The sequence below is a fragment of the Lissotriton vulgaris genome, chromosome 10 (genome assembly GCF_964263255.1).
Source record: "Lissotriton vulgaris chromosome 10, aLisVul1.2, whole genome shotgun sequence".
Lineage (NCBI taxonomy): Eukaryota > Metazoa > Chordata > Amphibia > Caudata > Salamandridae > Lissotriton > Lissotriton vulgaris.
The window spans coordinates 385,501,966-385,646,144 of record NC_141698.1 but is presented as its reverse complement, the minus strand read 5'-3'; positions in this window follow the sequence as shown (position 1 = coordinate 385,646,144).

Below are 144,179 nucleotides of genomic sequence, written 5' to 3'. Positions count from 1 at the left end.
ACTGACATAGCAGGGAGAACTGGTGCGGCTTCGGATTCAACGGTGAGAATCATAAGGTTAATTGTATAATTACCTAATCCATATACTTCATTTTCTAGATCAGTTCCTACTCTAGTGGGGAGTCCCTTCTTGTCAGGGTAACAGGCATTAAGCAGAACTAAGTTCAAGTTTCCCCAAACCCAGCTCCCTTTAAAAACAGCGACATCAGGATCTAAGGAATTGATTATTCTAAACCATGCACCACAGGAGCCATTATGAGTGAACGGGTACGGAAAGAGGGGCAGAACTCCCTTGTATTTCTGGTCGGGAGGGAGTCGGACACATATCCAACAGTTTGTAGCATTGTTAGTCTGATGGGAATGGTGTAACATACTAATGAATGTGTTGTTGCGCAGCGCGAGTCTGTAAGAAAGTTCGTGGGGGGGTAATTCGCTAAAAGAATGTTCAGCAGAAACATTGAAAGCAGATTGTTCACGTTTGAAGATAGGGTAGTATATGGGAAGCAATATGCTAGCAACAATAATCAGGAGACTTAAAAAGAACATAATCAATAAAGTCACTATACAGTGACTACGGAGTGATTTGCAATATGCACGTTTCTTGAATTGTCTCTCTCTCTCTCTATCTCGATCTAGGGGATACATGTCAGAAACTATTTAACCGATTCACCTAGGGGAGGACTTAAACAATTAAACTGTCTGACTTGCTAGATCGAAGTTTCAGTCTGTACTCCTCTTGGGGAGTTTTCTCTCGTTCGGGAACCTTAAAGTCACTAGGTTCGATACAGTCTTTGGAGGGGGTGGACGAGTCTGGGTCTGGTTTCAGTTCGTTGCACTTTTTAATATGACTCGTATGGATCCACCCCTTTCTGCCTTCCACCTTGATCGCGGTCTTCGTAGTAAGAAGGACGGTCTTCGGCTCTTTCCAGCGGGGCTCCAGCGGACTTTTCCTGTCGAAGTTCCTAATTAGGACAATGTCCCCTGGTCGGACATCGTGTGGCTTTACATCAGTGTTGTCAGGGAAGGCTGCAGCAACCTGTGAACGACATGATTGGAGTGCAGACATCAAGGAGGCAAGGTAATCTGTCAGCATATTACAATCGACATCAGTAATTTTCTTAGGCATGGGCGTCCCCCACATATTCGGTGGTCTACCAAAGACCACTTCGTACGGGGATAGTCCTGATCTCGAATGGGCAACCATTCTCATGTAGAATAAGGCAACTGGCAGGGCGACTATCCAGTCGACCCCTTTCTCTTTACAAACTTTGGCAAGGCGGGTCTTTAGTGTCTGATTATGCCTTTCTACAAGGCCTGCGGCTTCGGGATGTCGGACACAATGGAATCTCCACTGATATCCTAGCAGAAGGGAAACATGCCTCATAAGTTCGGATGAGAACGGCTGTCCGTTATCTGAGTACACGACACGAGGCAAGCCGTACCGTGGGAAGAATTCTCGAACCAGCTGCTTGGCAGTGGTCGGGGCAGTGTAATCTGGGACTGGATATGCTTCGGTCCAGCGGGAAAGTGCACAAACAACTACGAGGACATATTTGAATCCTCGACAACGGTCCATCTGGATATAATCCATCTGGAGGACTTCAAAAGGGTGATCGGGAGGATGGAATCCACCTTGCTCTACAGGAACGCTTTTACCGGGATTGAACTGACAACAGATCATGCAAGTACGCACTTTCTGTTTTGCTGCTGCTCGTAAGTGTTTGTTGTACCAGAGATTCTGTAAACTGTCTAACATAGCTTTCTCTCCTAGATGTGCCGGACTATGTGCTGTATTTATCATGATTTGAACCATTGAGTCGGGGAGAAACCATGTAGATTTTCCCTTCGTGACCCATCCTTGATCTGTCTGGATCCCTCCTAGTTCAGTCCATTTCTTTATTTCATCTGAAGTAGCATGTGTCTGGATATCGATTACATCTAGGGTGGGATCCCGGACTGACATACACTGTGTTGGTACTATTGTCTTTGTCACATCGGTAGTCTGGGTGTGAGTCAATGCTGTATGTTTTGCTGTCTGGTCTGCCAGGTCATTACCCTGGGAAACAGAATCCGTAACTTTAGTATGTGCTTTACACTTCATGACGGATATGCCTGAAGGCAGATGTATTGCTTCTAACAGTGCTTGAATGAGGGGACCGTGTTGTATCTTGGCACCATGAGAGGTCAAGAAACCTCGTTCTTGCCATAACATTCCAAAGTCGTGTACGACTCCGAACGCATAACGGGAATCAGTGTATATGTTAACATTTCTGTTCTTGGCTAGTATACAAGCTCGGGTCAGAGCGATGAGCTCCGCCGCTTGAGCAGACAGTGTGTCGATACGATGTGTTTCTTTAACTTCAGTTTCAGTGGTCACTGCATACGCGGCCACTAATTCTCCTGTACTTGTTCTCATGCATGAACCGTCCACGTAAAGTGTCAGGTCTGGATTTGTCAGTGGGACATCTGTTAAGTCTCATCGAGGCTTTGTTACTGCATTAATGATCTCTATACAATCATGCGGGGCTGGATCTGTCATAATTGTAGGTAACAATGTTGCGGGATTCAGAATGCTGCAGCGTCTGATTTCTATGTGTGGCTGGAATAGTGTCAATTCATAACCTGTCAGTCGTGCTATAGTCAAGTGCTGAGTCTGAGTTCTGTTTAAAAGAACCTCTACAGAATGTGGGACTTGTACTGTTAATTGATGTCCTAAAACAATTGAGTCGCTCTGTCTGATTGCTAGTGCTGTTGCTGCTACTGACTTCAAGCACACAGGGAGTGCCTGGGCTACTGAATCCAATGTACTTGAAAAATAAGCGCAAGGCTTATGTGAACCTGCTTGGTCTTGAGTGAGGACAGACAATGCTGTACCATCACGTTCTGTAACAAAAAGTGTGAACGGTTTGCTGTAACATGGTGTCGCTAGAACTGGTGCTTGACATAAAGCTTTCTTTAATTCCTCAAAAGCCTGTGTATGTTCCTGAGTCCAAGGGAGGGCAGTCGAAGTCGCTGCCTCCTGTGTTGTTAACTGAATCAGTGGTTTAGCTAGAAATGCATACTGGGGAATCCATTGTCTGCAGTACGAGGTGAGGCCTATAAAGGCCCGCACTTCCTTTTGTGTCTGGGGTTGTGGCATATTTACAATTAACTGAATGCGATCGGGAGTGAGCTGTCTCCCCACTTTGGACAGCAAGTGACCCAAGTACACAACTTGCTGAACACAGAATTGTAGCTTCGAAGGAGACACCTTGTGTCCCTTGTCGGCCAGAAAATATAAAACTGTCAGTGATGCTTGTTCACATTCGGGCTCACTTCGTGCGGTGATCAGCAGATCATCGACGTATTGCAGTAAGGCAGTGTTAACTGGCATTATGATACAATCAAGTTGTCTTTTCAGTGCTTGGCTATAGATGCTGGGGCTTTCTGTGAATCCTTGAGGTGCGCGTGAAAATTTGAAACTTCGTCCATTTAAACTGAATCCGAAGAGATATTGGGATTCCTGAAGGAGAGATCCTTCCAAGTGTTTGAGGTTGACACTGCTTCCATCAGTAAACCTCTCGACTGTGGGGTACCGCAAGGTTCCTCCTTAAATCCCAAATTTTTCAATATATTCATGAGCCCCCTCGCTGAGATCGTCCGTCCCTTTGGGATACAAATAGTCACCTACGCGGATGATACTCAGCTAGTGGTGGCTCCCAGCCACTCTCACACCATCCCCAATAGTTTCATTTCATGATTTATGTAATGTTCAGGACAACCATGTGCTGTCCATGCATGTGCTGTGAATCAGTGTTCCAAGTAAGCTTTTGCCCTATGTAAAGGCTGCCAGTGGTACATTTATTAGGGGATTCCTTTAAAATTACCCTATGAGAGGACTTGGGATCAGGGTCTCCTTATCTTTCAGATGATCATTACATGTTTTTACTATTGTGTTGTCCGTTTTGCTTCCACTATCCATGGCTAGTCCTCCATTTAATGAGGACAGTCAGTCATAATAATCTAAGGGGTCGAAAACATCATAGTAATTATTCACAGGGATGGCATATCTATGCTGTCTCTGGCCCCTCGCCCCCAGGACCTCCCCTAGTGAAGACTGTGTTAGGCCGTGTGGTTTGAAAAAGTAACCAAGAGGTAGGATGCTAATCCCCGTTTTCTCTATGAACCAGTTACCCGCCATTTCTAGTATTGCTTAAACCAGATCTGGTGACCCAAATGATAACACTACACAGTTGCCTTCTAGCGATTTTTTTGATCTGCCTATCCAACTGACCCGCCTTACCATTTCAAACTCGGTGAAAAAGGGAATTTGATAGACGTGTCCTTACGCTTATCTCGTATAGTGATTTATTTTTCAGATTGGTCCAACGTTCCATTGCTCCATATAGCAATGTAGGCACATTAGCCAGCACTATAATGTAAGGTGTTGCTTCTGGGGGTAGATGTAATGTATTAACTACTTAAATGCTGGACCTTTCCCCCCCCAGTGCTGAGTCCTTTTTAGGCTATTTGGGGTAGTTCACGATTAGGCCTCTGTAACTTTTTGACCACATAAGGTATCCATGCCAAATTTGCGTCCTTTTCTTTCAACGGCATGGTGATTCTAAAGGTGCCCAGGGTTTGTGGATTCCCTGGAGGGGACCCAGAAATTAGCCAAAATACATGTACATCTTGTTTTTTTGGGGGCAAATTGGAAAAAAGGGTTACAAGTGAAAGTGTCTGTTTGTCCCCTGCAAATAGTATCAAAAAAGGGTTGTGTTGCTGAAGTCACTATCTTCCCAGCTTTCAGGGACAAGCAGATTCTTGTTGGAAAACCCCCATGTTTTACACAATTGTGGCATTTTTATGGGATGTAGCCAATTTTTGCTATTTTTTGGGCTTTCAAACTCTTTCCAGTTAATGGTAGAAATGGGTATGAAAGCAATAATGGATCATGGAAAGCTATACATTTTAGAAATGTAGACAACATTCTGAATTCATCAAGGGGTCATTTGTGTAGATCCTTTAAGGTTTCTTCATAGAAACTAACCATTGAATACAGGAAAACTTTTAACTTCTTCTTATGATGACAGCTGTTTGAAATCAATATACCTTTACGTCCGCTGGACTTTTCTGGTTGTGGGGATATATAGGACTTGTAGGTTCACCAAGAACCCAACAAACCCAGCGCCAACAACTGAGAAGCGTCTTGCAATGTTTTTTTATTATTTACCGGGTATATAGCAATTCATTTGGGTAAATATATACATGGAAAAATCAGAATGAAAAACACCTATGTATTTCTGAAATTGGATTAAAATGTAGAGTTTAGAAACAGTAGATATTTGCACATTTTCAAAATTGTGACTAGCATGAGAATTATTGGTCATTTTTCAAAAATGATTTCCACCCTACCACCCAGCGTTCCCCCAAGTCTCCCGATAAAAATGGTACCTCACTCGCGTGGGTGGGTCAAGTACCCACAACAGTGAAAGGCCCAAAACCTATTGAGGCAATATCAAAATTACCCTTCACAAAACAACCTGGTTTGCAAGGGGGGTCCCATGAGTCGCTGGCCGCGGGCTCGGTGGCCATCTAGGGAAACCTATCAAACTACACATTTCTCAAAACTTGACCCACCCATGCGAGTGAGGTATCATTTTTATCGGGCGACTTGGGGGAACGCTGGGTGGTAGGGAATTTGTGGATCCACTTAGATTCAAGAACTTTCCCACTCAGAAATTTGGGAAAATACGTGATTTTTTTCAGCTAATTTTGAGGTTTGCAGGGTATTCTCGGTAGGGAAATGTTGGGGACCCACGCAAGCCATACCTTGCTGGACTCCCCCAGGTGCCTAGTTTTCAGAAATGTGTGAGTTTGGTAAGCTTCCCTGGATGGCCGCCGAGCCTGGGGCCTAATCTCATGGGACCTTTGCAAAACCAGGTTGTTTTGTGATAGGTAATTTTGATGTCACCTCAATAGTTTTTGGGCCCTTGCCTGTCGCAGGTACTTGACCTACCCAGACAATTGAGGTACCATTTTTCTCTGAAGACTTTGGGGAATGCAACGTGGGTCGAATTTTGTGGATCCAGACATATTCCAGGACTTTCCACCACAAAAATGTGAGGAAAATGTATTTTGTTTTTACACACTTTGAGGTTTGCAAGCGATTCTGGGTAACAGAACCTGGTGAAAGCCAGACAAGTTATCCAATCCTTGATTTCCCTGGGTGTCTAGTTTACAAAAATGTATAGGCTTTCTGGATTTCCCTAGGTGCCGACAGAGCTAGGGTTCAAAATCTACAGCTAGGCACTTTGCAAAAAAAGGGTCAGTTTTCACAGAGAAAAGGTGGAGTGTCCATGTTGTGTTTTGGGCCGTTTCCTGTCACGGGTACTAGGACTACCCACACAAGTGAGGTACCATTTTTCTTGGAAGACTTTGGGGAATCCGGGATGGGTGGAATTTTGTTGATCCATGCAGATTCCATAACTTTCTTCATAAAAATGTGAGGAAAATATATGTTTTGACACAGTTTGAGATTTGCATGGGATTATGGGTACCAGAACATGGGGAAAGTCAGACAAGTCACCGCATCCTCGATTCTGCTAGGTGTCTAGTTTACAAAAATGTATAGGTTTGCTGGATTTCCCTAGGTCCCAGGAGAGGTAGGGTTCAAAATCTACAGCTAGGCACTTTGCAAAAAAGGGTCAGTTTTCATTGAGAAAGTGTGGTGTGTCCACGTTGCGTTTTGGGCGGTTTCCTGACGCAGGCACAAGGCCTCCCCACACAAGTGAGCTACCATTTTTTTGGGAAGACTTTGGGGATCGCGTGGTAGGTGGAATTTTGTGGATCCCTGCAGATCTAAGAACTTTTCATCACATAAATGTGAGGAAAGTATATTTTTTAACGAAGTTTGAAGTTTGCAAGGAATTCTGGATAACAGAACCTCCTGCGCATCCGACGCGTAGAAGAGGTTAATACATCCCCAAAGACCACAGTCTCACTGACACACATGGCAGACCTTTCATGGTGCATGTTGCCAGCCTGTGAGTAGCTCACAATTTTTAGCAGTGATTTGAAGTACCTCACATCACTAAAATGTAAGTCACTCTGCCCTACATACTGTCTTTTTTTTATTGAGAATTTATAAGACATAATGTAAAGACAGTATACACAATTATCCAAAGATTATAAATACATTATAAATACATCATAAATACATTTATCCAGCAATATATGAAAAAGAGTCATGCAAAGCTAAAACAGGGCAAATGGTTAAAATCTGAGTACATTAATTGATTAGTTAATTAACGGGGACCTTAAAAAACAACAAAAAAAGAATAAACCAGTTAGACCGCGGAGATGGAAAAGAGGGGAACGTCCACCTCCTACAATCTAGCAGCCCTCCAGGCAGCCACAGGGGCCCAGATTTTAAATCCCATCTCCCTTGATTTTTTTACCCTTAAGTTCATACAGGGCCGCCTCCACATTATGCATTCCTAAGAGTCTAGATAGCCATATTTGGAAAGCTGGAGCCTCGATATCTTTCCAAGCAGCTGAGATTAAAATACAAAGTACTGCTGTAGAAACGATACCAGAGCTTCGGTCTCAGTATTAAGACCCAGTTTGCTTTCACAACCTACGATCATCAAAGTAGGGGAAAGAATTATTTTTACATCTAGCAGCCCCTCCCAGAATGTCTCGATCTCCTTTTTGACCGCATCTAATTTCTCACAATGATGGAACATGTGTAGGAGATCAGCTGGACCCTTTGAGCATCTGGGACAGCAGTTATCTAACCTTATACCCCAATCGAATAACTTGGAGGGGGTATAATAAAGATTAAACAGCATTTTAAAGTGTTGAGCTTTTAGGTTTGAGGAGCGTAAGAGTTTTTTATCCAACAATAGGGCTCTATCAAGATCTATATCTGGGTCCTCCAGTTTAGTGGCCCAAGCTGCCTCTGTTTAACCCATATCATCATGCATTTCATCCATAAGTATCCTATAGATGCCTTTAATTCTTCGACCCCCCCCTTTTAGGTAGTCCAAATTACTGCTTCTTTTACCTAAGATAATACGTGGTCTTTTCTCTTTTATTGTAATAACAAGTCAAGTCAAGGCAGCAATTTGTATAGCGCGCTACTCACCCAGAGGGTCTGAAGGCACTTAAGGGAGAGGGGTTCGCTACTGATCGAACAGCCAGGTCTTGAGTTGCTTTCTGAAGGAGAGGTGGTTCAGTGTAAGACGGAGGTGGGTGGGGAGGGAGTTCCAGGTCTTGGCCGCCAGGTAGGAGAAGGATCTTCCTCCCATGGTGGCTCTTCGGATGCGTGGAATCATGGCGAGGGCTTGGTTGGATGATCGTAGTTGAGCATAATTATAATCCTGGCTACCGAGGAGGGAGTACCTCTGTATCAGGGCTTCTAAAGGTCTAAACTCATCTCTCGTCATATGTCCCACTGTAAGAATACCCTGTTGTTCCCAGTGTTTCCAGCCACCGTCATTGCACAGGTTTGGAAAGAGACCAGAGCTCCAGAGGGGAGTGTGAGAATTGAATATAGGGATACCCAAGACTTTTCGTACTGCCGCCCAGACCCCCCAAATACTTTACAATACTTTATACCTAGTCCTTTTGTAATACCGTCTCTCAGTTCTCCTTAGTAATACCCCGGTTGCCTCACTGCCTAATATCAATTCATAGATAGAAGGGATACATTTTTGCCTATTAGCAGTGTTTGATTTACCTCCTACGGGGTTGAAGAGGATAGCCATCTGCGTCAAAAGACAAGACCAATTATAATATCTGAGATTCAGGAGCCCCAGACCGCCTCTTTCTTGTGGCAGGGACATGAATTTTTGGGATCTTCTAATCTTCCCATATTGCCACAGGAAGTTCATAAATATGGCTTCTAATCCTTTGATGATTTTTTCCTCTATCAAAAAGGGGATAGCCCGGAATTTAAACAAAATTTTAGGAAACATAGTCATTTTAATGACGTTCGCACTTTCAAATTTTGACAGGTGCAGTGTATCCATTCTTTCTAATTCCACCTCAATTGATTTCATTAGAGGGATAAAGTTATCTCTGATAATAAACTCGGGCTGGGCATTGATCGTTATCCCCAAATATACCACTGAATCAACAAATCTACAATCAGATTTAACTACATTCTTAGAGCACAGCACCTGGGTATTCTCCTTATTTAAGCGATTGCCTGACTGTCTACCAAATTGCTTTGTGATACTAACCACCTCTCGCAATGCTGCATCGGGTTCTGTGGAGACAATGGCCAGATCATCGGCATATGCCAAGATCTTAGTTTGGAATCCTTTGGTGACTACCGGTATAATTAAAGGGTTATTCATTATCTGATGTATTAAGGGGTCTATGTATAACGCGAATAAAATGGGTGAGCACGGGCACCCCTGTCTAGTCCCTCTTGTGATATAGATCTTCTCAGAGCTTTCCCCCATCATCTGAATCTAGGCAACTGGATTTGAATACATAGACTGAATAGCCTTTCGAAATCTTGGTCCAAACCCCCTTTCTTTGAGCACCCGCCACAGGAAATTCCATCTTACGCGGTTGAATGCTTTTTCCGCATCGTGGAGGATCATTGCGACCCCCCCACCCCAGCAGCATGGATATCAAACAATGTGATAGCCCGTATAATGTGGTCTGTAGTGTCTCTACCCAGGATGAATCCATGCTGCCAGGGGGAAACCAGAGTCCCAATGATCCTCCCCAAGCGGGTTGCTAGAATCTTAGCATATAATTTATTATCCAAATTTATCAAGGATATAGGCCTCTATGAGCCTGGGTTTTCCTTCGGCTTGCCCTTTTTGTGGAATACCACTATATTGGTGCTCATCCAGGATTCCGGAATTTCACCCATGTTTATAACCCCGTTAAATAAATCCAGGAGGAGTGGATTTATTTCCTCTGAAAGCTTTTTCTATAACTCCAGAGGGCCCGCCGCCTTCCCTGAACTAGAACTTGTAATGACTCCGACAGTTCCTCAGAGGTGATATCCTTTTCGAGAGTTTGTCTATCTCCCTCAACCAGTTTAGTTCCCAATTCTCCCTGCTCTATCATATAGCTATCCACAATAGATTAGTCCTGGTACAATAATATCTTTTAAAGACATCCAGTATTTCCCTCGGCTCTTCATAGCTCCCGCCCTGCTCTTCGATACGTGAAATTGTATTTTTGGAGGCAGTCTGTCTAATTCGAAGTGCAAGTCCACTCCCTGCTTGTTCCCCCATTTCGCAGAGCCTGGATCTCTGTGCCTGATATTCTGCAGCTGCTTTTTTAGCCAGCTGATTCTGTATTTCTGCTTTGATCGCGCTTACTCTTTCTAGACTTTCTGTACCCGTCTTCCCCTGAGAGATGGCCTTGCTATGTTGTTCCTCGGCTTCAGTCAAGTTATTCATTAATTGTTCTCTTTCTAGGCTAATCTTTTTCCAAATTCGAGCGGTATAACTGATGGTTTTTCCCCTTAAAGCAGCTTTATAGCTGTCCCAGACAGAGTTTCGTAACTCACTATATCTATTTGCGTCAAAAAACTCCTGTGACCAGCTCTTAATAAACCCAACATAAATACTGTCTGTTAAGAGTTTCCTGTCAAAGGTCCAGGGCCTGTATTTTTTAACGAGCCAGTGGGCATCCATAGTAAGTATTAGAGGGTTGTGGTCTGATATTATCATAGGTAATTTACAAATTTTAACCATACTCAGCTCTGTAGCAGATATCATGAAATAATCGAGTTTGGAATATTTCTGGAATGGGTGGGAAAAATATGTAAACCCAGAGTTCGCTGATTCGTTATTCTGCCCTACATACTGTCACTGTGCTGGATTTGTGATAGTATGAAGTGATAAGGGATGAGGGTAGTCAACACGTTGCTTCAATAGTTTGCAATTTGATATGTGTTTTGGGCAGAATGTGAAGATGCACATGTGGTGTGTTAACTTATGAGTCATGCTTGGGATAGTGTAGAGAAATTGTGTGACCACTTTAGACAAACAAAAAAGTCACAAACCCATTTTTTTCCTTCTCTTATATCTCTACAGGTCAACGCCCATCAGAAGTGGGACAGCTGGAAGGCCATCACCAGGTAGGTGCGGACCCTGGGGGTCTACAAGCAGAGCAGCATTCACTTCAGGAAGAGTTTGGAAGGACCTATGTTGTTGGACCTAACGGTCAGCTGAAGTCCAGCCCGGCTAGTCCTCCCAAAGTGGGAAGCATATGTGCTTCAAACTGACTACCCTAATGGCCCACATTCTTGCAGTGGCCTATCCAGTGCTTGATGGGCAGTTGAGAGCCCAACAACAGCAGCAAGGGGATAAGTTGTAGTGTGAGCTGAACATGTTTACTAACTACTTTTGGTTACAGCAACAATTGTTGACATCTAAATGAAGGTTGACATGTCCAATGCAGAAGAGTTCTTGAAGGTGTGATTTTGGCACAAGGTGTATGAAGGAGTGTTTAGTATATGAATATTTGGAAATTGATACCACCTGCTTTGTGTTCACTATCAATGGACAGGTTTCAACAGACACATGCCTGCCTTAACAATAGTTACTCATGAGTGTTTGTTTGGATGTGAGAGGGACAGTTGCACTTAACAGGCCACTAGTTCTTCATTTGTCAGGTGTGGTGTTCCTTACCTATTATGAATGATCTAGGCTTAGCCCTAATAGAGGTGATATAGCATACAATGCAATATGATACAGGGAATGTTCCAAATGTCACCTTGGTAAGTTGGCTTTATACCCACAAAAGAGTAAGCAAGTGAGCATGATTTTCTAATGCCATCAGATTAAATGGCTGGATTTTAGGTTCTATACATATCCAAAATATGCTGAGATACATGACTTCATGTTAAGTCCTATTACAAGTGACTGGTTTGCACGATGTCTTACACCTTCACTAGTGTAGATGTAACCAGGCTGGTTTCTCATTATAGCCTGTGAGAGGCAAATATATTTAAGAACACAGACAGCAATGTGTCCACATTGGTGACATTATCAGGTAAACAAAACTATTGATCATTGTCCTTTCTTGTGTCCAGAAGGTACGGGCCTGATTTAGGTCTTGGTGGATGGTTTAGTCCATCACAATGGTGACGAATATCAATTCAGCTGGAATGTAAATCCCCATTATAGCCTTTTGGGATATATATTTGGGTGTCGGGATATCTGTCAGCGTTGTAAAAAAGTAACCCATCCATCAAGATCTGAATCAGGCCCTAAGTTCTGTATTCTTTGTAACAATGGCCAAACATTAGGAGGTGTTAAATGGTTCCTGTAGCAATGTAATGCATAGGTGAGAAACAAGATCATCCATGATACAGGAGCTATCAGGTCTAAAAACCAACCTAGGATCAAATAGTTTCAGGATTTGTTGCCTATATGCATGCGATTATGATACTGTCTGAACAAAGTTGGAGAGCCTGAAGCAGGTGTAATGTGAAATTGTGTTAAATATATTGTGATCTATGCTCATGATCAGTTCCATTTGCACAGATACAAATATCTACTGTATATGTTTTCACAGCTTCTTTGGTAGAAGGAGAGGGACAGCAAGTCATCAAGGCAGGGAAGCAGCTACTTACTGTCACTCTGGTGCTGGCAGCACAATCGACAGCGAGGGACCCATTCTCACAGAGGGTGAGGGGAGTGCTGTGGAGGTCACCAGCTCAAGTACATCTTCTTTGAAGGCCTCCACCAATGAACATCCTTAGTGGTACTGGAACCACAAGTTACCTACATCCTTGTCTGCCACTCCAAATCCCATCCCACCCTTCATGCTGCAATGCCCATCTGGCCACCCCCACACTTCTAAAAAGAGTGAGATCTCCTTTGCCCCAGGAACCTTCCCCCCTGCCCCTGTTGCCCTGGCTGTGCTCAGTGAGGAGGCTGATGGCCTCCTCCACGCAATCGCTGTAGGGCAGACTGCCCTGCTGAATGCCATCAAAGGGCTTAGCTCCCAGATGCAGTATATGTCAGCTTTCCTTGTTAGCATTCATAGTGTTCTGTCAGTCCTACAGCAGCCATTTCATGCTTTCGCTTCCTACCTGACCACAGTCTTGCAACCTACCCAACCACCTGCCCTATCTCCCATTCCTGTCCTATCTTCATTCCCCATGCCCAGCCGTGTCCAAGGAACATGCAAACATTTGCATGCATGCACTTCAAAAGATACAAGCAGCACACACAAAGAGGCAAACTGAAAAGCATGCATCGACCACAACCACCACTAGACACACTCTCCATCCCCTCCACTGATACACCCACTGACAACACACACACACCACCACTGACACGCTAGCACTCCCTCCACTGACACACTCACTGACAGTGTACACATAACCACTCACACTTGCCGCACTCTCCAATGACACACCCACGTTAGGGTACATAAACCATCACAGACACACTCACCACCATAGCTGGCAAGGTTTCAGATCGCTATGTGTGACATTTTCATAATTTCATTGTAATTATGAGTGACATTGAACGACTATGAGTGACACTTTCTCAGGAGCAAAATCAAGCACTAAAACCTATACATATCAGAAATTACACCCATTTGGGCAACAAAATACTCTAAGAAGGTCTTTAAACTGCTGCAAAGCACTAGAAATGGAAGAGACCTAATGTAGTGTTGCCACCATCTTAAGCTGGACTTTAGCTTCCATCCCAAGAGTCATCGTATTACATGATAAAAGTAATAAGTATACCATATTTTGAGAAATGAGGTTTGCTTAGTAAAGTAAGCACACTTTAATTGATGTGTGTTAGAAAACCTCTGGGAATGTGCGGCTTTTTTCACATGTACCCCAGCCTGAGCCAAAGTTTCACTAGTTAAAATTATATAGTTATATTGTCAACGTGCACTCAGATGAAGGAATACTACTTTCAAGTTTACAGAATTAGCAGCCCTTTGTCACTCAAAGTTTTACAGGAGGGGGACTTTGTAGAGCATCTCCCTCGGATAGGGTCTGATCAATATCCACATCTGACTGTGGGGCATATTATCAAGGGGGTTTATCTCCGCTTTTTTGGCTTTAAAAGCCAAGAAAGCGGAGATAAAATGATCTCCCTATTACCTAGCTGTTGCTAACACCAGTTAGCGTCAGCTAGTAGGAGATAGCGACCATCTCGGGCCCCTCTTTGCATGTCAGTGATATTTATCACTAATGACATGCAAAGTGGGCGTGCCAAGATGTTAGCGGCTGGAAACAGTTGCTAACATCGCTATCTCCTATTACTAACTTTTGGAGATATTCGCGCTAAGCGCGAATATCTCCAAAAGCTAACACCTTCCCCATAGCAGTTCTTAGCCATGTTATCCAATGGTAGGTGGATAACATGGCTAGGAGCATTAGCTCGGTAATGCATGAATATCGCTGACTTTTCAGCGATATTCATGCATTTCGGCCGATTTTTATCGCTTAGGAGATAAACCTTGATAATAGCAAGGTTCCTAAGCGATAAAAATCGCCACAGCGAGGCGGTAAAAATATTGTCGCTAAACCAACATAGCGATAATTATCGCTAGTTGTTGGTATTATGCCCCTAAGTTTTCAGTGGATTGGGGAGGCAATGTTTTAGCCATACACAAAAGATCTTTCATGGGGCAGAGTCGGCTAAAGAGCCCCAACTGTCTGTCTCAGATTGCTGGCAGCAGACTGATTGTGCAGCGAGCCCCAGTGGACATCTGTTTTTTATTTATTATACACAGATGGGTGGCTGGTAAACAACTAATACTTGTAACTTACTGTTCTCAATGATATTCAGCCAGGCAGCGCTGCCTGCCTTCTCCACAGCACTTCCTTCCAGCACCAACACGTTGTCCCGTACTTGCCGGGAAACTTGTGCTGCTTCCTTTCTTCAAGGTGTTTTTTGACCGCTGATCACTGTGCAACTTTTCCGCAGGCTGACTCCACTGTAAACAGTCTTTGTGACAATACTAAAATAATGTTGTTGCCACCTATTTGAGATACCTGCATTTGTAACAGATGGAGCGTGCAAGCGCAGCAATGAGCCATCAGGTCGGGGCATCACTCAGAGCTACCTGTCATTCATGAACAACCATCGCAAACTTGATACCAATCGCAGAGTCTGCCAGAGCAGCACGCGGTCCCATTTGCACTGCTTGCTCATCAGGAGTCACAAGTGTTTGGCCTGGACGACGATTTCAGTCCTGCTTGTCTCTTCCTCTGCACTGACAGTGGTGTCAAGGAGGCGCTACAAATGCGTGACAATTCATTTTAGTGCGGTGATGAGGACTACCGCACTTAAATGCGCTAGAATCGCACCTGATGCATGATACTTGTCAGGTCTGCACCACCCCCTGAACTGACACACCCACTGACATAACACACACCACCATAGACATACCCACCACAGACCCATTCCTCACACCCACCACCAGCACACTGAAAAACACCACAACTGACGCCACATACAAATGCACCCACCCCTCATATGCACCACACCAACCCGCCACCCCCACACCACACACATTCACAGACACATTAGGAAGCACACCTCAGGGAAGCAAATGCTAACACTCACCCACACAACGATTACCTAGCAAACAACAGATGACAAAACACTCAGCACATTCACCAGACTCACAGCCACCTGCACCCTCAACACACACAGAAGGCATATTGAATTCCCCTCCCTCCCAAGCCTCAACTCCTCCCGAACATCCCAGCCATTTTCCTCGAGAGGATGTCCTGTTTTCCCTCGTCTTAATGTTCTCCATGTCCTAAACCCTCACCCCAAATTTTAAAAAACGCCACCGCCTCCCCAGACCAGCCCTAAAGAGAGAAACCTTCCATTCACCAAACCCACCCCTTACCCTCAAATACCCAAAAATTCAGAAAAAAAGCCAAAAGCTCCCCTGCCAAAATTCAGCCCCAGCCCACCTTCCCTTCACAAGCCCAAGAGTTCAAACAAAATAAAGGCCAAAAGCTCCCCTCCTAAAACCCACTTCTCCCCACCTCCAAAGTCCAGGAGCTCAGACAAAATAAAGACCAAAAGCTCCTTTGCCAAAACCCACCCCCTCATAGTCATAAGCCCAATATTTCCGATAAAAAAGCCAAAAAGTTCAGCCACCAAGATCCAACCCCCATCCCCTCCCATGAGCAAAATCCCCCCTACTGACCCCACACAACCCCCTTCCTTGTAAGATCTTGAGGTGCCTGCTCTGCCACACAGATGCCCCTTTAGGATTTTTTTTACATTTCTTAAATATCAACATTTCCGACATATGCATTGAACATTGGTATGCTATTGCTTGTAGATACTGTTTTCTGACACAAGATTATTGTAATTCAGTTATGTGGCAGTCAAAAAGGTAACAAGTTAAGGTGTTACTTCCCGTTGAGTCCTTCCCTGATGGTGCTTATTTTCTTTGTCCACAATCAGCAGGATCGGGGACACAAACTGGTATATCAGGTTCACTGCTGTGAAGGAGAGTAAACATGAGTAAAGGTGAATTTGTGCCTTATATCTATCCCGCACTGCCGACCCAAGTGTGGCGGCTTTACTGCCACAGTCACATAGGTGAGAAGGCACATCATGATTGGCCAGGTGGTGAATGTAGCGGTCCACCCTCCGATATCCTCTTTGACTTATCGCATCATCAATGAAGGCAAACATCCCTGGATGAGTCAGAAGGATCCAAAGCAGCCTTTAGCAAAAGTTACCTTTTTTTTGCAAAATGAGTAGCTGAGGATTGTGTGTCCTAGCTTAGCTGGCACCTAGGTAAACCTAGCAAACTCGCACATTCTTAAAAAGTAGACAACAGGGGTAATTCCAGGGTGGGGTGACTTGCGTGGCTCTCACAACTTTTGTTTGCCCAGGAATACATTTTCCTCATATTTCCATGATAAAAAGTTCTGGATTCTGCAGGGAGCCACATACTTCCTTCCACTTAGCATTCCCCCATGTCTCCCAATAAAATTAAACCAGAATCCATTGCAAAACTCATACTTTGACTTAGAAAAACATTTTCCTCACATTTCTGTGATTGAAATGTCTCGAGTTTGCCAGGAGCCACAAACTTCTTCCCATCCAGCATTCCCCAAATCTCCCAGAAGACCAAGAAGTCAGAAAAAGAAATGGCCCAAAACGCGGCATGGCTGCATCACATTTTTCTACTGAAATTACACTTTTTTTGTATGGGGTAGATGTGAGTTTTGGGCCCTAGCTTATCTTCCATATAGGAAACATATCCCTCTTGCAAATTATTCAAACCTAAACACCTGGGGGAATGCAGGGTGGGAAACCTTCATGGTTCTCTCCCAAATTTAAATCCAGAATTCCTTACAAATTTGCCAAAAAACATATTTTCCTCATATTTCTATAATAGAAGGGCCTGCAATCTGTGAAGAGCCACAGATGTTCTTCTAACTTGCATTCTCCCAGGTCTCCCAATAATAATGGTACCTCACTTGTATGGGTAAGCCTAGTGGCCAAACAGGCAATGGCCCAAAACGCAAAATGGATACATCACATTTTTTTGTAAAATAGGAAGCTGTGGGTGGATTTTGGGCCCTAGCTCATCTGAAACCAAGAGAAACCTAGCAAACTTGCACATCCTTGAAAACTAGACACCTGGGGTAATCCAGGGTGGGGTGACTTGCATGGCTCTCACAAGGTTTGTTTTTTATAAACAGAATTCCTTCCATTCCTCAAACTTTGACTGAAAAACACACATTTTGCTCAAAGTTCTGTGATGGAATGTTGTGTAATCCGCAGGGATCCACAAACTTCCTTCCACCCCGGAATCGCCCCTACCTCGCGATAAAAATGGTACCTGACTTGTGTTGATAGGCCTCGTTTCCATAATACTCAATATGGATACATCACATTTTTCCATTGAAAAATGATTCTTTTTTGGCAACGTGGGTATCTGTGGATTTTGGGCCCTAGCACAGGGAAACATGTGCTACGGCAGCTAAGGAAACCTAGCAGACATGTGCATTTTAAAAAACTACACCCCTGTTGGAATGCAGGGTGTGGTGACTCGTGTGGTTCTCACAAGTTTCTATTTGAACCAGGATCCCATGCAAATATCGAACTTTGTCAAACACATTTTCCTCATCTCTCTATAATGGAAATTGCTGCAATTTGCATGGAGTTAGAAACGTACTTCAACCCAGCATTCCTCCAGGTATCCCGATAAAAATGGTACCTCACTTGTGTGGGTAGGCCTTGTGCCACAACAGGAAATGCCTCAAAATGCATCATGGATACATTACATTTTTCCACTTAAAAATGACCCTTTTTTCCACAGTGGCTAGCTGTGGATTTTGAGTATTAACTCAGCTGGTCTCTAGGGACGCCTAGCAAACTTGCACATTTTTTAACCGCATCGCTGTGGCGGTTATTTATTCCCCTACGCGGCTTTTTTGTAAAAGCCGCGTTAGATGACGAGCTCAGCTCGTCATCCGCACACGCCCCCCGTGGCTGATGACGAGCTGAGCTCGTCATCAGCATCGAAGGGGTTAAACTAGCCCCTTGGAGTAATCAAGGGTGGTGGTGATTTGCGCAGCCATCATCTGTTTTTTTAAACCACAATAATTTGAAATCCTAAAACTTTGAATAAAAAGCAAATTCCCCTGACATTTCTGTGATGGCATGTTCTAGAACCTGTGGGAGCCAAAAACGTCCTTCCACCCAGCATTCCCCCAGTTCATCCAATAAAATGGGACCTCATTTGTATGGTTAGACCTAGTACCTGCAACAGTAAATGTCCCACAACACAACATGAATACATCACATTTTTCCAATGGACACTGACCCTTTTATTGCAAAGTGGGTATCTGTGTATTTCGGATCCAAGCTCAACCTGTACCTTTGAAAACTTGGCATACATGCACATTTTTTAAAACTAACCATCTGGTGTTATCCAGGGTGGGGTGACTTGCAATGGCTTGCACCAGGTTGTTTTTCCCAGAATCTTGCAAACCTAAAACTTTGTCTACAAATATTTATTTTCCTCAACTCTAATGGAATGTTCTGGATTCTGTGGGGACCCAAACACTTCTTTCTACCCAGCATTCTTTTATGTGTCTCAATAAAAATATGACCTCACTGGTGCGGGTAGGCCTGCTGTCCGCAATAGGAAATTACACAAAACACAATATGGACGCATCACATTTTTCCACTCAAAAGGGACTCTTTTGTGGCAAAGTGGAGATCTGTGGATTTTGGGCCCTAACTTATCCGGGAGCTAGTGAAACCTAACAAACTTGTACATTTTTTTAAACTGCACACCTGTGGGAATGCAGGGTGTGGTGACATGCATGGCTCTCACAAGTTTTTATTTGAACCAGAATCCCTTGCAAATCTAAACCTTTACACAAAAAACACATTTTTCTCATATTTCTGTGATGGAAAGTTCTGATATTTCCTTAGAGCCACAACTTCCTTCCACTCAACAATCCTCCATGCCTCCCAATAAAAATAGTACCTCACTTGTGTAGGTAGGCCTAGTGTCTGCCATAGGAAATTACGCAAAACACAATATGGATACATCACATTTTTCCACTCAGAACTTATTCTTTTTTTGGCAAAGTGGGTATCTGTGGATTTTGGGCCCCAGCTCAGCCTGCAGCTAGGGAAACCAAGCAAACGTGTACATGTATAAAAACTACACAACCGAGGGAATGCAGGGTGTGGTGACTTGCTTGGCTCTCACAAATTTATATTTCAATCATAATCATCTGGAGAAATCAAGGGTGGGATGACCTGCATGTATCTCACTAGGTTTATTCTACACAGAATCCCTTGCAATTCTCAAACTTTGCCAAAAAAACACATTATCCTCACATTTCTATGATGGAAAAATCAGGAATCTATCATGGCCCACAAACTTTCTTCCATCCAGCACTCCCCCAATTCTCACAGTAGATCTTGTGCCGCAACAGGAAATGGCTAAAAGCACAACATGAATATATAACATTTTTCCACTGGAACTGACACTTTTTATGCACAGTGGATAGATGCGTGTTTTGCGCTCTAGCTCAGCCGACAGCTACATAAACCTATCTCAACTGAGCATTTAAAAAAAAATAGTCAACAGGAGGAATCCAGAGGGAGGTGACTGTCATGGCTCCCATCAGGTTTTTCTATCCAGAATCCATTGCAAACCTCAAACGTTGCCTAAAACACATTTTTATCACATTTCTGTGATGAATAGTTCTGAAATCTATGAGGAGCAACACACTTTCTTCCAACCACCATTCCCCCAGGTGTCCCAATAAAAATGATACTTTACTTGTGTGAGTAGGCCTAGTGCCCACAACAGGAATTGGCCCAAAACGCAGCACACATGCATCACAGTTTTCTACTCAAAACTATACTTTTTTGCAAAATGGGTAGCTGTGGATTTTGGGCCTTTGCTCACCTGGCACCTAGGGAAACCTAGCAAACTTTGTCCTACTTGGAAATTAGATGCATGTGCTAATATAGGGTGGGGTGACTTGGGTGCCTTTAAAACTTTATTTTTTACCCAGAATGCCCTGCAGTCCTAAACTTTAACTAAATAGCACACTTTCCTCACATTTCTGTGATGGAAAGTCCTGGAAACTGAATATAGCCACAAAGTTCCTTCCACCCAGTATTCCCCCCGTGTCTCCTGATAAAAATGTTACCTGACTTGTGTGGGTAGGCCTAGTGTCCGCAACAGGAAATAACCCAAAATGCAACATAGCTACACCACATTCATCAACTCCAAACTGGCCCTTTTTTGTAAAGTGTGTAGATGAGACTTTTGGGCCCTATATCAGCTGGCATCTAGGGAAGTGTGGTATCCTTCTCTGTGTTATGTATGTGTGACTTACTGATTGTAGAATGTTATTCCTAGAATGTCATGATGTAGTTATGTTATGATTCTAATTGAGGCCTGGACTGTGTCAGTTGCTGCCTGCCTGTGTCTCCTGTGGATGAGATCCTTTCTTCTTGAAATATGAATAAAGAAACCTTTTATTCATCCTACATTTGAGATGTACTTCTTCACATTGGCGACGAGGACGGGATGAAGACTTCTCTTACAACTTCAATATTCATTTTGAAGAGGAAGTAATACTTTTCTCAAAAAGGATCTCAACACCAAACCTCAACTTAAGGTACTTTGCATTTCTTTTACACTCTTACTTGGCTTTGGAATCCAAGGAAAAGAAGATTCTACATTATTTCATATTTTCTTTTCCTTTCCCTGCCCTTTATATTCTCTTTTGAGGCTTGAAAATACTGTCAGCTCATTTTCCATTTTAAAAAGCGGCACATTTCCTTGGCTTTTAAAGTACATCGATTGGCCTTCAAAGTAAATATACTTCTTCAATCCCTGAGCTCTTATACATTAATAACCCGCCTCACGGAACAGTTTGGTTTATTTATTTGCACGGACTACGGAGCATTTTCTTTGAATGTCTGCCTGCCGAGTTTCTATTTCGTTTCCAAGGTACAAAACAGCTGAGGTATTTGCTTAATTATCTCTACTGTTTCCTTTGGATAACTATCGGCTTTTTGTGACTCTGAGTCTACTGTTTCTGCAACGAGGTAAAATTTGAAAGTAAATAATTACCTTCATCTACGCGTACCTCGTTCTTCTCTCAGTCACGCTCCAAGCCCATCCACTTCACAATGCCCGCATGCTCCTAACGCTGCCTTTCAAATTGCTCTACGCTGCGCTCCAGTTACGTCATAGGGGGCTACTTCCCTGACAACGCGTCACACCGGAGCTTCTTCCTTGACAACGCTGCGCTTTCCTTAACAACGCTACACCGGAGCATCAGATTGGAGCAACGCTTTCTCCTCATTATTTCTTTCTCTTCACGTACTGGACTATGAGAAATGAGGAATGAGACAAGGTAACTGCAATTTATTTTATGAGGAGCGCTTTCTTTTATGAGGATAAAACATCAGTTTCATTGTGCTTCGTGGGATTTATATACTGTCTAACTGTACTTCTTCGGATTTAAAGACTTTGCAGTTTCTACCTACGCTGACACACTCAGCTTCATCAGTGTGTGCAGTCATTTGCTTCGTAGGATTTAACCACATCGCTGCTGTGCATTTTCCCCTCCTGTGCTGAGTTATGGAGAACTCCACTATTCATGACGAGCTCAGCTCGTCATCAGCACAGCTCAACCGTGCATCATGACGAGCTGAGCTCGTCATGAGCATGGAAAGGGTTAAAGGATTTAAAGTTTTTTTTTTCTTTTTTTTCTTCTACGCTGACACACTCAGCTTAATTAGTGTGTGTTTAACTATAATTTATTTATAGGTTTTGCTGATAACATTGTTTCAGTTGATAATTAATTTATTGATATATTGATGTCTTTTAATTAATACTTACTTACAGATTCATTGACATGCTTTACTGATACTGCCTCTAACTTCAATTTATTGATTTATTTCTGTTTACCTTATTTTGTGCTTACACTTTATGATATTTTAAAAGTGAGTTATGCAGAACGTTACAGCTGCGCCTTTTTTCCTTTCGAAACCAGGGGATCCTCCCATTCGCTGGTCCAAATGGAAAAAAGTGTTTCTAAATTATGCAAGGGTGTGTGGTACTTCTCTTTCTGCGGAAAGGAAGTCTGCACTTTTAATGCACTGCTTAGGCTCTGAAGGGCAGGAAGTCTTCGAACATTTGCCTGAATTAACTACTGAAGAGTCAAACAATTTAAATGAATTTGAGATCAACATTAAAAAACTGGATAAACATTACTTGCCAAAAGTGAGTACTATTTTAGAAAGGTACCACTTTGGCAGGCGTATGCAGAAAGATGAGGAGTCTATAGCGACCTATGTCACAGCTTTGCGCAAATTGGCTGCCACTTGTAAATTTGAAGGTACTTTAGAGGAAAGAATACGTGATCAATTCATGTTAGGATGTTGTTTAGAAAAAGTCAAAGGCGAACTGTGGCAAAAAGATGATCCTAATTTAGATGAGGTCATCGCTGTAGCCAAAAGACTAGAACATTCTGATGCTTGTGTAAAGGTTTTTAAGAAAGAATAGGAAACATCTGAGGAAAAAGTCCTAGTCGTTAATAAGAAGTCCCTGGAAAAAACAGACCTGAGAGCAACAACTAAAACCGCTAAGAAAATGTCCAACTCTGCTTCTTCTTCTTATAATTTTTCAAGAACTTCCACTAATTCTAAATTAAAATGGTTTCGTTGTAATGCCTCTGATCATCTGGCTAATGATAGGTCATGCCCTGCTTTATCTTCTAAATGTAACAACTGTGGTAAGGTAGGACATTACTCGATGGCTTGCAGGTCTCAAATTAATAGAAAAAAAAAACAAGTGAAAGAAGTAATAATTGATGAAGACTCTGATTCTGATTCAGATGAGTTACATTGTGGTGAGATTTCCTTATTTGATGAAGAATTTATTTCTGATTCTGCTGAGCCACATTGTCGTGAAATTTCCTTATTCGATGGGAAAAAGTGTAAAGGTGCTGTTGATGTCGTACGCATTGATAATTGTGAAGTCAAAATGTTATTTGACTCCGGGGCAAAAATCACTTTAATACCCGAAGTTTTCTTTGAAAAGAAACTTTTTGGAAAGGTAAACGTTTTTAAGCCTGATATAAGACCACTGGCCTATGGGAGAAAACCTATTAAACTTGTAGGTTATTTCAATGGTCAAATTGACTACAAGGGACGACTTACTGCAGGAAAAATGTACATCTCCTGCAGGGGGGACAGCATTCTAAGTTGGTTTCATCAGGCAGACTTACATCTCGCTTTACTTCCTGGTGAGAACCCCTGCATTGTTGTAAGAGATATACTATCTCACTCTGGTGATGATAATCCTGTCTTAAATGATGTGTCCCCATGTACATCTGGCTGTAATGTGGTAAGTGTACAAAAGGCCTCTAATCTGAGTAAAAATGAGGGGTCTTATCCTGATTGGCGAGGACTATTTGAAAATGTCTTTAGTGACAAACTAGGTTGTCTTTCTGGCTATGTTCATAATATTATCTTGAAGACAGATGCAGTTCCTGTGGCATGTAAAGTGCGTAGCGTTCCTTTAGCTATGCAGGAACCTATGCGGTTGGAATTAGAGAAACTCTTGAGTGATGGAATCATTGTGAAATCTGAGGCAAGTGAATGGGTTTCGCCTGTTGTTTTAGCTCGTAAACCCTCAGGCGAGATTCATTTTTGTGTTGACCTTAGGGGTCTTAATAGAGAGGTTGTGGCAGATAGATACCCTCTTCCTAGTATTAATACCATGTTAACTCAACTTGGGGATGCTTGCATGTTCTCCACTCTGGACCTGAGGGCTGCATACCATCAAGTGAGGATTGATGAGACGTCCATGGGTTTCACAACCTTCATCACACCCTTTGGCACATATAAGTTTACTCGCTTACCTTTTGGTTTAATCTCTGCAGCCTCTGTTTTTCAGCGAGTGATGGAGGATGTATTGAAGGTTATTACTGGCGTTAAAATTTATCAAGATGACGTACTTGTTTTTGGTTCATCACAAAGTGAACATGATCTTAGAGTTAGATCTGTTGGAGCATTTTGAGGACAGAAGACTGACTTTAAGGGAAAAAAAGTGCAGATTTAATTTGACTGAGATTGACTATTTAGGTCACTGTTTGACTCCTGATGGTGTAAAACCAAAGGATAAGTTGGTGTAAACTATACACAGCTTGCCTACGCCAAAGTCTAGAGAAGAGTTGGTTACCTTTTTAGGTATGGCGGAATATTATAACAAGTTTGTGCCTCATTTTGCGAATAAAACTTCTAACATGAGAGCTTTGTTAAAAAAGGGAATAAAGTTTTCTTGGTCTCAGGTATGTCAAAAGGAGTATGAACTTGTTAAACAAGATTTAAGTCTAGCCCCTTCTTTACAGAGTTTTGATGTAAATTATGATTCAATTTTGATCACAGATGCTAGTTCCCGAGGTTTAGGAGCTGTGCTCAAGCAAATGAGGGATGGGAAAGAGATTATCATCTTGTTTCTGTCCAGATCCTTAGTTGGCCCAGAGTTGTCATATTCTGTGATTGAAAAGGAGGCTCTTTGTATTTATTGGGCAATTAGGAAATTGAAGAAGTTTCTGTGGGGTAATTCGTTTGTGGTTCACACTGATCATAAACCGTTGAAGGAGGTCTTTTATAAAAAAGGATTGGATGCCATTTCTTCACGTATTTGTAAATGGGTTATCGCTCTCCAAGAGTTTGAACTTGATGTGAGACATTTATCAGGGGTGAATAATAAGGTTGCGGATTGTCTCTCTAGATTAGTTGTGGAACAGAATGACCAGAACTCTTTATCATCTGAAGATTCTTGGGAGATAGATGAGTTCAAGGTGTGTGAGATTGTTGAAGGAATTGTTCAAGAGAGTGATTGGAGAGATGCTATGGGTACAGACTCTGAGTTACAGGAAGTTTGTGATTTGTTAAGTAAAGGCTGGCCATGTCTTAAGAATCTGAGTGTTAGTGCCAAGAGGTACTGGAATGTCAAGGATGAATTATCCTTAAAGGATGGATTGTTGTGGAGAGGCACTAGGCTTATCCCACCTTCTCTGATTAGAGAAAAGATTCTTCTCCTAGCTCACCAAGGACACCAAGGCATATCCAAAACAAAGGAGAGGATACAGTTACATTTCTGGTGGCCAGGTATCGATCATCTTGTAGACCGAATGATTCGTGATTGTGTTGAATGTAACTCTTCTGACAAAGTGTGTAAGACAAGGACGCAACCAATGGTTATTAGGGAAATGCCGGTACGTTGTTGGCAGGATGTAGCCTTATACATCCTAGGTCCCATTTCTTCTGGGAACACTCAACGGTATGTGTTAGTCATGATGGATATGTTCCCACGATGGCCAGAGATAAAAATCACCCAAAACATTGAGACCAAGGATGTAGTCAAATTTTTACGAGATGTTTTTGGTAGGGAAGGGTTCCCTGAAACTATCCTTACAGATAATGGGGTACAGCTAGTATCAAAAGAAACGGAAGATTTCTTGGCGAGTAAAGGTGTTAAATACAAGCGTTGTTCACTTTACCATCCGGAATGTAACGGAATGGTGGAGAGGTTCAACCGCGTACTTAAGGAATCTATTCAGATTTCTAAAGATCAGGGCTCGGATTGGAAAAATAACCTGATGGAAAGAGTAATGGTTTATAGAGTTACACCACATTCCACCACAGGTGAGATCCTTTTTGTGCTTTTCCGAGGTCGCACTCCAAACACTTCAATATTTCAGACTTGGATGAGAAATTTAGGGGTGGAAACAGGGAATCATAACAAGGGCCTAAGTTCATTGAAGCAGGAGGTGAAGTCTGAACTGAGGAAGAAGAATTTTGATAGCAGACATGCAGTTGCTCATACCAAAGTGTGTGTTGGGGATCGGGTGAGAATTTGTGTTCCACTTAGATCTTCAGGGCCAAAGTTTTCTTCTCCCTTTTATGTCACAAAACTCTTTCGTAATGCTGTTAAGCTAAATGATGGAAGGATTTGGAATTTGAATCGAATTGCTTCATTTTCAGGTTCTGCTGGAAAGTCTTTAACAAATAGCAATTTGATTAATAAGGAGGTTCATGTTAAGTCTGATGTTCCTGTCAGGAAAAGCACACATTTAACCCGTGCTCCTGCAGCTCTAAATGATTATATTTTAAAATAGCAATTTTTATGTTTCAGGGGAAGGTGTGTGGTATCATTCTCTGTGTTATGTATGTGTGACTTACTGATTGTAGAATGTTATTCCTAGAATGTCATGATGTAGTTATGTTATGATTCTAATTGAGGCCAGGACTGTGTCAGTTGCTGCCTGCCTGTGTCTGCTGTGGATGAGATCCTTTCTTCTTGAAATATGAATAAAGAAACCTTTTATGATGTACTTCTTCACAGGAAGTCTAGCAAACTTGCACATTTTTTAAAAAAAAGACACGTGTGATAATCCAGGGTGGCATGACTTGCATGGCCATCACCCATTGTGCAACCCACATACCTTGACACAAGAAGCACATTTTTCTCTTATTTCCTTTTTGGAAAGTTCTGGAATCTGCAGGGAGCCACAAACTTTCTTCTAACCAGAATTCTCCAAGTATCATGATTAAAATGTACCTTTTGTGTGGGTAGGCCTACTGCCTGCAACAGGAAGCAGCTCAAAATGCAATATGGACACATCACTGACCCTTTTTTTGAAAAGTGGCTAGCTGTGGATTTTGGGCACTAGCTCAGCCAGCACCTAGGGAAACCTAGCAAACATGCACAGTTTTGAAAGCTAGGCATCTTGGGGAATCTAGGGTGGGGGATGTGTGGCTCTCACCAGGTTTTTTTAGCCAGATTCCCTTGTAAAAATCAAAGTTTGGCTAGGAAAACACATTTGCCCTATATTTCTGATATTGAAATTTCCAGAATCTAGGGGGAGCCACAAACCTCTTCCCACACAGCATTAAGTCTCCAGATAAAAATGGTGCTATGAAAAGCCAGGATGCAGGAAAAGAGATTCAAACCAGGCTTTATTTGAATGCAACGACTGACACAAAATCCATCTTCTCTCCAGCTGCTCACAGTCAGAATGTCCAAGACTCCCCATGAGGTAATCAGATTCTAGTTCCATTACAATGGCATATTAGAGAACTAAAGGTTCTAAATCAAACATGCAAGTGAATTACAACACATCTCCTTTACAAAAATAAAAGTGTTCATAAGATGTTAGCATTTTTTATAGGAGATACAAATATAAGGAAGAAGGATAAAAGAGCAAAGGAAGAAAACAACAAAGTGGCAACTATATATGTATATAAAAATAAATAGAAGAGAACTGTAAGTCACAAAAATCTAATTCAAAACATAATCTTTGAATTTCACAGGTACCTGTTTGAGCCTAGTTGAATTATTGTTGTTTGCACGAATATCCAAGGAAACACGACAATGATCGTTGGCTGTACGATAATCTGCTTCAACAAATTGAACCAACCTAGACATACTCCAAATACAACCATTGTCTAAAGTCACAATTTTTTTTTAAATTGCAGTGATGACAAATAGGCCAAGAAAATAAAACAACGCTTTATGACCATGCTTGATTTTTTTCACCCAGACGCGATCACCAAGATTCCATGTTCCTTTCCTCACTGACTTTTTGTCATCATACTGCAATTTGTATCTCTGCTGATACTCAGCAAGTTTACTTCTCACTCTTTCAGTCACAGCATTGCTTTCCCATTCAGGAAGCCATACTGGATTTAATTTAGAACCTGCTAACCTCCCCCTCAAAGCCTCAAAAGGCGATTTCAGAGAAACAGCATTAGGAACTGTTCTGTATGCCCACCAAGTTTCCATTTACACACTACTGAAAGAGACTCCAGAATCGAGTGCTTACTGACCACTATATTCGACTCCGGAAATAACCTTGGTTGATTAAAAAACATTGCGCAGTGGAAACACGAGTAATTTATGTATATATAAGCAATGGTCCCCACTCGCTCTCAGACAGCGTAGTGTGAAGGATGTAGGACCCCATCTTGCCGCTCGAAGTTTTCATCAGCAGGTACGTGTATTTATTGAGGTACTCAGCTTAGCAATGGGAGCATGTATGCCAGCTCTATTGACCCCACGCTTTCTTTTAACACCTCTTAGGCTGCGGGCGGTCTGGCTATTATGAGAACAGAAGGATATTTTCTGTCTCTGGAACGAATGGCGTGATTACAACGTCAGCGAGCACGAAGTGCAGTGTATATTTACACGCACATCAAGAAAGTTTGGAGGTGATTAATACATTGTGAACGCTCCTTCTTCTCCAAATAACGGGATGCATAACTAGACTAGATGTTCCAGATTAATTGGTGGGGAGATACGAGTTTTCTCTATGCGCATTAAAGTGTTATTCCTCTCAATATGTAAGCCTATTAGCCGAGGTGGGCAGTGGATAGTCTCATTGTAGTGACTGCACACCTTAAATATGTAAGTACAAGAGCTGATGCAGGCATGATGCAATCATATATAATTAGCTGGATATCTATAAACTAACAGCGTGGCGGCTGTTGAACCTACATTAAACAGAATATCAAGCATTATGAATATAAGTCTTTTTTGCAAGCCATATAACTAGTGTGGGCAGTTTTAATAAATCGGCTGCTGACTTTAAATTACAAACTTAGGAGCTGATGCAGATATGATGTAGCCCTATATAATTTATTGCATTCTTATAATTTAATAGTGAGGTGGTTGTTTAGCCCTCATTGTACCGAATATGAGGCATGAGTATTATCACTAATTATGGCTCACCTTTGTAGGTACTTTCTGAGGGTAGCTGATTCTAGCGGCACCGTTGATATTATTCACTCGTTGATCTATAAAGTAAATACAACGTGTACCTTTTGTGTGAATCTAGTAATGGCAAAAATCCTTTCCCTTAATTACTAGTTTCTTGTGATATTGGCTGATTTTACAACGGCCATTCTTGGCTATACATGGTAAATCAGAGTCTGATTCGCTTTAAAATCTTTCTGCGCCCAAAATAGGTCGTGGGCAAGTATGTGACAATTTCTTGCACATTATATATGCTGCTATTTTTAACAAACATTCAAATTTAATAATAAAAAACCGCAGTAGAGTGTTATGAATGTGGTGTGGGTGTAGGAGCAGAACTGTGTAACATGAAGACTGTTATTTCTTTCTATACAGTCATGCGATGTATATCTTATATTGTGTATTTTTATTTCAGATACTTTGTAAAAGTGGGATACTATTATTTTAATCCTGAGGAAGGTTTTTGGCTTTGAACAATTATATGCCATAACCGAAACGCGTCGATGCAATGTTGGGTGGAGATACACTAAGCTATTGAAGAAGGAAACTCCTCTAATTGTGAAATTAAATATACAACTTGGAGTTGTACTCAACAATCAAATTGAACTAGTGATTTCTCTCGCCCCTTTTTAATTGGAAGTATTTTCCTTGTGTGTTGTCCCATTTTCTCTGTAATTAATTTATGGTGTATTACAATGTATTGTTTTTAATACTGTTTTTAATTTACCAAAATAAAATGTACATTTTTTGTATGACTGTTTCATGTTTATCATTAGCTTCTCCTAGTCTGTGAAAGAGAATTAACTTTATATATGTATGCTTAGTCTAAAACTGTGGTTAACCTATTAGTTCACCCAAAGGGGAAACTTTACTGACAGTTTGTCTTCTGGTACCCTACCCCTTTGGATTGTCTGGGTCCCTTTCTTTTGTTAGAGATATTGTGCACGGCCCTGGTGGCTGGAGAGTTTCTCTCAACTTTGTGGTGAGATATTGAGTTAAAAGGATCAGTTTAAAACCTTTGGGTTCAGTGATGACCAACTTAATAGAATCATCAGCACCAAAAATGGTAATAAGATCACAGTACTCACTGGTAAAGGTGAAAATTGGGGAAAGCTCCTCAATCTTAAAAAGCAACTTATACGCACTGAAGCCCATGCAGATTTCCTTTGTGAATATATTAAATCAGGTATCATTCCAATAGGCTTACAGGTACGGAATGAGCCAGGCCTTTTTTATGAAAAAAAAAATTCTTAGATACTTGGACTATGATATCCAAGCGATGCAGCCGTGATTGGATGTTTTTAATTATTGAGACAGCCCAAGGCTTGATTATATTAGAGAAAGAGGCCATTGACAAATTGGAAATGGAATTAAAAAATTGTCCTGCCTTAGAAGAAGCAAAAAGGAAATTAGAAGACATCAATAGAGATGTAGAAGGATATAGTGAATACCTAACCAATAAGAAAACTAACAAACTGAAAAAAGATTTAGAAAAATTCTCTGTCGAAAAGGTTTACCTATTTCTTCAAGAAGATTATTATCAGCAGAAAAATTAACCTTAATGGGAGAGACCACATATTAAACAAACGTACAACAGAGGAGGCAGAAAACATGTCACCTTCTCTGAATCATCAGGATTGAGTAGTGAGGATGAAGGTCCGCAAAGAGAGGAACAGACAGGAAGAAATTTTCCCAAAGACCAAGGGCCTTTTTTAGGATCCCGCCCGAAGAGGGGGCAGCGCTACAATGGGAACTCAGGGAGGGGACAATACAACCGGGGCCCTCCTCAACAACAGGAGTATATGAGTACAAGGAGCAAACGCTATTGGAGACCGGCCGAATACCTGTAATTAATCTATCCGATAGAACACTCAGTGAGACAGAAATGAGTGTTTTAAGTAGGGGCCTCAGTTTTTTTCCTTGTACTCATATAGACCAGTTCCAGCTAGAAAAAGATATGCGTTCCTTCTTCAGGAAGGTTAGGTTAAGAAGATTTTTTGAAGATAGGGAACCTAGAGAACGAATACACATTTCAGGTCTCAAACCAAATCCTCGTTTACCCCTACGCTGTCTATGGTTGGTAAAAATATAGAAGCCTTTGAGACTGCTGTGGAGAGTGACATTCATAATATAGTGTGTAAAGCTAAAAAACCCAATGTTCATAACATTAGTATACAAGAGAGATCTGCTCTCAATTCTCTAAGAGATCATAAATCCCTCACCATTAAACCGGCGGACAAGGGAGGAGGTATTGTCCTTTTTAATACAAATGATTATAATGGGAGGATGTACAAACTTCTTGAAGTTAAGGAATATTATACATGCATCCAAAGTAGCAGTATTTCTAAAATATCTAAAGACTGCTTAGAACTTCTTAATGAAGCGAAAGAAAATAATTGGACCTGCGATGAGGAATTTAAGTTCCTTAATAACACTGAACCTAGGATTCCAGCTATATACGGCCTTCCTAAGGTCCATAAGGATCAACTTGACCCTCCTATGAGACCAATAGTGAGTAGTATTGATTCTCTCCTTGAACCAATCAGCAAGTATGTCGATCATTTTCTGAGACCGATGGTGTGTGGCCTTAAGTCCTATGTCAGGGACTCTGCCCACATGATATCACTGATTGAGGGTAGGGAGTTCTGTGGAGAGACTCAGTGTTTGGTTACACTAGACATTGAGTCTCTCTATACCAATATTCCCCAATTAGACACTGTGAGGGTGATTGATGATCTACTAGAATCCCAAGATTTAGGTGGAGCCAATAAGGAGTTCATTGTGAGATGTTTAGGACTCATCCTTATGAATAATATTTTTTTGTTTAAAGAAAATCTCTTTTAACAATTGAAGGGTACCAGTATGGGTGTGTTCTGCGACCAGTCGAATCCTCAGGGTTGGTTCGATGCTTAAATAGTATCCATCTCTAAACCGCCCCAAATCTGCTATAAATATATTACGCAGACTAAAGGATGGTTAAGCGAGGGAAAAAGATGGATGTAGCCAGGAAGGAAAGGATGGGAACAGCGGGGAGGGAGATCTTGAAGACACAAGGAGAGAGAAAAGAACAATCAATTACTAACCACTCTCAGTGTTCTTTCTGATAACAATGTCTACACAATTTTGGAACTAGCACTAACCTGTAAAGAAAAATAAATGAGCATTCACATAGGAGTTGTGTATCAGAAGTCTTCCAACTTCGGGAGGCTGTAACAACAATGAGGTGTATCAGGGTGTGCTATATATATATATCTTCTATAATGTTCACCTTGAAACATAGAAACATCAACTACCTGTCTAATATAGACGCCTCTCTTAATTCATACACAACCCCTGTAAAGAAAAGAGAACAGCATGTATTTCAGGAACATCACAACAGGTACCAGGCCTTTTGCATATTTCTCAGCAGGTAATACGATTCCTCCATGTAAATCACCCAATGTAAATTTGAGAGTTACTTCACTCTCCACCAACGGAACATGAAGAATACAGGTCACCCACAGCTTCTTCGAGTTGAAAGTCACCCAAAGAGTCAGAAGTATCAGTACAGTCCGGGACGGGATAATGCACTCCTTGTCCCACAGATACCAACTTGTAAAGCTTGTGACAATATTCCAGGACCAAGGGCAAGCTACCCCTTGACAGCACAGCTCGCATCAACTTGAACAGTACCCGAAATTCAAAGTTAGTCAAAGCACGCTCTCGTGCAGAACAAAAAGGAAGCGCCGTCTGTTGACAACACAAAACGCGCTGAAACGAGGATTCAAACAGTACTTCGATGGTGGTGCCACAGGCACCCTTACCAGTTGCCAACAACTCCGATTCTCCAAACACCAAGCTCCTGAGCACAAAATAATCGGCAGCGTCTTGCCCGAACACCCTGCAGATATGGTTTGTGATCACCTGACCCGGAAGTGTTCCGATCACGTCGCGCATGGCGCTAGCGCTGCTGGGAAATGTAGTCTTGTGGCGGCTGTGCCCTCTAGCGCTCAGTGCCCCCTAACAGGACATCCCCCTCCCGGAGGGCACAGACAGGCACAAGGTTTGGTAGGATGACGACGGTGGAATGCAGCCACCAATCTAGGCGCATGTACTCCTGATGCAGGTTCCCACGAGTTCTCTTCTGCACCATAACCCTTCCAAGCAATCAAATACCACAATTTCGCCCGACTGACTTTAGAGTCAAGTACTCTAGCAACCTCATACTCCTCCCCCTGATCCACCCCCACTGCAAGAGGCTGTACCCGAGTATGTCGAGCTGCTGATTTCAGTAACGATACATGAAACACTGGGTACATTTTCATGTGGGATGGTGAAGCAATTTTGACAGCAACTGGATTCACATGTCTAATCACAGGGAAAGGTCCGATATAGCGCGGGTTGAATATGCTATACCGTCTGAATCGAAAGTTTCTTGTGGATAACCACACCAGATCACCCTTCTGAAACACAGGTCCTTGTTTACGGTGTTTGTCTGCTTGATTTTTATACATTAGCTTCGCTTTCACCAAGTGTTTCCTAGTATTTACAATAACATTCTGAATGGTAGATATCCTATCTCTGACTTCTGGCACATGATCCCCCCTGATAGGAGAACTGAAAGGGATGAATCTAGGGTGAAAACCGTATGTGCTAAAGAATGGTGTGTGTTTCGTGGAGCTATGTAGTGCATTGTTGTATGCTATTTCTGCCAACCAAAGCCATTCCACCCACATGTCCGTATTGCAATCCACATAACACCGCAGGTATTGTTTCAAGGTCCGATTCAGCCTCTCCGTTTGTCCGTCGGTTTGTGGATGGAAACTTGTTGACAGGGCTGAAGAGATATGCAAAGCTGAGCACCACGCCTTCCAGAATTTAGCGGTGAATTGAGAACCCCGGTCTGAGACTATAACTTTCGGCAGACCATGTAGTCTCACAACGTTTTCCATGATTATCTTGGCTAATTGACCCGCAGTGGGAAGGGTCTTGCACGCCACGAAATGTCCCATTTTGGTGAGATAATCAATGATCACAAGAATGACTGTATGTCCTTTGTCAGCAGGTAGTCCCACAATGAAATCCATTGATATGCTTTCCCAAGGCACCTCTGGTGTGGGTAGTGGCTGAAGAAGCCCTTGTGTTTTCCCTGTCAATGGTTTGTTTTGAGAGCATGTTGAGCATGCTTTGATCCATTCCGAAACATCCTTTCTCACCGAAGGCCACCAAAATTGTCTCAATATCTTTTCGCAGGTCTTCTCTCCTCCTTGATGGCCAGCACTAGGGTCTTCATGACACCACTGAAACACCATGCGACGTAACTGGATCGTAGGTATGAGCAGCTGTTTCCCTTTCATGTACACCCCTTGTTTTTTAATCCATTCGGGATGATGTTTCAACCAGTCTTTCCACTGAAAAGTATTCAAGCCTTTACGTGTGTCCTTCAAAAACTGATCTGTGTGGATCACTCCGATCACCTTATGCTCCGCAAAAATGGCTCTTTCTGCGGGCACCACGGAACTGACAGTAGAATCTTGTCGCGATAAGGCGTCCGCTTTCTTGTTCTGGCTCCCTGGTCGAAAGGTAACAATGAAATGGTATTCTTCAAAGAAGGTCATCCACCGTAACAGACGAGGTGTTAAGAGCCGTACTGTTTTCAGATACTGTAAATTGCGATGGTCTGTGTACACCGTAATGGCATGTTTCGCTCCCATCAACCAGTGTCTCCACTCTCCAAAGGCATTTTTGATAGCAAGAAGTTCCTTTTCTGTGATGGTATAATTTTGCTCTGCTGCATTGAACTTCTTGGACATGAATGCTACTGGATGTAGTTGCCCGGTTTCTGGGTGTCTTTGTGAAAGGACTGCACCCATTGCCACATCTGAAGCGTCTGCTTCCACGACAAACGGAAGGCTCGGATTAGCGTGGACCAGAACCGGAGCGGAGGTGAAGGCCTTTTTTAGTCCCTCGAATGCCTCTTGTGTCGTTGGAGTCCATGCAAACGGGATACTTTTCTTGGTCAAATGTGTAAGTGGAGCGGCTTTATCAGAAAAGTTAGAGATGAAACGTCTGTAGAAGTTTGCGAATCCCATAAACCGTTGGATGTCTTTGACGTTCTTGGGACTCGGCCAGTCTGCAATTGCTTTGACTTTCCTTTCTGCCATTTCTTGACCATTGGGTGTGAGTATTACTCCCAGAAATTCCACAGTGGACACGTGGAACTCACATTTACTAAGTTTGCAATACAAGTGGTGTTTCCGTAAAGCTTGAAGAATGAGACTCACGTGTTGAACATGTTGTTCTTCATGTGTGGAATAAACCAGAATATCGTCAATGTAGACAATTACAAACTTGTCCAAAAACTCTCTCAAAACATCATTTAAAAAAAACTGAAAAGCGGCTGGCGCATTGCACAGCCCGAAGGGCATTACAAGGTATTCAAATAATCCATACCTTGTCTTAAACGCGGTCTTCCATTCGTCGCCCTGACGCATACGAACTAAATGATACGCTCCTCGCAAATCCAGCTTAGTGTAGATTACTGCTCCTTTGACTTGTTCCAGCAGAACAGTTATTAAGGGTAAAGGATATTGATTCCGAATAGTGATAGAGTTTAGCGCTCTAAAGTCTATACAGGTTCTTAGTTCCCCATTAGCTTTGGGAATAAAAAATAGCGGCGAGGCTGCTGGAGATGCTGACGGCCGAATGAACCCCAATTTTAAGTATTTATCCAAGTATTCCCGTAAGTGGATGTTTTCTGGCTCAGTGAGCGCGTATATCCGACCACATGGTACAACTGATCCAGGTTGAAGATCTATCCTACAATCGTAGGGTCTGTGTGGTGGAAGCGTCTCTGCTTTCTGATCACAAAAAACATCTTGATATTGTTCATAACATGAAGGTAGTTCCGTATCTTTCTCTGCAGCCGTGGCAATGTGGAGCGTATTCCTGGTGCCTGACTCAGATGATGACCAACAGTGTAGTGCACAATACTCCGAAGACAGAACCATTGTCTTCTTTTCCCAATCAATGTCGGGGTTGTGCAAAGTCAACCAGGGTAAACCCAAGATTACACCATACGACGGAGCAGAAATTATGTTGAAAGATAAATGCTCCTGATGGCCGGGTAAACACTCGACTACACATGATTGTGTGCCTTGCCGAATGGGTCCTGCTTCCAATTGTTTACCGTCTACTGCAAGCACTATTTCAGGCTCCGTCTTCTCCTCCAATGGTATGTTCAGTCGTTCTGCCTCTCCGATGTCCATAAAATACCCTGTTGCTCCGGAATCTACCATGGCTCTTATGGTATGAGATCTGTTGTCCACATGTATGAGAAGCTCAATAAAGAAGTGTTCTTTAGACCCACAGTTGTTCTTCTGTAATGAAGGGATACCTAACTTGCTTGACGACTCCCCTTCTTGACGTCGCCAGCTCTTTAGTTTCCCGACTCCGCCTTCTGATTCTGTACCGGAGCGGCTGTAGTATTAAATTTGGAACGTCCAAATTTGGGTTTCACAGGGCATTCACGAAGGTAATGTCCCTTCTTCCCACAATATAGACATAATCCGTTCCTTCTTCTATGTTCCCTTTCTTCTCCGGTTAATGCAGCTCTCACTGTTCCTATTTCCATAGGTTCTGAAGATGCTGTTCCTGCTTCCGACATCCTTGGCTTGACATAATGTAGGGGATATCTATCCTTTCTGACATGTTCACCTTTGCGTTCTCTCATTCTTTGATCCAATCTCATAGTAAGTTCGATTAACGCTGTACATGTCTGAGGTTGCGGATCTACTTGGGCTATCAAGTCTTTCAATTCCTCTCTGAGTCCTTGATAAAAGACTGCAGATTGTTTCTCTTCTGGCCATCGAGTTTCTGTAACCAACCTTCTGAATGTGTTCACATATGACAATAAATCTTTGGTTCCTTGTTTAATGACTATAAGCTCCCTATCCGCCGCATAAGTATCAGCTCGCCTGTCGAATGTCTTTTCAAACTCGGCCTTGAAAGCGTTCCAGTCATGTAGTAGGTTATCTTCATTTCTCACTAATGGGACTGCCCATTGTGCGGCGTCACCTGCCAAATATGATATGAGGAAGGACACTCTGGCTTGGTTGGTGGCAAATACTTTAGGTTTGCAATTGAAATGTAATAGCACTTGTGACATAAATACTTGTACCTTCTGTGTGTCGCCTGTAAATTTCTCAGGGGGCGCTAAAGGTATCGGGGTGGGGATTTCCACTACCATGGCATTAGAGGACGTTTGAGACGAGCTCCCTGCATCAAAAGGATTGCGTTGCATCCTATCTACTTTGGCTTGTAATGCAGACGTTTCATTGCGTGATGCTGCTAGTTCTACCTGTACCAAAGCTAGCGCAGCCAACACATCATCCATAGTGGCCATGGTATCTAAGATCGACCCAACCAGGAGGATAGGATATTCGTGGGCCGATTATTCTGTTCTGCGACCAGTCGAATCCTCAGGGTTGGTTCGATGCTTAAATAGTATCCATCTTTAAACCGCCCCAAATCTGCTATATATATATTACGCAGACTAAAGGATGGTTAAGCGAGGGAAAAAGATGGATGTAGCCAGGAAGGAAAGGATGGGAACAGCGGGGAGGGAGATCTTGAAGACACAAGGAGAGAGAAAAGAACAATCAATTACTAACCACTCTCAGTGTTCTTTCTGATAACAATGTCTACACAATTTTGGAACTAGCACTAACCTGTAAAGAAAAATAAATGAGCATTCACATAGGAGTTGTGTATCAGAAGTCTTCCAACTTCGGGAGGCTGTAACAACAATGAGGTGTATCAGGGTGTGCTATATATATATATCTTCTATAATGTTCACCTTGAAACATAGAAACATCAACTACCTGTCTAATATAGACGCCTCTCTTAATTCATACACAACCCCTGTAAAGAAAAGAGAACAGCATGTATTTCAGGAACATCACAACAGGTACCAGGCCTTTTGCATATTTCTCAGCAGGTAATACGATTCCTCCATGTAAATCACCCAATGTAAATTTGAGAGTTACTTCACTCTCCACCAACGGAACATGAAGAATACAGGTCACCCACAGCTTCTTCGAGTTGAAAGTCACCCAAAGAGTCAGAAGTATCAGTACAGTCCGGGACGGGATAATGCACTCCTTGTCCCACAGATACCAACTTGTAAAGCTTGTGACAATATTCCAGGACCAAGGGCAAGCTACCCCTTGACAGCACAGCTCGCATCAACTTGAACAGTACCCGAAATTCAAAGTTAGTCAAAGCACGCTCTCGTGCAGAACAAAAAGGAAGCGCCGTCTGTTGACAACACAAAACGCGCTGAAACGAGGATTCAAACAGTACTTCGATGGTGGTGCCACAGGCACCCTTACCAGTCGCCAACAACTCCGATTCTCCAAACACCAAGCTCCTGAGCACAAAATAATCGGCAGCGTCTTGCCCGAACACCCTGCAGATATGGTTTGTGATCACGTGACCCGGAAGTGTTCCGATCACGTCGCGCATGGCGCTAGCGCTGCTGGGAAATGTAGTCTTGTGGCGGCTGTGCCCTCTAGCGCTCAGTGCCCCCTAACAGGACATCCCCCTCCCGGAGGGCACAGACAGGCACAAGGTTTGGTAGGATGACGACGGTGGAATGCTGCCACCAATCTAGGCGCCTGTACTCCTGATGCAGGTTCCCACGAGTTCTCTTCTGCACCATAACCCTTCCAAGCAATCAAATACCACAATTTCGCCCGACTGACTTTAGAGTCAAGTACTCTAGCAACCTCATACTCCTCCCCCTGATCCACCCCCACTGCAAGAGGCTGTACCCGAGTATGTCGAGCTGCTGATTTCAGTAACGATACATGAAACACTGGGTACATTTTCATGTGGGATGGTAAAGCAATTTTGACAGCAACTGGATTCACATGTCTAATCACAGGGAAAAGTCCGATATAGCGCGGGTTGAATATGCTATACCGTCTGAATCGAAAGTTTCTTGTGGATAACCACACCAGATCACCCTTCTGAAACACAGGTCCTTGTTTACGGTGTTTGTCTGCTTGATTTTTATACATTAGCTTCGCTTTCACCAAGTGTTTCCTAGTATTTACAATAACATTCTGAATGGTAGATATCCTATCTCTGACTTCTGGCACATGATCCCCCCTAATAGGAGAACTGAAAGGGATGAATCTAGGGTGAAAACCGTATGTGCTAAAGAATGGTGTGTGTTTCGTGGAGCTATGTAGTGCATTGTTGTATGCTATTTCTGCCAACCAAAGCCATTCCACCCACATGTCCGTATTGCAATCCACATAACACCGCAGGTATTGTTTCAAGGTCCGATTCAGCCTCTCCGTTTGTCCGTCGGTTTGTGGATGGAAACTTGTTGACAGGGCTGAAGAGATATGCAAAGCTGAGCACCACGCCTTCCAGAATTTAGCGGTGAATTGAGAACCCCGGTCTGAGAATATAACTTTCGGCAGACCATGTAGTCTCACAACGTTTTCCATGATTATCTTGGCTAATTGACCCGCAGTGGGAAGGGTCTTGCACGCCACGAAATGTCCCATTTTGGTGAGATAATCAATGATCACAAGAATGACTGTATGTCCTTTGTCAGCAGGTAGTCCCACAATGAAATCCATTGATATGCTTTCCCAAGGCACCTCTGGTGTGGGTAGTGGCTGAAGCAGCCCTTGTGTTTTCCCTGTCAATGGTTTGTTTTGAGCGCATGTTGAGCATGCTTTGATCCATTCCGAAACATCCTTTCTCACCGAAGGCCACCAAAATTGTCTCAATATCTTTTCGCAGGTCTTCTCTCCTCCTTGATGGCCAGCACTAGGGTCTTCATGACACCACTGAAACACCATGCGACGTAACTGGATCGTAGGTATGAGCAGCTGTTTCCCTTTCATGTACACCCCTTGTTTTTTAATCCATTCGGGATGATGTTTCAACCAGTCTTTCCACTGAAAAGTATTCAAGCCTTTACGTGTGTCCTTCAAAAACTGATCTGTGTGGATCACTCCGATCACCTTATGCTCCGCAAAAATGGCTCTTTCTGCGGGCACCACGGAACTGACAGTAGAATCTTGTCGCGATAAGGCGTCCGCTTTCTTGTTCTGGCTCCCTGGTCGAAAGGTAACAATGAAATGGTATTCTTCAAAGAAGGTCATCCACCGTAACAGACGAGGTGTTAAGAGCCGTACTGTTTTCAGATACTGTAAATTGCGATGGTCTGTGTACACCGTAATGGCATGTTTCGCTCCCATCAACCAGTGTCTCCACTCTCCAAAGGCATTTTTGATAGCAAGAAGTTCCTTTTCTGTGATGGTATAATTTTGCTCTGCTGCATTGAACTTCTTGGACATGAATGCTACTGGATGTAGTTGCCCGGTTTCTGGGTGTCTTTGTGAAAGGACTGCACCCATTGCCACATCTGAAGCGTCTGCTTCCACGACAAACGGAAGGCTCGGATTAGCGTGGACCAGAACCGGAGCGGAGGTGAAGGCCTTTTTTAGTCCCTCGAATGCCTCTTGTGTCGTTGGAGTCCATGCAAACGGGATACTTTTCTTGGTCAAATGTGTAAGTGGAGCGGCTTTATCAGAAAAGTTAGAGATGAAACGTCTGTAGAAGTTTGCGAATCCCATAAACCGTTGGATGTCTTTGACGTTCTTGGGACTCGGCCAGTCTGCAATTGCTTTGACTTTCCTTTCTGCCATTTCTTGACCATTGGGTGTGAGTATTACTCCCAGAAATTCCACAGTGGACACGTGGAACTCACATTTACTAAGTTTGCAATACAAGTGGTGTTTCCGTAAAGCTTGAAGAATGAGACTCACGTGTTGAACATGTTGTTCTTCATGTGTGGAATAAACCAGAATATCGTCAATGTAGACAATTACAAACTTGTCCAAAAACTCTCTCAAAACATCATTTAAAAAAAACTGAAAAGCGGCTGGCGCATTGCACAGCCCGAAGGGCATTACAAGGTATTCAAATAATCCATACCTTGTCTTAAACGCGGTCTTCCATTCGTCGCCCTGACGCATACGAACTAAATGATACGCTCCTCGCAAATCCAGCTTAGTGTAGATTACTGCTCCTTTGACTTGTTCCAGCAGAACAGTTATTAAGGGTAAAGGATATTGATTCCGAATAGTGATAGAGTTTAGCGCTCTAAAGTCTATACAGGTTCTTAGTTCCCCATTAGCTTTGGGAATAAAAAATAGCGGCGAGGCTGCTGGAGATGCTGACGGCCGAATGAACCCCAATTTTAAGTATTTATCCAAGTATTCCCGTAAGTGGATGTTTTCTGGCTCAGTGAGCGCGTATATCCGACCACATGGTACAACTGATCCAGGTTGAAGATCTATCCTACAATCGTAGGGTCTGTGTGGTGGAAGCGTCTCTGCTTTCTGATCACAAAAAACATCTTGATATTGTTCATAACATGAAGGTAGTTCCGTATCTTTCTCTGCAGCCGTGGCAATGTGGAGCGTATTCCTGGTGCCTGACTCAGATGATGACCAACAGTGTAGTGCACAATACTCCGAAGACAGAACCATTGTCTTCTTTTCCCAATCAATGTCGGGGTTGTGCAAAGTCAACCAGGGTAAACCCAAGATTACACCATACGACGGAGCAGAAATTATGTTGAAAGATAAATGCTCCTGATGGCCGGGTAAACACTCGACTACACATGATTGTGTGCCTTGCCGAATGGGTCCTGCTTCCAATTGTTTACCGTCTACTGCAAGCACTATTTCAGGCTCCGTCTTCTCCTCCAATGGTATGTTCAGTCGTTCTGCCTCTCCGATGTCCATAAAACACCCTGTTGCTCCGGAATCTACCATGGCTCTTATGGTATGAGATCTGTTGTCCACATGTATGAGAAGCTCAATAAAGAAGTGTTCTTTAGACCCACAGTTGTTCTTCTGTAATGAAGGGATACCTAACTTGCTTGACGACTCCCCTTCTTGACGTCGCCAGCTCTTTAGTTTCCCGACTCCGCCTTCTGATTCTGTACCGGAGCGGCTGTAGTATTAAATTTGGAACGTCCAAATTTGGGTTTCACAGGGCATTCACGAAGGTAATGTCCCTTCTTCCCACAATATAGACATAATCCGTTCCTTCTTCTATGTTCCCTTTCTTCTCCGGTTAATGCAGCTCTCACTGTTCCTATTTCCATAGGTTCTGAAGATGCTGTTCCTGCTTCCGACATCCTTGGCTTGACATAATGTAGGGGATATCTATCCTTTCTGACATGTTCACCTTTGCGTTCTCTCATTCTTTGATCCAATCTCATAGTAAGTTCGATTAACGCTGTACATGTCTGAGGTTGCGGATCTACTTGGGCTATCAAGTCTTTCAATTCCTCTCTGAGTCCTTGATAAAAGACTGCTGATTGTTTCTCTTCTGGCCATCGAGTTTCTGTAACCAACCTTCTGAATGTGTTCACATATGACAATAAATCTTTGGTTCCTTGTTTAATGACTATAAGCTCCCTATCCGCCGCATAAGTATCAGCTCGCCTGTCGAATGTCTTTTCAAACTCGGCCTTGAAAGCGTTCCAGTCATGTAGTAGGTTATCTTCATTTCTCACTAATGGGACTGCCCATTGTGCGGCGTCACCTGCCAAATATGATATGAGGAAGGACACTCTGGCTTGGTTGGTGGCAAATACTTTAGGTTTGCAATTGAAATGTAATAGCACTTGTGACATAAATACTTGTACCTTCTGTGTGTCGCCTGTAAATTTCTCAGGGGGCGCTAAAGGTATCGGGGTGGGGATTTCCACTACCATGGCATTAGAGGACGTTTGAGACGAGCTCCCTGCATCAAAAGGATTGCGTTGCATCCTATCTACTTTGGCTTGTAATGCAGACGTTTCATTGCGTGATGCTGCTAGTTCTACCTGTACCAAAGCTAGCGCAGCCAACACATCATCCATAGTGGCCATGGTATCTAAGATCGACCCAACCAGGAGGATAGGATATTCGTGGGCCGATTATTCTGTTCTGCGACCAGTCGAATCCTCAGGGTTGGTTCGATGCTTAAATAGTATCCATCTCTAAACCGCCCCAAATCTGCTATATATATATTACGCAGACTAAAGGATGGTTAAGCGAGGGAAAAAGATGGATGTAGCCAGGAAGGAAAGGATGGGAACAGCGGGGAGGGAGATCTTGAAGACACAAGGAGAGAGAAAAGAACAATCAATTACTAACCACTCTCAGTGTTCTTTCTGATAACAATGTCTACACAATTTTGGAACTAGCACTAACCTGTAAAGAAAAATAAATGAGCATTCACATAGGAGTTGTGTATCAGAAGTCTTCCAACTTCGGGAGGCTGTAACAACAATGAGGTGTATCAGGGTGTGCTATATATATATATCTTCTATAATGTTCACCTTGAAACATAGAAACATCAACTACCTGTCTAATATAGACGCCTCTCTTAATTCATACACAACCCCTGTAAAGAAAAGAGAACAGCATGTATTTCAGTAACATCACAACAGGTACCAGGCCTTTTGCATATTTCTCAGCAGGTAATACGATTCCTCCATGTAAATCACCCAATGTAAATTTGAGAGTTACTTCACTCTCCACCAACGGAACATGAAGAATACAGATCACACAGCTTCTTCGAGTTGAAAGTCACCCAAAGAGTCAGAAGTATCAGTACAGTCCGGGAAGGGATAATGCACTCCTTGTCCCACAGATACCAACTTGTAAAGCTTGTGACAATATTCCAGGACCAAGGGCAAGCTACCCCTTGACAGCACAGCTCGCATCAACTTGAACAGTACCCGAAATTCAAAGTTAGTCAAAGCACGCTCTCGTGCAGAACAAAAAGGAAGCGCCGTCTGTAGACAACACAAAACGCGCTGAAACGAGGATTCAAACAGTACTTCGATGGTGGTGCCACAGGCACCCTTACCAGTCGCCAACAACTCCGATTCTCCAAACACCAAGCTCCTGAGCACAAAATAATCGGCAGCGTCTTGCCCGAACACCCTGCAGATATGGTTTGTGATCACGTGACCCGGAAGTGTTCCGATCACGTCGCGCATGGCGCTAGCGCTGCTGGGAAATGTAGTCTTGTGGCGGCTGTGCCCTCTAGCGCTCAGTGCCCCCTAACAGGGGGCTACATGTGCCCCCAGTCTGGCATGCTTAAATGTAGGAGCATTTGAGGCTAAGCATATCTACAATGAGCTAGCGCCTTTTTTCGAGAATGTAGCGGGCTGGTAACGCTACATTGATGATATTCTCTTTGTCTGGGAAAGCTCTACTGACTTGCTGGAAGAATTTCTCAGCTGGCTGAACCTTGGTGACCCTAATTTACGATTTACATCGTCTTATAGTACATCTAGGGTGTATTTTTTGGATATCACCATAAAAGATGTGGGGGGTATTTTGGAGGATGAGTTGTTTACCAAACCGTCAGCAAAAAATACCCTCTTGCATTTTTCGAGCTTTCACCCAAAGACTCAAAGAGAAAGAATTCCTTTTAGCCAGTTCCTACGACTTAGACGGAATTGCTCTGATTTGGAGGATTTTTATAGACATTCTGAAATCCTGAAAAAGAAATACAGAGACAGGGGATATCCGAAAAAACTCCTTGCACATTCCATGAAAAGGGCCAGATTTTATGATCGTGAAGAACTTGTAAAAAACAAAAAAGAAAAGGAGAAAGATCATTAGCTGCTCCTAGTCTGTGAAAGAGAATTAACTTTATATATGTATGCTTAGTCTAAAACTGTGGTTAACCAATTAGTTCACCCAAAGGGGAAACTTTACTGACAGTTGGTCCCATGAGTATGCCAAGGTACCATCGGTCCTGTCTTCCTAAGTAACATAGGGTGCCTCATGAAATGCGAACAGAAGTGGGAGAAGGAATGGTAACATCTTGGAGGGAAAGCTCCTATTTCTCTCCATATGCCTCATCCAAGGGCTGGAAACGGATGGCATGGATTGATTGGAGGAATCCCATCAAGAGCTTTTTCTATGGCATGTATGAGGACAAAAATGAAAAGAAAAAAAAGAATCTCCATGAGGTAATCAGATTCTAGTTCCATTACTGTTGCATATTAGCGAACTGAATGTTCTAAACCAAACATGCAAGTAAATTACAACAGGTGCCTCAATTGTGTTGGTAGGCCTGGTGCTCCAGACAGGAAAGAGTCCAAACACAACATAGACACATCACAATTTCACACTGAAAACTGGCCTTTTTTGGGGAATGTTGGTAGTTGTGGATTGTGGACTGTATTTCGGCCGACACTTAGGGAAACCTAGCAAAACTGAAAATATTTGGAAACTGGACATCCAGGGGAGTCCAGCTGTGCATGACTTTTGTTGCTCTCACCTGCTAATTTTACAGAGAACCCTTTGCAACTGTCAAACTTTGGGAAGAAACACACTTTTTCCTCAGATTTCTATGACTGAAAGTTATGGTATCTGCGGGGATAGACACATTTCTTACCACCCTGAGTTTCCACACTCCTCCTGCTAACAAGGGTACACTACCTGTGTGTGTGGGGAAAGACTGCAAAAAACACAGTTGATGGACAGAATGTAGAACAATGTCATACATTCACCCCAGTACAAGGATCTGGGCCAAAATCCATTGTTTTTTTGCACTCCACACCACCCTGGGTTAGACACTGGCTATATGCAAATCAGCTCTGACCCTTTGCCTCATGGGAACAGTCCAGTCCGAACTACCAAGCCATGTCTTTCCCAGACCGGAATCAAGCATCCAAGGACCGGTTTCTGGCTATCAGCCTTCATCAGCCTGGATAGCTTGACTCCAGTGGTGTGGAGAGCCTGGGACTCATGTCTGAGTATACCCAGCACACTTGGGGTGAAAATTGCAAAAAACACAGTTGATGGACAGAATGTGGAACAATGTCATACATTCACCCCAGTACAAGGATCTGGGCCTAAATCCATTGTTTTTTTGCACTCCACACCACCCTGGGTTAGACACTGGCTATATGCAAATCAGCTCTGACCCTGTGCCTCATGGGAACAGTCCAGTCCGAACTACCAAGCCATGTCTTTCCCAGACCGGAATCAAGCATCCAAGGACCGGTTTCTGGCTATCAGCCTGGATAGCTTGACTCCAGTGGTGTGGAGAGACTGGGTCTCACGTCTGATTATACCCAGTACACTCGGGGTGAAAATTGCAAAAAACACAGTTGATGGACAGAATGTAGAACAATGTCATACATTCACCCCAGTACAAGGATCTGGGCCTAAATCCACAGTTTTTTTGCACTCCACACCACCCTGGGTTAGACACTGGCTATATGCAAATCAGCTCTGACCCTGTGCCTCATGGGAACAGTCCAGTCCGAACTATCAAGCCATGTCTTTCCCAGACCGGAATCAAGCATCCAAGGACCGGTTTCTGGCTATCAGCCTTCATCAGCCTGGGTAGCTTGACTCCAGTGGTGTGGAGAGCCTGGGACTCACGTCTGAGTATACCCAGCACACTCGGGGTGAAAATTGCAAAAAACACAGTTGATGGACAGAATGTAGAACAATGTCATACATTCACCCCAGTACAAGGATCTGGGCCTAAATCCATTGTTTTTTTGCACTCCACACCACCCTGGGTTAGACACTGGCTATATGCAAATCAGCTCTGACCCTGTGCCTCATGGGAACAGTCCAGTCCGAGCTACCAAGCCATGTCTTTCCCAGACCGGAATCAAGCATCCAAGGACCGGTTTCTGGCTATCAGCCTTCATCAGCCTGGATAGCTTGACTCCAGTGGTGTGGAGAGCCTGGGACTCACGTCTGAGTATACCCAGCACACTCGGGGTGAAAATTGCAAAAAACACAGTTGATGGACAGAATGTAGAACAATGTCATACATTCACCCCAGTACAAGGATCTGGGCCTAAGTCCATTGTTTTTTTGCACTCCACACCACCCTGGGTTAGACACTGGCTATATGCAAATCAGCTCTGACTCTGTGCCTCATGGGAACAGTCCAGTCCACCCTACCAAGCCATGTCTTTCCCAGACCGGAATCAAGCATCCAAGGACCGGTTTCTGGCTATCAGCCTTCATCAGCCTGGATAGCTTGACTCCAGTGGTGTGGAGAGCCTGGGACTCACGTCTGAGTATACCCAGCACACTCGGGGTGAAAATTGCAAAAAACACAAAGGGGGGAAAGACACCATGACACAATAGACCTTAAAGTGCAACTTTGAGAGATAAGGAATAGGATAACTGAAAATGAGTCACTTAAGCAACTGGTGATGCCTGAGCCAAAATGAAGGACCTTTAAGGGAGTTAAGCCTCTGCAATAGAGATTCGCTTTGATTTAGGTGGTGCCAGCTTGCAAAAGTCCATCTGGGCACCTCTTGTTTATCTATCTGGGGTCTTTCCTCTGGTCCTTAAATCCCTCAAAAGAAGTACACTATTGAGATATTGTACCAGGTCATTTTTGATTGGCAATATTTCATACCCTTTGTCATTTTGGTGGTGATGCATTCTGTTGCTTTTTGTGCTGCATAACTGCATAGCTGCAAAGTTATTGGGTTGTATGTCATTCTTGGCATTTTAAAAATGAGGAGCATATCATTTACACCACGGATTGGATTTCCAAGTAAATATGAAGCATCACAAAGCATTTCATTGGCCGTGGTGAAGACCATTTATTTACTGTAGTGCACTTTTGGCATTATATCAAGCATCACAAAGCAGTTTTGCCCTGGTGATGACCATTTCTTTAATATGGTGTATACCTGGCACGTATATTTATTTGTGGGAGTATCTTCATTATTCACCACAAAATCTCCTGCACCACATTTCTTCTTATAAGGAATAGAATCTAGGCGGAGAATTCGAGTTTAGAGTCATCCACATGAAAAAGCAAGAGTTCATCCTCCAACATTAGTGGACATGGGTCCACAGCATTTTGAAATCAGCTCATCGCTTATGATCAACATGAGCTGTCAGCAGTAGGATCCTTACCATTCTCCCTATTGAATTTGCTTGACTACCTTTTCGAGCAACAGGCTAAGATAGCGTATCATCTTTCAAGCTTTCAACTATCAGATTTCTTTGCATAGACGATTCCCTGATGAAGGCAGTAGTGGCAAAATACACGTAGTTCCCATCTACAGCTTGCCATCATCAAGTTATCGTCATCTGCGTGTCCTTTTAAATCTATTGAGGACTACTATATATGATCAAGAAAAGGATACATTTGATAATATCAAGATAATTTCTCTTTTGTCAATATTTAATTGTATGTATTGTTGTTGTCACTTAAAATGGTAATAAAAAAATTCTTCACTGTCTTGAACAAAAATAATGTAAATGAATGAACAAACAAAGCTTTTTATAGAAAAAATAGAAAAAAATAAATTGAGAATATATTTTTCTAAAGTTATGTGGTCCTCCCTATTTTTACTTATATTATATTATGTGGTTATTGCTTATTTGCACCCATATCATGTTTAGTTAAAAAATAAGCTTGCTATTGGTCTTTTCACTTAAAAAAAGTTTCTGTCATTCTTGTGCTGCTCTTTTCTTCAGCTTGTTGTGTCACGCCCTGTTATGTTTTTATTGTGTTGTTATGTTGCTTTGTGTGCATTTTTTTATCTTCTTCTATTGTTTACTGCCAACAAAAAGTTGTACAAGTCAAGTCAAGAAATACTTTATTAAGCCACTAAATGCCAGAAAAGTGAACATTTCATAAAGAATACAGTCAAAATACAGTGAATGAATGACCCAACATATACAATTAAAAAACCAAAACACACAAGTCAATAGGATAAAAACTGACAGTACACACAAATACAATTAAAAACTCGTCACTAGACTAAGCATTGAAATAAATGCAAGATGCGGCAAATGAAGTGCTAGGTAATAAAACGTTGACTCAGTAGATAGACTAGACATAACGGACACAGGTAGACACATGCTGTTCCCAGAGGTTGTACATCTCCAGCCAAAAGGAGTGTTGGACTTGGCCCTTTTGGCAGGTTCACCCCGAAACTTTTTGCATGTGCCTAGCCCGTTTCTGCAACTTGGTGTTTGTCATTTTAGGCCGCTGCTCACTTTTTCACTGTGGTTCAGTGTAAAGTGCGTGCGCTCTCTGTGTATGTGTGGTTAAAGTGGCCTGCCCTCCCATAGGCATACATGGGGAATATGTTTGTCCATGGTAGTTCCTGATGTGTGGGGAGTGCGGGTCGAGTTTGCTATGTGCAAACTTGTAAACAAAACAGGTGATGGACCGAATGTGGATCAATGTCACACATTCATCCCAGTCCAAAGATCTGGGCCCAAATCCATCATTTTTTTGCACTCCACACCACCCTGGGTTAGACAATGGCGATATGCAAATCAGCTCTGACCCTGTGCCCCATGGGAACAGTCCAGTCCGAACTACAAAAGCCATGTCCTTCCCAGAACGGAATCAAGCATCCGAGGACCGGACCGGTTTCGAGGTAACACCTCTCATCAGCCCGGCTAGCTTGACTCCAGTGGTGTGGAGTGCCTGGGACCCACGTCTGGGCATCCCCAGCGCACTTAGGGCGGCAATTGCAAACAAAACAGGTGATGGACCGAATGTGGATCAATGTCACACATTCATCCCAGTCCAAAGATCTGGGCCCAAATCCATCGTTTTTTTGCACTCCACACCACCCTGGGTTAGACAATGGCGATATGCAAATCAGCTCTGACCCTGTGCCCCATGGGAACAGTCCAGTCCGAACTACAAAAGCCATGTCCTTCCCAGAACGGAATCAAGCATCCGAGGACCGGACCGGTTTCGAGGTAACACCTCTCATCAGCCCGGCTAGCTTGACTCCAGTGGTGTGGAGTGCCTGGGACCCACGTCTGGGCATCCCCAGCGCACTTAGGGCGGCAATTGCAAACAAAACAGGTGATGGACCGAATGTGGATCAATGTCACACATTCATCCCAGTCCAAAGATCTGGGCCCAAATCCATCGTTTTTTTGCACTCCACACCACCCTGGGTTAGACAATGGCGATATGCAAATCAGCTCTGACCCTGTGCCCCATGGGAACAGTCCAGTCCGAACTACAAAAGCCATGTCCTTCCCAGAACGGAATCAAGCATCCGAGGACCGGACCGGTTTCGAGGTAACACCTCTCATCAGCCCGGCTAGCTTGACTCCAGTGGTGTGGAGTGCCTGGGACCCACGTCTGGGCATCCCCAGCGCACTTAGGGCGGCAATTGCAAACAAAACAGGTGATGGACCGAATGTGGATCAATGTCACACATTCATCCCAGTCCAAAGATCTGGGCCCAAATCCATCGTTTTTTTGCACTCCACAGCACCCTGGGTTAGACAATGGCGATATGCAAATCAGCTCTGACCCTGTGCCCCATGGGAACAGTCCAGTCCGAACTACAAAAGCCATGTCCTTCCCAGAACGGAATCAAGCATCCGAGGACCGGACCGGTTTCGAGGTAACACCTCTCATCAGCCCGGCTAGCTTGACTCCAGTGGTGTGGAGTGCCTGGGACCCACGTCTGGGCATCCCCAGCGCACTTAGGGCGGCAATTGCAAACAAAACAGGTGATGGACCGAATGTGGATCAATGTCACACATTCATCCCAGTCCAAAGATCTGGGCCCAAATCCATCGTTTTTTTGCACTCCACACCACCCTGGGTTAGACAATGGCGATATGCAAATCAGCTCTGACCCTGTGCCCCATGGGAACAGTCCAGTCCGAACTACAAAAGCCATGTCCTTCCCAGAACGGAATCAAGCATCCGAGGACCGGACCGGTTTCGAGGTAACACCTCTCATCAGCCCGGCTAGCTTGACTCCAGTGGTGTGGAGTGCCTGGGACCCACGTCTGGGCATCCCCAGCGCACTTAGGGCGGCAATTGCAAACAAAACAGGTGATGGACCGAATGTGGATCAATGTCACACATTCATCCCAGTCCAAAGATCTGGGCCCAAATCCATCGTTTTTTTGCACTCCACACCACCCTGGGTTAGACAATGGCGATATGCAAATCAGCTCTGACCCTGTGCCCCATGGGAACAGTCCAGTCCGAACTACAAAAGCCATGTCCTTCCCAGAACAGAATCAAGCATCCGAGGACCGGACCGGTTTCGAGGTAACACCTCTCACCAGCCCGGCTAGCTTGACTCCAGTGGTGTGGAGTGCCTGGGACCCACGTCTGGGCATCCCCAGCGCACTTAGGGCGGCAATTGCAAACAAAACAGGTGATGGACCGAATGTGGATCAATGTCACACATTCATCCCAGTCCAAAGATCTGGGCCCAAATCCATCGTTTTTTTGCACTCCACACCACCCTGGGTTAGACAATGGCGATATGCAAATCAGCTCTGACCCTGTGCCCCATGGGAACAGTCCAGTCCGAACTACAAAAGCCATGTCCTTCCCAGAACGGAATCAAGCATCCGAGGACCGGACCGGTTTCGAGGTAACACCTCTCATCAGCCCGGCTAGCTTGACTCCAGTGGTGTGGAGTGCCTGGGACCCACGTCTGGGCATCCCCAGCGCACTTAGGGCGGCAATTGAAAACAAAACAGGTGATGGACCGAATGTGGATCAATGTCACACATTCATCCCAGTCCAAAGATCTGGGCCCAAATCCATCGTTTTTTTGCACTCCACACCACCCTGGGTTAGACAATGGCGATATGAAATGAAATGAAATTTGGGACTTATATAGCGCATGGCTGCCCGTGAGCGTCCCAGCGCTGATATTGCAGAACTACTGAGGGGGAAAGACGGGGAAAGAGAAGAAGATTATTGCGGGAAGAGGTGGGTTTTTAGGAGCTTGCGAAATTTCAGCAGATTGGCCTCAGAGCGGAGGTGAAATGGCAGAGCATTCCAGGAGGTGGCCGCAGTGACCGAAAAACGGCGTCCTCCAGTCCGGGCTTTTTTGATTTTATGGACCGTGGCCAGATGGCCTTGAGCTGAGCGAAGGGGCCTATTAGGTCTGTATGGAAAGATCATGTTTTTTAGCATTGGAGGCCCTTGATTTTGCAAAGCTTTATGGGCCGTGCAGAGGGCCTTAAACTTGACCCTTTCGCGGATCGGCAGCCAATGTAGTGCCTTGAGGGCGGGTTTAGCTGAGACCCTGCGAGAGGTCCCAGTGAGAATCCTGGCTGCGGCATTCTGTGTTCTTTGCAGAATGTTGATCGTGGATTCCGGGGCAGCAAGAAAGAGAGCATTGCAATAATCTAGTCTTGATAAGACTAGACCTTGAACAAGCAATTTCTGAGAGGGTCCTGGAAGTAAAGGGAGGATCTTTCTGATGGAACGCAGTAACCCCACACAGGTACCGGCTGTTTTTTTCGCTTGCGTTTTGAGGGAAAGGTCCTGTTCAAGCCAGAAACCTAGACTTTTTAATTCAGTCTTGGGTTGAGGGAGAGGACCTAAGCATGCTGGCCACATGGCAGATGGAAGAGAAGATATTTTATTTCCCAACAGCATGAGCTCAGTTTTCGAACCATTGAGCTTAAGCCTTGAGGCGGACATCCATGCATGAATACCCTCTAAACAGTCGTGGAGATTTTTTACCTTGTCCTCTTCCAGGGAGAATGATACGATCATTTGGGTGTCGTCAGCGTATGTGACGGCTTTTATCCCAAAAGGGGAGACCACGTCATCCAGGGGGGCCATGTATATATTGAAGAGTGTAGGGCTCAATGAAGAGCCCTGGGGGACCCCACACTGGAGAGGGAGAGTATCGGATCGCACAATTCCTTCACAGACCTGAAATGTTCTGTCTTTTAAGAACGACGAGAACCAGCAAAGGGCTGTGCCCCTTACACCCACACCGGAGAGGCGTTTAATGAGGGTTTTGTGGTCCACCGTATCGAATGCAGCGCTTAGATCCAGGAGGATCAGTAGCACTGATCCTCCCGAATCCAAGATGCATCTTGCCTCTTCAACAACCTTCAAAAGGGCTGTTTCCGTCCCTTGGCCTGGGCGGAAGCCTGTCTGAGTGGGTCGAAGGAGGTTGTTGGTCTCAAGGAAGGCAGACAATTGCTTGTTAACTACCTTCTCAGCTATCTTACTTAAACCAGGAAGGAGTGAAATTGGGCGGAGGTTAGTCAAATCTGTGGGGTCCATTCTGTCAAGTTCTCACTGCGTTGTCTCTTACCTTAATTCGTTGAGTGGATGAAGGCAACGCAGAGGATTTCCGCAGAGACGCAAGTGACCAACTTCCCAATTCCCTAACTATAAACTCGCTGATTAATAAATACAGCTAAGCATAAAATTAGAAATATGGGAGGAGGGCCGGTACTGGACGTTGAAGTGTTGATTTACTTGCTGTCGACCTGCGAACAACAAATTAGGAAGGGTTGTTTAATCGGTCCCTGAACCTATCTCTTCTCTAATCTACTCTCTGATCAAACTTGGGGTCTTGGACCTTAGTTGCTCCTACCTGCGATCAGAAGTAGTTGGTCTTGGTCCAGTATTTCTTTGTCTTGTGGCGGAGGGGTGTTGGGTCGTCGTCCGCTAACTGTCCGGACGCTAATCCAATGTGCTCTGTGTTTCAGATGATGAGTCTCTACAATTGAAGAAGATAATCTTAGAATTGTTCCTATTAAACATGAATTAAGTACCTCCTAAGACTACTGACTTACTTGCAATTGCTTTCTTTTAGGTATTCAAATAGGAAGTTCAGGGAATTCTTTCTGCGCAGTAATAACCTGTTAAAGCAACTCCAAAGAAAAGACAAGAAAACACTTCCCAATCTAAAACATATTTTCCACCAGTTTTAAGACCTTCAAATAACAAAGGGGTTATTAAATCAACAACATTGCACATCACAACTGCAAAAATCTATTCTTGTTCAGCATCACAAGAATCATTTACTTTCAATCAAAGTCTTTCCTTTTCTTGCGCCGCTTGAAACCACTTCTTTCAAAGTCTCTTTCTTTCTTGCGAAGGGCGCCTATAATTTTAAAGTGTCACTTAACTTTTAACCTTTCTTGTCCTTGCAGGTCTTCTCAATGTCTCAGGAAATCTTCAGGAAGTCTCCAGATGCAGGCCGGCGTTCATCAGAAGAAATATTCCCAGACGATGTCAAACGCGACCTCTCTCGAAGGAATTCTCGAGGCAAAGCGAAGTCTGGAGTTTGGGTGCGGTTTAAATAGTTAACCGCACCCAAGAAATTACGTGCGCACGTAACGTTACGGTAGAGAAAACTCTCGAAGCATCTAACACCTTCAGCGCGTCCTGCGCGCAGCTTCAGAGAGCGCTCTCGGAAGCGGCGGAAAACTCAAAGCGGTTTTCACATTCAGCGCGTCCAGCGCGCAGCTTCTGAGAGCGCTCCATGAGGCATTTCTTTGGAACAAAACGTACCTTAAGCTACCATGGAACTCGGAACTCTGTAATTAGCAGACCACCTAACAGGAAAATACAAGTGTCATGAAATGAGATGAGATAAACAAAGAAACCATGTAAAAAGTGAAAAGTACACGTAATGCAAAGCACACACACTTACATACTGGCAGTGCAGGTGCACGGGAAAGGGTGGGTTTTCTTACAGAATCAGGATCTGGGCATTGCCTAGAAAAGGGGATTCATGACAGTACTCCCTCCTCAAGATCCCCCCCAAAACTGGTACTATAGGTTTGGGTTTGTTCGGATGTCTCACATGAAAAGATTTTACCAATCGAGGAGAATTCTTTAAATGTTCTAAAGGTTCCCACGACCTTTCATCAGGACCATAACCCTTCCAGTCGACTAGATAGAAAAACTTTCCCCTGACTCTTTTGGAGTCCAAGATTGCTTTCACCTCAAATTCTGGGTTACCATCTATAATCACTGATGCAGGTGGTTTGCTAAAACGTGTTTGTGGGTTAAAGGGTTTCACTAAAGACACGTGAAATACTGGATGAATTTGATATTTTCTGGGTAGGATCAACTTTACACAGACTGGATTCACTACCTTTTCGATTGAGAAGGGACCAATGAACCTCGGGTTAAATTTGTGCTGACCCTTAAGTTTTAAGTTCTTAGTACTTAACCAGACTTTATCTCCAGGAACATATTCTGGTTGCTTTGTCCTATGTTTATCTGCAGATTTCTTTTGAATTTCTTTGGCTTGAGCTAGATGGAAAGCTGCCTGATCTTGAATAGAGGATAATTTGGAAACATATTCTGAAATAGTAGGCACTGAACATTCTTTATTAGAAGTACACGGAAAACTTTTAGGATGGAAACCAAAATTACAAAAGAATGGGGACATTCCGAGGGAAGTATGATCTACATTGTTGTAAGCAAACTCTAATTGACTTAACAAATCTGACCATTCCCCTTCTTCTGAGGTTAACATACAACGAATAAACTGTTCTATGGTCTGATTAGTTCGTTCCGTTAGACCATCAGTTTGAGGGTGATAGCTTGAGGATAGTTTAACTTCCATATTCAATAAAGAGCTCAGACTTTTCCAAACATGGGAAATAAATTGAGATCCCCTATCAGAAATCACCACAGAAGGGATTCCATGTAATCGAACGACATTTACCATCAACTGATGTGCTAATTCCAAAGCAGTAGGTAATTTCTTTAGAGGGATAAAATGAGCCATACGAGAGAATTGGTCTACAATCGTTAAGATAGTAGTATAGCCTTTATTGGTCTTTGGAAGCTCAACTATAAAATCTAAAGAAATAGTGTGCCATGGATGAGGTGGAATTGGAAGAGGGGTTAGCAAACCACTAGGAGCTTGATGTGACGGTTTATTTTGACTGCAAACACCACAAGTTTCCACAAAGGTCTGAACTTCTTTAAACATAGACGGCCACCAAAAGGTTCTCTTTATGAGCTCATAAGTTTTTATCTTGCTAGGATGAGCAGAAAGAGAAGTGTCATGATGACAATGAAGGATGTCTTTTCTTATCGACTCAGTAGGTACAAAGATTAAATCATGCATGTACATTAACTCATCTCTTACTTGTAGGAAAGGTATCTCTTTCTTCCAATGATCAAAACCTTTCTTGTCTAACTCCTTTTTGATTTCAGCTATGACATCACTAGAGGTTAAACAAGCTTGAAACCGTGACACAGGCAAGATTGGTTGACTTTCTTCTGAAGAAGAGTCTGGTGAATTGTATCCCATTCTAGATAAAGCATCAGCCTTTAAGTTTTCCTTTCCGGGTCGGTATGTGATCACAAAATTGTAGTCATTAAAAAACATTGACCACCTGAGTTGTCTAGCAGTTAAAGCCTTTACAGATTTTAACACTTGGAGATTTCGATGATCAGTGTATATCGTTATAGGATGACGAGCTCCTAACAGGTAGTGGCGCCATTCCTCGAAAACTGCTTTTATTGCCAAAAGTTCTTTGTCAGCTATAGCATAATTCAATTCAGCCGGAGACAATTTTCTGGAATAAAAAGCTATAGGATGCATTTGTCCTGTGTTTTTATCCCGTTGAGATAAAATTCCTCCTAAAGCATATTGTGAAGCATCCGCTTCTACAATAAAGGGTTGACTGGGATCAGGATGACACAGAATAGGAGCTGAAATGAATTTTTTCTTTAATTCCTGGAAGGCCTTTTCCGCCTGATCAGACCAAATAAATTTTACTCCTTTTCGAAGAAGTTTAGTAATTGGAGTAATTATTTGGGAAAAGTCTTGAATAAAACGACGGTAAAAATTAGCAAACCCTAGGAAACTCTGTACTTGTTTTACCGTAGTGGGACTGGACCAGGAGTCTACAGCTTCTACCTTTTTTGGGTCCATTTCAATTCCCTTAGGGCTTATGACATAGCCCAGGAACTCTACTTTTGTGACATGAAATTGACTCTTTTCCAATTTAACAAACAGAGAATTTGCAAGTAGTTTTTGAAGAATGGCACGCACTTGATGAACATGTTCTTCTTCAGAATTAGAAAATATCAGAATGTCATCGATATAAACCACACAACAAACATCTATGTACTCATGTAACACCTCGTTGATGAAAAATTGAAACGCTGCTGGAGCGTTGCACAGTCCGAAAGGCATGACCTGATACTCGAAAAGGCCAAATTTTGTGCGGAAGGCCGTCTTCCATTCATCGCCTTCCCGAACTCTTACGAGATGATAAGCTCCGCGTAAGTCTAACTTGGTGTAGATGGTTGCCCTCTAAACCTGATCTAACAGAGTAGGAATCAAAGGCAATGGGTATCGGTTTTTGATTGTCACATTATTCAAGGCTCTATAGTCGATGCACGTGCGCAACTCACCTCCTTTTTTTGGAATAAAAAAAAGAGAAGATGACACAGGTGATCTAGAATGCCTAATGAAACCATTTGCAAGATATTCATCTAAATATTCTCTGAGATGCACGTTTTCCTTTTCTGTTAAGGCATAAATCCTACTGCAGGGTAGAGTTGCTCCGGGAACCAAATCAATCCTACAGTCAAAGTCTCTGTGTGGTGGAAGGGTATTGGCCTTTTTCTTATCGAATACATCAATTAGATCGGAGTAAACTGAAGGGACCCCCTCGAGAGCCAAAACACTAGAAGAGTCCGAACTAAAGTCAAATCCTTGAATTGTATCATTAGACTTATTCAATTGAAAGCAGTTATTGATACAATGAGTAGATCTAAAAGTCACTGTCTTTGAAGCCCAATCAATTAAAGGATTGTGTTGTACTAACCATGGTATACCTAATATTAGTTTGAACTGAGGGGCATCAATAATATCAAAATGAATTCTTTCTCTGTGAATTGGTGAACAGTCCATTTCCAGTACTTCTGACTGTCTATTTATTGGACCGGAAGTCAGTTCCTTACCGTCTACTGCTCTTACAATCTCAGGATGATCTTTCTGAACGGACTTAAAACCTAATTGAGAGAAGTATTGAGTGTCAACAAAATTACCGGTAGCGCCAGAATCTAAAACTGCTTCTACTCTTTTAGTCGGAGAGGAAGGATTCAAACTCTTTAATTCCACTAAAATACAGAAATGTTTACATCCCAAAGGGGGAACAGTAGAGGCCAAACTGGGAATTGCACTCGATGAACTGACCTCGACCTTCACCGAGTCTTCTAGTTTTCCGAAAGCTCTTGAATCAAGGCCACATCAGAAGTTTTAGTCCTTCCTTTATTGGGTCTTGTTGGACAATCTTTAACGAAATGTCCCGTCTTTCCACAGTAAAGACATTGATTTAACTTACGTCTCTTATCCTTTTCCTCCTTTGTAAGGGGACCTCTTATAGAACCAATCTGCATAGGTTCCACAGCATCTAGTTTGGGGACAGATTCGCGAGGAGAGATACTTTTCTCTTTTACAAAAGGATACTTGTGGTCACTCCTCCCCCTTTCTCCCTTTCTTTCTCCTAGACGGTGATTCAGTTTTACCACTAAATCAATGAAATCTTTTATGTCTTCTGGTGGTTCTAAAATTTGCGTAACCATGTCCTTTAAGTCATCTTTCAAGCCTCTGTAAAATATAGAAACTCTTTTATCATAGGGCCACTTGGCTTCTAAAACCAGGCGATTGAACTGAGAGATATAATGAAGTAAATCAGAAGACCCTTGCTTTAAATTGAGTAACTCATTATCTGAGGATTGGACAAAGACATGTTTAGAAAAGATTTTCTTTAAAGCTCGCTCAAAATTGCTTAAATTATATAAAATGGGGTCATCGCTTTCTACCAAAGGTACTGACCAAAGAGCTGCATCTACTCCAAAATAAGATAACATAAATGCCACCTTAGAAGAATCATCGGGAAAAGCAGATTTTTTGGCTAGGAAGTGTAAATGACATTGCTGTAAGAAAATGGAGAATTTATTAACATCCCCATAAAATCTCTCAGGTTGTGCTAAAGGCGTAGACACTGGGGTTACCACTTGAATCTGCGACTGAGCTCCTGACTCTGAGGTTGTGTCTATAAAGGTGGCAGGTTTTAAAATCGGTCTCTGCTGTATTGCGGTTTGTAAGGCTGCCATATCACTACGAAGAGATGCATTCTCATCTCTTAAATCCTTAAGGACAGCGACAATATCTTGTAAGGAAACTTGGTCCATTGCGTCTGGGCGAAAAGCTACTCGTGGGCTTTGCCTTCTGTCAAGTTCTCACTGCGTTGTCTCTTACCTTAATTCGTTGAGTGGATGAAGGCAACGCAGAGGATTTCCGCAGAGACGCAAGTGACCAACTTCCCAATTCCCTAACTATAAACTCGCTGATTAATAAATACAGCTAAGCATAAAATTAGAAATATGGGAGGAGGGCCGGTACTGGACGTTGAAGTGTTGATTTACTTGCTGTCGACCTGCGAACAACAAATTAGGAAGGGTTGTTTAATCGGTCCCTGAACCTATCTCTTCTCTAATCTACTCTCTGATCAAACTTGGGGTCTTGGACCTTAGTTGCTCCTACCTGCGATCTGAAGTAGTTGGTCTTGGTCCAGTATTTCTTTGTCTTGTGGCGGAGGGGTGTTGGGTCGTCGTCCGCTAACTGTCCGGACGCTAATCCAATGTGCTCTGTGTTTCAGATGATGAGTCTCTACAATTGAAGAAGATAATCTTAGAATTGTTCCTATTAAACATGAATTAAGTACCTCCTAAGACTACTGACTTACTTACAATTGCTTTCTTTTAGGTATTCAAATAGGAAGTTCAGGGAATTCTTTCTGCGCCGTAATAACCTGTTAAAGCAACTCCAAAGAAAAGACAAGAAAACACTTCCCAATCTAAAACATATTTTCCACCAGTTTTAAGACCTTCAAATAACAAAGGGGTTATTAAATCAACAACATTGCACATCACAACTGCAAAAATCTATTCTTGTTCAGCATCACAAGAATCATTTACTTTCAATCAAAGTCTTTCCTTTTCTTGCGCCGCTTGAAACCACTTCTTTCAAAGTCTCTTTCTTTCTTGCGAAGGGCGCCTATAATTTTAAAGTGTCACTTAACTTTTAACCTTTCTTGTCCTTGCAGGTCTTCTCAATGTCTCAGGAAATCTTCAGGAAGTCTCCAGATGCAGGCCGGCGTTCATCAGAAGAAATATTCCCAGACGATGTCAAACGCGACCTCTCTCGAAGGAATTCTCGAGGCAAAGCGAAGTCTGGAGTTTGGGTGCGGTTTAAATAGTTAACCGCACCCAAGAAATTACGTGCGCACGTAACGTTACGTTAGAGAAAACTCTCGAAGCATCTAACACCTTCAGCGCGTCCTGCGCGCAGCTTCAGAGAGCGCTCTCGGAAGCGGCGGAAAACTCAAAGCGGTTTTCACATTCAGCGCGTCCAGCGCGCAGCTTCTGAGAGCGCTCCATGAGGCATTTCTTTGGAACAAAACGTACCTTAAGCTACCATGGAACTCGGAACTCTGTAATTAGCAGACCACCTAACAGGAAAATACAAGTGTCATGAAATGAGATGAGATAAACAAAGAAACCATGTAAAAAGTGAAAAGTACACGTAATGCAAAGCACACACACTTACATACTGGCAGTGCAGGTGCACGGGAAAGGGTGGGTTTTCTTACAGAATCAGGATCTGGGCATTGCCTAGAAAAGGGGATTCATGACACATACCCGGTTTTTTATGCAGGGCTTTAACTATGGCATGTTTCCAATTAGGGGGAACCACTCCCTGATTAAACGAAGCATTAATAAGATTGGTGGCCAGGTACGAAATGGTGGGTCCAACTTGTTTGAGAATGTGGATAGGTGCAGGATCATTAGGGGAACCGCTTTTCAAGTCTGAAAGGGTTTTTACAAAATCGTCCTCAGAAAGTAAACTGAAATTGTCTAAAGTAGGGCCGCTGACAGTGACTGATGGGGCATTCAGGGGATTGTCATCGTGTAAAGGAGGAAGTGACTGTAGGATCTTGATGATTTTATTTTGAAAGAAACAGGCTACTTGGTTGCATCTGTCAGTTGTGGGTTGTTGGTTTGGGAGGGTGTTGGGTATAGTGAGGAGCTCTTTAACTATTTTGTAAGTCTCACGAGAAGAGTTAGAGGCAGCTTTAATTTTTTTATCAAAGAAGGAGGCTTGGGCTGCTTTCCGCGCCACTTTATAGGTCCTCATCACTGCTTTATATTCATCCTTGGTAATAGGATCCCATGTTTTCCTCCATTTACGCTCATGGATTTTACAGGTTTTCTTAAGGTTCCTGAGTTCCTGTGAGAACCATGGTGTTTTAAAAGTGGTACTTCTTTTCTTTAGATCTATCTTCGGGGCAACTATATCCAAGGTGGAAGTAATCCAGTTGGTGAAGTTATCGTTGGCTAACACAGGATCAGGATCTGCGTAGGGGGTAGATCGTGTCAACTCCTGTGTCCATTCTTCAAGAGGTATTTTAGACCAAGGTCTGTCGCGTTCTCTCGGCGTTTGCAAGTGGCAAATGGGTTTACTGGTTTGCCACATAAAAGGGATGAGAAAGTGATCAGACCAGGGCAGAGGGAGTGCAGGGCGAGTTTCAATTTTTGTTAGATTGGCAAATATAGGATCAAGGAGGTGACCCTTGGTGTGGGTTGCCTCGGAGTTGAGCAGATGGAGGTCAAGTACTTTCAGTTCTGAGATAAGGTCCCTCGCAGTATTATTAGTACTGTCCTCGCAATGTAGGTTTAAATCGCCGAGCAGGATAAAATTAGGGGTCACGGTGCAAGAGGAAGTGGTGGTGTCCAGTAATGATCTGACGAAGTTACCTGTGGCCCCCGGCGGGCGGTAAATCAAAAGACCAGACATGGATTTATTGGGAGTTAGTTGGAGTGAGAAGTAAGCACTTTCACAGTCCTCAATCCCTCCTTCTTGTAACCTACAGGTAATGGAATTCTTGTAAATAATCGCTAATCCGCCTCCTATGCCTTTTATTCTGTTTTGATGGTGTATGAGGTAATCCTTGGGAAGCATGCTCACAATATCAGCATCTGAATGGGGCGTCAGCCAGGTTTCCGTGAGGAAAAGAGTATCTAGTTGTAGGTCCTGAATAAGTGTTTTTATCTCTAACGCATGTTTGACAGCTGATCTACAGTTCAATAGGGCCAGACTGAAGCTATTGGTTGTCTGGTTGGAGGAGATCACAGGAGCATCGTTATGGAAGGTAATTAAAGGGATCGGGGTAGGGGGAGAATTTACCTCACAGAATTGAAGGAGGTAGTCCCTTGAATGTCTAATACGATGCTTGTGCAAAACGGGTATAGTGGGTGGCCCTGTGCCCGGCCTGGCCCGGACGGGCCCAGACGGGCGTGCCTTTGGCGCGCCTTCGGCGCGCCGCCGGCGCGCCCACTGCGCCCGCCCGCTGCGCGGACGTGCAAGTCTGTTGTTTTTATACATGGTAGGGGGGGAGGGAGGAGGGTGGGAGGGGCGGTCAACTGGACCGTCGACCTTCCCTACCCAAGATGGCGGGTCCGTTTGGTGAGGCGATTAACAGCGCCTGTCCCGAAGATGCTGCCTGGCGAAGCTATCTCGCTGCAAGTAAGGCAAGTCCGAGTTTAAAAACAACAGTTTTAAAATATTTACAGTTTTTAAAATTGTCTCGGCACCAACTAGCGTGTGCTCGAGCGCAACTACCCAGTAGAGCCTGTGCTTCTAATAGTGTTCCGATCCGATCAGATAATATTCAAATTAGGTCAAAGAGTGCGCAAGAGAGCGCTAAGGGCCCCGGCTTCCGCCTCAGGGTAAAGATGTTTTTAGGTTCAGCAAATATCCCAGAGATGTAGGGGACCGCCCTTAAATATCCAGGGAGGGCGGGAGGGGCGGTCAACTGGACCGTCGACCTTCCCTACCCAAGATGGCGGGTCCGTTCGGTGAGGCGATTAACAGCGCCTGTCCCGAAGATGCTGCCTGGCGAAGCTATCTCGCTGCAAGTAAGGCAAGTCCGAGTTTAAAAACAACAGTTTTAAAATATTTACAGTTTTTAAAATTGTCTCGGCACCAACTAGCGTGTGCTCGAGCGCAACTACCCAGTAGAGCCTGTGCTTCTAATAGTGTTCCGATCCGATCAGATAATATTCAAATTAGGTCAAAGAGTGCGCAAGAGAGCGCTAAGGGCCCCGGCTTCCGCCTCAGGGTAAAGATGTTTTTAGGTTCAGCAAATAAGCTCTGACCCTGTGCCCCATGGGAACAGTCCAGTCCGAACTACAAAAGCCATGTCCTTCCCAGAACAGAATCAAGCATCCGAGGACCGGACCGGTTTCGAGGTAACACCTCTCATCAGCCCGGCTAGCTTGACTCCAGTGGTGTGGAGTGCCTGGGACCCACGTCTGGGCATCCCCAGCGCACTTAGGGCGGCAATTGCAAACAAAACAGGTGATGGACCGAATGTGGATCAATGTCACACATTCATCCCAGTCCAAAGATCTGGGCCCAAATCCATCGTTTTTTTGCACTCCACACCACCCTGGGTTAGACAATGGCGATATGCAAATCAGCTCTGACCCTGTGCCCCATGGGAACAGTCCAGTCCGAACTACAAAAGCCATGTCCTTCCCAGAACGGAATCAAGCATCCGAGGACCGGACCGGTTTCGAGGTAACACCTCTCATCAGCCCGGCTAGCTTGACTCCAGTGGTGTGGAGTGCCTGGGACCCACGTCTGGGCATCCCCAGCGCACTTAGGGCGGCAATTGCAAACAAAACAGGTGATGGACCGAATGTGGATCAATGTCACACATTCATCCCAGTCCAAAGATCTGGGCCCAAATCCATCGTTTTTTTGCACTCCACACCACCCTGGGTTAGACAATGGCGATATGCAAATCAGCTCTGACCCTGTGCCCCATGGGAACAGTCCAGTCCGAACTACAAAAGCCATGTCCTTCCCAGAACAGAATCAAGCATCCGAGGACCGGACCGGTTTCGAGGTAACACCTCTCATCAGCCCGGCTAGCTTGACTCCAGTGGTGTGGAGTGCCTGGGACCCACGTCTGGGCATCCCCAGCGCACTTAGGGCGGCAATTGCAAACAAAACAGGTGATGGACCGAATGTGGATCAATGTCACACATTCATCCCAGTCCAAAGATCTGGGCCCAAATCCATCGTTTTTTTGCACTCCACACCACCCTGGGTTAGACAATGGCGATATGCAAATCAGCTCTGACCCTGTGCCCCATGGGAACAGTCCAGTCCGAACTACAAAAGCCATGTCCTTCCCAGAACGGAATCAAGCATCCGAGGACCGGACCGGTTTCGAGGTAACACCTCTCATCAGCCCGGCTAGCTTGACTCCAGTGGTGTGGAGTGCCTGGGACCCACGTCTGGGCATCCCCAGCGCACTTAGGGCGGCAATTGCAAACAAAACAGGTGATGGACCGAATGTGGATCAATGTCACACATTCATCCCAGTCCAAAGATCTGGGCCCAAATCCATCGTTTTTTTGCACTCCACACCACCCTGGGTTAGACAATGGCGATATGCAAATCAGCTCTGACCCTGTGCCCCATGGGAACAGTCCAGTCCGAACTACAAAAGCCATGTCCTTCCCAGAACAGAATCAAGCATCCGAGGACCGGACCGGTTTCGAGGTAACACCTCTCATCAGCCCGGCTAGCTTGACTCCAGTGGTGTGGAGTGCCTGGGACCCACGTCTGGGCATCCCCAGCGCACTTAGGGCGGCAATTGCAAACAAAACAGGTGATGGACCGAATGTGGATCAATGTCACACATTCATCCCAGTCCAAAGATCTGGGCCCAAATCCATCGTTTTTTTGCACTCCACACCACCCTGGGTTAGACAATGGCGATATGCAAATCAGCTCTGACCCTGTGCCCCATGGGAACAGTCCAGTCCGAACTACAAAAGCCATGTCCTTCCCAGAACGGAATCAAGCATCCGAGGACCGGACCGGTTTCGAGGTAACACCTCTCGTCAGCCCGGCTAGCTTGACTCCAGTGGTGTGGAGTGCCTGGGACCCACGTCTGGGCATCCCCAGCGCACTTAGGGCGGCAATTGCAAACAAAACAGGTGATGGACCGAATGTGGATCAATGTCACACATTCATCCCAGTCCAAAGATCTGGGCCCAAATCCATCGTTTTTTTGCACTCCACACCACCCTGGGTTAGACAATGGCGATATGCAAATCAGCTCTGACCCTGTGCCCCATGGGAACAGTCCAGTCCGAACTACAAAAGCCATGTCCTTCCCAGAACGGAATCAAGCATCCGAGGACCAGACCGGTTTCGAGGTAACACCTCTCATCAGCCCGGCTAGCTTGACTCCAGTGGTGTGGAGTGCAAAAAAACGATGGATTTGGGCCCAGATCTTCGGACTGGGGTGAGTGTGTGACATTGATCCACATTCGGTCCATCACCTGTTTTGTTTGCATATTCCGCCCTAAGTGCGCTGGGGATGCCCAGACGTGGGTCCCAGGCACTCCACACCACTGGAGTCAAGCTAGCCGGGCTGATGAGAGGTGTTACCTCGAAACCGGTCCGGTCCTCGGATGCTTGATTCCGTTCTGGGAAGGACATGGCTTTTGTAGTTCGGACTGGACTGTTCCCATGGGGCACAGGGTCAGAGCTGATTTGCATATCGCCATTGTCTAACCCAGGGTGGTGTGGAGTGCAAAAAAACGATGGATTTGGGCCCAGATCTTCGGACTGGGGTGAGTGTGTGACATTGATCCACATTCGGTCCATCACCTGTTTTGTTTGCATATTCCGCCCTAAGTGCGCTGGGGATGCCCAGACGTGGGTCCCAGGCACTCCACACCACTGGAGTCAAGCTAGCCGGGCTGATGAGAGGTGTTACCTCGAAACCGGTCCGGTCCTCGGATGCTTGATTCCGTTCTGGGAAGGACATGGCTTTTGTAGTTCGGACTGGACTGTTCCCATGGGGCACAGGGTCAGAGCTGATTTGCATATCGCCATTGTCTAACCCAGGGTGGTGTGGAGTGCAAAAAAACGATGGATTTGGGCCCAGATCTTCGGACTGTGGTGAGTGTGTGACATTGATCCACATTCGGTCCATCACCTGTTTTGTTTGCATATTCCGCCCTAAGTGCGCTGGGGATGCCCAGACGTGGGTCCCAGGCACTCCACACCACTGGAGTCAAGCTAGCCGGGCTGATGAGAGGTGTTACCTCGAAACCGGTCCGGTCCTCGGATGCTTGATTCCGTTCTGGGAAGGACATGGCTTTTGTAGTTCGGACTGGACTGTTCCCATGGGGCACAGGGTCAGAGCTGATTTGCATATCGCCATTGTCTAACCCAGGGTGGTGTGGAGTGCAAAAAAACGATGGATTTGGGCCCAGATCTTCGGACTGGGGTGAGTGTGTGACATTGATCCACATTCGGTCCATCACCTGTTTTGTTTGCATATTCCGCCCTAAGTGCGCTGGGGATGCCCAGACGTGGGTCCCAGGCACTCCACACCACTGGAGTCAAGCTAGCCGGGCTGATGAGAGGTGTTACCTCGAAACCGGTCCGGTCCTCGGATGCTTGATTCCGTTCTGGGAAGGACATGGCTTTTGTAGTTCGGACTGGACTGTTCCCATGGGGCACAGGGTCAGAGCTGATTTGCATATCGCCATTGTCTAACCCAGGGTGGTGTGGAGTGCACAAAAACGATGGATTTGGGCCCAGATCTTCGGACTGGGGTGAGTGTGTGACATTGATCCACATTCGGTCCATCACCTGTTTTGTTTGCATATTCCGCCCTAAGTGCGCTGGGGATGCCCAGACGTGGGTCCCAGGCACTCCACACCACTGGAGTCAAGCTAGCCGGGCTGATGAGAGGTGTTACCTCGAAACCGGTCCGGTCCTCGGATGCTTGATTCCGTTCTGGGAAGGACATGGCTTTTGTAGTTCGGACTGGACTGTTCCCATGGGGCACAGGGTCAGAGCTGATTTGCATATCGCCATTGTCTAACCCAGGGTGGTGTGGAGTGCAAAAAAACGATGGATTTGGGCCCAGATCTTCGGACTGGGGTGAGTGTGTGACATTGATCCACATTCGGTCCATCACCTGTTTTGTTTGCATATTCCGCCCTAAGTGCGCTGGGGATGCCCAGACGTGGGTCCCAGGCACTCCACACCACTGGAGTCAAGCTAGCCGGGCTGATGAGAGGTGTTACCTCGAAACCGGTCCGGTCCTCGGATGCTTGATTCCGTTCTGGGAAGGACATGGCTTTTGTAGTTCGGACTGGACTGTTCCCATGGGGCACAGGGTCAGAGCTGATTTGCATATCGCCATTGTCTAACCCAGGGTGGTGTGGAGTGCAAAAAAACGATGGATTTGGGCCCAGATCTTCGGACTGGGGTGAGTGTGTGACATTGATCCACATTCGGTCCATCACCTGTTTTGTTTGCATATTCCGCCCTAAGTGCGCTGGGATGCCCAGACGTGGGTCCCAGGCACTCCACACCACTGGAGTCAAGCTAGCCGGGCTGATGAGAGGTGTTACCTCGAAACCGGTCCGGTCCTCGGATGCTTGATTCCGTTCTGGGAAGGACATGGCTTTTGTAGTTCGGACTGGACTGTTCCCATGGGGCACAGGGTCAGAGCTGATTTGCATATCGCCATTGTCTAACCCAGGGTGGTGTGGAGTGCAAAAAAACGATGGATTTGGGCCCAGATCTTCGGACTGGGGTGAGTGTGTGACATTGATCCACATTCGGTCCATCACCTGTTTTGTTTGCATATTCCGCCCTAAGTGCGCTGGGGATGCCCAGACGTGGGTCCCAGGCACTCCACACCACTGGAGTCAAGCTAGCCGGGCTGATGAGAGGTGTTACCTCGAAACCGGTCCGGTCCTCGGATGCTTGATTCCGTTCTGGGAAGGACATGGCTTTTGTAGTTCGGACTGGACTGTTCCCATGGGGCACAGGGTCAGAGCTGATTTGCATATCGCCATTGTCTAACCCAGGGTGGTGTGGAGTGCAAAAAAACGATGGATTTGGGCCCAGATCTTCGGACTGGGGTGAGTGTGTGACATTGATCCACATTCGGTCCATCACCTGTTTTGTTTGCATGTGCAAACTTGTGACATTAAATGCTGTGCGATGATGTGTGCGGATTTATTGTGTCTAGTGTAGAAGTGCCACTTTTAAAAGTTGCCATTTCTGTGTGCAGTGAATGTGAATTGGATTGTCGGGCTTGTGATTAACAGGAGCTAGCTGATGTGCTTGGCTCCAGGAGTCAGGATGGGTCTGCCCGGTGGTGAATAGGGATATCTGTATGTTGATGGCAGGGAGGAGTGCACCTGGGACCTGAATAGGGCTGGGCCTTCCCTTCACAATGCCGGCTCCACCCCTGAGGTGTGTCTGATATCCTTGACCCACCCTGTGAATAGGCAGAGGGGCTGAGCAAAACAAAGTGTTCCAGAACCATTTGCATTTGGTTCGCCCCTTCCCTGCACCTTTGGAAACAAAGGATTTGGTGTATAAAAAGGGGCTGTGACCCCATGAAAAAGGTTCTTGTTCCTACTTGAATCTACCAGGGGAGTGCTGCTGCTGGGGCCCAGGGGAAGGCTTGCCTCCCTGGGTCCTGCCCAGTCTCTGGATGCCTAATGGACTTTCCCTGGAAACCTTTGCCTGTGTTTCCCTGCTTTTTGCTGGGACACTTTGCCCTAAGGGGCCATTTCTGGGGCTTTTGGGGGTTTTGTGCCCCTACTAACAAGAAACTGTAGGGGAGGGTCTGAGGAAATATTTTTACCGACCTGACATCTCACTTCCCTCTGAATATAACACTAAATTACAAAACAGAGATGGCACGGTCCACTTTGTGTGTTGCTGTGCTAGTCGCTAAGAACCAACAAGAACAATACAAACATATGAGTTACATCTGGCTGAGAAGTTCAAATCAGCCCACCCATGTGGCGGAATCTCATCATGCGGAAATAGATTGAACAATCCAAAAAACCGCCCAAACCATCAGTTGATAGTGCGGATATGGATGTTGAGAAGAGACTCTAGCCAGAGTTACTCAAGAGAGGGTGGTGCTAATGAAGTGCAGTGCTAAAGTGAATGTGATATTTAAAATTGGCTACTTGGACAGGAAAATATTTTATTGGGAATCATCCAAGTGTCAAAATTAAAACCACGCCAGGTAGTCTGAATCTATAGCTACACTATGGCGCTGTGCAGAATGGTCAACATGTTTCAGCCTCAATGATAATTCTATCCGGCTTTCTTCAGGACCCTAGTGATGAAACGCTACTGCAACAATCAGTAAAGAGATAGTAGTGTGTAAAGAAAACATATAAGTGATAAATAAATTAAATTGTGATACTTATATCTACCAGGAACTTGGAGCCCCAATGAACTCTGGAAGAAGAGAAAATTGTCTTTTCCTTTTTGAAAAGAAAACATAACAAAACATACACATTTATATGTACACATCCATGTGGAAACTAAGAAACAGTACAGTCAACACACCTGCATGAGTATAATATACCCAGCTTTATAAAAGGCATAATAGCCCAAAGTATGGGGAGGGGATGCCTCTCAATAGTACTCACCCATCTTATTGTGGGAGACAACCTCACCTCGCCCGGCAACCGCTCGGGAATGTGAGGCCCCACTCTAGTGTATAAAAATAATAATAAAGAGCATAGTTAGAAACAATTTTCTCATATGCCCCAATTTAACCAATTTATACCTTAACCTTGACAGTCTGTGATGGACACTGTATTGCTAACCTATGGCATAATCCACCAAGGGTCAGACACGAGGTCTTAAGCAAACTCAACTGGTTGAAAAAGTATTTTATCAAACAAAGGCATCATGATATTTATAACGGGCAGCTGTTCTTTAACTGCTCCTCTACTCCCCACATGCTTGGAAATGCCCCAAATTTAAGTAGCAACATCACAACATGAAGGGGAACGTGGCCAAATGGTTGGAAATCGGCACTTTTTAAAATTAAACCCAGCATCTAAGATCCATAAAGAATGGCAAATAGTAGAGAAGGTAGAGCCTTACCTGTCCGTCGGTATCTCTCTCTGGCATCCGAGAGGAAGTGGAGGTACCGACTGGACAGGCCTTCCGGTATAAATAGAGGGGCTTATTGCTTAATTGCACGCTCGGTGACACGAATTAGGCTCGCCAAATGAGTTGAACACGCTCATTGCGCTTGTGTGTAGCACAGTAACGCGTAGACTGACTCCGCGAGCATGCCCACAGAACGCCACTCTAAGTGCGCATGCTCATGGATTGAAACACTAATCCCTCGAGCAAGCGCAGATAATCGCCGCTCGAGATGTGGGCGTGTGGTTAGGTATTTTAGGAAGTAAACATGTCAGCTTTGAAACCGGCATATTCCAAAAACGCTAATCACCAGAGCATGCGCGAATGATCGCCGCTCGTGATACAAACCAGTAGTTTATTATTTCAGGAGGTAAACTTGGAAAAGGCATGTAGAGAGAGGTACCAACGGACAGGTAAGGCTCTCCCTTCTCTACTATTTGCCATTCTTTATGGATCTTGGATGCTGGGTTTAATTTTTTTAAAAGTGCCGATTTCCAACCATTTGGCCACGTTCCCCTTCATGTTGTGATGTTGCTACTTAAATTTGGGGCATTTCCAAGCATGTGGGGAGTAGAGGAGCCGTTAAAGAACAGCTGCCCATTATAAATATCATGATGCCTTTGTTTGATAAAATACTTTTTCAACCAGTTGAGTTTGCTTAAGACCTCATGTCTGACCCTTGGTGGATTACGCCATAGGTTAGCAATACAGTGTCCATCACAGACTGTCAGGGTTAAGGTATAAATTGGTTAAACTGGGGCGTATGAGAAAATCGTTTCTAACTATGCTCTTTATTATTATTTTTATACACTAGAGCAGGGCCTCACATTCCCGAGCGGTTGCCGGGTGAGGTGAGGTTGTCTCCCACAAAAAGCTGGGTGAGTACTATTGAGAGGCATCCCCTCCCCATACTTTGGGCTATTATGCCTTTTATAAAGCTGGGTATATTATACTCATGCAGGTGTGTTGACTGTACTGTTTCTTAGTGTCCACATGGATGTGTGCATATAAATGTGTGTGTTTTGTTATGTTTTCTTTTCAAACAGGAAAAGACAATATTCTCTTCTTCCAGAGTTCATTGGGGCTCCAAGTTCCTGGTAGATATAAGTATCACAAATTAATATATTTATCACTTATATGTTTTCTTTACACACTACTATCTCTTTACTGATTGTTGCAGTAGCGTTTCATCACTAGGGTCCTGAAGAAAGCCGGATAGAATTATCATTGAGGCTGAAACATGTTGACCATTCTGCACAGTGACATAGTGTAGCTATAGATTCAGACTACCTGGTGTGGTTTTAATTTTAATTTTGAAACTTGGATGATTCCCAATAAAATATTTTCCTGTCCAAGTAGCCAATTTTGAATATCACATTAACTTTAGCACTGCCCTTTATTAGCACCACCCTCTCTTGAGTAACTCTGGCTAGAGTCTCTTATCAACATCAATATCCGCACTATCAACTGATGGTTTGGGCGGTTTTCTGGATTGTTCAATCTATTCCCACATGATGAGATTCCGCCACATGGGTGGGCTGATGGGAACTTCTCAGCCAGATGTAACTCATATGTTTGTATTGTTCTTGTTGGTTCTTAGCGACTAGCACAGCAACACACGAAGTGGACCGTGGCATCTCTGTTTTGTAATTTAGTTTTTGTGCCCCTCCAGCTCCTCGTGAGAGCTTTATTTTGACTTCCTGGCAGAGTTTTTTTCATTTTCCCAGGCTTGCTGTAGCTTAAGCGCCTTGGGGGCGCCGTATGTTAAGTGCCCTAGGAGGAATATGGGGCTTGGCAGCGCGGTGCTGACTGCCAAGAAGAGGGAATCCCCGGTGAGGGATTCCCCTGAAATTGCTGTTGTGTGCCGCAGGTGCCCACCCTGCATTATGCCTGTATCCTTATTTTAATTACTGCGGGTGCCCACCCCGCTCATGAGAGACTGCCATGGGAGCCCACTCCGCGGCTACATTCATTTTTAAGCTCGAGGGGGCCTACCCCTCTGGCTGCCCTGCTGCCGCGAGCCACAGCCCGACTGGTTGTGGGAGGGCCCAGCAGACGGAAGCAGGAAGGAGGCATGGCCAGAAATGCCTGCGGGGCTCCCGTGAGCTGGGGGAGCCCCGCAAGCCCGGTGAAGGTGGCAGAGGGGGCCTGAGGCACATTGCCGGTGCCTGCCCCCCCTGAGTTGGCAGAGAAGTAGAGAGGCCGGCTGAGTGATGGCCTCAGGCTGCCCAGGGCTCCTTTAAGCGGTAGAGAGCCCCAGGGCCACCAACAGGAAGAGAAGCGATGTGCCAGGTCGGCGGGGCTCCAGAGGTGAAGGGAGAGCCCCGCAGGTGCTGCGCTGGAAAAAATGAAAGACCTGCCCCCATCGCGAGTGAAGAGGAGCACCCCTGAACAGCCCGGTGAGTGTTGAAGGGCTGGGGGGAAGCCCTGGGTGTGTGTTGGTGCCGGTGCGCTACACAGTGGCAGGGGTGCATTGAGGGCAGCCCCGAATGGCAGTGGGCCGCCCCAACATTTGCCAATGATTTTCTGAGCCCAAGGGCTCCCACAATGGCCCCATTTATCTGAAAGGCCCCAGTGGGGGTCCCGAGGGCCATAGGGGCCCGTGTTCTTGCCCCTGAGGGCCCCAGTTATTTTGAGAGCCAGATGACTCTCTCAGGGGGCATGTGTAGTAGAAGAACCCCGTGTGGCTCCAACCCAGGGCACATTTATTTTCAGAGCCTAGAGGGCTCCAATGGATGCATTGTTTTGTTTCTAGAGCCTAAAGGGCTCCAACGTGTGGCAAGTGGTTCTGAGGGCCAGCGAGAGCCCATGTGGCATTCTAGACTTTCACAGCTGCCCAGCAAGTAGTGGGCAGCTTCACCATTTCGGTTTTTTCTTTCAGGGGTCATGCCTTTGCAAATCTAGGAGTGAGAGGCACTCCTTTCGCCCCTACCTTGGCCTTCACAGCTGCGCATCACTTAGTGCCAGCTGCAGCGTTTAGGCCCCAGTTCATTGTCCTCAGCTGCCCAACAAGTAGTGGGCAGCAGCAACATTTAGGTTTCCGCGCCCTGACATGCTGGACACAGGGCATTTGAGCCCCTTAGGAGATGGCCAGTTGGCCAGGCGGCTGGTAGATGTATAGGGCGCAAGGCCCTAATGTGATTATGTGCTAAAGTGATGTGGTGCTAGGAAATGTATTGTGTATAGTATGTTTTGCGCACCCTGTATCTGATACCTCTAAAACTGTGGTTTATGATTATGAGGTTATTTTACATTTCTTGTGGTTATGCTAGTGAGATGATGTTTCACTCTGTGGTTTACACCCCTAATGTGAGTTATACTTATGAGGTCCGGTCTAATGTGTTTAGACTAAGTGAGAGATTGCATAATGTGTTTATGCTGGTGATGTTGGCACAGGATATAATTCGCGCCTGATGTGACTGTGCATAATGTAAAGTTATGTTACAGGTTGAGGTGAATTACAGTGATTACCAGTGGCTACTGGTTGTAGGTTTATGATCTATTTTTACTTGTACCAATTTCTGCTAAGTGTTGATCCTGACAGTGGCCCACGTGGCCCTGTCCTGTGTAAATAATCCCTTGTGAATTTTGTCTGTGCCAGTTTGCACAATGTATATAGTGTGATTACTATCTGATGTGTTTTGAGAATACAAAGGCTATTTTTATATAACCTTGTGTGGAGTTCCTTTTGCAGTGTGCCTGGGATGTTGTTGCTGTGTGCGTGCTCAAATGCTTTACACATTGCCTCCGGTATAAGCCTGACTGTTCATGCCAAGGTACCAAGGGGGTTAGCAGGGGTTATCTTTGGCGTGTAACTCCCTTGCCCTGACTAGAGTGGTGGTTTCTGCCTGGCTTTGGCGCAAGCCTTAGCCAACCAGAAATCCCAGTTCTAACAAGGAGTGTATGACTTTATAGTTCCAGTGGCAAGTAACTGTTACTACAATCTAAGGTGGTAAAACAGTGCTGTTACCACTCTTCAACTACATAAGGCAACTGTCAGCCGAAAACTGTGGCAGAGACTAAATTTGAATGCTCACAGTGCTTGCTTTATGTGAGAATATCCCAAATGAAGAGTTACTGCATGGCAAAATATTTAGTAGTGATAATAAAACTTATAAATCTGAGGACAATGATAGAAAAAAAGAATGAAACATCATAATGGTAAAACTTCTGAAATATAAAGTGAAAAAGAAAGAGATTACGACTCAAAACTAAGGGTTGTCACAAACGTTCTGCTACTAAGTAGGATGGAGATTACATAACACATTAAGAGTCTTAAAATTAGGTAATGAATTAGGTAATGATGGTGAACTGAAAAGCTGGGCACCAAGAACAAAAGCAAATGAGAAGGAAGCCTTCTGGATTCATGTTTTAGACAGTATAAAAAAGTGGTTGAATAGAAATGATAAATTGCATACATTTTGATGGTGATGCAGCGTCATTATTCTACACGTACTGTAAAATCGCAGATTTTGTTTTTTACTTTTATGTCATCTATCAAGGATAATTCATTGAAGATGAATTAACAGTTTGCTGTGGTGCCATTTTGTAGTTATTCTACCCATGATATAGCAGAGATACATAGGAGGATGTTAACAAGACCGGGCAATATTTATCGCCAACCTACGTTAACGCAATTTTACATAATGCCGTCTATCGCGGAAAACTAATGCAGTGTTAACGGCGTATTCTCAACACGCTGGCAACAGGCAATATTCTCTCTATGATGCGTCAAATGTCTACGTTAAAATTACTGGGACGCCGATAAAAAAGAAAACCCAAACATGAAAAAAGTTGCGATGGGCCCAACAGCGATAAAAACATCAGTGATAAGCAGTGCCAGGCTTGCAATTCCCACGTCAGGCGTGAAAAATCACCATAAAGGCACATTCTTGGCTCCCACCTCTCCCCACTTTCTGCAATTGTGTGGCTCAGGGGCTATGTTTTGGTGGACGGTTTTTCTACATGTCTGGCCCCTGTTACCACAGTTACTTGTGTTGTCGTGTCTGATAGGTGGGCATGTTGGTTGGCATGTTGTATGTGATTTTGTTACATGTGCATTTCCACAGTTGTAAGTTGTATGATTGTGGAGTTGAGGTGTGTGGTGTGTTCCATTGGTACTTACCAATGAGCAGTGCATTTCCATAGGTCCCATCTTGAAAGCGCTGGTTAATGATGGACTGTTTGAAGATGTAGGAATCATGCACACTGCACAGGAAGTTGGCGACGACATTGGTGAACAGTCTCCGGTGGTCCACTATTGCCTGCACATTGATAGAATGCGGGTGCTTTCTGTTGCGGTATTTGTGTGCAGTGTCGCCAGGGGGTACAAGTAGGACATGTGTGCAGTCAAATGCCCCCAACACGTTTGGGAAGCCAGCTATATGGCGTAGAAACCTTGCTTAGTTTCCAGCTGTTCCTGCACAGAGTGGGGGAAGTGAAGGTGCTGGGGTATCAAGCAGATGATGGCATCCAAGACAGGTGTGAGGAACTTTGATAGGGCTGGCTGTGAGACTCCACCGACTCTGGCAGTTGTTGGTTGGAAGGTACCAGAGGCCAACAAGTGCAGCACCACCAGCAGCTTTGTCAGCGAAGGGATGTTGATTGTCAACTGTTTTCGTACCGTCAACCTGTGGGCAATGTGGGTCAGGATGCAGAGGATGGTTGTCTTTTAGAGCCTGTAGTGGGCAATGACATCCTCTGGCGTTAATCCTCTGAGGCTGGTGCGTTTTCTGAAGGTCTTCTGTTTAGTTCTCCGCTGACTTGGTGGTAATCTGGGGGAGTGGTCCAGGGGATGGGGTGGTCCTTGAGGTGGTGGTGGTGGGTGTTGTGGCTCTCTTGGGTCTCTGAGCTGCAAGATTAGTAGCTCCATGACATCTGTTGGTCTTCAGATGTGGCTCTGGGCTGGGCTCCCCTTATAGTGCAGAGTTTTCGTCCCACCTAAGACTGGAAAAAAGTAGGTCTTTAGTCCCTGCTGCTAACGTGCCTTATCACCAGTTTTGGACCGCATCGCCGATCTGGCTGGTCGTTGAGAATATCGCAAAGTGGTATTGTGAGTTTTTGGACAGGAACGCCTACTCTGCACATAATTAGCGTTAGTTGTAGCGGCAGCTATCGTAGGTAAATTGATGATGTCGGCTGTTAGCGCAGGCTTGCGAATAGGGCGATAAATCTTTTGCCACTTTCGTGGTGGAAAAGTGCTGCTATATCGGCGATGAGTCCTTGAGAATATGCCCCATAGTCTTAAAGGACAGGGAAAGGTGACGTTTGAGATTGTGGAAAGCAACAATTGTACAATGACAACAGAGTTTGATATTCATTTCAAACTTCAGTAGTTATGTTGATTAAGACAAGATCTCGTTCAAGTCATTTTTGCCCTTTCATTATTTTAACTTTTATGAAGAGTGAGAGTTCTTGATTATTATATTGTAGGATTCTAAGCAGAGGGAGAAGAGAAGGGATCTGAGGGGTACAACGTGCCCATACCGGATGGTTCATTCCAATACCCCGTATTCGATTTAATTGGTAGAATCACTTCAAGTTTCCTGATGGCACAGATGTATTCATTTTGAGAAGTATTGTAAGGGAGCTACCAGCTGAGCTGTGAAGTGTGTGCTTTTAAAAGACAGTTATAAAAAAGCATTGCACTACATACATTCTGGATACTACTAAAATCTGTATTTGGAAGCACTTTGTTTATCTTAAATATTTTTGCTCAATTTGAAGCAGCCTATTTTACACTGTGTGTAATGCAAGTTTAAAATAATGGCTTACATGATCACAGTGGATTCTCTCACAGATTAGGTTCTTGTAGCTCTAAACATGCAATCGTCATCATGCTCCACTGCACCAACCTGGATTAAATACTGTGGCTCTTCGGAGCAGTGCATTCTAATGTAAAATAGTGCATTTCCCACTGATTAACACGACTTGCATCAAATATTCCTTCACGCTGTAGGTTATTATATATGCAGTTACCTGACATACTTTTTTCAATGCACTTCAACCGCTGATTCTAAGTTTGGAGTCCGGTGTTGTGGAGAAGCAATAGTGAATAATGGTGATGTTGTTTGTTTCCAGCAGTTTTGTTGATTAGGACATGTGTCAGTTTAAGGCTGTGATTTTTGTCCTGTTTTATGCAAGTATTTATGGAGACTAATGGTCACAAAGCAAAACAAAATAAGTTGTTCGGTTTTAGTAGCTGACATTATCATTCTATGGATTACATTTGAATAGAAATACTTACGGTCATTATAAGAGGCAGTTTTCACATGCTGCCTCAATATGCCATTAAATCGACAGACTAGTAATTTGTGTATCTTATGCTGATGTATCCATCTAAGTATTGAATTGTGCATCCATTCTTCAAATATTCTCCAATTCACAATTGTATACAATCTTACAAACTCCCTATTCATTGGTAAATACAAAGCTACAGGTTAAAGCTAATGGCATTGCCAATGCTTGATTTATGTATATGTGGGTATTTCCATTCTACAAATCAGTACCTGTGTCTGATCTTAGACAGCCTTGACAGGACACACAGGGGCAGATACTCCACCTACGTATTCATACAAATGGGAGTTGTATGAGTTTTAGATGTCACTTGTGAGACAGTAGCGGCTGGTGTCAGAGGAACGTGGCAGGGTGTGGGGAGTGGCCGATGATGCCAATAAAAAAGGGGGGGGGACTTGCCTGCCATCTGCAGCCCGCTGCATCACTGGTCTTTAGTTCCTATTGTGGCTCTACTGCAGGCCCAGGCTCCCAGACTCCTCTGCTGCCAATCCTGAACCTACTTTCTTGCATGAGAGCAGCTTCAGGATTGGTATGAGCGCCCTTGATTTGCACTGTAAGGGAGACTGGGAGTAGGTGTTTCAGTCCCTAGGCTGGCAATCAAGCTGGGTAGGATACAGATTCAGTGTGCATGTTAGTTTGGCCAGCCTGAGATGGCTGGCCAAAGCAACATGCGCACCGATAGCAGTGCATACCACTCCTCGTTGGTGCCTGTCATCCCCTGGAACTGCCCCTAAAATTGACAGTGAAACAAAATAAAATGATAATAAACCAAGGTTTTTTTATTTTTTTTATTATGCTACTGCCATAATTAGCCATATGGGAGGAGCCGCCAATTTTGTGATATGGTTAAATGCCTTTTTGAGAGACAGCACATCTTACAAGTAAAGACGAAAATAAGGAAGAAAAATCAAGGAGAAATGAAATGCTAATTGCCAGTGCTTAGCTTGTAAAAGAATGAGTGCCCATTCACAAACCTCTACTCAGTTTGTGGCTGTCCCTATTAAATATTTGCATTCCTGTTCCCAATGCTGCTCAGCCTTCAATCCACCTCATGCCTTTTCAATCCACTACCAGATACTCCTGTGCCCTGTATCACACTGTTGCAGGTTCCTATTTTCTTCTTTTGAGGCATTTCCATCTTTCTCTTCCTCCGTCATCTCCCATGTGTGTTTTCCCTCTTTAGCTCTCTGGAAATGTCTTATGTAGAAAAATAAGTGCCGGTCCACAAAATGAGGGCAGGTGGCCTTCACCAACAACAACCACCTCAATGTAAGCATTACTAATTGATTGGGACCAAGTTGTTTTTGTGCATGCTATATTTACCTAATCATTCCTCTCCTGCCTATTTCAGTTCTTTAATAATCCTCTATGTTAGACAACAAATCGATATTTTTGGTCTGAGTATAATTTAGAAGGTTTGTAATTCAACTTGCAACCTTTTTTACTGGATAGCAGTGATAAAAGTGAATTAAGTCATTTCACTCAGGGGCATATTATCAAGTGGGGCGATAGGAAATTATCGCCGCTTTAGCGGCTGTTTTCGGCTGCTGAGCGATGATAATTCTATCGCCCTTTTAGCAAGCTGTCGCTAACAGCAGTTAGCGACAGCCTGTAGGCGATAACGAGCGGTTTTGGGCCCGCTTTGCATGTCAGCGATATTTATCGCTAATGACATGCAAAGTGGGCATACTCAAACTGTTAGCGACTGAAAGCAGTTGCTAACATCGCTTTCGCCTATTACCAACACAGGCGTAGCGATGGAAATATTTGCGCTAAGCGCGAATATCTCCAAAAACGAACGCCTGCTCAGACCAGTTCTTAACCATTATATCCAATGGGAGGTGGATATAATGGCTAAGACCCTGTTAGCGATAATGTGCGAATATCGCTGTATTCTCAGCGATATTCACGTATTTTGCCGCTATCGCCGGGAATTTTATCGCTTTTGAGATAAACGTTACTAATAGCACGTTATCTCAGCGATAAAATCCGGTAATGCGCGGCGATAAAGAAATTGCTGCTAAGCCTACTTAGCGATAAATATTGCTATTCGTTGATAATATGCCCCTAAGTTTGGTTAATCGGGAAGCTGGCGTTAGACCTTACGTTATGTCGATCAAAATCCGATATTTATGTAATAGAACAACATTTCAACCTCAACTTCAGATACACAAATGCGCCCATTGAATAACAACAGTCTAAAGTGAAACGCTAAATAGAGGTTAAATCCTGCCTACCATTTGCGCCATTAACCACTCATGCTAACCCTTAAGTTCAAGAGTGCAGGGAGGGGGCTGTTTTCCTATATACATCCGTCTCATTCACGCGAAGTACAAAAAAGAGTAGATCACAAAACCTCTTTTCCTATTTAATCACGCTGAGTGCGCAAAGGATTTGGGTCGATTGAGTGCACGACCCACTCCCATGACCTCCATCAACCTGTCCTTCTCCATGTCAATTACAGTCGCCCATATTTTGTACTCGGTCTTTCATTTGGTTTCAGAGTCGAGCCCCAATGCTATTCGAGCGCTGTTCTGCTGATGCATGCTACTGACCTCTAGTAAACGATACTAGACATCTGAGAAATCATTTACTCTTTGATTCACTCACTGCAGGTCTGGGGTCTGTTTATTTTCCGCCTGGGAAATGATGAACACTGTGAGCAAAGTAGGTTTCTGGATTTATACATGAAATCATATTTTAGGATTGTCAAGTCCTCTCTAGGCAGTGTTGAGTAAAAGAGACTTAACAACCAGGTCTAAGCACATTTTTAAGTGGCACTATTAATGCCCTTGATAGTAAATAACACAGTGCTTGATGCCACCATTTATTATCTCGTGATGCAAAATCATATTTTTGCCTTAGGTGTCATGAGAATATTTGTGGATGTTAATGCAAATAGCCTAATAAAACACAAGGAGCCAACAATATTAAATAACAGAAACACACATTTTCAATAGTGAAGTGGAGGGTTTGATGGCTTTTGTGATCCGATGCTATCCTATGGTGTTTTTGTTTTGTGTTGCTGTTTTGAGTATGATCTATTTTGTTGTGTTGCTTTGTGGCCTAGAGTTGTGCTAATGCAAAAATGTGCTTGTTTGTTACTGCTGTGTATTGCGCTAGTTTATTGTTTGCATCACTGTATACTGTTGTGCGATTATTTTGTCATTTAGGTAATATCATTTGTGCTGTGTCACTGTACTGTTGAGGGGTTGTTTTGAAGCTAGAATGCTGTGTTTTTTTGTTTTGCGTTTTAAGGCTGTTTTGATTTTTGTCGAGGTCTTTTGTTTCATGTAATTGTATTTCATTTTGTTGACGTGTGAATGTGTTGAATCTTTTTTATGTTGTGGTCCTTTTGTATTGTATCACTGCTTGTGTTTTCATTGTGTAGTGCTTTGACTGTTGTGTTGCATTCTGTTTTGATTGTTTTGGTATGTTTTGTTATGCCTCATTATGTATATTTTGAGTTGGTATTTTGCTTTTTATTAAGTTACTGTTTTGTGCTTTGGCCCGAGTCAAATTTTAATCATCCCAATGTAATTTGCGCCATTATTTTATTTTCATGTTACACTTTTTAGACATACCAGTAAATAATAACCCACCTCCGAAACACGCTCTACAATTAGAGTTGTAAATGAAATGTAGCAACACACAAACTTCTTTCACTGGAAATATAATAATAAAATAATAATAGGATGGTTTATAAAGTGCCTGGCTACGCTCAACGGCGTGTCCCCGCGCTATGGTGGGTGGTAGTGGCAGAACCCTCACAACTTGACACAGCACCAGTCTACCGAACAAAGAGATGAGTTTTAAGTCTGCTCCTAAATCTAGACTCTGAAGGTTCTAAGCGCAATTCCAGCAGGAGTTTATTCCAGCTTTTTGCAGCCAGGAACCTGAAGGACCTGCCCGTCATGCAAGCCTTTCTCACTCTGGGGATCTTCAGTAACCCAGAGCCAGCAGATCTCAATGCTCCGGGCGGCTCATAGCAGGAAACAAGGTCCTGTAATGGCACCGGTGCCTTACCGCCCATGATGCGGTGGCACGTACACAGAGCTTTGAACTCAATTCTACTCCTCACCGGCAGCCAATGAAGAGCTCGGAGCACTGCCTCCGAGGCAGATCTCCTAGGCAACCTCAAGACCAGGCTGGGCGCGGTGTTCTGTAACACCTGGAGGTGGTCAAGGCTCCTTTCTGTGGCCCCCAGATAAAGGAGATTGCCATAGTCCAATCGTGCTGTTACCAGGGCATGCACCAGCGTCCTTCGGGCCTCCGTGGGTAGGAGCTCAAGAACCTTCCGCAGGCCCATTCAGGACACCAAAGCACACCCCTACCACTCTGTTAATCTGAGGCCTAAATGTCAGGTCAGTATCAAGCCAGATACCAAGATTTTTAGCTTCCTGACAAGGTATCGGTGCCAACCCCAGACAGGGTGGCCACCATGCTGAATTCCACACAGACGCCCCCCCCCCCACCACGAGCACCTCTGTCTTGCTGCTGTTCAGCCTCAGGCAGTTGGAAGACATCCAGGCTGCAAGTTTCTGCATGCAAGCTCTGAAACTGCCCGCAGCAAGACCCGGGGCGCGCGATAGGGAGATGACCAGCTGCGTGCCATCAGCATAGGACATTATGCGCAGCCCATAGCTCTCCACAATGGTAGAAAAAGGGGAAGTAAGGGGGGTCTATAGGGGTTAGTTTACCGACCCCGACATCTCACCTCACTGCACAGCGCCATTATATAGTCATATTTTCAGACTATTAGGCGTTATTTAATTTTGACACTAGGACAATCCCTATTAAACATATGTTTTTGCCCTAGCAGCCAATTTTATATATTCTCACTCGCTTTTTTCACAGCACTGCACACCATCAGCACCATTTGAAATACACTGTGGCTAGAGGTCTATCTCGGAAATCCATCTCTGCACCATCATTAGATGGGTTGGGCGAGTTTTGGATCCACCATTCGTATCCCACGTGATGATATTCCGCCATAAGGGTGGGCTGATGGGAATTTCTCATGGTCTCGACTGCAATGAGTAGGGCCGACTCGGTGGAGTGTTGAGGCCGGAATCCAAACTGAGTGGCATGGAGGAGGGCCGCCTCCTCCACAAATTCCATCAGCTGGATATTCATGACCTTCTCCGCTACTTTGGCCATATAGGGTAGGAGTGATATGGGGTGGAGGTTCTCCAATTTCTCAAAACTGATGTTTGCCTTCTTTTGTAGGGGGAGTACTACTGCCTGTTTCCACCCTATGGGTACAGTGTGAGTCCTAAAATATACATCCAACAGATGCCTAATATAGGGCTCCAGGATCACTAGGCTTTCAACGAGCCGTTTGGGTGATGCAGGATCCCTCTGGGAGCCACACTTTACCGATCTGCAGATCTGTATGAGTGCCTCCGGAGGGGGGGTAGTGAGATGAAATAAACTTTACTGTCCCCTAGCTTCCCCTGTACCTTCAACAAACTCAGACCCTGTTGTGGTTTGGGCAGGGAAGGATAGATAGATATTTGCAACTTTTTCCGCAAAGTAATCCGCAATACGGTTGCACAAATCCAACGAGCAATCCCCCTGTACCACGGAGGATTTAGCTACCGAGATGGATTTATACATTTTGAACAGTTCCTTCGCTGAATTCTCCGCCTCCTTAATCCTCTCTGCATAGTAGGCTGCTTTTGATTTCCTAATCAACCCATGGTAAGCCCGCCTTTTCACTAAGTACTCATGTCTGGTTTGGCTCGATAAGGCCACCCTTCACTGCCTCTCCATGCGAGAAGTATCTCACGCTACGGCAAAAACTTAAAAAAGGAACTCTCCGACCTCATACAAGACTATAATTATTGATTCTTTGTGGGGAAAAGTATTTATACCCCAAAGTTAGTCAATCTATTGATTTCATGTAGGACCCCTCTCTTTTTAGCTAACTTGGAAGAGTAGCAAATACGAAATAGATTGTTTGTTTAGGAGCAAAACCACTAGTAAAACAGGTCTTTTTATCGTTTTGTACTTATGTATAGTATTGTTAAATGTTGTGTAGACAAATGTTTATGTAAGAAAGTCATTTTTTGATATATGTTGAATGTTTTTTCTACCAAAGGAGATGATTATAAACAATGTGCTAATTGTGTACCATTGAACAGTTTTGAAGAAAATGCTTAATTATAAATGCAGACAATGTCAATAAATAGGACATTGGACAAAATTATGTGTGAAATCTATGGTGTCAGAGGCAATTCCTATTTTATATAATGTTCCCATATCCTAGCACCCGGCATCAGCACCACGAAGGGCACAAGAAGATGGTCTGTCCAGGGCACGGGGATATTGGGTTTGGTCTCTACATTCCCCCAGTTAGCGAATATCGGATCCAGTAAGTGGCCCTGCTGGTGAGCGGGGGCCTTCACTCTCTGTTCCAACTGGAGTGCCTGCAATTCTTGACAAAGCCCTGCAGCCCTTCTATCCAAGGGATCGTCTCTATTTCTTTTTTTATATAAAGCATATAGGTACAATTTCGAAACAATGATTTATTCATAAGTCTATATGAACCATCTTTATTTATTTATTTATTATTTATTGCATTTCTTAAGCGCACTGTCACCTGGCAGGCATCCTGGCGCTAGCATTTTCAGAGATAAGCAATTATAGGGCCACACTGTGAACCACTAACTGAATCTTCAGGAGCAACCATGTTTTTAGCCTCTTTCTAAAAGGGAGAAGGTCACTAACTTGTCTAAGTTCCAGAGGCAAGGCATTCCAGAGCTTTGCAGCTGACACCTCATAGGATCTGCCACCTGCTCCCACCTTCCTGAATCTGGGAACCTTCACTAACTTTGCCCCCGACTAGCGGAATGTTCTCATGGGGGCATACCATGCAAATTTCTTTTGAAAGAATACAGGCCCCAACCCATTCAGGGCTTTAAACACTATGCAGAGAGATTTGAACTGGACTCTTTGTCTCAGTGGCAGCCAGTATAATTCCGCTAAATCCAAGGAGGTGGATGACCTTCTAGGCCAACCAAGTACTGATTTGACTGTTATTGACTGGATCCTCTGCAGCCTATCAAATAAGAAGTTAGGAGACTCAAGCAACAAGGCATTGCAGTAATCTAATCTACTAAGAATAGTACTGTGTGCTATTAATGTACGAGCCAATGAAGGAAGCAGGGGGAAAATCTTCCTCAATGATCTAATAATGGCTAGACAGCAGCCCACTGTTTTCATCACTTGCACTTCCAGGGTCAAAAGTCACATCCAGATTATGAACTGTCTTTACAGGCTGAATGGGGTTCGGGGTGTCCATGGGCCAAAAATTACTGGGCAGGCTGGAGGGAAGCCTTTCCGTAGTACAGTAAAGCACTTCAGTTTTGTCAGCATTTAATTGCAGCGAATTTCCCCTAAGCTACGGCGCCGTGTCACGCAAACAACTATGAAACCCTTCCAATGAAGTTGACTGATCCCCCTCCAGAGAGATAATCAGCTGTGTGTCATCAGCATAATTTATAATGTTAATATTATGCTTTTTTATGACCGTCATTTGTGGTTTCATGTAGATAATAAATAAAATAGGACTGATGGCCGAGCCCTGTGGTACACCATACGTAATTTTGGTAAATGCAGATTGAAAAGGGGAAAAATACACTGCTTGCTGTCTGTCCATTAAAAGAGACTGAAGCCATTTCATGGCACATCCCGTTACCCCCACCTCTCTCAGCCTTCTGAACAGGATTCCATGGTTGACCGTGTCGAAGGCAGCCGACAGGTCAAGCAGAATAAGTACTGCTGACTGACCCCTGTCCGACCGCCTTCTAAGTTCGTCCATCACGGTTACCAAGGCCGTCTCGGTGCCATCTCACCCTCACAAACAAGGAAAAGTGTGCAACACCATGATGCAGGTCCTTCTCACCCAGGCAGGAGAACAGCAGTTATCAGAGCCATACAGCAAGGCAGGAATCGAGAAAAACAGCAATCCATCAAAGCAGCAGTCCAGCAGAGTGGAAGTTCTGTCAGCAGGACAGCAGTTCTTCTACCTGGCAGAGTGGTCACAGGTCCAGAAGTGTACTGAAGTTATGTTGTCAAAGGTCCAGTAAGTATACCCAGTGGTTCCTTTGAAGTGGGAAATACTGTCAAAGAAGGGTTGTGAAGTGCACAGAGGTCCTCTCTTCCTGTCATGGCTCCAGTCTCACTACAGGGGGTATGCAGCTCCTTGCGTGGGGAAAAAATACAGCCTCCTCAAGTGTGTGAGGCTTTGCCCAGCTCCACCCTCCCATCCTGCATGGATGACCATTCAAGGCCTATCAAGTCATTCTTAAGCTACCTTTGTTAGTGTTTCTTTAAAAGGAATACACAAAGCCAACCTGTAGCCCCCCCCCCCGCCCCAGACTAATCGGAGACTGGCAGCAGGCACTAAATGGCTAAAGTAATGCTAACTTTATATAAGTGAAGACAGTGTGGCTCACTGGTTAGAGGCGGCAGACCCGAGAGCAGAGGACGGCCCGGGACCAGGGTTCGATTCCAGGCGCGGCAGGTTTCTGGACCAGGGTCAGCGGACTTGATAATTCTCTCGCCTCGGTGCCCACTCTGATCAGCGATCACACTCGGCAACTCTGGGCATTAGCTTGCCTCATCTTCACTAACGGCCCCACCAGACCGCCGTGGATGCCTGGTCTCACCCTGGAGATACCCATTAAGGGACCATCTCTCAGGGAAGCCAGGAAGGGTTTCGCAGTGGTCGAAGCGCCTTGGGACCCTACGGGTAAGTAGTGCGCTATATAAATGCCAATACATTTAAGTGCCACTTCCTGAATTGTAATTTAAAATCCAACTTTATCATTGTAGGAGAATAGGGTCTGCTTACTATGATAACCCCCCTCTTTTACCTGGTGTTTCACTGTTTTTTGACTTTAGTCTGACTGGGGCCTTTTATTCAGGACCCCAGCCTAGCTGCTTCCTCTCTAAATTGATTGAATGTACTTTAGGTATACTCCAGATTGGTTACTGGGTTACCCTTGTGAGTCCCTAGTGTATCGTACCTTAGGTACCAAGGGCATAGGTACCCCAGATGCCTTTCGAGGGGCTGAAGCATGTATTATGCCACCCCTGGGAAGCCTTCCAAAATGGCACCACAGGTCTGCTACTGCAGCCTGGATAAGGTGGTGCTTGCACCCCTTACTAAGATATAGGTTACCTATATCTACGTTAAATCACTTTCACATATAGACCTATAAGTCAATCCTATGGCAGGCCTTATCAATCCTAAAGGCAGAGTGCTTGGTTTTGTGTGAGAGGGTGCCCAAGCATGAGCCGAGCCCCCCTACAGCTTTCGGAATCTATTCTCCGAGGCTATTCTGTGATGCAGCCAAACCATATACCCTTAAGTGCATAATAACCTCACGGAAAATGCAAACTTTGGAATGGCTGCATGGAAATATGTCGTGTTTGGTCTCAAACACTTTGGGATCCTACCCCCCCCGCTAGTTCTGGCGGCGGGGGTAGTATTCCACCCTTGTAGAGGAAGAAGACATGTACAAGCTTACCTGACAGGTAATAGTTTAAGAGAGCCCCAGCATCACAAAATTGATGCTGCAACCACAGACACAAGTCTGACCTCCTGCTGCTGGATGAAACTCCAGCAGGGGAGGCCTGGGCAAAAGGTTTTTCTGTCACAGGAGGTGTAACCACCTCCCAGACAGGCTTTAGTGTATTAAGGCTGGGTGGCTTGGTGGGTGCATTCATAGAATGATTTTCAGACAGTGCTGCGGGCACACCTGGCGTCCCTGTGCATACCCCAGTTCAAACCGGTTGCAGGGGTGCTCAGTCCCTGCTCTGGCGTGAAACCGGACAAAGGGAAAGGGGTGTAACCACCTCCACCCTGGGTCTTCCCATAGGTGGGACCCTAGAGTAAGTCCAACCCCTAAACTTAGTATACGTATAGGAACCCAGTCCTTAAGACTTTAGATTACACCTCGACGAAACTCTGCAACATATATCCTGAAACTTCGAAATTCTATTTCGACTAGAAGATGGAAGAATCTCCCTTGGGGTCAAGGAGTGACTCCCCTGTTCAAACAGGCCCCAAAGAAGCATCTTGCCGGTCTGCATTTCCAAGGTTCCTGCTGGGTCCCAACTGATTTGTGACACAGGACACAGACTTCCAGACTTTTCTGAGGCTAACACAAGATCACAGCAAAGCTGAGACAGCAGCTCTCACAACTGAGGTGGAAATGGAACTCCTGGACACCCCACATATTTGCTAGTGCATCAACTTCCCGAGATCTCCCAAAGCTGTGCATTGGGCTCATTGTAGTCCAAGCCTTGAGCACCATCTGAACTGAAGATTGTGGGCCTACGCTCCACGAGTGTTCCGTGAGCCCGCTTCTAACATTTCTGCTTGAGGCCCCTTTGCGATCCCCGGTCCATCAACTGGTGGGTCCACATGAAGGTAACTCTTCTGTTTCTTGAGTTTACCTGGTTGCTCCTGATGTTCCCTGACTTCCCTCCAAAGGGTGAGTCCTTCGTACCTTGCTGGTCTGCACTGAAGCCAATCTTTGCTTTCTGCATGGGTTGCTGTTGCCAAGGCTTGTTGGGTACAATCTGGATACCGACACCGCAGCACTCGACATCCTTTATGGGACAACTTGAATCCAGCTCATGGTTGTCGTTGACATCTCCTGGTCCTCGTGGCTGAAGAGTCAAGCTTCACCTTCTTCACCTGATTCTCCTGCTTAGTCCCGAGCCTGCGGTCTGCATTGAAATGGTTCCATGTCCGGGTCAGGCAGGACTTTCCCCGTATTCTCCTGTTTTTTTTAGCGATGACACTGTGGCAGCAGTGAAAGGGTTACCTGGCTGGGAAGGGGAGAGGCGGTCGGGAGAAGAAAGAGCGAGGAGAGAGATAGTATCAGAGGTGGGAGTGTGAAAAGCTGGAACTGGAGAGAGAACGACAAACACAGGGACTCAAAAACTTGGTTTACTGGGTAATGTTCCACCGGTTTGTTGAAACCTAGACTTTTCTTCTTTAAAGAAGAAAAGTCTAGGAATCCAAATGTGAGAAAGAGTTGCTAGAGGTCTCCTCAGCAACCAAAATAATTAAACTATTAAACATTTCATGGGAGATGCAGTCGATATCTAACTGAGTCTGCGGGCAGCCGAGCCACCCTCAGAGCGGCACAAGAGCAGCGGTGAGTCTGCGGGCAGCTGAGCCCAGGAGGAGAGAGGCGAGCCCCTCTCGGAGCTGCACAAAAGCAGCGGTGAGTCTGCGGGCAGCTGAGCCCCGGAGGAGAGTGCCGAGTCCCGGCGGTGCTGCCAAGAGCAGTTGCGAGTCTGCGGGCAGCCAAGCCCCAGAGGAGGGAGCAAAACACAGGGCGCTGTGGCTCTTCACCACTCGTGGAGTCCTGGAGTGGAGTGATCCTGGGCAGAGAGGGGGTCCCAGAGGAGGGAAGTGCAGATAAGAGCCTCTCCCAGGCAGATCCTGGAGTGGCGCAAGCAAACAGCTCCTCAACGTGTGCCCCTCTGCTTAGGGTGGGTCAGTGGATTGCCTCATAACTGTTCATGTAGATGTTGAATGCTGACAGTTCTGTGGAAACCTCATAACTACCCCCTCAACTATCAGGGTGAGTCGGGGGAGTGCTGCATAACTATTCGTGTACAAGTGAATGCTGAGGGTTCTGTGGAAACCTCATAACCATCCCCTCAAAGAGCAGGGTGGGTTGGTGGCGTGCCGCATAACTGTTTGTTTAGATCTGAATGTGAGGGTTCTGTGAAAACCTCTTATCTGTCCGGATCCTTTTTAAAAGCCATCCGGGCTCCCCGGGCAGACGGGTTGTTTTGGGATGCCCAGTGAGAGCCCAGAGGGGCCCAGGGTGTTCCCTCGTCTTTACCCCAATACGTGGCCTCAATTCTCTTTAGAGCCCTGTGGGGCTCCAACGAGGTCACAGTTGTTTCCAGAGCCTAAAGGGTTCCATCGTTTGGCATAATTCCTCTACAGAGCCCCATGTGGCTCTTGCTTGGGACATATGTAATTTAGAGCTAATGATGGCTCCAGCCTGTTTAATTTTAGAGCCAGATGGCTGCAACCTTGGGCGCAATTTGTTTAAAGCGCCTCCCAGAGCCCATGCCGCATTTTCCTTACTCCACAGCTGCCCAGCAAGTAGTGGGCAGCTGCATCGTTTAGGCTCTTCACTTTTAGGGGAAGTGGGCTAAATCTAGGAGTGAGAATCACTCCTTCACCCCTACCTTGGCCTGCACAGCTGCGCAGCACCTAGTGCCAGCTGCAACGTTTAGGCCCTTCATTGAAGTTGCCCAGATGCCCAGCAAGTAGTGGGTAGCTGCCACGATTAGGTTTACGCCAAGTGCGCACCAGTGACTGTTGCTGCTTTGGCAGCGCCCCTTGACTTTGGACAGAGGGCATTTGAGCCCCTTACAGATGGCCAGTTGGCCCAGGGCACTATTACGTTTGTAGGGCGCAAGGCCCTAGAGTAATTTTTATAGGTGCTAGGAAATGTAATGTTTGTAGTATATTTCATGCACCTTGATTTGTGCTTATAGATGTGCTTTTATGCTTATTAGGTGTACCTACTGTTTGATGTTTTATTTCTCTACTGTGGTCTAGGTTTGGTTTATTCCCTACTGCAGGTTACGGTATTAAGTCTATTTCCTGATGTTTAAGAGATTATGGTCTGCCAGATTTTAGCTTATGAGGTTGGTGCAGAATAGAGTTCTTGCCTTATGTGATACTGTGGCTGCTATGATTTTTGTTACAGGTTGACGCTGAGTATAATTTCTGCCAATGATTACTGGCTGTGTTCTAAGTTGCTGATTTATTCTTACTTTTACTATTCTTTACCAAGTGCTAGTTCTGACAGTGGCCAACGTGGCCTTGTCATGTGTAAAAATCCCCTGTAAAGATTGCCCGTGCCAGTTGCCAATCTCTGTCACAAAGTTAAAAGGAAGAAAGCCACCTCCAGGCCTCCTTCCTATCAATCTACCAGATAAATAATTCTCAACTAGTTTCACAAAGTAGAATGGTCAAAACAGTCTCACCAATCTCTTATTACCTTCTTAACTGAGGATAATCCACCACCCCAGCCTACTGCCTGACTGCTGACTACGTCTCGACTTTTCTACCTTTCAATCATGCGCCTGACTAACCCCACCCAAAACTCAACGCTTGTGAGTTACGGACCCAACTCCTGGTCCATTAATACCCTAACAAAATGACCAGTAATGCTAAAAAGAACTTCAAACACAGCACTCTAAAAAAACACCTGGAAACACTCATTGTAGATAACTACCACTCTGCGTCCAACGGCAGCACGAAAACAAACTTCGTTTTTTACACCAATCGCCCGGCTAAATGGAAAAACACCTTCTCTTTTCACCTTCAAGTCGCCAAGTCAGTAATCATTCCCTATGGTGAAAAAATCTCCACTGCCATATCCACGACCTTCAAAGGGGAACTCACCATTTGCATCTACAGAACTGGAAGCATTCTCATACAGGCCACCGACCAGCACCTCACCACTTTTGACTGCCACTTCCCCACACTTCTCTCCATATTAAGTCAACTGAGCCATCAAACCCTATCTCCCCCATCCCTCTCCACCCCCACTAATAACGTGAAACTGATCCAATCGCCCTGCCCTGAAGACTCGCTCTTCAACTCATGGACATCCACCATCACTCACTACAATCACACTACCCCAATCATTACTCTCCGTCACCAAACACCCACCACTATCACACCAACTGAGCACACCAGGAGCGACAAACTCACAACTAAAAATCTACACAAGGCCAATCTTGACAGTTTGGTCTCTAACCTTAGCCCTCCTGCGACTGAAATCCCCTCAGACACTCCCCTCCCTACCCCTGATAATCTGAACCCCCCTCACAATCTTCCCCAACCCCCTACAAAGTCCCTGTTCCCCTGACCCTGACTCCCCCGGATCTAACACCATTTCCAATCCTATGGTCTCTCTTCCCCCTCCTTTCTCTGCACACTCCCCTTCTGATGCCGCATTCCCACATACACAACATACCTCCACCGCTAATCTCTCTGACATGACCCAGAACTCGGACATCCTGCCTAGAATTTCTCTTCCTCACCTGGACACTTGTCTTACTTCTCCTCCTCTGAACTCCTCAAATGGGAACATGACAAATCCGGCTCCCTGTGTAAAACCTCTCCCCTCTCCTAATCCCAGGGACTCCATTCTATCCCTGACCCCTGTTAAATCTCCCTCCATAGAACCAAGTCAGTCTCGACCCCTGCCTAAAACCTCAAACTTTTTCAGTTCAATAACTCAGCAACTGAACTGAATGAAGATGAAAATTAATCCCTTACAGCTGATTTCCTTCACTTACAGCAAAACCTCCTCAACAGAGCCAAGCCACCGTGCTCCCTCCCCATGGGTATTTCTGCCCCTACCCCACTCAATACACCTCCCATGGCCCCACTCAATATACCCCCCATGGGCCTCCCAGAGCACCCTTCGACCCCCCCAGTCCAGCAGCGACTCAGACCCAAGTGGGATAGCCATTCCTTTTCGGTACCAAAATCAGATGAGATCAATGACTCTTACCTCGCTTCCAAACGGAAGTCTGCCCCTTTCCACATCCCTGCTATTATTGGCACTAACAGAATCCCTAATTCGCTTAGACCCCCTGCTCAATACACCTCTTTCCATCTAACTCCCCCCATCATCGAGGCTCCCCATCCTCTCTCTTTTATGCTCCTAAACTACAGATCAGCAGTACAACATTCTAATGACATTGCTGAAGCTCTTCTTGCAGAAGAAATTGACATTGCTTTCCTCTCTGAATCCTGGCTCAAGGTCCACTCTACCCCCATCCTTGACATTCTTACCCCCCCAGGTACAACATAATCAGACAAGACAGGCCAATCAAAATGGGGGGGGACTGGCCATCATCCACAAAGCTGGAATACAGATTACCAATCTCAAACCTGCAGAATACCTATCGTTTGAATACCTGGGTGTCGAAATCACCACCAAGGGAACCTCATCCATCAAATTCCACACCATCTACCATCCGCCTGAAGAACGTTCTCTTTTTCCCAAAGAACTAACAGACCTAATAACACGGTTCTCCTTGAGAGATACCAAAGACGTGTTCCTGGGTGACCTCAATATCCACTGGAACGACCCAAAAGACTCCACTGTCCTGAACCTATCCAACCTTCTAGAAATACATAACCTCAAACAACTATGCAATAAGCCAACTCACATCAAAGGTGCAACACTAGATGCGATCATTACCAACAACGAACTGGTCTCTCTGACAGTTATTTCTCCCATTGACTGGTCCGACCACCCCCTCATTCTGTTCAGGATTGACACACCTGTCAGCCACCAACCTATTTGTGGTGTCAAACCTAAACTCTTGACAAGAAACATCAAAAAGTCCTGTCATCCGAACTTGAATCCATGATTCATCCCCATCTGCAAGTCCATCCCACATCATGGATGGCAGATGACCTCACTACACACTTTAACTCAAAAATGACAGAGGTTTTAGACCAAGTAGCTCCACTCAAACTCAAACAACAGAGGTAAAACAAATCGAAACCCTGATTTAACGTGGAGCTAAACGATGAACTGCAACAACTCAGACAAACTGAAAGGGCTTGGAAGCTTAACCTATCGACCTTACACCTAACACAACTTAGATCTGCTCGACAGGCTTACAAAAAACACATTTTCAGTGAAAAGGCGTCCTTTTTCCACAGCGAACTAGATCTGGTGAAAAATAGACCGAGAGAACTCTTCAGTATTGTCAAAAGCCAAACTAACGTTACTCCCTCTCAAGATATCGAAGCCACAAATGAGCGATGTGAAGAAGTTGCCACCTTCTTCACTAATAAAGTCTCTAAAATGTATCGATCCATCATTCAAACCACAAACACTCCTTCCCTCATAACCTTCCTCCTTCTACTTCCTTTGACCACACAGAGAGAGTTCTGTATAAAGACAATCAGACCGGCCTCCAGCTAAAAAACAATGCGCACTCGTCCGACTTTGAGCTAATGGCGGAAAACAAGGTCTTCAAGATAATTTCTAATCTAAAAACTTCCTCCCACACCATGGACCCCCCTCCCTTCCACAATCCTAAAAGAACTCAACCACACCATTTCCCCTTTCTGGACAAAAATCATCAACCCCTTTCTCACCTCAGACTGTGTCCCAGACTCACTTCAACTAGGACAAATCACGCCCATTCTCAAGAAACCAGGGGCCGACTCTAATGATCTTAACAACCTCAGACCTATCTCAAACCTTCCATTCCTTGCAAAAACATTGGAGTCATGTGTTCTCCACCAACTCAACAAACACATTGATGACACCTGTCAAACGGGATTCAGGAAAGGCTGCTGCACGGAAACGACAATACTCAACTACTCAGACAACATTCACAAAGCCTTAGATGATGGTGATGCCTGCCTACTCATCCTTATTGACCTATCTGCGGCATTCAACACAGTAAATCATCCAGCTCTTCTGGAGCTCTTGTCAAAGCGCTCCGGCATAAATGGTACTGCACTAAAATAGTTTACTTCTTTCCTCCAACATCGCTCACAGCAAGTTAAAATCAACTCCTGTCTCTCGAAGCCAACAAAAGTCACACTTGGGGTACCACAAGGTTCGATACTCTCCCCGTCCCTCTTCAATCTCTTCATGGAGCCCCTCACAATCATCTTGAAAAAAGCTGGAGTAAGTTACCACCTTAACGCAGATGACACCCAAATCTATTTCAAAATCAAGTCCCCGATGACATCTAACACCTCAATACCACTCTAATGGAGATCCAAACTTGGTTCAAGTCAACCACTTAAAGCTCAACCCAGATAAAATGGAACTGATCCTATTCTCTCCAAAAAGCAACCATTGTCCTATCCAAGAGTGGCTCAAGAATCAGGTTGCCCAAACTGCCCCCTCGTTCTATCCGACACAGTTAAGTCTCTAGGCATCACCCTTGACAAGAACATATCAATGGAGGCCCACATCAAAAACTCTGCAAAAAGTGCTCTTTTCTCTCTAAAACACCTCAAGAAATTGAAACCTTTTCTTCCCCATGATGACCTCAAGACAGTAGTTCATTTCCTGATTCTCTCTAAAATACGGGAACGCCATCCTTACAGGATCTCCAAAAGCTCACCTAGCCCCTCTAAGGGCAGTGCTGAACATGGCCGCTCGACTTGTATCTGGAGTAAAAAGATTTGAACACATCACTCCAGCTCTCAACTTCCTCAAATGGCTTTCCATGGAAGGGAGATGTATTTACAAGCTGGCCTGCATCACACACAAAAATCTCCACTCTCCGGCCCCCAACTCCCTAAACAACAAACTGGTAAGGGCAGGTCAAGCCAGAACACTGAGAAGCTCCAACTCACTCCTTCTCATTCCGTCAAAAATGAAAAAGAAAACCACCCAATACCGATCGTTTTCTGGCAACGCTCCCAGGATATGGAACGCTCTCCGTGAAGTCCTGAGATGCAACACCTCCTTCTCTTGTTTCAAAAGGGGCCTCAATATCCATCTCCTTAACAAATACTTTCCTGAACAACGTCAACTAAAAAAAACCTCAGTATTCCGAGTTGACTCCCATTCAAGGATTGTTGGTGAACGGACTATGCTAATCACCTTGTTTTCTTTTCTTTTCTTTTCTTTTTTTTCTCTCCCCCTTTGTTCATGCTGTATTCTTTATCCATGGTTTGCTTACTTACTGTCAGCCTTCTAGGTAAAGTAAGGCCCTTTTGTTTTTCACAATGTGTATGTGAAGCGCTCTGATACCTACGAGTCTAGCTAGCACTATAAAACACTTTTAAAATAAAATAAAATAAAAAATAAATCCGAAATTAGTGGGCATCTGCTCATCACCTTCCTGATCACTGGCTAGTGAACCAGACTCTGTCCCATCCGCTGGGGGCGATGAATAACGCTAATGAGATGCAGGGTGGGCGTTCCCACGTCCAACCACATGTAAAATGTGGTTGAAGGTGGGATTGCCTTATTCACAAGGCAGGCCTTAGGAGAAGGAGACCTGCGATAAACGTGTCTAACGCAGGTCTCGCAATGCCTGCTTTTAGTACGTGTTAACAAAACGGAGTATGGTCCTGGGATGAAGGGGCAGCTGGACCAATATGCAATAAACTAGAGAAAGTTGCTGACCCCCACTTTGACTTTTTATCTCCAAGATTAAGAGAACACAAACAAAGAATAATCTTCTGTTTGTTGGGTATATTTATTTTTACCCTTTTGAATTTGTCAATTCTGTTTCCAAGTTTTCATGAGTGAGAAAAACACAATACATTAAATACACATTTACACATATATACACAACTACTTCACATCATTCATATATACATTTTATAGACAATCTTCTTCTCAAATGTTACGATTTTTATCCACAAATAATTACTCTTTGCAAGATAAATATCAACTAAGATAACCACAAAAAGGATAAGCAAAAAGAATTGCTTACAGAAAGATCAAAACAAACTTTGAAAACTGATTCAAAGTAACAATCAATTAAATCCCGTTGTCTTTCTTTTATGCCTGCCGACGCGTTTCGAATCCGAAGTTTACAATTTCCAGATTCTCATCAGGGCTCTTTCGTTGTGGGTAGTCTAAACAAAAATTATAGAAGAAGGACATTAAGTAACTAAAGTTCTCTAGTTGTCAAATATCCCTAGAAGAACTGGGTGTCACATCAAGGCTATTGTTACCTTCGTTCATGGACGGGCGGTCCCGCGGGTTCACTTTTTCTAATGATACCGAAACAATCCTCAACCTTTTATTGGGTCGGATCACCTAATGTGCAAGTGAAAAGGGAAGTATTTACTAATCTGAAAAATGAACAGCACAGTCTGAATGGTTCCAGAGCAGAAAGCCTCAAATTCGTACCTTATTTTTGGCAAAACGTGTATGTGAAGACCTCGGTTATTCATCTGTCGCACTCCAAACAATCTGAAAACGCAATCAAACATGGCACTTAGTGCCCGGTTCTGGTGTGACCCTAGCATTTAGTCTGCATGCCTGCGGAGCAACGTACCTGACTTGTTCGTATTAGAGGCGGGGTTGCGGATATTTGGCGCTGAGGCTCCTCCGCGTTGCTAACACCAACTTGCTCGTATCAGAGATGGGGGTTATAGTTATTTGTCGCTTAAACTCTTCCGCATTGCTAGCACCAGCGTTACTTAGTCGCGCTGAATACCTAGGTGAAAGCGCAAATTTATTAATGCGATGTAACGCGTAGTTAGCGTATGTATATATTCTACCATTACCCTCTCTCACCTTTCAATCCCTGCTACGGGGTGGAGATGCGAACCTTCTGTCAACATGGCGGCCATGTTTGGCTCCTCTAATATAGGCAATCACCGCAGTGCATTCTGGGCAATGTAGTCATTAGGCATTTGGGAGTTGCCAACAGAAATTATATCACAGTCTGGATACTTCAGAAAGCGAGTTCAGACCTGTTTGCATGCTATTAAATTTTAAAATTAAATAGGCCTCCTTTCTCAATAAGACCTGTTCTGTACCAATGTGCAAAATAGCAATGTCTAACTCACACGACTATTCCTGGCACCTGGTATTTGAACAATCCAGCGAGTGCTTACTCTGAACTCGCTTTTGTACTGTGCCGGCAGTGTTCCCGCCCCCGACCTCTACCACGGAAGAATGTCGCTGTCCTGCCTTCCTTCCTCCCCTTCAAGAGGGAAAACCCGTGGTGGACCGGGGAGCCGGCGGACAGGACCACAGGTTTCTGGAGGATCTAAGCGAGGCAGTAAGTGCTTTAAAAAATTGAAATAAAATAATGCAGCTAAAATCATCGTCACATTTAAAATTTAGGCGATTCAACCAATGTGCAAAATAGCAATGTCTAACTCACACAACTATTTCTGACACCTGGTATCTGAACAATCCAGCGAGTGCTTACTCTGAGCTCGCTTTTGTACTGTGCCGGCAGTGTTCCCGCCCCCCGACCTCTACCCCGGAAGAATGTCGCTGTCCCGCCTTCACTCCCTCCACATCAAGCGTGAAAACCCGTGGTGGACTGGGGAGCCGGCGGACAGGACTACGAGTGTCTGGAGAATCTGAGCGAGGCAGTAAGTGCTTTAAAAAATGGTATTAAAATAATGCAGTTAAAATCATCGTCACATTTAAAATTTAGGCGATTCAACCAATGTGCAAAATAGCAATGTCTAACTCACACGACTATTCCTGCACCCTCTCCAGCCAGGAACCCCCATTCTAGACAGGGTAAGTCACAAACATACCCTACATTAACCTGTGCTCGTCCTCTAGTAGCTAGGCGCAAGTACTTAGGCTTAACTTAGGAGGCAATGCGTAAAGTATCTGTGCATCACTTCAAACACTAACACAATGAAAATATGCAAAAAGACTCCACACCAGGTTAGAAAGATACAGCTTAATTCAATAAGTAAAACAAGACCACAATGACAAACATGCAATAAGTAGAAGTCAAGATCTGAATTTTTAAAGAGTAAAATGTAAAATAGCACTTAGAAGCAATAAGCTCCTATATGGGACAAAGTCAAAAGTTCAGGCTGACAGCAATGGAGCACAGGTGAGATACAGTGACCCAGTTAGGCTTGCTGAACAAAGTCCTGTTATCCAGGTTGTATCGCTGTTGAAGAAGATGAGAGTGCAGCTAAAGTTATGCGTCAGTGTTGAGCCACACAGTAAAGGAGATGCTTTGATTTTCTCCACACAACGGTGGTGATGTATTCGTTGCAAGTGCAATGCGCTGGTTCCTCATTCAATGTGCTGCTACTACTCCTGCAGCAGAGAAATGCATCAAATCTGACTGCGATACAACAGTTCTGATCCAACCAACGGCATCCATACACTAGTTCTGATCCAAGCAACCCTTAGAGTCACTCTGGGATCCAGTGATGCGGGTCCGGTCCTTCTCACCCAAGTGGGGGAAGAACATGCAGCAGGGCAGTAAAACAAGGCAGTAGTCCATCATCTCCTTGTGTTTGCAAAAGTTGATGGAAGACCACCCTAAGTCTATCAGCTCTTACAAAAAAAATACAAAAACAACTATGCGCCGCATGAAGAAATATTGAAATATTTAGTGTAAGTCATGATTGCATTTTGAATATTGTGTCTTTATTTGTATGTACTTTATTATTTTACTTCACTAATTTTAATATAATCTAATTTTGTAAAATGGTTGTGGACACCTTGAGTAGGCTTTGTGAAAGCCCCGGGCCCTGGGACCACAGGCTGAGAACCACTATCCTAGGGAAATTAGGAACTTCCCCAGCAAGTCAGCTCTGGAACATGTTATTCACTCCTGGATTTGATGCCAGTCTTACTCAGCCGCTGCCGGTAGTTAGACTACCGGCCGGGCGGTGACGCGGGGAGGGGGAGGGGCAGGGTGGGGGTAGTAATGTATGGTACTCCCACTACCGGCCGCGGCTGGTCTTACTACTTGGACAACCGCTGGGGCATGGCTTAAGTGTGAGTTCCTTCTGTCTGTGACAGGGGGTGCCCCTTGTATTCTTCTGTATTTGGTGGGCTCATCGTCGGGGTCCTTCTCTTAAGAAGAGGTTAGACGCCCTTCCAGCCAAGGCCCTTTGGTTCCTTTCCTTGGCAGCCATTATCACCTCCTAGCAGGCTGCCAGATGGCAGCTGAGGATAAACTCTGAAACGGCTCCTAGAGTCTTTGGACAGGAAAATGCTAAATTTCTAAAATAGGAATGTTCGACATAGTAATTTATAATCTGAAGTGACCATTACATACATTTTAGATTACAATTAATTTGTGTTCTTGAATAATTGTTCTAGCTATTTCCAAACTGACGTTTTACATTATAAGGTTTTAGCCCGTATGGAAGAGGTTTTAGCCCCCCCTGTAAGATTGAATGTTTTATAAGGTGATATAATTGAACACAGAGCTTTTCTGTGAGGGATCCAGTTTTGTCACAGTAAACAAATACTTTAGACACCTTTTACTGCCAGGTCATGTAAAATTAAGTACATATGGACTACATTTTAAATATTTAAATACCATAGACCCTGCTCTATTAGCATTTAGGGCCTACCTTAGGGTTGACTTATAAGGATTAAATTAACAGGTTTAGGCCTGGGAAAAATTTATTTTGCCAAGTAAAATGTGCAGCTTTAGAACTGCACACTCAGGCTAAAGGTTCAAGCCCTGTCGTTTTAGTGTTAGCACTATAGGTGCAGCTGTCCACTAGTGATATTTAACTTACAGACTCTGGGTACATTGAATACCATATATTAGTGACTTAGGGCCATATGTATGAACACATTTTCCCATAGACACAGAATGGGGAAAATCCTTTGATACATCTGGCCCTTAGGATGTTTAACCAATTCAGAACGTTTTTAGAGGTCAGTGCACATGCAGGGGGCCTGGTTAGCAGGGCGAACTTGTACAAAGTACAAAAACCAACAGACTTAGTTAAAAAAATTGGGGTGAGCATGTAAAAAAAACATTTTCTTACACATAGTATTACACCATTTGCAACAATTTCACTGTCGTTCATGATAAAAATATCTTACAGGAGCACAGGAATAACATGAACCGTCGCAACACAACCAGCAGTCAAGGGACATGATTTACGAAGTTAATATTTCAGTAATCTGCACCATTGAGTATATTTACTACTTTTTTGCTTATTCAAAAAATTAAAGTGTAAGTTACTAGTAAACAAAAAAGTAGTAAATCGTGCACCAAACACGGCCAACCACTGGCTCTGTATCACCCTTGCATAGAAAATAATGGGGTATAAAGCTAAAATATTATTCAGCTATAACTAAATGCACAGCATACTGGAACAGCCATATTGTGACATCACGTTTTCTTTAGTAAGAGTTTAATATGTGGATTATATTATTAAATGGCTTCAATGTTTTTTGGATTCTGAGTTTGGTAGAACCCGCATGCTTCATTTAATAGAGAGGGGGTGGTGATGAACAGAGTGTCTGAATTAAGCAGACCACTCTTACCCAGTCCAAAGATCAGGGCTTGATCCATCACCGTTATTTATCTCACTGCATGGTGATGGATTAAACCCAGATCTTTTGACTGGGTGTGAGTGTTTGATTGATTCAGATGCTCCGTCCATCACCACCCCCTTTTGAACTGCTTTTGGCCACCATAAGTGCTGCAGGGTATACTCAGATGTGAGTCCGTTGCTCATTGCACCATCAGGATTCAAGCAAGCCGGGCCGACGACGGCTGAAATGCCAGAAACCGGTCCCCGGAAGCTTGTTTCCTTCCCAGTATAAGAATTGGCTTGGTAGTTTGGTTTGCCCTGTTCCCATCATGCACTGGGACAGGAACAGACTAATTTGCATGTAGCCAGGTTCTGAGCTGGGATGGTGCAGTGAGCTAAAAAAAGGGTGATGGATCAAGCCCTGATCTTTGGACTGGGTAAGAGTGGTCTGCTTAATTCAGACACTCTGTTCATCATCACCCCCTTTTCTGAATCATTTAATAGAGAGATCATCTCCGATTGCCTATCTTGTGATAGACAACTGAGAATAACCTGCCTCAAATAGACCAGGATGGAACTTACGAACCTAGGGGCATATTACCAACAACTAGCGATAATTATCGCTATGTTGGTGTAGCGGCGATATTTTTATCACCGAGCTGCGGCAATTTTTATCACTTAGGAACCTTGCTATTATCAAGGTTTATCTCCTAAGCAATAAAAATCGGCCGAAATGCATGAATATCGCTGAAAAGTCAGCGATATTCATGCATTACCGAGCTAATGCTATTAGCCATGTTATCCACCTACCATTGGATAACATGGCTAAGAACTGCTCAGGGGCAGGTGTTAACTTTTGGAGATATTCGCGCTTAGAGCGAATATCTCCAAAAGTTGGTAATAGGAGATAGCGATGTTAGCGACTGTTTCCAGTCGCTAACATCTTGGCACGCCCACTTTGCATGTCATTAGTGATAAGTATCACTGACATGCAAAGAGGGGCCCAAGATGGTCGCTATCTCCTACTAGCTGTCGCTAACTGGTGTTAGCGACAGCTAGATAATAGGGAGATAATTTTATCTCCGCTTTCTTGGCTTTTAAAGCCAAAAAAGCGGAGATAAACCCCCTTGATAATATGCCCCCTAGAGAGGCCACCAGCTCAATCCCACTGCCATGAAAAAAACTGATATGTTTTGGGTGAAAACACTTTGAAGGCAATAAGTTGCTGTGTGGATAATACCTGGGATAGAATACTATTAACATAATTCAGGCTAGGTTTTGTGAGATGGCACCTTGGTTTCCCACTTGGACAATTTGACCCAACTAAAATATTAATATGCGTATCTGATTAATCTTCCTCACAGAGTCTGCTACATTATAAATTTTTTGTCAAATCAATTCAGCATTTAGTGAGCGTTTTTTATTTCCAATCATTAGGGAACGGGGAGTTAGATGTTGTGGTGCTGCCACGGGTTGTTTACAACACCTTACATTCCCATCCAATTGTGTAAAGATTTGTTTCTTCTTAAAATGTGCTAATAATAGAAGAAAAAATGTGTTGTGTTATTTAGTGAGGATTTTTCTCTTGGGCCCGCATCATCACATCAGCACTTTAGGTACATTCTTTGGCTGGTTTTTTTTTACCTATGAAATGATTCTGTGTAGGTTTCATGGATTTTATGTATTTCTTTCTTCAAATATTGCTAAGTGTTTATTGGGTCTTGTGATATTCATTGCTAATTTTGACGTGCACTTTACTTGTTTTCATACCAGCTGGAAGACATAAGGATCTGATAAGGACTGGCCTCGTTTGTGCCAGATATGATGGGTTCTTAATACTTTGTCTGGCATTGAGCCCATAATCTGTATTTTCTCTTGTTGTATTTTGCACAATGGATTATTCTGAGTCTATTAATGTTGCCATTTCAATGCACTTTTATGACTACTGAAATTATGGGGCATATTACCAAGGGGGGGATAGGCAATTTTCGTCCGCTAAGCGGTGATAATTCTATCGCCCTATTAGCAAGCTGTTGCCAACTGATGTTAGCGACAGCTTTTACGCGATAGAGGGTGGTTTGGGGCCCGCTTTGCATGTCAGCGATGTTTATCACTAATGACATACAAAGTGGGCGTACTCAACCAGTTAGCGACTGAAAGATGTTGCTAACTTCGCTATTGCCTATTAGCAAGGCAGACGTAGCGTGGAAATATTTGCGCTAAGCGTGAATATCTCTAAATACTAACACCTGCCCAGACCAGTTCTTAACCATGTTATCCAATGGGAGGTGGATAACATGGCTAAGAGCTAACATGGCTAAGAGCATTTTGTCGCTAATGCGTGAATATCGCTGTATTCTCAGCGATATTCACGCATTTCGCAGCTATCGCTGGATATTTTAGCACAATGGAGAAAAACGTGGCTAATAGCATGTTTTCTCCGCTAACATATCCAGCGATATGCCCCAAAGTTTTATAACTGGCTGACTGAAATGTCCGGAACACATTTGCTACAAAATTGATTGTTTACATCACCTTCTTTTGACAATCCTAGGGCTTCATAATGCTATAATGGCAGTATACATTTTCATGAACTCCATTTACCCCTTTGCTGAGGACCCAAACTATTGTTCAGACTGTTCACTTCAGTTTTACCTTGTTGAAGTGAGGACATGGATGGGTCAACACTGGTTGAAGCTAAAAACTGGCAAGACTTAAATGTTGGTCACCACCAGCCACGGCCAGCAGTAGGAGTTCCTGTATGCAGTGACGTGGGGAGAGGGAGCGGCAGGGTGGGGGGTAGTAATGTATGGATTACGGAGTTTAACAGGTAAGTAAACATATAAATAAATAAAACGAATTTCGTTGCGCGCACTGCATCGCATTTAGTGATGCAGTGCGTGCAACACAGTTCTTCTACTCCTAACTGCTGACCGCGGCTGGTTACCACTGATAGCATCCCATCTTTGGCAGTAACCTCTTTGGTCATCTGACTTTGATCCCTGTCCCAAAGCGTGACATTCAGTTAAAAGCATCACATTCAGTAAAAAGCCACCTGGTTAATTTGAACACCTCATTGCAAATGGATATACTTTTCACATGGGGCTATTTTGACCTATGCTTCCGCTTTTCTTTGTTTTTTTGTTGTGCTTCGGTGTCTATGCTCATTGGATTCAATCTTCAATACTGCAATAGAACATATATGGGTATTATTAAATCCTCCCTGTTAGAACTGATATTTCTGGTTGGCTAAGGCTGACGCCAAAGCCAGGCAGAAACCACCATTCTAGTCAGGGCAAAGGAGTCACACGCCAAGATAACCCCTGCTCACCCCCTTGGTAACTTGGCACGAGCAGACAGGCTTATCCCGGAGGCAATGTGTAAAGCATTTGCCCACGCACACAACAGCAACAACACCCTAGGCACACCGCAAAAGGAACTCCACACAAGGTTATATAAAAATAACTTTTGTATTGTCAAAAACACATCAGATAGTAATCACACAATATACATTGTGCCAACTGGCACGGGCAATATTCACAAGGGATTATTTACACCAGGACAGGGCCACGTGGGCCACTGTCAGAATCAGCACTTAGTAGAACTAGCACTTAGAATAACTGTCACACCAAATAACAATTAAAGGTCACAAACAGTAACCACTGGTAAAGGTAGGTACACACTACGCAATACTAATCACCATAGGCATAGATCAAGCATGGACACATAACCTCTCTAGTATAAATTATACTAGGCAAAACAAACTTCTAAACATGTGCACCTTTAGAAGTATCACAGGCATAATGGCAAAGCGCATTACGCAGCAATCACATTTAGGCCTAACCAGTAAAAGTACAGTAGGCAATCTCCTCACTAGTCTAAACACATTGGACCCTCCCCCCTAGGCATAACTCTCATTTAGGGGCATAACTCAGAGAGTGAGACATAATCTCACAAACATAAACCTCCACAGGTAAAACCATCTCTAGAGGTATCAACACAGGGTGGGTAAAACATACTAAATGCATTACATTTCCTCGCACAACATCACTCTAGCCCATAAAACACATTAGGCAATTACCATCATAAACATAGTCAAATCACATTGTGCAAAAATCACATGAGCCAATTACCATCATAGACATAGTAAAACCACATTGCGCAAAAATCACATTAGGGCTTTGCACCCTATACCTCTACCAGTCCCCTAGGACAACTGGCCATCAAGAAGGGGCTCAATGTCCTGTGTCCAGATTGTCAGGGCGCGCTGCCAATGCAGCGCCAGTCAGGGGTGCGCCATCTGCGCAAACCTAAATGTTGCAGCTGCCCACTAATTGCTGGGCAGCTGAGAACAGTAACAGAGCCTATATGTTGCAGCTGGCACTAAGCGCTGTACAGCTGACGAAGGCCTAGCACCTCTGTGCCATCTCTGGCCCTCCCAAGGACTTTCTCTCCCTTAGCACCTAAACGGTTAAGCTGCCTACTTGCTGGGCAGCTGGGAAACAATAAGACTGCGACTGGGCCCTCACTGGCCCTAGGAGCAAAGTCTGCACCACAGGCTCTCATTTGCCCTTTCTCTAAAACAACATGCCCCCAGGGAGCCTTGTGGGCTCGCCCCCAGGGAGCCTCGTGGGCTCTAGAAATAATTGTGGTGCCCTGGGGCCTCTCAGGGCTTGTAAACAATATGCCACCAAGAGCCTCTGCGGCTCGAATGACTAATGCCCCTGAGCCTCTCTGGGCTCGTAAAACAAATATGCTCCTGGAACCTCTCAGGGCTCCTCAACAAACATCCCCCGGGTAAGCGTTGGAGCCCGCAGGCTCTAAATACACAGATGGCCCTTTGGATGTCGGAACCTCTCGGGCTCCGGGAATCAAGGCACCCTTGGAGCCTCTCAGGGCTTTTAAAATGCCCCCAAGAGGTTCGCCGACTTGAATCCAAAATGCCCCCACCGGAGCAGGCTCGAAGCAATAATGCCCCCGTGGTTGGAGCAGCACTCTACCAAGGGGGTCGCTCAAGGAATCTGCCCGGGCCCCCACGGGGCCTTTAACTAGCAACCACAAGCAACCAAAACCTCGGGCACCTGCTTCGGGCTCATGCGCACGACCCGCAAGATCCTGCCCTTACTGCCACCTACTTCTAGGAAACTACTCATTCAGGGACTAGTACTATCCCGCCTGGACTACAGCAATCTGGTTTATCTGGGAGCCCCTGAGGCCACCCTAACGAAACTCCAGCAGACACAAAATGCGGCGGCACGCCTGCTCACTAACATCCCCTCCAGAATGTCCGCCAAGCCGGCCCTCAAAGCTCTGCACTGGCTCCCTGTGCGCCAAAGGGTGCAATTCAAAGAGATGTGTACGACACATAAGCTGATCAACGGATCTGGCCCGGCGATCCTCAGCAAAATGATCACCCCCTACACAGCAACCAGATCCCTACGATCCCAGAATGAGAACCTAGCTAGCATTCCTAGATTCGAAAGAACCCGCACAGGAGGACGACAATTCTCCGTTCAAGCAGCTACGGGATGGAACGCTCTTCCCCGCTCCCTCAGACTTGAACCTAACTACCTAGCATTCCGCAAGAAATTAAAGACTCATCTGTTTCCTAAATGAAGTCTCCTTGACTGTCTCCCCTCCCTCTCCTCCCCCTCAACAGGATCACAAATCTTATAGTGCGGGGATGCCCTTGGGTCACCAGGCGCTTTAGAAATCGTTATTAAATTAAATTAAATTAAACTATCAATGCTGCCCAAAAAGGAAGGTTGGTAGCCGTAGGAGCGGGGTGGACACCGGCAATGTGCCCCGGCGCCCCCCACGGAGTACAATGACCCCCGGAGCTTCCTCCTGGCCCGTCACACTCACCGGGCTCTGCAGGGTTCCTCTGGCTCTGCTCCGGTCCACAGGCGGGCTCTACTGCCGGCGGGCTCTCTTCAACAGCAGCCCCTCAGCTGTACCTCGGTGCGTCTCTCTCGTTGGAGGCGTCTCTCGCCGGCGGCTGCGGGGAGCGTCCTTAGCCTCCCTTTCACCCGGTCCCGCTCCTGGGGGCTGGGTTTTCTCAGCGGTGGCTGGCGGGGCTCTCTCACTCGGGAGGGCCCCGCAGAGGTCAAGACAGCTTCCGTAGGCTTCTCCTTCACTTTCTCACCGGAGCGCGGGGTGGGTTCCCGTCCGCTTCCGGTTTCGGGGAGGAAGTCCATCCGGGGCGCCGCGGGCAGCGCGGCGGACCACATCAGGCATTCGCTGGCAGCAATTCCAGAGAAAGTTACTGGGTGGGCTTCCGATAATTAAATGTAATAAAACGGGCTAAGCATAATTTAAAAGAAAGCGCTCCAAAGCGCCAGGGGGCACAAAGACGGCAAATAAGCGGGGTGGGCACCCGCGCCGCAACTCGGTAAACCGGCTCGGTGAGATGCAGGGTGGGCACCTGCCGTGGGGAATCAAAAATAAGCGGGCATGATGCACACAGCACTCCCAGGGCGCTAAAGGTAACCAGAGGTCCTAGAATAAATAGGAAAGCACTTTCAGGGTGCTAAGCAGATGCAGCAAGGTCCTGGGGCAAGGAAATGGAGCAACCAGCTCCTCAGCAAAGAAAAGTCCTCCAGGCATCCAGGATATCCAGGGGCTGGGCAGGGCCCAGGGAGGCAATCCTTCCCCTGGTCCCCAGCAGCAGCACGTCCCTGGTAGATTCCAGTCAGAAACAAGAACATTTTACAAGAGGTCACAGCCTCTTTTTATACACAAAAATCCCTTTGTCTAGCAGGGTGTAGGCAATGTAAGAACCAGCTACAACTGGTTATGGGGAACTCCTTTCACTGGCCAGGATAGGGACATCAGACGCACCACAGTGGGTGGAGCCAGCATTGTGTGGGGAAAGCCCAGCCCTATTCAGGTCCCAGGTGCACCCCTCCCTCAAATCAGCATGTTAATCTCTCCATTCACCACCGGAGCAGACCCATCCTGACTCCTGGAGCCAGGCTCACCCGCCAGCTCCAGCCAATCACACGCCAGACACAAATTACACAAATATGCCAACTTCTAGAAGTTGCACTTCCACACTAGATACAATCATGCCGCATACATCTTTGCGCAGCTTTCAATCTCAAGAGTTCGCACATACCAAACTCGACTCTGCACTCCCCACACATCAGGAACTACCATGGTCACACATATTCCCCAAGCATTCCTATGGGAGGGCAGGTCCCTCTCACCACACACACAGAGAGCGCACACACTTTACACTGGACAACAGTGAAAAGTGCGCAGAGACCTAAAATCACCAACACCAGGTTAGAGAAACAGGCTAGGCAAAAGCAAAAAGTTTCGGGGTGAACCTGCCAAATGGGCCTGGTCCAACACTCCCCATTGCATAAACTTCAGTGTTTCAAAATCAAGTAGTCTGTATCTTCTTTTTGGTACCATACAATTTTCATAGCGTTCTCATCAAATTACTCTTTTGACATCGTATTTGAGCTTGTATATTTTTCAAGGTATATTTTATTGTCCACCACGTCTTCAGTTGTTCTTCAGTTTTATGTGCAATGTCAAATTGCTTACACTTACTTCAGAATTCTTCATTTGTTCAATCTGAAACTGTCGTTCATTCCCAAATTGATGTGAAATCGAAAGAGAACTCAAGTCTTCGAAGGTCTAGCTTCATCAATGTGGAATTCACTTCTGCTGTCTCTTTTTTTACATTTTTATTATGAAATGTGGTACAAAATCTGTAGAGAATTATAGAACATAATATGTAAACCATCATGTACGTCAACACACATAGAAGTATGAATACAAATTAGTTGTTGTGGCACACATTATCTAACCTTACAACAGTTCCGTCCATGGCCTCTAGAGTGGAAATCAGACACCTACGCAGGAAAGCTGATAAAAAAAGCTATTTCCAACCCACATCGATCTATAAAACAATTCAACAAATTGCAAAATTGTAAGGATTCGACATCCAGCTAGCGCTAGACAAAACTATGCAAAGCCTCACAAAGTATTTCACTTAGTAACAGATTTTCTGGCCTGCCAAGGCTTGCTAGATATTTAAGGGGATGATGGTTGTATTTCAATTGTTTTAATTCTTACAAACATATATTAGATAAATATATGTTCAATTATTAACTATGTAACATTTTAAATTAATAATGTAATTATTTATTCTGAATAATGCAACTAATTCATATTAATAATAATACCAACAACACCAATAATAATAATGAAAACACCTTTGCAAATAGTTTTATTGTGCAACTCTTCCACCTCTCTTCCAAGTCCAACCCTGCGTACTCTAGGCTTTCACAAGCCCACCAAACCACTTATGAGGGGGGTGCACGATAAAATTGGGAAAGCGCATACAAACTGTAGTAAGTGGTTTATTTGATTTAATCATCATGGCAGAGATAATTCATCATAACCAGTCTGGCCACATCCGAATAATGACCTAGAATATAAATGGGTTAAACTTGCTGCAAAAAAGATTAGAGGTTCATTCAGATTGATCCTTGTTAAATAAGAAAAATTGTGAGAAACCCATGTCGTTTACAAAACTATGGGGCCGATTAGGATGGCGGACGGACTTTGCCCATCCGCCATTCCTGAGGAAACGGGACCGTCCGCGACGTGAGTGGCGGTCCCGCCATGGCAATTATGTTGCGCCCGCCACACTGGCGGGTGCATCATGCATATTTAACATTGCAGCGGGCGGTGCTTTAAGCAGCATCCGCAGCAATGTTAAAAATTCATATTTTGCATTTGCATTCACAAAACGGCAGGCACCACGCGGTGCCTGCTGCATTGTGCATGCAAATGCAGGGAAGTACCACAGGTACCCCTCATGTCCAGCCCCCCTCTCACCTTCACCATGGGGGCCCGCAGGGGGCCCCCAAAGTAAAGACCGCATGCCTTTCCGTGGCGGCATTAGCGCCAGAGAAAGGCATTTGCAGGAGGCCATCCTAATATGGCTGGCGGTGTCTGGAAGATACCGCCAGCCATATGAACTCTTTTCCGCCCTGGCCGCAAGGCGACCGGGGCGGAAAAGCGGCGGACCGTGTTTCCGTCAGCCGCTGTCCTCCCCGATATTGTAATATGGCAGGGGGGAAATAGGTGGCGGTCAGTCACGGAACGCCACCACCTGCATGGCAGTGGCGGTCCGTCCGCCATCCTAATCAGCCCCTTTATTCAGCATTATGACAAAAGAGTTCAAATTCATTACAATTAAATAAAAAAATGCTCATACAATTGCAATAATCTTATTTAAAATCAAGATAAAAGTGCATATATGCAATAAAACATAAATACATCATTAAAACCAGTATAATAAAAATATGTTGACGCTATAAAAGCTTTATCATAAAATATACTAAATTGGTTATTTTCTCCTTAAACAATGCTGGGCAGTGTATTTTGTATGTTATTTTGCATAACCCTCCACATAGTTGAACAGATTTGTGAGACCGCAAACACTACACACTGGCTAGTGTCGCTTTTGAACATTTTCAAGGCCTCTCTTTGCATCCTAATTTCTAGGTTACAGCACAGTGGACGAATGTACCAACTCCTGGCACCTTGATACACTGAGCAAAAGAACAAAACATGCTCATTTGTTTATTTAGCTTCAGAACAATATGCACATTGCTCAGCACAGGAGCTCAATGCACCCCCTCATCTTGCTGTAAAAGAGGAAAGAGGGATGGACCCATATCTAAAATGCAAGTAAAGTTTCCTAGCAGTTACTGGCTTGATTATGTCTAGAAATTGCTCTAACTCATACCTATCTTTCTGTTGGAGGAATGTCACAGTCAGAGATCCAACGTTAGACTGGCTATACAACAAAATCAACTTATGTTGCCAATATGCGTTCTTTGTTTAAGCCTTGGAAACTACACTAGCCTCTAGGGGGGCATCCAGTAACTGGCTTAAACCAATATTTGAGAGACTCTCCTTCACACACTTCAACCACAGTATAGCATTGCCACCTGCACTACGTAATATCTCCAACATACCTGATTGATAAGCAGTCAGTTATGGGGTAGACCAAAATCTCTTCTAATATGAAATAGATCTTAGGCCAATCACATCCATTATATATTTGTCCCTATATCCAGCCTAAGGGAGAGCAACTTGTTGCTAATGGGAAGACCTGCTAGCTCTCGCATGAGAGATTTTCTACTAGCCCAAGAGTAGACAAATCCCTATGTCCCCAAAGCTCTGCACCATAAAGGGTGAACCAAGTGCCTGATAGTTGTAAACTTGTAATGCAGGGGAAATGGGATGAAAGGGTAAATCCCTGAGCAGTTTTACAATACGCCCATATGTTTGCTCTTACCTAAGACTACTCCTTGTTAAATGTGGTTGCCAATTAAAATGTTCAGTAAGCGTGACTTTTAAATACTCAAAGGCACAGACACATTCCAAGAATGACCCTCTAAGAGTAGGATTTGGAAGTGTAGAGTTGTGGCCGGAACTATGTACATGGAAAGTCACATGACCTCACCCACTACCTCATTTATGTTTACTTTTGTATATAACATGCCCGACAAGGCAGAGTGGTTAACGTGTGATCAAGGAACAAGGAGTGTCGAAACGCGTAGCGTGTAACTGAGAATAAATCAATTTTGCTGTACTTTCCTGAGTGCGCGTTGTGCTTTGAAGCAAACTGTGGATTATTGAAATTTTCAGCCTGGAGAGGTCCGCCAAATTTATGCGCCACCTGACTTGGGAGAAAGGATCCCGGAAGGACCCTTCGTGTATATACACATTTATTAGTTAGGACCTATAGGAAATCCACAACATTAAATTTGGAATAACTTTGGTGTCGGTGGACGAATCTTCGCGAATTTCTCTAAGAAAATGGCCTGCTTGGTTTCGCTCCTTCCCCTGAAAGGTTGGGGGTGATTTGTCAAGTGGGGGCCGAGAAAAAAGGCGGGTCCCAAAACGTGTTTTCCCCATGCAATTTTCCATAGGGACCTTTAGCCAGGGCTACAGCCCGAACGGCTGAACGGAATTACACCAAATTGGTCAGAAAGGTAGAGTTCTGTTCGCAGATTGTGCTTTTTGTTAAATGGTGTAAATCCGCTCAGACGTTCCTTAGAAAATTAGAAGTAAAATCATAGCGATATCTAGAGATGGAGTACAGCACGCGTACGAAAATCCATACAATTACGAGCACGAGCTGCATGCTGATTGGCTGTCAACTGTGCGTGAACACTCCAAACCAGGAAGTGTTGGCAACCATCTTGTTCATTGCTAGAAGCAACTCACAAGAAAACAGTAAAACAAAGTTGAGAAATAAGGAAAGGGGAAAGGGTAGAAACATCCTGACCCTCTAGGCTTGCTCAGGGGGTCGTACATGGATCTTTAGGCTCAATCTTTTTTTTTTATATAAAAAATCAAGGGGTACGCATATGGTATACGTACGCGGTGGAAAAGGGAAATAAAAGATAGAAGTCTGTTTTATTCATTAGGTCCCGGGGGCAAATTTCAGGGGCAATTTTTTTCATAGTGGGGGGCTTGTAAGGTGCCCCGAGCACCGGGGAACACCACCCCTCTGTGGTTTTAGTTTGAAGTATGCAGGGGGGTTATGGTCCTCTTCCCCTCAATCTCGGGGTCCGTCACCCCAACAAGGCTTTTTTTTAAATATATATTTTTTAAAAGGGTGTTTTCAGCTCTCCCTCTCTCTCTCCCTGTAAACGTCGCGGGGACCGCCACTTTGCTGGGGCAGTAATATGTAAAATGACCTTCCAGCCCCAGGTACCTCCACTCCCTGGGTTTTTTTAATGTTGGGAGGGGGTCGCGCTGCCCCCCTCCTGGAATCCTTGGTGGCCCTGGGGTCCACCATCTCCCAGGGTCGGTTCTTGCAGTGTCCCGGGGTGCGTACTTCGGGGACACTGCTGTTTGGTATGGTAGGGCGGTACCGTCGCCGCTTTCACTTTACCACAGGAAACCGCTTTCCAATTTGAAAAAGAGAGCAAGTTAATCTGTTCTCTCTTTCAAGAACGCAGATTGTATTTCGAAAGAGAGAGCAGCATATAAGGTGATGTCTCTGATAAAGCAATGCGGGCTCACGAAGGACGCCGAGAGCAGTCTGCAATCGTGGGGGCATTGGGGCTAAAAAAAAAAGTTATTCTTAAGAGCTAACTTGACTGGTTCAAAAAAAGAGCTATATTTCTATGATAGCATGTAAAACTTTCAGGTTTTTTTGTGTGCACCACTTGTACTCTCTACGCATGCCCAGCCTCATTTCCAAGCCCACCTTTTTTTCTTTTTCTTCAAGTTCGCCAAGCAAACCTCTCCTCATTTCAGGTATTAAATGTGCCGCTTTCTTTTCCCAGGCCGTGTGTGTCCTCCTCTGCTATACTTTTGTAATGTATTAATAAACATATTGTATCTATGTTTATTTGAAATGTAGTGTCGAGGCGCCAAACGTTGATTACATACTCCGTCCACAGCCATTTTAGTAGTTTTTCTCCATTATTTTTATTATACTTGTTACTTTCATTTTACTCTCCGCTTATCTTCTCTAAGATCCATGAGATTTCCTGGCACAGACGCCACAGTGTTTGTCCTTGGCCTCTATCTTAGGACTTGGTCACACGTATAACTAAAAACTGATTTGAAGGACGTAAGCCAGAGCCATTACAACACGTGTTTGTCAACACAAAGATATTTTTAAGATTATGCGTTTATCATGCGTGGTAAATGTTTACTAGTTGTAAAAGCATGCATGGTAAAGGCATGCGTGGTAAAGCCATATGCGTGCTAATGGCTTCGTGCTGACGATCACGTGTGGACCCTCCTTCAGTCCGGTTGCTCCCCCACGCTCCAGCTGACATGCACACTGGTATCGTTTGGATCTCCTGCTTTTCAGTTCCTAGCGCTGCATTGACTCATTTATTTATTTAATTGATAGCGCTGCACGGTCGCTTTATAGCGCTGCACTGTCGAATTTATTTATTTAATTGCGCTGCACTGTCGCTTTATTTATTTAAATAGTAGCGCGACGTCGCTGAGGCAGTAACTCTGAGTTTGGCTACTATATAGCTGGTTTGTGCGTGTAAGGCTCTTTTCCCTAAAATACGCTGTGCATTTGCTGCCCCTGGCTGTGCTCGCCTTTGACCCTCCATTTTGTGTTGTTGTTTTCCCCTGGTCCGCCCCTCCTCCCGCCACCGCCTCCCAGCTGCTGCCCCTCCCACCCACGATTAGTATCCTTCCTCGCTCCCGAGCCCTCTGTGACCGCCTGGACCCTCCTTCAGTCTGGTTGCTCCCCCACGCTCCAGCTGACCTGCACACTGGTATCGTTTGGATCTCCTGCTTTTCAGTTCCTAGCGCTGCATTGACTCATTTATTTATTTAATTGATAGCGCTGCACGGTCGCTTTATAGCGCTGCACTGTCGAATTTATTTATTTAATTGCGCTGCACTGTCGCTTTATTTATTTAAATAGTAGCGCGACGTCGCTGAGGCAGAAACTCTGAGTTTGGCTACTATATAGCTGGTTTGTGCGTGTAAGGCTCTTTTCCCTAAAACACGCTGTGCATTTGCTGCCCCTGGCTGTGCTCGCCTTTGACCCTCCATTTTGTGTTGTTGTTTTCCCCTGGTCCGCCCCTCCTCCCGCCACCGCCTCCCAGCTGCTGCCCCTCCCACGCTCCGCCCCCTCCACCATCCATTTATGACCAATGACCTAACGCGCAGCGTCCACGCGCAGCGACCGCGCCCCATTCGCGCCAAAGGTAAGCCCGTCTACGCCCGTCCGCGCCTGGACCGCGCCCAGCGCCAGAGCCCCTGGTCCTCGTAATGTCCACCCCTCCCGCATTACTTACAAGGCCACCACCCTCCTAGCCCTTAACCCCGGCCGTTCCCCCAACTGCGTCCAAGCCGCTCCAGGACACACCCATGGACCCTTTTCCTGCAACTCCTGCAAGTTCGACGGCACCAAGAACAATGCCTCATCTAGGAACACACAACAGATATCCGACCCCAACCACCTACAATGCATCCTGCTCAACACCCGCTCGGTCCACAGGCACGCCATTGACCTCTGGAATCTAATAGACACCATCTCTCCGGACGTCGCCTTCCTAACAGAAACATGGATGAACGCCTCATCAGCCCCAGACATCACCATTGCCATCCCGGAAGGCTATAAGATCATTCGCAAGGACCGTACCGGCCACACAGGAGGAGGCATCGCTATCGTCCATAAGAAATCCATCCGCATCTCAACCAGCTCAGACGTCAATCTCGCCAACTCTGAACACCTTCACTTCCAGATCCACATCGACCCCAAGACCACACTCAGAGACACCCTCCTTTACAGACCACCAGGACCCCGCGCACAATTTAGTGAAGACATCACGGACTCCATCACTCCACACGCGCTCCCCTCCGAGGATTACATCCTTTTGGGAGACCTCAACTTTCACCTTGAAAAGAACAACCACCGCAACACCACCACCCTTTTGGACAACGTCGCCAACCTCGGACTTGTCACTACCCCCACCCACATCGCAGGTCACACACTCGACCCTATCTTCACCTCCAGCAAACATGTCTCCTTCAGCCACACCACAGCTCTCCTTTGGACTGACCACAGCTGCGTTCACTTTACCTACAACAAGCCCACATCCAACAACCACCCCCAACCCACTCTACAAAGAAACTGGAACAAAATCACCATCGACCAGATCTCCTCATCGCTTCTTCAAAACCCCCCAGCCCACTCCTCAAACCCAGACCAAGCAGCCACCAACCTCACCCAATGGTTATCCAACAGCGCCGACATCCTAGCACCACTGAAAAAACTACAAATCAAACTAGGCAGCAAGAAGACCTCCTGGTTCAACGATGATCTCAAGAAATCCAAGAAACTCTGTCGCTCCCTTGAGAAGGCCTGGAAAAAAGACCCAACCACCAGCACTAAGGACGCCTTCAAAAACGCCACCCGCATACACCACCAACTGATCCGGAATGCCAAGAAAGCCGCTTTCAAGGACCGACTAGATAACAACGCCCACAACAGCACGGAATTATTCAACATCGTCAAGGAATTTTCCAACCCCTCAGCCAACTCCAACGACATCACCCCCTCTCAAGCCCTCTGCGACTCCCTAGCCTCATTCTTCCACAACAAAATTGCAGACATCCACAACAGCTTCGACAACCGACCCAAAGACCAACCCACCCAACGCCCTGCAGGACCCCCACCCCCCCTGAACATCCTCAATGACTGGAAGCCAATCTCCACTGAGGACACCATCCGTCTGATGAACTCCATCCACTCAGGATCCCCCACAGACCCATGCCCTCACCACATCTTTAACAAAGCAGACTCCATTATAGCACCGCACCTCCGAGACGTCATCAACTGCTCCCTCAACTCCGCCACCTTCCCGGAAAGCTGGAAACATGCCGAACTCAGCGCCCTCCTGAAGAAACCCACAGCTGACCCCACCGAACTCAAAAACTACCGCCCTATCTCACTCCTTCCATTCCCGGCCAAAGTCATCGAGAAAGCGGTCAACAACCAGCTCGCCGCATTCCTCGAAACCAACAAATCCCTCGACTCCTCACAATCCGGCTTCCGAGCCAAGCACAGCACTGAAACCGCCCTCATCGCAGCAACAGACGACATTCGAACTCTACTGGACAATGGAGACACAGTCGCCCTCATCCTCCTCGACCTCTCTGCAGCCTTTGACAAGGTCTGTCATAGCACCCTTTTACAACGCCTCAGAAACGTCGGAATCCAAGGAAAAGCACTGGAATGGATCACCTCGTTCCTCACCGGGAGAGCCCAGAGAGTCCGCCTTCCACCATTCAAGTCAGAGGCCACTGAAGTCATCTGCGGCGTACCACAAGGATCTTCACTCCTTCTCCTACCTGGCAGCTAAAACCTGGAACTCACTTCCCACTCACCTCCGCCTTACTCAGAACCACCTAGCATTCAGAAAGCAACTTAAAACGTGGATATTTGACAAGTAATTCCCCATCCTTCTTCAAGCGCCTTGAGACCCTCTGGGTATGTAGCGCGCTATATAAATTTATTGACTTGACTTGACTTGAGTTGACTGCGTTGTAATGGCTGTTTCCCCTCAGGACACCGCAGGAACCGGGTCTGGGCGTGGTTGACTCCAGGGAACCAGGTGGAGGGCTCGCAGCCCCTCTCATACAATATAGAAATGTTTGTGGGGTGATTGTTTCCGTGGTTTGTGGGGCGTCAATGAGGCCCACACTTAATTTTGTAGGGTGGTAGGTTTGCATGGGAAAATGTCGCAAGCGGTTGTAAATGTGGTACACATTGTTCCGTATTAGTTTGATTTCTTTACAATGTTGTAGTGTACCCAGAGAAAATATAAGTCAGTACTTTTCAATCTTACTCTTGAACATCTTACTATAGTACTTCAACATTATAAATATTATTTTTATTGTGGACCGTCAACCCCCCACAAAAAAAAGAAGTATGTAGTTTTTTTAATTAACTTTTATTAAAAGAATACCTGTAAACGAAACTTAATGATAACTATATTATAAAGAACTAGAAAAATTACTTTAAAAAAACAATATTATAAACAAATTGTGATGTGGACTCCAAAGGACGTTGGATTGGTAATCTGCAAAATAAAAAAGAAAATTAGAGTTTAGAATTATGTAGAGGTGAGTAAATGAGATTAAGCATTATAAGTCAAGGTAACAGTACGATTTTACGTGTGCAGTGTGCCTGGTACATTTTACTTCTGTTATAGTGCCGCGTTCAAGTGGTGTCTATATGGAGGTGCCTACTGCGTCAGTGACACAAAAGTGGCACAACGGGATTGTAAATACGCCGACTTATTTCTAATGCATTGTAAAGAAAGCATTGTATATCTAGGCGTTTGTGCTCACCGTTGTATAAACACTGCGGCCAGTGGAATTTAACACTTAAAGACTTCTTTGATTTTACATGTGAGTTTAAAAGAGAAAGAGAAATGACAATTGCAGAAAATAAATCTGTAATCTGCTTAATGCCAACACTACGTGAATGTTCTAAATACAATGAAGAAATTTTGAAGTTGGAAAATTAGGACATGTTTACATTGGAAGCTATTGATAAAATAGAACATGAAGGAACCACTAATATTTTGAGTGAAAAGTTGAAGACGAAATTGGATTCTTTAGAGAAATGGATAAGTAAAACTGCTGGTTTAGAAAAGAATTTGTATGCATGTGTAAACTGTGGGGTAATTTTATGACATAATTTGAATGTGGAAAAAGGTTTAGTAAATGGAGCAATGGGAAAAGTTGTTGATTTTGTTAATTACGTAAATACAGATGGTGTTGACATTTTGAAAAACAAATTTGATCAAATTGAAGAAGTACAACAATTTAATCGTTGTTCAGCTCGGTTTTTGCTTGTAAAAGATTTGTATGTTGCAGAAAACAATTTCCTATTTCTTTGGCGTATGCAGTGACCATTGATAAATCTCAAGGTTTATGTGTAGATAGTGCTTTAGTGAATATTGGAAGTACTATGTTTAAAGAGGGTATTGCATATGTTGCTTTGTCTAGAGTCAGAACTTTATCTGGATTGTACTTGATTGATTTTGATGAGACAAAGGTTAGTGCAGATGTAAATTGTGTGAAAGAGTATAATAGGTTAAGAAGAGAATATGTGCCTAATTTAGGTCAATATCCAGTATTTGAAAAGCGTGTGGTAGGTAGAAAAAGAATATTTGAGAATATCTGTAGTGAAAATGTAGAGAAAGAAAAAAAAAGATGAAGTTGTGCCTTCAAGCAAAAAGAAAAAGGACAGTGTTGAAGAGAATGTTGGTTATCGGTTTGAAAATAGTGGTGGTGTTAACTGCTAGGCTAATGTAGTTGTTAATGTTTTTTTTGTTCTTGAAAGTTTGCAACAGCAAATTGTTGAAAATCAGAACAAAAGATTCTGTTCATTGTTGTATTCTATTAATGAGAAATGTAGTAGTGATAAAAGTAAAATACAAGGTGTTTCTGAGATTCTAAATGTTTTGGACATATGTTCTGTTTCTAGTCAATTTACGCCAAATATTCAGCAAGATTGTCAGAAATTTTTAATGTTTATGCTTGCTCTACTGGTAGATGAAGGTATAGATATTGAAAACCTTTTTGGCCTTTCTTATAAATGGCAACATGACTGTAAAAATTGTTTGTTTACATGTAGCACTAACATAGACACTGAAAGATTCATATATTTGACTTTACCTGACTGTGAATCAGTGTCTTTTAACAATCTAATTAGAGGAGCAAGACAAAACATGGAGTGTAGCCAATGTAAAACAGAAATGTCATCAACATTATTTATACAAAGATATGGACAGTATGTAATTTTAGTGCTGCAACGTTGTAGAGGTGATGGAAGAAAATTGGAAACTTTAAATAAAAATGTTGTAGCTGGCCAAGTTTCAATATCAGGAAGAACTTTTGTAGCTGTTATTATTATTTTTCATGATGGACTTTCTACAACATCTGGACATTACACTGTTTTTTAAGATGTCTGAAAGGTTGGATACATTGTAATGATAGTCAATTCATTTTTAAGCAACGTTTGCCTAAAGAGTTACCAAATTCTTACCTAATATATTTAAAGCCAAAATTTTAAGAACACAATTCGCTCTTTCTGGATTATTGCTTTTAAGGTAGATTAGTCTGGTGTTGTAGAGTACTTTGTAAGTGATGGTGAGGAGCTTGAAGGTGATTGTCTTGTCGATATTAAGGCAGTGTAGTTGTATCAGGTGGTAGATGATGTGTCTGCAGCAGGGGACATTGATGATCACTCAGGTGGAAGTGTTTTGGATTTGTTTTAGTTGTTGCAGGTGTTTGGCTGGAATTGCTATGTAGAGTGTTTTGTCACAGTGTAGTCTGCTGCTGATGAGGGCCTGTGTCACTGTTCTTCTTCTTTTGGTTAGGATCCACTTGTAAATGTTGCGGAGTATGTGGAGTGTGTTATAGCAGTACGAGGAGATGGTGTAGACTTGCTTACACATGTAGAGGGAGGACTGGAGGATGAATCCTAAGTTGTGGACATGTTGGTAGGTGTTGGTACTGTCCACAGTGTAGTTAGCTAGCAGGAGTCGTCCAAGGCTGAGGGGGTATGGCTGAGAATGAGTACCTTCATTTTGTTTGAGTTCATGTTTAGAGAGCTGCTCTTTATGTAGTTGGTGACGTCCTTCATTGTGTCGTAGAGGTTGCTTTTGGTGGTATGTCACTTTTTGGTGAGGAAGAGGATGAGCTGGGTGTTGTTGGCATAGGAGATATTGTTAAATTGTGATATGGGCTACTTGTGTGAGGGGGGCCATGTAGATGTTGAATAGCGTTGGGTTGAGGGATGAAGACTGGTGGACGGAGGAATTTATTTCTGTGGTTTGGGATCAGAAGGCTTGGAGGCAGATGCTCAGGATTACTATTGGACAGTTTGCAAACTAAGAATTTGACGCATACTATTTGGCCATGCGGAAAAGTATGTGAAAGCAACAACAAGTTTTTTTTGTGGTTTTTTTTGGTCCTCATCTCACCTTTCAAGCCTCTGCGAGTCTTATGAAGCCGCCTTCGTGATCTGTGGCTCCTACGGCTTACCGCACTCGCTTAGGTCGTCCGACCGATCCCTTTTTTGTGATAGAACCTGGTGTAATCATTAGACCAATTATATTAAATGAATCTTAAATTATTCCCCAACTCACAAAGGGATGCCAGATGTTTATTAGCTTAGCTTCTACACCCTCATAGTCTAAACGAGCCATGGAGAATGAAGCTTTAAGGCAGTCTTCTCTTTGTGGGGAAAGGGATCTTTCCACCTCCTGCAAACTTCCCTTCTGGCCAGCAAAATCAAATAAATGAATAGACCTCTGTCCTTCTGAGAGAGGGTCTGACTAAGACAACCATCATCTCCAAAAAACACTAATGACATGTTAATCTCTATGATGGTAGTAAAGATATCACGGATGTTGCCGCCCACCTCAGTCCAAAATCTTACAAGTGCTGAACACTCAAAGAAGATATGTAAGTCATTAGCAAGAGGTGTTAAGCATCTGGGGCATTTAGGAGCTGGTTATGGGGCAAACTTGGCAATTTTCGCAGGAGTATAATAAAGTCTATTGATGACAAAAAAAAGATTTTTTTTAGACAAGCAGGCTTGACAAATTTATACAAGGTCTTTATAGAGGGCTCATACAAGGACTCTATTGATGGCCCAAGAGGAGTTTCTATCCACACTGCAGCTGAGGGGGTGTCTCGTGGTCCTCAGTTTCCAACAGGTTATTATACCATATAGATATTTCCTTATTGATTGGAAGGATAGATTGCTACAAACCTTCAATCTCTCAATTCCCTCTTACCTCCCCCTTTTCTGCCTCGTACCATGATATTAACTGTAAATATTTGAATCTAGAGAGCCCTGGCCCGATCTTTGCCCACAGTTACTCCCATGGATGAATCCCCCCGAAGTCTACCAGTTCGGTCCAGACAGTGATGCCTGCCCTTCTAATAGGCAACACCAAACTGTCCATTAGGCCGTCCGGTGTTCCCGGTGCATCCCAGACGGGGGCACTGTCTGAATAGTATCCAATGCCCCAGCTACGTCTGAGCCTATAGCATAGCTCCAAGGCCGCCCTCAAAACCTTCAAGCGTACCCGCTTGAAGAATCTTGGTGTTCCAAACTTATATAGAAAATGCCTCGCCGTCTCCTCCTCCCTCCACTCATGCCATTTAACCCAACAACCTGCCCTAGGCTGACTCCCCTGGTTTCACAAGTAGCATCCGTATGCTTTTAAACTGGAATGCTGCTGCGTATAACCTTATATCAGGAAGGGCAAGCCCGTCTTTCTTTAGTCGGCGTCTAAGTTTTTTCCACTCCAGACGAACACCTTTGTTACCCCAGACAAAACTCCCAATCTTGCTCTGTACCTTCATTAAGCTTTTATTTGAGAATGTTAATGGTATGGAAGAAAAAAGGTAAGACAGCTTAGGAAGAATGACCATCTTTACCAAGTTGGTTTTTCCATAGATAGTTAAGGGAAGGTTCCTCCATCTACTAAAGAGGTCGTCAATTTCCTTTATAACCCCGTTTAGATTAAGCTCAGGTATCTTCTCCAATTCCTTTACTACATAAATCCCCAGATATCTCAGCTCAACACTAACTCTCCCCGGCCACTCCAGATTCCAACACATCACCTCTGTCTTGGTTTTAATGACAAGAAACTCGCACATAAGCTCCTCCACCCTCGGGATCGCGGTCTCTTGGTCGCTTGTGTACAGTATTAGGTCGTCGGCATAGAGAGCTATTTTGGAGCTCTATTGTTCTGATCTAAAAGGATAGATTGAATCATCCAGTCTCAACGTCTGTGCCAATGGTTCCATGTATATATTAAATAAAAGAGGCAAGATCGGACACCCCTGCCTGGTTCCTCTCTGGATGTTAAAGCTCGGTGTTAGGAGCCCGTTTATCAGAATTCGAGCGGAGGCACTCTGGTAACAGTTCTGCAAGGTTCGTATTAAGATTGGGCCAAACCCCATAGCCCTCAGGACCTCCCAGAGGTACACTCAGCAGACTCTGTCAAAAGCCTTGGCCACGTCTAAAGCAACAACGGCCAAGGGTTATGTCCTCTGAATGGCCAGATCTATATTACCAATCAAGAGCTGTGACTGTTCCTGAATGTATTTCCCTGCGACGAACCCTTTCTGATCCGGATGTATTAACCTCGGGATCAGTTTTGCTAATCTCCCTGCCAAAATGCCCATAAAGATCTTATAATCAGCATTCAGCAGGGAGATTGGATGATAGGAGACTGCCTTTTTTGGGTCTTTGCCAGTTTTTAAAATCAGAACTATTGTTGCCTCCTTCCAGGTATTAGGAACCTTCCCAGTTAGGCTGTAAACTGAGTTAAAGGTGACCCCCAGTGCGTCTATCAACTCCTTTTTGAGGAGTTTATAGATTTCGCTTGGGAGTGAATCCAAGCCTGCAGCTTTTTTGTTCTTTGATTTTTTAATCTGATCTGCTATCTCCTCTTACATAAAGGGAGCCTCCAATTTGTTCTTACTTTCTTCTCAGAGCACGGGGAGATGTTTATTCCTAAGAAATGACTGGATAGAGCTTGGTAAAGGAGCCAAGTCCTCTCTATACAGTTCAGAGAAAATGGAGAGGAGACAGGATTGCATATCCTCAATCTTACTGGAGATTTCCCCGCTAGCATTAATAGTAAGTTCTTTTATATCATTCCTAGCGCGATCGGTTCTTGCTTTGCATGCCAAAAGTGCGCCAGCCTTCTCAACATATTCATAGTTCTGCATCGTTCCACTGCGCCCTACACTTGCCTTCTAACTTCCCTCTGTACTCTGATCATACCTCTTCTAGATTCTTCAAAACCTGAGTGAGTTGCTCCGAGTCCCTATTGCTAATGCCGTCTCTTTCTTTCTCCAGGCTACTTATTCTCTTTTCAACCCCCTTTAGTGCCTCAGCTTCGATCTTATTCTTATAGCAGATTATTCCATGGAGTTTCCCCCTTAGCCAGGCCTTATATGTGTCCCATACTACGTCTGGTGTTGTGGAACCTGAATTCAATGAAAAAAATTCCAGAGAGGGAGCCAGTACTGCTTCAACCACCTCGGGATCTAATAGCTTCGCCCTATTAAGGGTCCATCTCAATAATTGCCGGTGTGCTTCCTTACTCTGATATGCAAATTGCAGTGGTGCGTGGTCAGAGAGGTGACTCAGAAGTACTGATACCTCCTCTAGGTTGCCACTGATTCAAGCAAGCCGGGCTGAAGAAGGCTGGAATGCCAGAAACCGGTCCTCGGAAGCTTGTTTCCGGTCCAGGGAAGACATGGCTTGGCAGTTCGGGCTGCACTGTTCCTATGAGGCACATGGTCAGACTGATTTGCATTCAGCCATGTCTGAACTGGGGAGGCAGAGTGGGCTAAAGAACAGTGATGGATTAAACCCAGATCTCTTGACTGGGTGTGAGTGTCTGATTGATTCAGAAGCTCCGTCCATCACCAACCCCTTTTGTACCTCCTCTAGGTTGGCCATTGACATTCTGTCCAATAAAACCTAATTGATCCTAGAGGAGTGGCCGTGCTTCTTGCTGTAAAAAGTAAAGACCTGCTGATCTCTTTTTTGTGCCCTCCATAGATCGATCAGATCCATATCATGGATCATATTAAGTAGTGCCCGACGTACCTTGACTGCCCCTTTATAATGACTCAGATTAGATCGATCTTTCAGAGGGTCTAACAGGACATTGAAATCTCCCCCAATAACATAGGGTGGAGGTTCCAACATCAGTACTGATTGTAATTTTTGAATAGAAGTGGGATCGTCCATATTAGGGCCATAGAAAGAGGCACAAATCATGTCAAAATTTTCAAATGCCAATTGGACTGTCAACCACCTACCTGAGGAGTCTGATTGTGTTTTTTTTATATTACAGGAAGTACCTTGTTTAACCCCTTCCATGCTCATGACAAGCTCAGCTCGTCATGCAGTACACTGCTCGTGTGCTCATGACAAGCTGAGTTCGTCATGAACAATGGGATTTACAGATCCCTCAGCACAGGAGGGGAAAAGTCAAAGCAGCCAAGGTGTTAATTAATATAGCCACCCCTATATTTTGAGATGTCTGATGCGAAGCGCTAAAGCTCTTAACCCAAGGGACCTTGGAGAAGATTAAGGTACTTTCCTCATAACTCAGGTGTGCCTCTTGCAACATGCATATTTATGCAGTTGAAAGTTCTAGGTATTTAAGGATTAGCCTCTGTCTCCGGGGGCACCATAACCCGTTAACCTTTCAGGAGGCAAAGATGGTCCTTTTATCGCTCAGGGCCATAACAGTCATCGTCCCCATGTTCTACCTGGAAGATTCGGCGGCCCTTCATGGCAGAAAAGACTATACATAAGGTTGAGATGAGGTTGAATTCTTTTTCCTTTTTCCCACTGCTCCCCACCCACGTGCCCCCCTGCCTCCCCCAACCCACCTCCCCGTGACCCCGTGCCCCCCCAGCCCTTGAGGAACCCTCCCTTCTAATAGGCAAAAGCCTATTTAGCACTCTTCCTCCCCATGGAGTATCAATAACATTCACGTTTTTTATTTTTTGCTGAATTCCTGCTAATTACATGTCATGAGTGTAAAAAAGACCCTCTAAGTCTGCTTCCCCCCTTGCCCCCATTGTACATCTCTGATCTTTGCAATAAGAGCATCCGCCTCTTCCCCAGTTTTGATCTGGTGCATGTGGTTATTCCACATCACCCTTAACAATGCTGGGAATTTCAACTGCGCCTTGGCCCCTATACTGTTTAACTCCTCCAACCTTTTCCCCAACTCCCACTGCCTCGCTGCAGTTATGTGTGATATATCTGATCTTATTTGAAAGGTAAAGGGATTAGAGCTGTTGAAGTATATGGAGCCTTCTTTCAGAGCGGAAGACAAAATCTGCTCTTTTACGGAATATGTTAAAAAGTTCACCAGGGGGCGTGCCCAAGATGGCGACGGTGTAGGACGTGCTTTCAGTCCCTCCGCCGCCGCAATTGTTAAACCCTTGTCCAGCGCCTTCCCTGGACCCTGCCGACTGACCCCACTTTGGCGCAACGCCTCAAGAGTCACCTGTGAAGATCTGGTGTTCTTCGCGGCTCCGGTAGTGGAGTGGTGACCCCCCGACGGCTCCGAGGCCTGTGGCGTGGCTGAGCAGCGTGAGCCGGAAGACTAGCGTACAGCACAGCCGGGGCGGTGACATCCGGCTGCGCGGCTGTAGTGGAGCCTGTCGACTGAAGAGATGGGTGAGACCCCTTCAGAGCACGTTCCGGCGGCCCCACCAAAAAGAGGGCCCTGAGAAGCTCGCCGAGTTTGGGAGTAGGAGCGAGGCGTGCCTGACGAACGAGCGGAACTCCTGTCGAACGCCAGGCCGAGGATTGGAGGCCTAGGTCCAGCCTCCTGGGGTGCTGTCGGCCCAGACAGCAGCGGGAGTTCGCGGAAGTGCTTTTCTCTGTCCCAGGGACTGCGAAACCCAGCTAGTGACTCCCCCGGGCCTGGAGCATAGGGCCGCCAATGACCAGCCCTTGGTAGCGGCCTGCTAGCGGTTGGGCCTTGGACTCCCCCTGCCATTGCGCACACCTGTGGGCCGGAGCGGCCGGAACCAGCCTGAGACACCGGGGTCGCACTCCGGAGATCGCCGGAGGAAGGGGACTGACATAAAGATCACTGGCTGGGAATGCCTGGGGATCGTGCCTGGGGGTAGGACCTGCAGGTCACATCCACACCCGAGACGGAACGGTGCGGCCTACTGGAAGTGGCCTGAGAGCCAGTGGATGCAGAAGAGACGCAGTGTGGGTGCGGTTGAGTACCTGAATAGACCGTTCGGTGGCGGAAGAGAGTGAGCGCTGTGCGGTCTGGGCCACTGGGCCGGAGACCCGGACTCGCGGCGGCACTTTTGGCGCAACAGAGGAGAGTTTGCTTGGATTGGGGGCGATGGCCCGGAGTGCTCGACACCTGCCACCCTGGTCGGACTGCGCTTCCGAGCAAGACACGATGGCTCAAAAAAACCGCAAGGACAAGCCAGGCAAAGAGGGGCCTCTAAAGAGTGAACAGCCGACGACGTCCCCTGGCACCAGCACTTCTCGGCTGCGGGATGATGAGGCACCTGCCACCAAGGCCCTTATGCTGGAGCTCTTTTCGACCATCAAGGAGGATATCTCGGAGCTCCGCTCCCAACTCGCTTCCGATCTCAGGGAGGTGAGGAGAGATGTGGATGGCATTGGCGAGAGGGTGGGGACGCTTGAAGAACACAACCTGGGGCTGGTGGGCGATGTGCACCAGCTCCAACAGGATGTGCTCAGGCTGACGGAGCAAAACCTAGATCTCCAGGCCCATGCAGAGGACCTGGTGAACCGTTCGCGCCGGAATAACATTCACATACGCGCGGTGCCCTGGGACGGAGAGGCAGGAGACCAGCGTGGCTGGGTGAGGATGAGGGAGAAGGAATATATTGGCGGTATCCAAGACCACGGAGGGGAGCTGAGGCACCGCGATGAGTCCAAGGCGGAACTCTTTGGGGAGTTCTACGCAGCATTGTACTCAGGGGACTCCCTGGACCCAGAGGCTCAGCATGACTATCTAAATGCACTTCCACTCCCTCTGGTCTCTGCCGAGTGGAATGAGTTGCTCGCTGCCCCCTTCACTAGGGAGGAGGTTCTGACAGCAATTAAGACTCTGACACTCAATAAGGCACACGGGCCGGAAGGTTATACAGCGCTTTTTTATCGGACCTTTGCAGCGGAAGTGAGTGACTATCTGGTGCTCCTTTTTAACGTCATGGCTGAGACTGGCACGACCTCTGGCTCCATGGCGGAGGCTGTCAAATTGGTGATCCCCAAGCCGGGGAAAGATCCCAGCAAGTGTACCTCATATAGACCTATAACTCTGCTGAACATTGACGCTAAGCTATATTCGTCGATATTAGCGTCCAGATTACAAGATCTCATGCCCGCTCTCATCCACCCAGATCAATCGGATTTCATTAAGGGACGCCAGACCCATGATAACACCCGACGGGTGGTCCACCTTATTGAAAAGGCTAATTGTTTTCGTATCCCGGCTGTCCTGGTGGGTCTGGACGCGGAGAAGGCCTTTGATCGGGTGGACTGTTTTTTTTTATTCCAGACCCTTACGGCTTTTGGCTTCTCGCCCAGATTCTTGTCCATGGTGGGGGCGAATTATAGCTGCCCCCGTTCCAGAGTCTTTTTCCCACACTCACGTGGCACGAGGCAGGGGTGCCCACTTTCTCCCCTGCTATTTGCCCTAAGTATAGAACCGCTAGCGATGGCGGTACAAGAGCACCCAGACATCCGGGGACTACCTTTCACTGGCGAGCAACATAAAATCTCTGTGTTTGCGGATGACGTCCTACTATCCCTCTCCGATCCCACGCACTCCCTCCCCCACGTTCAGACGGAACTGGCGCATTTCGAGACGTAGTGGGCTTTAAAGTCAACTACGACAAGTCCACTATTCTAAACCTCACGCTCTCCCTAGCAAAGGTGGACCGCCTACGCCCGCTGTCACCCTTGCAGTGGACCTTTTCTTCCCTGCTGTACCTGGGGGTCCACCTTACCCCTACAGTGGGGAAACTGTATGCCGCAAATTTCTCCCCCTGTTAGCGCGTATCAGCACAGATTTGAGACGGTGGCTGCCTTTATATATCTCGTGGCTAGGGAGGATACACACGATTAAAATGACACTCCTCCCCAAGCTTCTGTATTTATTCCAGGCGCTCCCCATAGTTGTAGACACTGACTTCTTTCAGAGTGTTAAAACCCTTATGCTCCGCTTTATTTGACAGGGAGGGCAGGCTCACTTTTCCTTTACCTCTCCTAGGCGTCCGCGAGAGGGGGGGGTTGGCCTTCCTGACATGCTTCTCTATTACAAAGCAGCGCAGCTCAGGGTGTTGGTGGAGTGGTCTCAACCCATGTCAGAAAAACAGTGGTTACATATGGACAGGAGTGTGGCGGGAAAATCGATCTGGAATCTGGTTTGGAAACCCAAGAGAGATAGACCTAAGAATGCATATATTAGCACTCCCACTGGCACCAACCTGAAGGTATGGGATTCAGTCGCCGGGGATGAGAGGTGGACAACGTTCCCCTCCCCCTTTACACCCATTCATTTCTACCCTGCCTTCCCGCCTGCTTTATATATGGGGCACTTTGATGCCTGGAGGAGTGGGGGCTGTTTCGCCCTTACCCACCTGTTCCATGGGGATGCTCCGCTCACATTTCAATCAATCAAAGACATTTGTAAAGCGCACAACTCACCCAGAGGGTATCAAGGCGCTTGGAGGGGGGGGGGGTGCCGCTACTGCTCGAACAGCCAGGTCTTGAACTTCTTCCTGAAGGAGAGGTGGTCTTGGGTCAGGCGCAGGTCGGTCGGGAGGGAGTTCCAGGTCTTGGCGGCCAGGTAGGAGAAGGACCTTCCTCCTGTTGTCGCTCTTCGGATGCGGGGTACGGTGGCGAGGGCGTGACTGGTTGATCGGAGATGGCGTTTGGGAGCGTAGAAGTTGAGGCGGTTGTTGAGGTAGCTCGGGCCTTGGTCGTGTAGGGCTTTGTGTGCGTGGGTGAGGAGACGGAAGGTGATTCTTTTGTTGACGGGGAGCCAGTGCAGGTCTCTCAGATGTCCGGAGATGTGGCTGCTTCGGGGGATGTCGAGGATGAGTCTGGCTGAGGCGTTCTGTATCCGCTGGAGTCTCTTCTGGAGCTTGGCGGTGGTTCCGGCATAGAGGGCGTTGCCGTAGTCCAGTCGGCTGGTGACGAGGGCCTGGGTGACCGTCTTCCTGGTCTCGGTGGGAATCCACCGGAAGATCTTCCGTAGCATGCGCAGGATGTTGAAGCAGGACGAGGAGACGGCGTTGACTTGTCTGGTAATGGAGAGGGAGGAGTCCAGGATGAAGCCCAGGTTGCGTGCGTGGTCTGTTGGTTTGGGTGCGGTGCCCAGGGCGGGGGGCCACCAGGAGTTGTCCCAGGCCGAGGGCGAGGAGCCCAGGATGAGGACTTCCGTCTTGTCTGCGTTCAGTTTCAGGCGGCTGGTCGTCATCCACTCGGCTACGTCTTTCATCCCTTCGTGGAGGTTGGCTCTGGCGGCGGCGGGTTGTTGGTCAGGGAGAGGATCAGCTGGGTGTCGTCGGCATAGGAGATATTGAGGTTGTGTTGGCGTGCGATGGCCGCAAGGGGGCTCATGTAGACGTTGAAGAGGGTGGGGCTGAGCGAGGACCCTTGAGGGACGCCGCAGATGACTTCGGTGGCCTCTGACTTGTACGGTGGTAGGCGGACTCTCTGTGTCCTTCCGTCGAGGAAGGAGATGATCCATTCCAGTGCCTTCTCCTGGATTCCGACGTTGCTGAGGCGCTGCACTAGGGTGCGGTGGCAGACAGTGTTGAATGCTGCGGAGAGGTCTAGGAGGATGAGGGCCGCTGTTTCTCCGTTGTCCAGCAGGGCTCGGATGAGGGCGGTCTCGGTGCTGTGGTTGGCTCGGAAGCCAGATTGTGAGGGGTCGAGGGATCCATTCCTCTCGAGGAAGGCGGCCAGCTGCTTGTTGATGGTCTTCTCGATGACTTTGGCTGGAAACAGGAGGAGCGAGACTGGGCGGTAATTCTTGAGTTCGGTGGGGTCCGCTGTTGGTTTCTTTAGTGGAGCGCTGAGTTCGGCGTGCTTCCAGCTCTCAGGGAAGGTGGCGGTGTTGAAGGAGGTGTTGATGATGTCCCGCAGGTGGGGTGCGATGACAGCGTCGGCCTTGTTGAATACATGGTGAGGGCAGGGGTTGGTCGGAGATCCGGAGTGGATAGAGTTCATCGTGTGGATGGTGTCTTCTGTGTTGATCGGGGTCCAGGTGCTGAGGGTGGTGGTGGGGGGCATTGGTGCGGTCGTGGGGAGCGTTGTTTGTGGGATGAAGCTGTTGTGTATGTCAGCGATCTTGTTGTGGAAGTAGGAGGCGAGGGAGTTGCAGAGGTCTTGCGATGGGGTGATGTCGTTGTTTCTGGTGTGGGGGTTGGAGAGCTCTTTCATGATGTTGAAGAGTTCCTTGCAGTTGTGTGCGTTGTTGTCCAGCCGGTCCTTGAATGCTGTTTTCTTGGTGGCGCGGATCAGTTGATGGTGCTTCCGGGTGGCGGGCTTGAGGGTGGTCATGTTGTCCGGTGTTGGCTCCCTTCTCCAGGCTTTCTCGAGGGCTCGGCAGTTCTTCTTGGAGCTCTTGAGTTCGTCGCTGAACCATGGGGCCTTCTTGCTGCCGGGTCTGCTGGGCGGGGTCCTCAGTGGGGCGAGTTCGTCCGCACAGGTGCTGATCCACTTTGTGAGGTTGTCGGCGACCTGGCTGGGGTTCGCTCAGCTGGCGGGGGGGTGCGGGCTCAGGGAAGCGGCGAGCTGGTCGGCTGTGATCTTGTTCCAGCTTCTTCAAGCAACCTGTTGCTGGTGGTGGTTGATCGCGGTTCTTCTGAAGGTGAAGTGGATGCAGCTGTGGTCCGTCCAGTGGAGTCCAGTGGCGTGGCTGAAGGCGATGTCTTTGCTGGATGAGAAGACGGCGTCAAGTGTGTGTCCGGCGAGGTGGGTGGGGGTGGACACCAGCTGCTTGAGTCCGAGGTTGGCGAGATTGTCAAGGTGGTGTTGCGGTCGTTGTTGTTCTCCAGGTGGAAGTTGATGTCCCCCAGGAGGATGTAGTCAGCGGAGGGGCGGGCGTGCGGGCTGATGAAGTCGGTGATGTCTTCGCTGAATGGTGTGCGTGGTCCCGGGGGTCGGTAGATCAGGGTGCCTCTGAGAGTGGTCTTGGGGTCGGTGTGGATCTGGAAGTGTAGGTGTTCGGCGGTAGTCAGGGTGTCGTCGGTGTTGGTCGTGATGCGGATGGTGTCCCTGTGGATGATGGCGATGCCTCCTCCAGTCTGGTTGACGCGATCTCTCCGGGTGATCTTGTATCCCTCTGGGATGGCGATGTCGGGCGCTGAGGAGTCGTTCATACAGGTTTCCGTGAGGAAGGCAACGTCTGGAGATGTGGTGTCGAGGAGGTTCCAGAGTTCGATGGCGTGTCTGTGGATGGAGCGGGTGTTGAGCAGGATGCACTTGAGGTGGTTGCTGCTGGTGTTCGACTTGGCGGGTGCTGGTGCGGGGCAGGTCCGGATGCAGGTGAACTTGCAGGCGTGGCAGCTGAAGGGTCCGTGGGTGCGTCTCGGAGTGGCTCGGTAGCATCCCGGGATTCGGCCGGTGTTGAGTGCGTTGAGGGTGGCGGCGTCGTATGTCTGGCGGGTGGGCTGGGGTCCTCGGGACAACTGTAGACGGGACTATGAGGTCCTCTCTTGCTGAGCGGTACCATCATGCCAAGTTGCTTCACTGGGCACTCTCCCCTGATGTTCGGGACGCGGCCACTCTAGCCCTTCATCTCCCGGGCCACTGCCATGCGGGGAGTTATCTCCTTTCTCTACCGTCATCTCCTGTCCACGGCTATTTCCCCCAGTCCGCGATACATGGGCCTCTGGGAAGAAATGTTGGACCGCGATATATCGGATGTGGAATGGTCACAACTGTGGAGAGATTTGGCGAAACACAATTATTCCATTGAACTTCGCGAGGCACATCTCAAAACAATGATGGACTGGTACCTTTCTCCCGCTAAGTTACATCGCATGTACCCTGGCACTTCGGACAGGTGTTGGCGCGGCTGTGGCCTGTTAGGTGACTTTCGCCACATCTGGTGGGACTGCCCCACTATCCGCCCCTACTGGGAGGAAATCCTTTCCCACATTAAAGATGTCCTGAGATACCCCGTAGCGGACTCAATGGCACATGTGCTATTGGGCCTCCGTGATCCACTGCTGGAACACCAGACCCAGGCTGATAAGAAAATCCTCTGGTTGTGTATTGGGGCAGCCAAGATCACCCTGGCGGCAGCTTGGAAAAAGAGGGAAGCCCCAGCGATCTCCTTGTGGCATGCTAGACTGTGGAGATTGTTGAGCATGGAACGTATGGCTGAGGTCTTTCTGGACGATTTTAAAAACGTCACCTTCGGTTGGGGACCTCTGGTCCGCTTCCTCTCTAGAGGATTGCCATCAGCAGTCTACCCACCCACGTTGCGGAGCCTACCTCTTTTCCAGGTGTGAGTGTTGTGCGTATGGATTAGTATGAATGCGGAGGGCTGCCACCACCGGGAGGGAGGGAGTGGGAGGGGGGGAGTTTTTTTTTTTTTTTTTTGGTTTATCTGTGACAATATTAACTCGATTGCCGCGGGAGGCATTCAGCTGTTCGTCTAAGGGTACCTCTTTCGAATGTAGCTCTTCATGATTCAAGTGATCCAATGGATCCACGCTGCTAATTACTGGTGGCACATCGAGCTTGGACTGCACCTCCTGTGACTACTTAGCTTAAGTACCCCGATGTGCCCGAAGGTTGGATTTGCCTATACCTTCAATGTCCTCCCGCCTGCCTTGACTAACCCCCTGCATGGGATGTTGTGCGAGATTGTCGCAAGAATCTTTTTTTTTTTTTTCCTTTTCCTTTTCTTTTCAATAAAATACGCCTGTGACAAAAAAAGTTCACCAGGATCTTCCTGGCTTTCTGTTTTGCGAGATTTCTTCTGAAGGGATCGCGATGTACCCTCTGTATATCATGCAGCAAATCAACCTCTGGTGTGTCCTTTATTACTATTCCCTTCAATAAGGATATTACAAAGCCCTTAATGTCCCCTCCCTCCAGGGCTTCAGGCACATTCAGGAGTATCAAGTTGTTCCGGCGTGAGTAATTCTCCAAACACTCAATATCCTCTTTCAGTTCTTTGTTCTGAACAGACAGCTTATTGACCTCTGCTTCGGTGGTACGCATAGATTCCTTGATCTTAGGGATGTCTGCCTCAATTGCCTCAGTTCTGAGGGTGACCTCGTCCAGCCTCTTGGCCAACTCATCACAAGATGCCTTAATTGCTGCTTGATTAGCCTCAGAAATTGAGAATCTGTTGGTCATTTCTGCTTGATTGGTTTCCGATACCGTAAACCTACTGGTAATCTCATCCATCATAGCAAGTAATATGTCGGCCAATGTGCATGAGGTTGCATCTGATTTATCTAAAGTGATTTCAACGCCGGCACTGTCAGATGAGCCGGAATGGTATACTTGTACTAATTGCGCTGTGTTCAATGCATCAGAGCTTTTTGCCTTTACTGTGGGATCCAGTTGGGTGTCTCCTGATCCGTCCCCCCTTAACGCCAAATACCTATTTTCCAGGCCAATATCTGAATGCACTACAACCACTGCCTCTACCGGGGCTGGGAGTTTATCTGCACTCCCCTCTTTAACAGAGCTCATGGGAGTCACTATTGCGTCTCCTTGTAATCGTAATGGTACCCCCATAGCATTTACTTCCACAGTAGCAGAGGCAGGCTGGGTGGACTGAATGGGCTGGGTGGGCTGGGAGAGCTGGGCGGGCTGGGCAGGCTGAGCTGTCAAGGGAGAGCAGCTGGTAGCGGAGGTGGTAGTGTTAGTTGTAGACATTACCTTATAATAGGTTTTAAGTGAGGGGGTAACTGTTATGCTGGCATCAGCTGCTTCAACGCTTTTACTTTTGCCCTTACTTTTTATGTTTTTCACACTCAAATATTCTTCTGAGGTATTCAGCTTAGCTTTACCCCTTCTTACACGTTCCCTCACTCCAGAAACTGGGGGTGAAATGTGTAGGGGGTATACGGGCTTTCCCTTAGTTGGATCAAACACTGTCCTGGCTCTTAATGCGTACCTGTTTGTTTTAGCAGGGTACAGACTCTCCTCTCTGTCACTGGTGCCGCTCAATCTGACCTCACTGCCAGCGCCCTTGCCAGATACTCCCCCTACATCCATACAACCTATTGGAGCACTGTTTGAATTAGCCCCGCTTGATTGGGGGGGTTTAGTCCTCTGAATAGGTCCTCATATGTGCTGTTGTATATTTTATCATACCGGGTCCCTGTCAAATAGTTACCCACACCAACAGCCTTATTACCCCCACAGGGTGGGGAACAGAAACATTGATGGCCCCCTACCTTAAAGTTTACTCCGCTACACTGCCGAAATAAAATTTACTTGAATTTTCATGTGCCGCTCCTCTTGCCGACTCTGCCCCAAAGTAGCTGCCGCTGGCTCTGCCTCCAACGACCCAGATCGCGAGCAAGGCAAAGTCGCGCCTCTCCCGCGTCCGAGCCGCCTCCTCCCTAAGCCAGTGCCAGCCCCCAGATACGTCGTCATCCTGCTCTCGCTGGTTCCTCTTCCAAACCTCACGGTCCTCGCTCAACCTTAAGCTTGCTGCCCCGGGAATCTGCAAGTTCAGTCCGTTCTCCGGGGGCATAATCGACAGTAAGGGCTGCAGTACGTTGAAACCGCACCAAGGGAGGGTAACACAATATCAAAAATGGCCAATAATCATACGGGGTCTAGATAATATATACAAAGAGAACAAAGGAATTAGCTACTCCATAGGGGAAAAAAAGGCTGCGTCCGTTTAGCTAGCGGCCGCCATGTTCCTCCGGTGGACCAGCCAACGAGTTTTTGTTGTATATTTTTTCAGCATATATTTGTAAGTAACATTATTTACAGTGTATGGAAATTAATCATAATGCTTTGTTATTTTATGATTGTTTGAGATGTGTCATATTTACGTGAGAAATTGCTCTTAGAAAAAAACATTTAAGATATATTTTATTTCTATTTCTTAGATTTTTATTGAGAATGTTGAATGTTTTTCTTTAAGATAATCGTATTGATTGTCTTTTTTTTGCCCGCTGTTATGTGATGAGTAGTGTTGAAGTCACTGTTTCTAGTGAAATTCAATATATTCTGAGAACAGCAAAAAAGGCAAATGTAATAGTTTACAAATGATTTTGTATTGTAAAAGATATATTGTAACTATATTTTTTTGTGTCTTCCACAGATGGTAATTTTATAATATATATATTGTTTAATATTTATTATGCTTAAGAAAAGTACAAAGAACTGTTGAAAATGGTCGATGGAACGTGCTTCAACCGAGCTGAAGTAACAAAACAAGGATTGGAGCACATTAGTGTGTAAAGAAGGTTTGTAGTTTTGTAAAGACATTTCAAAAAATGATTTAATGAGTGTACCTGTCAGAACCCGTAATTAATCAGTGGATACGATAATGGCTTATCTAAACCCTAGCTGGCGCAGGAGAGATGAAGAATCCACAAGTAAATAGACTTGAAGTACTTTAGTGCAACAGAGGAATTCAAATATGGCCATGTCGAGGAAAGACGCGGTGGCGGTCTAGTCATTTACCACACACCTGTGTGGAATCCTTGGTGAGGCGCTCGCTCCCTAACGAGTGCGCAATTCACCTATGACGTTCCGGAGTTCTGGCCCATTTTGAATTGCTTCAGAGATATTCCTGAAGAGAAAGCACAAAGGTTGCAGATAAACACTAGATGAGAGGCTAGTTCAAAAGACGAAGGAGTAGGTAATTAGTAGCGTTAGACTAAATTATAGATAAGGAATGGAGATAGAGTGGGGTAGGTTATTAAATAATTGTTTTTTGTTATTTCCGTTATGTATGCATATTAATAATACAAAGATGGTTTGTATCTTTTATATAGATTAGAAAATCTTAAAAGATAAATATACTGAGTGTTCCAGTATTCTTTGCATTTCACTACAACACATGTACTAGTTTGGACCAGGTAAGGTGAATAGAGATATTGCACTTTTTTTGCTACTGTATTTTATAATAACAGCGTGTTTTTTTCAGATAGTGATAAGGAGTGACTGGTTTGGTAATTTAAGAAATTTTAAAACTGTACGTTCATATAAATAATTATAATTACATAATGTTAAAAGTAGTTGAGAATGGTATTTATATAATATTTATTAAAGGGCAAATTAGTTGATAAAGCTAGTTTTGTGTTCTGTATTAGGAAAAAAGATAAAATAAAGTGTTTATGTTTTTGTAGAAGGAGGCCAGCATGACACATTTACAATGGAAAATCCAGAAAACAATATGGAAGACGATTTTGAAAATATTAACACTGTGGTAGAAGAGATAAACATAGCTTTTATGAGCAAAGTTATTGAAGTGGAAGAAATGAATGTTGGAGAATATCAGGTGTGATTTTCTTGATGAAACCTTGGATGATGCTTTTGTGGAAGCATAAGATCAGATTGAGATTCATCTGTTGACTTTTAAAAATGATATCCAGGAAAATGAAATTCCTGATGAAATTATAATGGAAGCTGCATTAACTTGTGAAATGTTACAAGAATAAATGTATTATTATATAAAAAATAATGGTTTGAGACACTCTGCTTCCTGAATTGTAATCATTTAGCTACTACCCAAGTAGTCATGGTGCAAAGTGGTCCTTAGGGTATGGACTGTTTCAAACTATTATAGACAACATACATATTTTTTATGCACCGGCAAACTTGTCTTTTATAAGTTCTATTTCCTAGTGTTTATAATTAGACTTTCACCAAACACTCTCACACTACTGGTTCAATGTTCTAGTGAGTCATTCAGCAGTATATGCTTATGTATATAGTGTTCTAAAAGTGAAACTGCTATACATTCAGCCAAACGCTCTCTCTTTCACTCTCACTTGGCAGTTTCACATTCACCATACACTACTAATGTACTCATTTATGAACTACACTTTCATTTTGACAAACTTTCACAGACTAATATAGAAATATAGTTCTTTCTTTGACTAGTGAAGGTAGGTCTGATGAGAACTGTTTTATTTGTCTTTTTAGTTTACTATTTTTTTTGTAGTTTTTTCAACACGTTAAAAAAAAATGGAACTGTAAACAAAAAAAGTGTGGAACAGGAACAAAAAAGTTAAAAATAAAATTAATGTTTTGGACAACGGGGCTCTTCTTTAGTCTTCACAATGAGATCAATAGACTGCTGATTGTAACAAAGTAATTTGTTGCAATATTTACAATGAAATTTCAGATCTGAAAACTGTGGCACAATAATAGGATGCGGACTGCTCGGAGGAGGTGGTGGTGGAGATAAGGTAGTAGGAACTGCAGGTTGAGGATTCTCCTGCAACGTTTATGTTGCCATCCTTGCATAGTTATTTAGATGGGCCAAATTCTTCTCCCAAATGTTCTTAGTAATCCTAGAATCAGGGATAGTTCCAAGTAGCTCGAAGGGTGCGATAATTCGACCGATCCATAAAAAAGGGGACGTCAACGCACCAAGGAACTATAAATTAATCAACCTACTCGATATAGGAGTAAAAATATTTGCGAAAATTATATTAGGTAGGCTAAAGACTTGGGCAGAGGAGAGAGCAATTATTCCAGTGGAACAGGGCGGCTTCAAGGAAGGCCATTCTACAATAGACCACTGCTTTGCCTTATGGGCGTTGGCCCGGACGTCAATAGAACAAAATGGGAAGTTGCATTGTTGTTTTGTTGACTTTCGGGCTGCGTTTGACTTTGTGGACCAGAAGAAACTCTGGGAGGATTTGATAGGATATGGAATCCCGGATGGCTTGTTGATGATCTTGAAAGATCTCCATAGAGGGAACTGGGCCCAGGTTATTAGAGATTCGCATGGGTCACTATCCCAGAAGATATTGATAGGGAATGGCCTTAGACTGGGGTGCGTTCTGGCACCCCTGTTATTTTCAATCTTCCTGGCAGTTCTCCCTGCGACACTTGAAGTAGAAAGAAGTGCAAGTCCTAGAATGAGCGGGAACAAAGTGCCTTGCCTATTATACGCAGATGACTTAGTGATCCTAGATCAAACAGAAATAGAACTTCAAAGGAAACTAAATGCTTTTAAAGGTTATTGTGAAAGGAAAATTTTGACAGTAAATATGGAAAAAACCAAGGTCTTATGTTTTGGAAAGAGCAAGAAGAATGTTAATTGGTTTTTGGGTAGTAACAAATTAGAGGCAGTTAAGGAGTATAGATATCTAGGCCTCTGGTATGCAAAGCCACGTGAGCATAAAAGTAAAGTTTTGATTTGTTCATAATAGTTCATATTTAAACTGTTGAAAGACCCTTCCTATTTTGATAATCCTACTTGGACTTTCCAAGAGAAGCATCCATTCTGTGGAGCTGTACTCCTTTAGAACCAAACTATAGAATGGCTGCTCTTTTTGAAACTTCATCAGAACATTCCAGTGAGCAAGAATTTGTTGCTGAGCAACTTCAGAAAAAGAGAAAAGAAACTTTCATTTGGGAGTTTTTTTTACACATCCTGAGGGACTAAAACAAGTTAATGCACCGAAAGTAACTTGCAAAATCTGTGAGGTTACCCTTTCCAGGGTTGATCCCACTAAAAAGTACTCTTTCAATACAACTAGCATGGTTCTCCATGTCAAAAATGTACATCCAAATAACTATGCAAGGATGGCAACATACACGTTTCAGGAGAATCCTCAACCTGCAGTTCCTACTACCTCATCTCCACCACCACCTCCACCGAGCAGTCCGCATCCTATTATTGTGCCACAGTTTTCAGATCTGAAATGTCATTGTAAATATTGCAACAAATTACTTTGTTACAATCAGCAGTCTATTGATCTCATTGTAAAGACTGAAGAAGAGCACCGTTCTCCAAAACATTAATTTTATTTTTACCTTTTTTGTTCCTGTTCCACACTTTTTTTGTTTACAGTTCCATTTTTTTAAAACTTGTTGAAAAAATACAAAAAAAAATAGTAAACTAAAAAGACAAATAAAACAGTTCTTATCAGACCTACCTTCACTGGTCAAAGAAAGAACTATATTTCTATATTAATCTGACAAAGTTTGTCAAAATGAAAGTGTAGTTCATAAATGAATAAATGAGTACATTAGTAGTGTATGGTGAATGTGAAACTGCCAAGTGAGAGTGAAAGAGAGAGTGTCTGGCTGAATGTATAGCAGTTTCCCTTTTAGAACAGTATATACATAAGCACATACTGCTGAATGACCCACTAGAACATTGAACCAGTAGTGTGGGAGTGATTGGTGAAAGTCTAATGATAAACACTAGGAAATAGAACTTAGAAAAGACAAGTTTGCCGGTGCATAAAAAAATACGTATGTGGTCTATATTAGTTTGAAACAGTCCATACCCTAAGGCCCACTTTGCACCATGATTACTTGGGTAGTAGCTAAATGATTACAATTCTGGAAGCAGAGTGTCTCAAACCATTATTTTCTATATAATAATACATGTATTCTTGTAACATTTCACAAGTTAATGCAGCTTCCATTATAATTTCATCAGGAATTTCATTTTCCTGGATATCATTTTCAAAAGTCAACAGATGAATCTCAATCTGGTCTAATGCTTCCAGAAAAGCATCATCCAAGCTTTCATCAAGAAAATCACACCTGATATTCTCCAACATTCATTTCTTGCACTTCAATAACGTTGCTCATAAAAGCTATGTTCATCTCTTCTACCACAGTGTTAATATTTTCAAAATCATCTTCCATATTGTTTTCTGGATTTTCCATTGTAAATTTGTCATGTTGGCCTCCTTCTACAAAAACATAAACACTTTATTTTATCTTTATTCCTAATACAGAACACAAAACTAGCTTTATCAACTAATTTGCCCTTTAATAAATATTATATAAATACCATCCTCAACTACTTTATAACATTATATAATTATAATTATTTATATGAACGTAGTTTTAAAATTTCTTAAATTACAAAACTAGTCACTCCTTATCACTATCTGAAAAAAACAGGCTGTTATTATAAAATACAGTAGGAAAAAAAAGTACAATATCTCTATTCACCTTACCTGGTCCAAACTAGTGCATGTGTTGTAGTGAAATGCAAAGAATACTGGAACACCCAGTATATTTATTTTTTAAGATTTTCAAATCTATATAAAAGATACAGGGGGGCGTGGCTTGCAGCCAACGATGGCGGCCGCAGCTTAGGGAGGCTCCTGGGCAGAGGCGGCTTTCCGCGAAAATCTGCATCATTATCCTGAGCTGTACTGGCGGAAAGGGGCGGACCGGACCCGGTGTCCGTGTGGCGGACAGCGTGAAAGTCCTTGAGAGCGGCGGTGGCCCGAACGGGCAGTATCACGTCCTCGGGAGGCGGAGGAGGAGCGGGGCCTGACTACAGCCGAGGAGCCCCGGACTCCCAGTGCCAGTGAGTCCGGCCGGAAGTGTCCAGAACGCGGGGGTGAGTGGCAGGAAGCGCCGGCTCTCCGGGCGCTTCCCTCGACAACAACGCAAAGCTACCCGCCCACCCGCCCAGACACACAGACGTCCACCACGGCAACCCGACAGCACTCCCTGGTCAAACGCGCGTCTTCCAGCAGCGCGACGGGAGCTGCGCAGGATCACCCAGTGCCGCCATTACACGGTCCCAGCGAGGGAGGGCGCCGGACCCCGGCAGCAGCTGCCGAAATCACTCAGTGACCAGCAGCGCTATATGGCGGCCATAGCGGGCGAAAGTTAAAAGACACCACAGCCTTCCACTGGAACCGCCGGGGGCCATACGCACGAGGCGCCACCTGAAGGGCAAGAGCCTGGGCAACACCCACAAAACGGGGGCACTGAGGAGTGTCATAACGCGACGGCCCCGGCCGGGGTGGGACACAACTTGCATCACACCGCCACTCAACCCTGCGCTGGGAGGAGGCTCAGCGCCAGGCTGGTGTACATTCACCGGGAGAGCGTCGCACCAATACATGACGCAGAGGAGAGGCCACCCCCCAATGCGGTGTCCCTACACCTAGTCGCAGACTAGCACCGGTGCGTAAGAAAGCGGCGCACGATCATTCTATCCACCAGGCAGTGTACTCCACGGCAGCGCCATGTCCCACAGGGGCCCTAGGAACAACTCAACCCAGGCCAAGCTGGACAAATTCGCATTTGAGAGGCACTCACCACCCCAAGACCAACGAAAGGCCGCCGGGAAAGCGGCGGAAACCGAGGGGGCGAAGAAGGCCACGCTAGACGATGTCCTAGCAGCGCTGGCCCAAGTACAAACGACGGTGGGTGCCACGGCGACGGAAGTCACCTTGATAAGGGCGGATCTCCAAAAAATGAACGAGAGGGTCAAGCAGGTCGAGGTGGTCGCTAAGGCGCTGGTCGAGGATGTGTCTGAACTGCAAATAGCAGTAGAGCGGCTGCAAACCGATAACAGACTGCTTAGGGACAAACTGGACGATCAGGAAGGGCGCTCCCGACGCAATAATGTCCGAATTTTAGGTGTGCCAGAATCTGAGGACACGGGGGCTATGGATCTCTACGTGGAGGAATTGGTCAAGACTCGGCTTAAGCCCAAGGGACTCTCCAACTTCTTCTCCGTCGAAAGGGCGCACCGCGTTCCAGGAGGCAAGCCCAAGTCGGGGGCCACACCGCGACCGATACTGGCTCGGTTGTTTAATTTCCGGGATCGAGACGCCATCCTGCAGGCCGCTAGAGTGGCACCGACCATCCAAATTCAAAACTCGAAGATTGCTTTCTTCCCGGACTATACGGCTGAGGTATCTAGGAGAAGGAAAACGTTCCTGGAAGTCAAAAAGACCTTGAGAGATAAAGAATTGCCGTATTCGATGATCTTCCCGGCTAAACTACGGGTGGTAGCGGACAAGAAAGTGTGGATCTTCGACTCCCCTGGAGCAGCCAGGGACTGGCTGGAGGGATGGCAAACCGTTGGACGACAGCGCAAAACCCACAGACCGGATCAAGACCGTGGAGGAGGTAGCGGAGCAGACTCGCAAACATCAGGTCGAGCGGCAGGGCCGGACCACTCGCCCTCCCATGGGTTTGAAGGGGGAGGCGGGAATGAATGAACCTGACCTTGGACACTGGACACTGAGCAATCGTCAGTCGCCGCGCTAATCCATACTTTCCACAGCTGCACGTAGACGCCGGCATGGCTGCCTCAAGAGCCTTCGGGGAAGCCGCCTGCCTGGGGAGACACTCTCCCCCCTACAAGCAAGTACTCTGGTGTTGGGATGGGTAAAGCACTCTGCTAAGTTGGGGTGGCGGGCAGTTAGAGGTCCGTTAAGCAGGGGGGCAGGGAGGGGGGTTTGTTCTGAACTGTTTATGTTGGGAATGTGCATTATGGGTCAACGACAATGTTTCAGTACCTGTGGGGATCAAAACACGTTGCTTGATACAGACAGTGATATCATGCCCCCATGATGCCTCTAAACGCTTTGCTGCGCAACGACGCAGCCGCTACACCGGTCTTGCCTCTGGGGCACGGCATCATGTCCCTGATCCCACCCGATGGCTAACAATCCCGTCCCGGCTGAGGGGGTGACCCACTCTGACGCACAATGCCCACCTATGACCTTGCTGTCCTGGAATGTGAGAGGTTTGGGAGACAAGGTTAAGCGGGGATTGGTACTGACGGCTATTAAGCGCTTGCGACCTACTGTGGCCATGTTGCAGGAGACGCACCTGGTGGGGGGGGCCACGAAGGCCTTGGATAGGCGAGGCTACAAAATGTGGGCCCACTCTGCTTTCACGTCCGGCTCTAGGGGGTCGGGCATACTAATACAAAAGAACTCACGTTTCATGCCCCTATCAATTAAAACGGATGATCAGGGCTGCTTTGCGGCCGTGCAGGGACAGTGGGAGGGAAAACTCTTTAATCTAGTATCAGTGTATGTGCCACCTGCTTTGCACTCGGTACACCTCCCAAGACTGGGGGACTTCCTTTTAACTCTCCCTGAGGGTGAGACCATACTAGGGGGGGACTTCAACGCGGTCATAGACCCACAACTAGATAAACACCCCTCGCCCAACCGGACAGGGGGGGAAACATACTTCAGGCGATTTACCATGGCAATCGGCATGACAGACATTTGGAGACACCTACACCCGAGCACGAAGCAATACACATTTCACTCAGCGGTGCATGGCAGCCTGTCACGCATCGATTATTTCCTGGCACTGGGGGAGGCCCTTAGTTATGTAGATGCCCTGGAGATTCACCCTCGGGGTATTTCGGACCATTCACCGCTCACACTGACGCTGTCCCTACAGACGAGAGCACGTAGGCGCATCTACCCCATGCACGCATCGTACTTTAAAATCCCACAGGTTCGCAAAGTACTCAAAGGCACCACGAAACACTACTTCCTTGAAAATGCACACTCAGTACGCTCACCTGCGACGCTATGGGAGGCCTATAAAACAGTTCTGAGGGGACAAGCCATTAACTCCATAACCAGACAAAAGAAACAACAGTCACAGGAACTAGCCGACCTAGAGATTACGTTGAGGGTGCGGACGGCGGCGCATGAGTCTCATCCTTCTCCCGAGGCCCTGCACGCGCTCACTCTCCAGCAACAGCTGTACAATGATCACCTACGGTTGGTGGTCAAGGGTCGCTTAACCGACACCCAGAACAAGATCTATGAAGTGGGGGACAAAGCGGGGAAGATGCTGGCGTGGCTCGATAGGCGTGAGGGTAGCTCCAGGGGAGTCCAGCGATTGAGGGATGAACAGGGAGTGACACACACCGATCCCAGGCGCATAACAGAACTCCTTGCGTCCCATTTTGAACGCGTGTACACCCCGGCTCGTACGATTACACCGGAGAGTGCCAGGGCACTCTTGGCACCGATTGAGGTTCGGACCCTCTCACCAGAGGCGTCGACCGAACTGGAGGCAGACATCACAGCCGACGAAATCCAGCTGGCCATCAAGGCACTGAACCCGGGCAAAGCATTGGGACCGAATGGGATACCCATAGAATGGTACCAGGTTATGCCGGACACCCTTAGCACGCATCTGCTGGGGATGTTCAAGGACTGCCTGGAGAAGGGTTCCCTTCCACCAGACCAGCGAGAGGCCACTATAATACCAATCCCCAAACCGGGCAAACCCCCGGAGGACTGCTCCTCCTATCGGCCAATTTCATTGTTAAACGCGGAAGCGAAAATCTTGGCCAAACTTTTGGCACAGAGGATCCTGCCCCATCTGTCCTCGATCGTACACCCGGATCAGTCCGGGTTTATGCCGCACAGGAACACAGCTCTGAACCTGAGGCGACTGCATGGTATCCTGGCCAGAGCTGACACCATCACCACACCGGCAGTAATCCTGGCACTTGACGCCAAAATGGCATTTGACCTGGTGGAGTGGGAGTACCTTTTTGAAACACTGACACATATGGGGTTCGGGCCTCGCTTTCTAGCGTGGGTTAAACTACTGTACACAGCCCCGATGGCTCAT